Source organism: Xiphophorus maculatus, chromosome 19 (genome assembly GCF_002775205.1).
Source record: "Xiphophorus maculatus strain JP 163 A chromosome 19, X_maculatus-5.0-male, whole genome shotgun sequence".
Lineage (NCBI taxonomy): Eukaryota > Metazoa > Chordata > Actinopteri > Cyprinodontiformes > Poeciliidae > Xiphophorus > Xiphophorus maculatus.
The window spans coordinates 23,931,374-24,075,552 of NC_036461.1; the positions used below are offsets into that span (position 1 = coordinate 23,931,374).

The following is a 144,179-nucleotide window of genomic DNA, read 5'->3' on the forward strand; positions in this document are numbered from 1 at the left end:
AGGTGTTTAAAACATTGTAAAATGTTTTGAAAGTTTTCAAAATGTAACGTCTCATATCGATCTAGGTCTTTACAGCGGTTATGTGTAGATTGTTTTGGCCATTTTTAATCACCATATCGGCATCAACCTTTCACATTATGCTTTTATAGTTATGGTCTTAATATGAGCCCTTAAGGACAGGACTTTAACTAGTTTCAGCTCTTCATCATCCAGAAGGACAGTATGCATGGTGTTAAAAAATATTTTTTCCCTAGATTTAGCAAAAGTTCAATTAATTTTCTGTGTGTGCAAAAGACGAGGAACAAGTTCTTGCTGCCTCTTCAGGATTGTTTTGCTATAATAAAAATGACTGTGTCATCGACATACAATTGCACATTATCATATATACATTACATATTAACTGTGCCCTCTAGGGGCCCTTGGGGGACTCCTATTTACGAGTTTCTTAATGGCAATTTGACAACATTGACCACTGAGCACTTTTATGGTCTTTGTGCTCACTATACACTTTGCTTTCCAAGTTCTGAGCTAAATATAGCAAGACTATGTTTATATAGTTATACTGTATATATATATATATATATATATATATATATATATATATATATATATATATATATATACTATATAAACATATTTGTATGTATACATATATTTATATTACCTCGACATTAACAAAGACATAGATCAGGGGTGTCAAAATCTTTTTTTCATTTTGGGCGGTATAGAAAAGCTTAATGTTCTTAAAGGGCCGGTTGTTCCAGAGTATAATGATAAAATTAAATTGTTAAAATATTTATAAATAGCTGTTTCAGCATTCAATAAGTGTTTCTTAAAGTGAAATTATATTGAACATCTTTTCACACTGATCAGTCCAAACAGGACTTTGATTGTTTTTGTTCTTTTATCACAGAATAATATAGAAATAAGAAATATGAATATAGAAATATGAATATAGAAATGTTTGTCAGGAATTTTTTTTTTACGATATTTGCTCTAATATATGATGTTAAATCTGACTTTTTATTAAGTGCTGTGTCAGTCACAGATATAACTTGACATCAAGTGAGGTTAAACGAAATGTTTTTGGCCAATTTTGAGAAGAAATGTCAGTAAAATCAGAAAAAATGTGGGGATCTGTTGATTTTGTGTGAATTTTGCATATTTGTAAAAAAAAACTTGAGGGACTTATTGATGTAATTTGGAGTCTGGAGGGCCACATAAAAAGCTACGGTGGGCCAGATTTGGCCCACGGGCCTTGAGTTTGACACATGTGACATAGATAAACATTTCCCTGTTCATCCAGGAAATGGTGGACTGCAGGGAGAGCCTGACTAAAACCACCCAGATGTCGGACAACATCTGGTTCTTATTTTGCGTCTCCGCTTATTTCCAAGCCCAAATGAGCATCTTCACGTTCAAAAACAAGCCCAAAAAAACCGCAACCCGCGACTCATTAGGTTTGCTAGCAACGTTAGAAAAAAACAAGCCCAAAGTCACTTATAATAATCAGACTTGACAGAAACTCAAAATAGTTCCTGATTTTCCAGCAACAAAATGCGCATCTCCCTCCTCCCTCCATTGTTTATGTTTCTGATCAGCTGATAAATGTCGCGTAGAAACGGCGCCAAGATGCGCAGAGGAAATAAAATTACATTACTAAAGAAAATAGTAACGCACAGTGATTTGGATAAGTAACTTTAATCTGATTACTGGATTTGGAAGAGTAACGCGTTAGATTACTCGTTACTCGGGGAAAAAGGTGGTCAGATAAGACGAAGTGACGAGGTAGCGCAGATCGTCAGAACGCATGCAGGCCGATTACGTCATAGCTCTGCACGTATTCTTGTGCTGATGCGTCATAGTTTGTGATGTCACTAGTGCTTTGTTGTGTAACAGGTATATAACTCCTGTTGGTAAAATTCCACCTCATTCTGAGTTACTACAAGAAGAAGAGGATCTGCGTTCAGCAAAATGGCTCCCAAAGATTTGATAAGAGAAGATCTCCAAGTCTTAGTGGAAGACAATGTAATTCCTGCAATAGAGGAATATTACCACCAAGTCCGGTGGGAAGACTGGGAGGATCTGACAACAGGATACGAGTACATCAAGGAGAACACTAAATATCTCTTGAAATACCTGACGACCGTGTTTCAAGATCCAGTATCGGACTTGATTGAGTACCAGAAGTTCTCATATGAAGACTTGAAAGCTAAATTCGGAAATATGATTTCTCAAGCCTTCGTCTGGGCTATGGGCTTTGATGACACCGTTGAAGAGGAGTGCACAGAGATAATCAACATGCTTTTCTTAAAGCATGTTGTTTCGATGGTGACACCTCCGTTGGACGATGAAGACCCCATCGAGTGGCTGAAGGTGGAGCTAGAATTTAGTTCTCTGCTGAATCCTGTCATCTGGTTCGTCCAGAAACTGTTTTCAATCAGGAAGTCATTCGAGGCATACCAAAAAGACGGCGTACGGCTTTTTGTTAAGTCGTTGATGTCTAAAGGAATCAGGGAGTCAAAGACACCCTGGTGTCTTAGTTTCCTGAAAGACACTCAGGATCGTATTGTCGACAAAATCTGTGCTGAATTTGAGGGACGGCTGTACAATATCCAGCGGAAATGGATTCCTGCCTTGAGCAAGAAAGTTTTTAGTGATCTCACTAAAAACTTTGAGTGTTCTGCTGGATGGACGCTGTCCTTCATGGAGCACGAGGTAGTCGACGATGTGATAGTGTCATGTCTTGAAAGGCACCTGATTAAACAACAGGAAAAAAGGGGCAGCTTTATAAAAAGGATTTGTTCTAGCGCTGTTAAAAGCTTGAGACGCTATTTTTCTAAGTGAGGTTCCTCTCTGTGCCTCCATCGGTCACTGACCCATGATGCCTCTCTGTGGTTCCGTCAATTCTGGCCCAAAGAAGCCTCCACATGCAACATCCGTTACCAGCGACAAGGTCCCTTAGCCCTCCGCTAGTCCCAGACCCTCCGGCTGTGGAGCCTCCGGCTGTTGAGCCTCCGGCTGTGGAGCCTCCGGCTGTTGAGCCTCCGGCTGTGAAGCCTCCAGCTGTGAAGCCTCCAGCTGTGGAGCCTCCAGCTGTGGAGCCTCCAGCTGTTGAGCCTCCAGCTGTGGAGCCTCCAGCTGTGGAGCCTCCAGCTGTTGAGCCTCCAGCTGTGGAGCCTCCAGCTGTTGAGCCTCCAGCTGTGGAGCCTCCAGCTGTTGAGCCTCCAGCTGTTGAGTCTCCAGCTGTTGAGCCATCAGCTGTAGAGCCTCCAGCTGTTGAGCCATCAGCTGTAGAGTCTCCAGCTGTGGAGCCTCCAGCTGTGGAGCCTCCAGCTGTGGAGCCTCCAGCTGTCAGGATACACCCTGGATTTATTTATGATAACAGGATTTTTGCTGTTTGGAGCTTGTGGATTCCTGGATTATCGACAAATTTATGACGGACTTGGCCGAACTAGCGAACACTCAGACTGTTGGTGTGGACAGAGAGGCAAGTTGGATGTGAGTCTTGCTGAGGACTCAAAACTCACTAACAGGATGGAATCGATCTTGGAGAAGTTGCTAGTTTCGGCTCAGTGGAACGACCAAACTAATTTGGATAATTTTGAACTGAGATGTATCGCAGAGACTTTAGGTAAGATTGAAATTTATAATCTACCCGACCTAAAACTTTCTGTATCTGAATTTTCTTTTCCCGTGTTGCTTTGGAAGGGCTGCATGTTTCCAATCTCCTTGAAGAAATGTAAACATAACGCTCCTTCCCACCTCACCCCTCCTGCCATGGCCCTGTGACGTCTTTGTTTTGCCCTTTGTTTTGTCTGAATGTTGCCATTTGCCCTAATGCGTCCTTTCCTCTTTTTTATTTTATTTTGTTCGAAACTGTGTAGTACTCACTGTTAACCCAGAAAAGGATTATTTCAGTTTATTAGTAATATTAGAAATTGTGGAGTACGCACTATTTAGATCAATATTATATAGGCGAGAAATGGAATCAGAATCAGAATAACTACAAACTACGACTCCTGTTCTCCCAACCCAGAATTAGACCAGAGGATATTTAGTAACCTGAACAGGATCAACTAGTTTACATCCTTTAGAATCTAATAATCAAGGATTATTAGATTCTTTTTCTTCTTTTGCTGTTTCCTTCGGTTTGTTTCCTTTTAAATCCTGTAAAGCACTTTGTATTATTGCCTTGTTGCTGAAAATGTGCTATTTAAATAAAATTACCTTTACCTTCAGCTGGCGAGCCTCCGGCATTTATACAATTATTATTACTTATTGTTTAAAAAGAGCTGCACAGAGATTGCATGTTCTCCCTGTGCATGGTGGTTTCTCTCCGGGTACTCCGGCTTCCTCCCACAGTTCAAAAACATCACTGTTAAGTAAATTGGTCTCTCTAAATTCTCCCTAGGTTTCAGTGTGTTCACCACCACTGGAGATAAGCACCAGCATCACTCGTGACCCCTGTAGGGATAAACGTGTAAAATAGTGAACGGATGGATTATTTAAAAAGTTCACGTGTTTCAGTAACTAAATTGTTTCCCCCACAAAACTTGCTAAGCCTGGTGGTTGGGACACTCGGCAGTCATTCATTCAGCGGCCCGCCGAGTTTTTAGGTTAAAAAATGTTTAAAGTTCACAGGAAATTTGAAAATATCACTTGATAGTTGTGTGTCATTACATGACTAGTAGATTAATACCTGAACACCAACTATAAAGTCTTAAAAAGGCTCTGATTAAAAAACTAAAATAAATAAACAGTGCTAAGCCTGGTGGCCCGCCAGGCTTATAAAACACTGGGGGAAACCCTGATATATTAATTATATACAGACTCACATTTATATACATATATATACATATATATACTGTATATACTGTACAGACCAAAAGTTTGGACACTACTTCTAATTCAATGGGTTTTCTTTATTTTCATGACTATTTATAAGGCAAGAAATCCCACTTATTAACCTGACAGGGCAGGTTGACCTATGAAGTGAAAACCATTTCAGGTGACGACCTCTTGAAGCTCATCAAGAAAATGCAGAGTGTGTGCAAAGCAGTAATCACAGCAAAAGGTTGCTACTTTGAAGAAACTAGAATATAAGGGCTATTTTCAGTTGTTTTACACTTTTTTGTTTAGTGCATATTTCCACATGTTATTCATAGTTTTGATGCCTTCAGTGTGAATCTACAATGTCAATAGTCATGAAAATAAAGGAAACTCATTGAATTAAAAGGTGTGTCCAAACTTTTGGTCTGTACTGTATATATATATATACTGTATATACACTGCTCAAAAAAATAAAGGGAACACTTAAACAGGTGTTTAACACTTAAAGTGTTCCCTTTATTTTATTGAGCAGTATATATATATATATATTTTTTTTTCTTTTGTCATGAGATAGTATAGTATCTATGAGATAGTATCTCATTATAATGAGATAATTTTTTTTTTTTTTTTTTTTACAGAGTGGCAGAAACGGGCTTCCATAGCAAGGCGATCCAAGCAGAGGGGGCAAACAAAAACAACAACAAAAAAAAACCCCTCAAAGCTTTCTTTCCCTTTTCCGTAGAGATGCAAGCTGTCATTAGAGTCTAAGACATAAGGGCTCTAAAAGCGCAGAGATGATCAGGAAGCTGGAGCTCTGAGGGAGAAAAATGACTCGCATATTCAGCAGAAACTAGGCTTCACTCTTAATTCAAAGATTCATCGATGTGGATTCTTCAGCATTCGGTGCAAAACAAGCCATCATGAAGACAAAGGTTACACTTTGACAAAAAAAAAAAAAAAATCGACATGTTCTACAGATCAATGCTACTCCGAAGTTTCAAAAGCAGGAAGCCGACTGTAGCGCAGGGCATTCTGGGTAAGTAAAACCAAAATAATGCGCCAGAGGAAGAAATGGCTCGTGGTCTTTTACCAAAGACAAAAGAGAAATCCTAGAAATGCTCAAATCTGATGCCACTCTGTTTTTGTTTTCATTTCCTGAAGAAGGAAGTTGCGCTCAGTGTCTTCTGCAGTTTTTGTCATTTCCTTCAGTAGTTCTTGGTGCAGCGCCACCACAGGCGAGGAGGGGAACAGGTTTTTCAAAAGGTTTGGTTCGTTTGAACCGTACCGTCTGAAAATGTAACAAAAGCTGCGATTTCAGCATTTGTCAGGGATGCTCAAACTTTTCCAAAACTGTCAAACTGAAAACACATTTTATTTTTTAAAGTCTTTTAAAGTTTAGCAATAAATTGATTGAGTTTGATTTAATTTTGTCTGCTCAAAAAATAAACTAAAAGTGAAAAACTAGACTTTTGTAACTGTAAACAAAAATATATCCAAAGGGTGTTTAATAACTGCTCTTAACAGACAGACAGTTTTGGATGATTTATTTATGTTAGTGTAAGTTAAGTAGCAATGACGGGATGTTGGTCACTCTTTTACATGTGCACCTTGGGCTATCAAAGAAGCTGGAAGGATTTTTGCATTCAGAAAGCTATGATGCATAACCACGGCAACCAGGTGTTTTTTCTTTCTTTTTTTAACAATCGTGTCTCAAAAGCAGAAAATGCTGCTGTGGAACATTGCCCAGATACTGAGCTGTAAGACATTTATACAGCAACAGTCTTCAGTCAGAGGCCTCGTTAGATTCATTGCTAGACTGACTGCTACCACAGCATCACAGCGACCACTGTAGCATAGGTGAAGCCCAGAACGACGCACATGACTCATGATCACAAGACTGGTGAGCCACAACCTCAACTGGCTCTTAAAGGCACCAGGGCTTGATCTGCATATTAAGGTTAGAGGCAGATCAATCCATAGAAAACAATTTATTAAAAAGTAGTTTTCTGAAAAATTCAGACCAAATTCCTGAAGGGATACTACAATCCCCAAAACTGGCAAGTTTTGTTCAGTGAGTTGTGTTTGATATTTCAGAACAGTTTTTAAGGTATTTGTTTATTACAGGTGTTTAAAACATTGTAAAATGTTTTGAAAGTTTTCAAAAGGTAACGTCTCATATCGATCTAGGTCTTTACAGCGGTTATGTGTAGATTGTTTTGGCCATTTTTAATCACCATATCGGCATCAACCTTTCACATTATGCTTTTATAGTTATGGTCTTAATATGAGCCCTTAAGGACAGGACTTTAACTAGTTTCAGCTCTTCATCATCCAGAAGGACAGTATGCATGGTGTTAAAAAATATTTTCCCCTAGATTTAGCAAAAGTTCAATTAATTTTCTGTGTGTGCAAAAGACGAGGAACAAGTTCTTGCTGCCTCTTCAGGATTGTTTTGCTATAATAAAAATGACTGTGTCATCGACATACAATTGCACATTATCATATATACATTACATATTAACTGTGCCCTCTAGGGGCCCTTGGGGGACTCCTATTTACGAGTTTCTTAATGGCAATTTGACAACATTGACCACTGAGCACTTTTATGGTCTTTGTGCTCACTATACACTTTGCTTTCCAAGTTCTGAGCTAAACTTAGCAAGACTATGTTTATATAGTTATACTGTATATATATATATTCAATCTGGAGAGACTCAGACGGAGATAGGAAGACAATTAGAAGAGTTTATTGACAAACAGAATTTAAAGTCTTTGGCGCTCGGGCCACGGCTGGGGATAACGGTTATCGCAGCGTTAGCGATAGGCTTCAGATGAGCATCCCCGATGCTGTTAGGAATGTCATCCCCCAGGGCCCGGCACTGGTGGTGGAGGTTGAAGAAGGGTGCGGGCCTCAGGACCGGGCGAGTGGAGGAGAAGGGGTGGTGGTGGGTTGAGCTCGGCTGGAGAGCGAAGGACACGATGAATGAAGGTCCTTATCAGCTGGGACTTGGTCGATGATTGGACGTGACGTGGCTTGGTCCGGCGTTGATAGGTCGACGATTGTGGGCAGGTCGCTTCAATTAACGGGTCCCGGTGGGGATAAAAGAGTCTTCCAGTTTGAATTTGCGCCTAGGCTTCATTTCAATCTGGAGAGACTCAGACGGAGATAGGAAGACAATTAGAAGAGTTTATTGACAAAGTGAGCAGGTGAGCATCCCCGATGCTGTTAGGAATGTCATCCCCCAAAAAGAGGCCGAGGCTGGGGCCGAGGCCGTGAATATAAGGCAGAAAGTAAAAAGGGGAAAGAAGTTGCGCTGACTTTGGCTACCGAGTTAAAAACATAAAGGAAGTGACATGACGCTAAAGGAGAGGGAGAGTAGGACGGGAAAGTGAATACCAGCTGGGAATGCTGCAGGGCAAGAGATGGTAGAATACACAAAACACAGGGCATGGGGACGTGGTGTGAGAGCCGGCTGGGGATATAGCAGTACGAGGGAGGAAGGGATGTTGGAAGGTGACGGCCGGCTGAGGACACAACGGGGCATAGAGTAGCAGAACGCAGGGTATGGGGATGCTGGAGGATAAGCCGGCTGGAAATGCTGCGGGGCTAGTGAAATGGACGTGGGCGGGCGATAGCCGGTTGAGGGCATGGCAGGGCATGATGATAGGAAAGCCGGCGGGGAATGCGTGGGGCGAGAATGAAGGGATAGAAGCAGGGCTTAGAAGAGGGGATGCTGGTTTAAAAAACGTCAGCATTAACTAATGCAGGTTATAGGATGGATGGAGCAGGGCATATGATGAGGGGATGCTGGTTTGAAAAACGCCAGCATTAACTAATGCAGGGTATAGGATGGAGGGAGCAGGGCATATGATGAGGGGATGCTGGTTTGAAAAACGCCAGCATTAACTAATGCAGGGTATAGGATGGAGGGAGCAGGGCATATGATGAGGGGATGCTGGTTTGAAAATCGCCAGCATTAACTAATGCAGGGTATAGGATGGAGGGAGCAGGGCATAAGATGGGGGGATGCTGGTTGAAAAACGCCAGCATTAACTAAAGCAGGGTATAGGATAGAGGGAGCAGGGCATAAGATGGGGGGATGCTGGTTGAAAAACGCCAGCATTAACTAAAGCAGGGTATAGGATAGAGGGAGCAGGGCATATGATGAGGGGATGCTGGTTTGAAAAACGCCAGCATTAACTAATGCAGGGTATAGGATGGAGGGAGCAGGGCATATGATGAGGGGATGCTGGTTTGAAAAACGCCAGCATTAACTAATGCAGGGTATAGGATGGAGGGAGCAGGGCATATGATGAGGGGATGCTGGTTTGAAAATCGCCAGCATTAACTAATGCAGGGTATAGGATGGAGGGAGCAGGGCATAAGATGGGGGGATGCTGGTTGAAAAACGCCAGCATTAACTAAAGCAGGGTATAGGATAGAGGGAGCAGGGCATAAGATGGGGGGATGCTGGTTGAAAAACGCCAGCATTAACTAAAGCAGGGTATAGGATAGAGGGAGCAGGGCTTAAGATAGAGGGACAGGTTGAATAGAGGAGATGGAGCGGGGAATAGGATACGGGGCAGCTGGCTAGAAAAAGAAGCCAGCTGGTAGCGGCAGGGCTTAGGAGGCAACGATGACATGGAAGGGACCAGCAGAGGAAGGAACAGGACAAAAGATGAGGGGCAGCTGGTTAGAAAAAGAAGCAAGCTGGAAGTGCAGCGAGGCATTAGAGGAGAGAGGCAGATGGCTGAAGGACAGCTGGGAATGGTTCGAGGCATAGGGAGAAGTGACGCTGGGAGAAGAGTGATTGCTATGGGTGAGCGGGGACACGGCGGGGCAAGAGAAGGTGGAATGCTGATAGGTGAAAGCCAGCAGAGGTGAAATAGTGATACTATGGAGTAATATTACTGATAGAGAATGAAATCCCCCAAAAGAGCTGAGGCCGGGGCCGAAGCTCAGAGTTAGAGGCAGGAGGAGCTAGGCTAACTAGGGGCTTACAGGCTGTGTCTCAAGGAGTAATTAGAAGATAATTGCAGAGATAGAGGTAAGAGATGAGAAGATGGTAGATGAAGGTGAACAAAGGTAAAGTAGATGCTATGAAAAGATATGTTAGCTGGTGGAAGGAAGCTAGCTGTGGGATATTGAGATAGCGAAAAGAGGATGGGAGAATGGATAGACTAGAGTGAGAAAATAACTGCCTGCTACTGGAGATGGGATGCTGATGCTAGGATCAGACTCACAGGGTGACGTTAGAGGAAACGGGCGAAAGACAAGATCATTCTAGAATGAACCTGAAAATAAAGGCGTGGAGGACGATGAGGGGAAGGACATGCATCACATTTGCTGCATAAGAGTGTGCACTTTTGCCTGAGGTTGACCAACCACCACCAGTGAATCGTGCGGTGCTCGACTGGCACTGAGGGAAGCTGCGAACACGGAGGAGAGATACTTATTACGTGAAAAGAATGCTGAAGATGAACTGGGGATTTTTATATATATGCCCATATATAAATTATGTAAAACTTTTGCACTTATTGGATTAAAGAACAATGACTCGCCAGATCTAGATCATCATCCGTGTGTTTATCTTCAGTTGCATTGGTTACTGCCATGCGACTTCGCGGGTCTTTCCAACAAATCAATCGAACGCTACAGCTGATCAGAAATGCTACTGATCGCGTTCTCGCTAAAACCAGGAAGATGGAGCACAAAACGCCAGTTTTAAGATCCCGACGCTGGCTCCCTGTTGCCCAAAGAATTGACTTTGAAATACCATTGTTAGTTTGCAAATCACTGAACGACTTGGCACCAAGAAACAATGAAGATCTGCCGTAAAGCATCAACGTCCCAGGTTCATGAGGTCTTTCGGTTTGAGCCTGCTCTACAACCCCGGGACCAGGCCAGAAAGAGAAGCAGCATTCAGCATCTGAACCCCGCGGACTGGATCAACTCCCGGGAGACCTAAAAACAGCTGAAAAGCGACTGATTAATCTCGACTAAAACCCGCCTGTTTAGAATGTATTAGAAACACGCTCAATTACAAAGTTAATGATGGAACTTGACTTGATATCATGTTTTGTTTGTTGCTTCCCTATGCGTGACCTTGGTTCTTGAGCTGTTATGATATAAAAGCACTTGCGCTGAAAACACCTTGCTGCTAAAAGCTTTGTTGAGTTAGATCTTTAAATACTACAGCCGCCACCAGCATCCAGTAAGGGATGAGAGGAGAGATTTCTGGTTCGAAATATATTAAATAGAGCTGGGAGTAGTCTGCGAGAAATACAGAAGATGAGATGAATGAAGCTATTATTTTCACTCGCTATAGAGTTTTTTTTTTTTTGGTCCAGCAGATGGCAGCGAGACGACAAATAAACCGCAACAACGTTATCCTGATAACTCTTTAGATTGTCATACCTGAATTTAAGTTGCTCGGATATAAGAAGCCTGCTTGAATGCGGAGAAAATTTACTTTTATTCGTTGACCCGCTCCCGGTCTCTTGAACAAACAGTTCTGAACGGCCTCTAACGATTACTTCAAAACGCTGAACGCTTACAACGGCTGATGCAGCTTGAGAGTACAAGGAACCAATCAAGGTAAACGTTAATCGGACGGTTTCCTGAGCTCTTAAAGCGCAGTTATGGTAATCCATTTACGACATGCTATACAATAAGATGCTTATTGTTGATTGATCATCATGGCTGGCTAGTTGAAAAGTGCCATGCAACTACCTGACTTGGACCCAGGCGATGATGAGGGGGTTTGGTTCCTTTATATAAAGCCGTGGCTTCGGGCGGCTTGTAAGTGCTGATGGCCGTGTTAACGAATCCGTAAGGGAAACCGGAAGGTGCTTTATGATGATTAGTTCAGAAGCGAGACAGAACGAACGCGTCTGAGCCTGGAACCTGAGTGAGCTAGAGAACAGGCTGCGTGAACCAGGAAGTGGCAGGATAATCTGAGAAATAATGGTATGCAGATTTCAGATGAGAGATGAAGCGTAAAAGCGCTGGACGGGACATGAGCTTGAAATATGTGAAAATGGGACAGCTTGCTTATTAGCGAAGAACGGCCCTGGCTCCGGATAAAATTTAACGGGTAGGGCGAAATGAATCTACGAGGCTGAACATGTACCACAACATCGGTAGCCTGCAGGCTACTTGTTAACAAGCTTAAGGTATTACTGGAGTCAACTTTTAGCTATCTGTATTACTAGAGTCCCCTTTTAGCTAACTGAAGTACTAGAGTCCCCTTTTAGCTAACTGAATTACTAGAGTCACCTTTTAGCTAACTGAATTACTAGAGTCACCTTTTAGCTAACTGAATTACTAGAGTCACCTTTTAGCTATCTGTATTACTAGAGTCGCCTTTTGGCTAACTGAATTACTAGAGTCGCCTTTTGGCTAACTGAATTACTAGAGTCGCCTTTTGGCTAACTGAATTACTAGAGTCGCCTTTTGGCTAACTGAATTACTAGAGTCGCCTTTTGGCTAACTGAATTACTAGAGTCAACCTTTGGCTATCTGTATTACTAGAGTCGCCTTTTAGCTATCTGTATTATGAGAGTGAACTTTTAGCTATGATTGCCTGTATCAAACGGCCCTATTCGCCTCAGTCGGTTGGTTTGGGGAAACATTTGCACGGTTCTTTGCGTTTGCTGATTGTTGCCGAGGTTCTAACGCGCCTGCGTTCTCCTTCGCTGCCCTCGGGTGTAACCCAGCGCGAGCGTCTCAGCACTCATGATGCGTTTAAAGGCGGCTTGGAGAAAAAAAAAAGCCACAACATGAAAACATCGGATAAGCAGTTTTAACTGCGAAAAAGAGCGAGAACACATGCATAGGAAGTGCGGAAGCCCCCAATGTAACAAATTGATGTAAGAATGACGAAGTTTGGAACGCAACCTGAAAGGCGCATGCGAGTAGGGCCTGCGAGTTCAGGAAGGGGATAAACTAATAAAGTTCCTACGTTTTGTCGCGTTGTAAAGAGTGAATGAGGCACGTGAAGGCTACATCTTACCCCCGAAGCCGAGGCGGGCGTGGCGTGGGAAGTCCGATGGGAGGTGCTGACGGGCGGGCTGACAGCGGCCATGCGGATTTGAGCCAAAGCGGGGAACCAGTGGGAAGGCGGTGCGATGAACGCTGGCGGTGGAAAGGAAGATGGTGGACGATGAGCTGGGAGGAAACGGCAGCGTAGATCGAAGCAGCGAGACCTTGGCGGCTCAGCCGGGGCGGAGAAAGGCTGCCGGGGGATGTATGCGATGAAGCTGGTGGGATTATGTGTCCACTTGCCAGAGACGGCTCATGAAGAGGGTGGCATAGGAGGGCCGGTAGATCCCAGATCGGCGAGAGAGCGGCGGGAGAAGCTGTTTGGAATGAATGAGGCCTGGACGGGAGGAACTCTTCTTCCATCTGAGGAGCGTCTGAAGGAAAAGAAGAAGCCGAGCCCGCGGCTAAGCAGCTTTTATGGCGGACATTAGAGGTGGAAGGACGAGCAATAACGACGAAAAGGATCTGGTGAGATGGCTGACTGAGAGCTGAGGCGTGCAGCTGAACAGGTTGAGCTCGGCTGGAGAGCGAAGGACACCATGAATGAAGGTCCTTATCAGCTGGGACTTGGTCGATGATTGGACGTGACGTGGCTTGGTCCGGCCTAGGCTTCATTATATACTATATAAACATATTTGTATGTATACATATATTTATATTACCTCGACATTAACAAAGACATAGATCAGGGGTGTCAAAATCTTTTTTTTCATTTTGGGCGGTATAGAAAAGCTTAATGTTCTTAAAGGGCCGGTTGTTCCAGAGTATAATGATAAAATTAAATTGTTAAAAATATTTATAAATAGCTGTTTCAGCATTCAATAAGTGTTTCTTAAAGTGAAATTATATTGAACATCTTTTCACACTGATCAGTCCAAACAGGACTTTGATTGTTTTTGTTCTTTTATCACAGAATAATATAGAAATAAGAAATATGAATATAGAAATATGAATATAGAAATGTTTGTCAGGAATTTTTTTTTTACGATATTTGCTCTAATATATGATGTTAAATCTGACTTTTTATTAAGTGCTGTGTCAGTCACAGATATAACTTGACATCAAGTGAGGTTAAACGAAATGTTTTTGGCCAATTTTGAGAAGAAATGTCAGTAAAATCAGAAAAAATGTGGGGATCTGTTGATTTTGTGTGAATTTTGCATATTTGTAAAAAAAAACTTGAGGGACTTATTGATGTAATTTGGAGTCTGGAGGGCCACATAAAAAGCTACGGTGGGCCAGATTTGGCCCACGGGCCTTGAGTTTGACACATGTGACATAGATGAACATTTCCCTGTTCATCCAGGAAATGGTGGACTGCAGGGAGAGCCTGACTAAAACCACCCAGATGTCGGACAACATCTGGTTCTTATTTTGCGTCTCCGCTTATTTCCAAGCCCAAATGAGCATCTTCACGTTCAAAAACAAGCCCAAAAAAACCGCAACCCGCGACTCATTAGGTTTGCTAGCAACGTTAGAAAAAAAACAAGCCCAAAGTCACTTATAATAATCAGACTTGACAGAAACTCAAAATAGTTCCTGATTTTCCAGCAACAAAATGCGCATCTCCCTCCTCCCTCCATTGTTTATGTTTCTGATCAGCTGATAAATGTCTCGCAGAAACGGCGGTCGCTCCCCAAGACGCGCAGAGGAAATAAAATTACATTACTAAAGAAAATAGTAACGCACAGTGATTTGGATAAGTAACTTTAATCTGATTACTGGATTTGGAAGAGTAACGCGTTAGATTACTCGTTACTCGGGGAAAAAGGTGGTCAGATAAGACGAAGTGACGAGGTAGCGCAGATCGTCAGAACGCATGCAGGCCGATTACGTCATAGCTCTGCACGTATTCTTGTGCTGATGCGTCATAGTTTGTGATGTCACTAGTGCTTTGTTGTGTAACAGGTATATAACTCCTGTTGGTAAAATTCTACCTCATTCTGAGTTACTACAAGAAGAAGAGGATCTGCGTTCAGCAAAATGGCTCCCAAAGATTTGATAAGAGAAGATCTCCAAGTCTTAGTGGAAGACAATGTAATTCCTGCAATAGAGGAATATTACCACCAAGTCCGGTGGGAAGACTGGGAGGATCTGACAACAGGATACGAGTACATCAAGGAGAACACTAAATATCTCTTGAAATACCTGACGACCGTGTTTCAAGATCCAGTATCGGATATGATTGAGTACCAGAAGTTTTCATATGAAGACTTGAAAGCAAAATTTGGGAATCTGATTTCTCAGGCCTTCGTCTGGGCTATGGGCTTTGATGACACCGTTGAAGAGGAGTGCACAGAGATAATCAACATGCTTTTCTTAAAGCATGTTGTTTCGATGGTGACACCTCCGTTGGACGACGAAGACCCCATCGAGTGGCTGAAGGTGGAGCTAGAATTTAGTTCTCTGCTGAATCCTGTCATCTGGTTCGTCCAGAAACTGTTTTCAATCAGGAAGTCATTCGAGGCATACCAAAAAGACGGCGTACGGCTTTTTGTTAAGTCGTTGATGTCTAAAGGAATCAGGGAGTCAAAGACACCCTGGTGTCTTAGTTTCCTGAAAGACACTCAGGATCGTATTGTCGATAAAATCTGTGCTGAATTTGAGGGACGGCTGTACAATATCCAGCGGAAATGGATTCCTGCCTTGAGCAAGAAAGTTTTTAGTGATCTCACTAAAAACTTTGAGTGTTCTGCTGGATGGACGCTGTCCTTCATGGAGCACGAGGTAGTCGACGATGTGATAGTGTCATGTCTTGAAAGGCACCTGATTAAACAACAGGAAAAAAGGGGCAGCTTTATAAAAAGGATTTGTTCTAGCGCTGTTAAAAGCTTGAGACGCTATTTTTCTAAGTGAGGTTCCTCCCTGTGCCTCCATCGGTCACGGACCCATGATGCCTCTCTGTGGTTCCGTCAATTCTGGCCCAAAGATGCCTCCACATGCAACATCCGTTACCAGCGACAAGGTCCCTTAGCCCTCCGCTAGTCCCAGACCCTCCGGCTGTGGAGCCTCCGGCTGTGGAGCCTCCGGCTGTGGAGCCTCCGGCTGTTGAGCCTCCGGCTGTGGAGCCTCCGGCTGTGGAGCCTCCGGCTGTTGAGCCTCCGGCTGTTGAGCCTCCAGCTGTGGAGCCTCCGGCTGTTGAGCCTCCGGCTGTGGAGCCTCCAGCTGTGGAGCCTCCAGCTGTGGAGCCTCCAGCTGTGGAGCCTCCAGCTGTGGAGCCTCCAGCTGTGGAGCCTCCAGCTGTTGAGCCTCCAGCTGTTGAGCCTCCAGCTGTGGAGCCTCCAGCTGTTGAGCCTCCAGCTGTGGAGCCTCCAGCTGTTGAGCCTCCAGCTGTTGAGCCATCAGCTGTAGAGCCTCCAGCTGTTGAGCCATCAGCTGTAGAGTCTCCAGCTGTGGAGCCTCCAGCTGTGGAGCCTCCAGCTGTGGAGCCTCCAGCTGTCAGGATACACCCTGGATTTATTTATGATAACAGGATTTTTGCTGTTTGGAGCTTGTGGATTCCTGGATTATCGACAAATTTATGACGGACTTGGCCGAACTAGCAAACACTCAGACTGTTGGTGTGGACAGAGAGGCAAGTTGGATGAGTCTTGCTGAGGACTCAAAACTCACTAACAGGATGGAATCGATCTTGGAGAAGTTGCTAGTTTCGGCTCAGTGGAACGACCAAACTAATTTGGATAATTTTGAACTGAGATGTATCGCAGAGACTTTAGGTAAGATTGAAATTTATAATCTACCCGACCTAAAACTTTCTGTATCTGAATTTTCTTTTCCCGTGTTGCTTTGGAAGGGCTGCATGTTTCCAATCTCCTTGAAGAAATGTAAACATAACGCTCCTTCCCACCTCACCCCTCCTGCCATGGCCCTGTGACGTCTTTGTTTTGCCCTTTGTTTTGTCTGAATGTTGCCATTTGCCCTAATGCGTCCTTTCCTCTTTTTTATTTTATTTTGTTCGAAACTGTGTAGTACTCACTGTTAACCCAGAAAAGGATTATTTTAGTTTATTAGTAATATTAGAAATTGTGGAGTACGCACTATTTAGATCAATATTATATAGGCGAGAAATGGAATCAGAATCAGAATCAGAATAACTACAAACTACGACTCCTGTTCTCCCAACCCAGAATTAGACCAGAGGATATTTAGTAACCTGAACAGGATCAACTAGTTTACATCCTTTAGATCAACATTAGATTCTTTTTCTTCTTTTGCTGTTTCCTTCGGTTTGTTTCCTTTTAAATCCTGTAAAGCACTTTGTATTATTGCCTTGTTGCTGAAAATGTGCTATTTAAATAAAATTACCTTTACCTTCAGCTGGCGAGCCTCCGGCATTTATACAATTATTATTACTTATTGTTTAAAAAGAGCTGCACAGAGATTGCATGTTCTCCCTGTGCATGGTGGTTTCTCTCCGGGTACTCCGGCTTCCTCCCACAGTTCAAAAACATCACTGTTAAGTAAATTGGTCTCTCTAAATTCTCCCTAGGTTTCAGTGTGTTCACCACCACTGGAGATAAGCACCAGCATCACTCGTGACCCCTGTAGGGATAAACGTGTAAAATAGTGAATGGATGGATTATTTAAAAAGTTCACGTGTTTCAGTAACTAAATTGTTTCCCCCACAAAACTTGCTAAGCCTGGTGGTTGGGACACTCGGCAGTCATTCATTCAGCGGCCCGCCGAGTTTTTAGGTTAAAAAATGTTTAAAGTTCACAGGAAATTTGAAAATATCACTTGATAGTTGTGTGTCATTACATGACTAGTAGATTAATACCTGAACACCAACTATAAAGTCTTAAAAAGGCTCTGATTAAAAAACTAAAATAAATAAACAGTGCTAAGCCTGGTGGCCTGCCAGGCTTATAAAACACTGGGGGAAACCTTGATATTATATTAATTATATACAGACTCACATTTATATACATATATATACATATATATATATATATATATATATATATATATATACATACATATATATACTGTATATACAGTACAGATTAAACGTTTGGACACTACTTCTAATTCAATGGGTTTTCTTTAGTTTCATGACTATTTATAAGGCAAGAAATCCCACTTATTAACCTGACAGGGCAGGTTGACCTATGAAGTGAAAACCATTTCAGGTGACGACCTCTTGAAGCTCATCAAGAAAATGCAGAGTGTGTGCAAAGCAGTAATCACAGCAAAAGGTTGCTACTTTGAAGAAACTAGAATATAAGGGCTATTTTCAGTTGTTTTACACTTTTTTGTTTAGTGCATATTTCCACATGTTATTCATAGTTTTGATGCCTTCAGTGTGAATCTACAATGTCAATAGTCATGAAAATAAAGGAAACTCATTGAATTAAAAGGTGTGTCCAAACCCTTTTGGTCTGTACTGTATGTATATATATATATATATATATATATATATATATATATATATATATATATATATATATATATATATATATATATACTGCTCAAAAAAATAAAGGGAACACTTTAAGTGTTAAACACCTGTTTAAGTGTTCCCTTTATTTTTTTGAGCAGTGCTCAAGCAGTGCTGTTTTCTGACAGCAGAAAACCCTTCATATATATATATATATATATATATATATATATATATATATATATATATATATATGAAGGGTTTTCTGCTGGTTTTCTGCAGAAAACCCTTCATAAAAAAAAAATTCCCTTCTCACCCACCGCGGGTGGTTCTTATCCTCTGAGCTCGGGTCCTCTACCAGAGGCCTGGGAGCTTGAGGGTTCTGCGCAGTATCTTGGCTGTGCCAAGGACTGCACATTTCTGGACTGAGATGTCTGATGTTGTTCCTGGAATCTGTTGTAGCCATTGGTGTGGATATATGTGGAAAATGTGGATATATATATATATATATATATATATATATATATATATATATATATATATATATATATATATATATATATGAAGGGTTTTCTGCTGTCGGCTTCTTAAAATGGAGCTGAGAACGTTCAGTGGAACAAAACAAGTTCTGACCGTTTCAGTTCAGATTGCAAGGTATGGAAGCCCGTTTCCGCCACTCTGTTAAAAAAAAATAAAATAAATTAACTCATTATAATGAGATAGTATCTCATTATAATGAGATAATTTATTTTATTTTTTTTACAGAGTGGCGGAAACGGGCTTCCATAGCAAGGCGATACAAGCAGAGGGGGCAAAAAAAAAACAACAACAAAAAAACCCCCCTCAAAGCTTTCTTTCCCTTTTCCGTAGAGATGCAAGCTGTCATTAGAGTCTAAGACATAAGGGCTCTAAAAGCGCAGAGATGATCAGGAAGCTGGAGCTCTGAGGGAGAAACATGACTCGCATATTCAGCAGAAACTATTCTTCACTCTTAACTCAAAGATTCATCGATGTGGATTCTTCAGCGTTCGGTGCAAAACAAGCGGTCATGAAGACAAAGGTTACACTTTGACAAAAAATAAATAAAAAAAAATCGACATGTTCTACAGATCAATGCTACTCTGAAGTTCCGATAAAAATGTTCTGGGGATAAGAGATTCCTCAGAAGAGGACGCGAGGTTTGAGTGCAGCATCTACAGATAAAAAAAAAACTCATGAACACATGAAGTTTATGATTCCTATTGATAAAGCAAACAGAGTTCAGCAAGAGGAACAATTTTCTCCTTCTCACATTAGTTTGTACTTCTTTTGTTTTTTTTTAGCAGCAGGAGCAAAGGTCAAATGTGTACGTGTAGAATTGTTTTGAATACAATTGCTGCATTGTTTCACGATTCAGCGCAACAAAGAGGTGAAGATCTTTTGGGGTTTTTTTTTGTAAAGTAAGGATTTTCTGCTGAAAGGAAATTATTTTTATTGTTACACAGATATTCAAAAATTCCAACACACTCACGGATATTTTTAAATTGCACAAACAAGAACAAAACTCGCAACAAAAGTGCCTCAAGTCACCTTGTTGTGCAGTTTAATATGGTTTTATATGCAGCAACTCCGTGAAGCCCATCAGAGGCTATGAACACATGCCGACGATGCTTCTGTAGTTTGGATTATATTAATAAGTAGAGTCGTCCTCTAGATTTAGCAGATCAACAGAACTTGATCCGAGCAACACCTGCCACATCCAGTCAGCAGGCGGACTAGTCAAAGTAAACAGACTCACCTTCCTGTAGTCAGATGGGAGGATGCAACATGTAGATGTGTTGCTATAAAACGTCCCCCAGCAGCTCATCGGTCACAACAAAACTTTTAATGTCTTCCATATGTTAACACTTCTGCTCATCTTCATTGAAAACAAAACAACAGCAGCAACAAAAAAAACAGTAAATGTGCTTTTACCTGGAGAAAAAGAGACTGCTTTGAACATGTGCCACAGATGTTCTCAAATATTTATTTAGGTCAGGGAATCCTGAAAAAAGGACGGTGATAAGAAAATCTGTTGCCTAACCTTTTGTTTTGCATGAAATTCCTGGATATGTTGTGTCGGAGCAATTTTTATCTTCTCCATTCTTTACTGAACTGAGTTTATTTGCTTAGATCTTGTGTAAAATACGGAAATATGCAAGGAAAAGTAAGTCTAAAGACACAGAGCTTACATGGAGAACCATAATCAGTAAACCTTGATTAAATAATTGGGGGGGGGGAAACTTTAATGTTGCTGTAAACCCCGGGGTACAAAACCTAAATTCTACCTATAATCTATTCCTCCTCTGAGGTTCCATTCTGATAACTAATTTTAGAGTTTCACTTTAAAAAATTTTTTTTTTAAACCGCCTTGTAGGAACTTAGTTCTTGTATTAGTTTGAAGATTTATTTTTACTGTACCTATTTACTGCAGTTTGTCAAATTAAACTCCTTAAACTTAATGCGGTAAACAAACACAAAGCAATTTTACAATTTTTTTACAAACAAAGAACCTAAACCAGTGGTGTTCATAAGTGCTCATATCTGAGTTGAACATTTTACTAGCTGTATTTCGATATCACACGCTGCTCTGTGTTGTATCAGACCAAATAAAATCCAGATAAACGAGAACAAAGTCAGCGTGGTTTGCGAAAATGTGGAAGGACAAATATATTTGAAAGTTGCCGTAAACTCTTCTGAAATGTCAGCCACTGAGTCGACGGAAAACACAAAATGAGTCGAGTAAAGAGAACAATAAATCAAACTTTTTATTTCTCCATATAGAAAAGAATCAAGTTAAATAGTGAAACAGTCCATCGAAAAAAAGCGGCATCTTGTTTTCAACTGATGGTCCTTAATACATTAAGCTTTGTCCCAAAAGGAAAAAAAGAAAATACTATGTTCACAGTAATAAATATCGAAAACAAAATCTTTTAGATATAGACATTATATATATATATATATTTGTGTAAATATATATATGTATAGGTAAATTCATATACAGTAAAAAGTTATTTTCAAGTTTATCAAACTGAAAAAAATCGAAACAAAAATGTCCGAAAACAGAATAATGATTGCATTTCGTCATTCCCCAAGGCATCGGTAACCATGGTCATTCAGAGTCTGTAATAAATAAAACGTGATCTAAAGATTGTAGTGCATCACTGTAAAAAAAGAAAGAAAAAAAAGAAAAAGTAGTGCAAGTTGTTTAATTCTTTGCGCAGGGTAATCTTGCAAAAAAAAAAAAAAAGAAATCTAACTAATCCACAAAAAGGAATGACAACAATCAAGCAGAGTTGCTTGGGGACCCACTTGTCTCCGTTCTGCATAACTTCCTCTGCAGTCTTGGCAGCCCAAAAAAATAATAATAATAAAGTGAGAGAAAGCTTTAACTTGTATGAAACCATAGCAAATCATAAACAGAAGTATTTGGCAAAAAAAACCCAACTCCTCTGGTCTTACGCTTTGTAATAATAATAATAAAAAAAATCTAAGAAAACCATAGATGCGGTGCATAGAAATGAAATCACCAGCAGTAAAGAATAACTTAATGTAAGCGTTGTTTACCGTCATGCAGCATTTCTGAGATGCGACGCAAGGCAGATACTGTGGATGCAGCAAAGCGTGTACGACGAATGGAGACTCTGCCCGCGTTTGCACGTTTCCCTGGCTTCCTTTCCCCCTCGGCGCTGAGGAACGGGAGCGAGGGGGGAAGCTCCCATTTCCACATTGTCTGCAGGATCTGGCATCCTGCTGAAAAGCCAGGGGGCGGTGGAGGGTGGAGGGTGTAGGGTGGGAGGAGGCCTGGGTGTCGCCACACAAGCAACCTGGTCATTGCGTGCGGCTGCGTGTGCTTGGCTGAATAGTCTCAAACCTCGGCACCCAACTCGATGACCCCAGTATCAATGATGGGCACTAGCTTATCTTCCACCTGTACCAGCAGGATGGTCTTGTTGATGTGGGAGCGACTGGCTGGGTCTCGGCTACAAGGCAACCACCGGTGAATCACCTGCAGGGGGCGACACAGGAGGCGCGTCAGTGAGAAGAAGCAGCCAATCACATTTACGAGGCAAGTATGGAGAGGAAACGGGAGTATTTTATTCTTTTTTACGCTGGGCTAATGTAATTAGGTGACTTTAGTCAACTTAAAAGTAATGAACAAAAAAATAAAGAAAAAAATAAAATCTTGCCTCTTGTGTACGACAAGAGTATTAGAGCCAGGCTACCAAAAAAAAGTTTGATTACGAGAAAAAAAGTCATAATATTGCAAGAAAAAGTCACAATAAAGTCATAATAATACAAGAACAAAGTTTACGTCAAAATGTCGTAATATTTTCAGACTAAAGTTGTAATAACATGAGAAAAAATGTCGTAATAATACCATAAGACATAATACTGCCAGAGTGAACATATGATGACAACGTTGAAATATTACCAGAATAAAGTCATAATGCTACAAGGAAAAGTCAAATGACAATAAGGTCAAAATAACACGCTCCATGCAGTCACAGTCCTACAGTTGACTAAAAAAGAAGTAATAAATATTCTTATTGTCATTTTTATCGTTACCACAATAGCACCACAAAATATCGTGATAACACTTAAAGTCCATATCGCCCGCCCCTAATTCTAACGGGAAAAATTCGGATTTTGTAGCTGAACAAAGTAACGATCCCGGCCGACTTACATGACCTTCCATGCCCTCGACGGGGCTCCAGTCCCTCCAGCAGGTCCGTCCTGCCCTCAGTCTCATCGCCTCGTCGGGCCACAGCAGCTCCTTCCGCTTCGGCAGGTTGATGTTCTCCAACACCTGAGTCACGTCCACGATCTAAAAAAAACACAGACTTAAATCAGAGCTGATAAATTCACAAACACACAAATCTGACAAGCATAACGCTAGAATGTCTTATATTTAATGGTAACCTATCATGCTTCCTTGAACAGTTTAAGTTCCAAATAATCTGCTGCTGGCCACGCCCCCCCAACTCAACGTCTACACTCGCACATGAAAACGGCTGCAAACAGATGCGCAATTGTACAACCGTACATCTTTGAAAAGCAGAAGTGGAGCCTCCTGCACAACCAACAAGAATGTAGCACGTTGTTTCTGGATGATAAGTCAACAGTAAAACACTTATCTTTTCCAGCGGCCATTTCAAGTGATAAAACCAGCTGACCAAACATGCTGAAGCTCCGCTGAGGTTGCTAGGTAACGGGCAGTGCCTGCTGATTTGTGACGTTACTTTCTGGAGGTTTTTGACACAGCTCTTTTTCCAGACACCAAAAAACATTAACGTATTACCGAAAAATGGTTGGGTGGGTTTTTTTAAGTGCTTGGTCTATTTTTAGAAGCGCAGGAAACCCAAATGGACAAAAGAGTGCCTTTTGCATAATACATCATCTTAATAAAAAAAAAAAGTCCCAAACCTGGACTCTGTACGAGATGTCGTCTCTTCGTACTGTGGAGACGGTGGGGTTGTGCTGCTGCGGGTAGAGGTGGTGGTTGTGGAGCTGGCTGAGTGGGTCCGTCACGGCGCTGCACACACCGTCGTTTCCCAGCAGGCCCACCAGGGTGTGACGCTTGCAGGGCGGGATGCTGTGGCTGGAGAGGGAGGAGGACGGGCCGGCGGGGTCGGACGTGGAGCCCAGCCGCAGCTGCAGGGAGGTGGGCAGCGTGCGCAGGGACAGCTGGCTGGTGGAGGAACGGCGGCAGGGCTCCAGGCCCGTGGCGGAGGTGCGCAGCGACGAATGACGGCTGCTGCTGTAGCGGTAGGACGAGGACTGGCTGGCCATGGAGGCGCGGGCCGGCGACTGACGAACCAGACCGGACTGAACCGACTGGGAGCTCTGGCTGGTGCCTGGACGCGGAGGTTCAAAGCAGATCCAATAAGTTTTGTTTATAAGACAGCGTTATTTAATCTCAGAAACAGAACAGCTGTTCTGGGAAGGACTTAGAGAACATTAAGGAAACCGCGTCGTGAGGACTAAGGAACACAGAACATGGTCTGTCTGTTCAATCTATCATCTGAAATTAGAAAGAATATTACCCAACAGCCCTTCCGGCACATGGCCTTCCATTTAAAATGGCAAACTGGGCAATGAGAGCATTAATTAGTGAAGTCGCCAAGAGGCCTATGGTAACTCAGGTAAAGGTTCCAGCTTCCAGCAGGAGAACCCTAAACATTCAGAAGGAGCTACAATGGAGCAGTTTAGAGATGCACTGACACCAGCCCTGTTTGGCCAGCTACAATAATCGAACTCTAGTTTGTTTGTCTTTAAAAGTCCGGTTTGTTTGTGGAGGTGTGAACGCCCAACGAACTCTGATACGGACCAAAAAAAGCAAACTGTGGTCTGCCTAAAAGCCTAAGTCTCGGTTCGGTTGAAGTGAACTCTGGCGCAGGTCAAATACCAAGCAGACTGGAAAGTGCTTCAAAAGCAGGAAGCCGATTGTAGCGCAGGGCATTCTGGGTAAGTAAAACCAAAATAATGCGCCAGAGGAAGAAATGGCTCGTGGTCTTTTACCAAAGACAAAAGAGAAATCCTAGAAATGCTCAAATCTGATGCCACTCTGTTTTTGTTTTCATTTCCCGAAGAAGGAAGTCGCGCTCAGTGTCTTCTGCAGTTTTTGTCATTTCCTTCAGTAGTTCTTGGTGCAGCGCCACCACAGGCGAGGAGGGGAACAGGTTTTTCAAAAGGTTTGGTTCGTTTGAACCGTACCGTCTGAAAATGTAACAAAAGCTGCGATTTCAGCATTTGTCAGGGATGCTCACAATTTTCCAAAACTGTCAAACTGAAAATGCATTTTATTTTTAAAAATCTTTTAAAGTTTATCAATAAATTGATTGAGTTTAATTTAATTTTGTCTGCTCAAAAAATAAACTAAAAGTGAAAAACTAGACTTTTGTAACTGTAAACAAAAATATATCCAAAGGGTGTTTAATAACTGCTCTTAACAGACAGGCAGTTTTGGATGATTCATTTATGTTAGTGTAAGTTAAGTAGCAATGACGGGATGTTGGTCACTCTTTTACATGTGCACCTTGGGCTATCAAAGAAGCTGGAAGGATTTTTGCATTCAGAAAGCTATGATGCATAACCACGGCAACCAGGTGTTTTTTCTTTCTTTTTTTAACAATCGTGTCTCAAAAGCAGGAAATGCTGCTGTGGAACATTGCCCAGATACTGAGCTGTAAGACATTTATACAGCAACAGTCTTCAGTCAGAGGCCTCGTTAGATTCATTGCTAGACTGACTGCTACCACAGCATCACAGCGACTCTTTGAAGACACGTGGATCATATGATTTACAACACCGTTTAATTTCTCTTTAAAATAAATAAAGTATTTTTTTTAATTGAGTCACATAAAATTCCACTAAAACCAGTGCACCGTTATGTGGCAAACATCTTAAAATAGTCGCCTCACCTAGAGAATGGGGCTGGTAAGAGTGAGGGGGAGCGGGTCCGGTGGTTCCACCGTGTGACACCGAGCTCTGGTGAGAATCTCCTCCCGTCCCATTCCCGCTGCCGCACGACAACCCCCCTGCGTCCGAATCCTCGATATTCCCTCCACTGTTACAGCCGGCACCACAACCTTTCCTTAACCTGCAATGAAAAAGGCTTTTGGTGTCATTTTTACCCAACATATTTAACACACACACACACACACACACACACACACACACACACACACACACACACACAACTAGCACATCAGTAACGTTGTGCTGATGTGGAAGTGGGTTTCCATAAGCGTCCCGGAACCTGTGCCAGGTGCTGACGACAAAGTTGCGGATGTTGGCGATGCTGATGGGCCCTCCCAGGATGTGTCCGAGCTGCGGGTGTGTGTTGCAGTAGGAGGTGGTCAGCGGAGACACGTAGATGGGATACCCGATGGGCTGGTCGCAGGACGAGTTGATCATGTTCCGCAGGGCCTGCTTGGCGTTCTGGATGCTCCCACGCTCAGGATTTCTGTTTCTCAGGAACACCAGCTCCTGCTGCTGCCCGGCCCAGAGGCCTCGGACGCATTCCTTGTTCACCTGTCCCGCAAAAGCAGGAGATTCTCGTTAAATCAGCGTGTCGAACAACGACGGGTGGCTGATTCCGGTTCGAACTGGTGCCACCTTGATGACGCGGAAGCTGAGGAACCGGCGATTGAGCATGATGATCTTGTACTCGTTGGTGCCTTCGTCCAGCACGTGGCGCAGGGCGAGGAGCGACGGGGCGTTGGACAGCACGGCACTCCTCCAGGCCGGGTCGCCCTCGTGAGCGATGACCAGGTTCTGCTGGTGCGACGAGATGGCCTCGTAGAGAATAGCCGGCTCGTCGTACTCGTCGGGGGAAGTGAAGTGGTCCTGCAGAGGAAACGCACCAGCGGATGATGAGATGGCTTCTCAGTTGAGCCTTACAACTTTTTTATAAAATAATCTGTTCTTTACGTATTTGTCAAAATCTGTAAAAAATAGAATTGACTGAGACAGTTAATCTGTGAAATGACCAAGCTCCTCCGCCTTCTCCCAGTGCTCCCAGTGCTAACTACACAAATACACCGTTTGGTCAGAAACAACCAATCAGTCAGGAGGAGGGTCTTAGCGCTCATGTGTTGCAAAAAGTATTCATACCAATCACAATTTTTCACTTTTTTTCTGAATACAAACGTAGTATATTTTATTAGGGTTGTATGTGATAGATCAAGACAAAGTACCATATAACTCTCAAGTTAAAGGAAAATATTTAATCTGATAACCCTTACTAGCTAGCTAGTATATACTCTCAAGTTGAAGGAAAATATTTATCAATAGCCTAATACCATTTATGGCTAGCTGGTTAGCTCGCAAGGATATCAGCTAGCCCTTGCTAGTATTAAGGAAGGAAAGTTATTTGGTTAGCTTAAGTTTTGGAAACAGCATGGCTCTGCTTTCCCTCCTGTTCGCCGGGTCGCGAGCGGATGTCGTCACGGCTGGCAAGGAGACGGCGAGGCACAATGACGTCACAGAAATGCAGAGTTTAATTCAATAGAAAACACCGTATGAATTTAACAAGAAAACTTCAGAGTACACAGAAGTACATTCTTTACCTGAGACAAAAGAATTAAAAGAAAAAGAACAAAGGCGCCTTTGGAGACAGCTGATGCTTAAAAGCAAAACAGGGCAGCTGTCTGAATTCTTATTACTGAGCATTCCCTTTTCTAGTGAAGGCGTTTCTCTTTGTTAATATATGCAAATAGGGCGTACCTCTGTTTTGACCAACCAAGAGCTACCTTGGCAAATACTTAGACCTTCCCCTGAGTTTTAATGACAAATATCAAGAGTCATTTTAGTTATTAAAATTATAAGTTATTTTCACAAAACCTATCTTGCTCCTCTGCAGTCAGCTTCTCCAAAGATTTGAATCTTTACCTTATCACAAACAATAATGAGATAGAAGTCTTTTTCATCCTGTAAAACATAACATTCAAACCATTCCCTTTTGGTTTCCGATATTGTCATAGTTAGTACATTTTCAAATACATTCCATTTAACTAGATTAGTACTTGTAACTTGGGTAATATATTTTAATCTAACACACTATTGCTATTAATATTAAGAGGTATATCAGAAATTAAACTAAGTGTTTTCCAAGATTCCTAAGTTGTGGTCAACTCCAGATGCAACTCTGAGCTCCTGAGAAACCCCCGACCTCTGACCTGCGAGCCGGGGAAGATATTCTTTATGGCCTCCTAATTTAAAACCTTTCAAGAGCTTTGTGTTTTATGGCTGGTCTAAATTACAGCCTTGCCAAAAGAATGTTTATCTGTGAACTCCTGCCTTGCATCTGCTTTTGTCCAAATGGAATGTTGGTCTACTTATACGCACATGGCATTAGCTTAACTATATTAAACCATCAAAAATAGCCATGATTCCTTAACACTAGCTACCCTAACACACCCTTCCTAGCTATCTAGTATATATTCTCAATAACTGTATATATTAGGGTACATTTTAGGGTTGCTAGCAAGGGCTGGCTGATTCCCTTTCAAGCTAGCTAGCTAGCTAGAAACGGTATTAGGTTACTGATAAATATTTTCCTTCAACTTGAGGGTATACACTAGTTAGCTAGCAAGTGTATATTAGCAGCTAGTAGCCTGAATTCCCTGGAGTCACCGAAAGGAATGACAAAAAACCAAACGTAAAATATGCAAGATTAAATAGTCCTGCCACGACAACATTTAAATAAAATTTTATGAATGCAAGACATTTTAAGGCCTTAATTTTGGATACATGCATTTATGACTTTTTAAGTATGTGCGAAAACCCTGTTACAGCCTCGCTCACCTGGTGTAATTTAAGTGACATTCGGATTCCAGGCACCACAACTTTCCTGAGCAGCTCCATGTCTGCGAAGATCCACTCGTCTCGCACGGAAGAGATGCGGAAGTCTCCTTTAAATAATGCATGCAGTCCATAAAGGAAAGACTCCAGATTGCTGAGAGGGAAATCCGAAAGAAGAGATGGACGTTTTAAATGCTGCTATCCGTCTAGTGTTCACAGTGTGTAGAAAAAATAATCACACCAATCAAACTTTTTCACATTTTGCCATGTTCCGAATACAAAGTTAGTGTATTTTACTGGGATGGAATGTAATAGACCAATGCTGTTTTTCAATAACCGGATAAATTTAATGTGGGTTTTTACAAAGTAAATATTCTCAATTGGATTTAGTTCAGGACTTTGACTGGGCCGTTCTAACACACAAATTTATTTTCATCTAAACCATTCCACCATTCAACCGTTAGCGCTCACGTGCTGCAGAAGTATTCATACAAATGGAAAAATGTTTGGATTTTTCCGTTCGTAAAATAGTTAACTCGCTATAACTGCGGAACAGCTGCAATTACAGTGAAATCAAATCACACACAACTGGACACTTTAAAAGCTTGTGACAAAATGTACAAAAGTCACGGGGGACGAGGAATCCCCCTCCCGCCGCTGTTTAGCTTTTAAAGCACACAGCATGCTGCGCAGGCGTTGTAAATCATTCACTTGGCATAAAAAAGATGACTAGACAACCTGGACATGTGATGCGCTGCCGTTCCCAGCGCTCTCCTTCCCAGGACGCACAGGCCGAAGCAGAGCAGCACGAGAGGCGAGTCTTTGTCACCGTTGAGCGGCTGCAGGACGAAGCAGAAACAGGAAAGTCCCGTTAGGCTTCATAGCAGGTGGAGTCAGCTGTTGTTTTAACGTCTGATCAAATCCAAAATGTTTACAGCTGGATCAGACCAGGTGTGTTAAGCAACAAAGCATTCCCTCCCATCAGCTTCAACACAAACCAAACAGTGCAGAAACAAACAAACAAACAACATAAATCATACGCAGAAAAGATTTTAATCTGATCAGATGTATTTTTTTGAGGCATACCTTAGCCCTTTGAGAGTTACAGTACTGGATCCATCCCAGGTAGACGCCACAGAAACTGTCTCTGGAGATGCCCGCCAGCCGGTGGTCGTAGTCCTCGTCGATGTTTGGATTAAAGGTGGGATCCAGGTCCACGTAGTTCCTCTCGCCACATCCTCGCAGGCCCTCTTTCATGGTCTCATTAGACAGCCATTCCTCCAGCTTGGGTGAAGCAATCACATAGTAGATGATACCCTGAGCCCAGAGAGTGACAAGTTCAGATCTGTTCTCAACTTTCAGACAATCAACTGAATCATCAAAGTGTCTCAGGCGTTTTTCAGAAAGAATGAAATTTAAGACCTGTAGTACGACAGAAATGTGCAAAAGAAAATCAAATATTTTATAGTGTCAGGCTTTTGTGACAAGGACGCACGTAGCATCGTGTAGCTTAGCAACAGCAGTGAGCCACTGGCGAACACGAACGTTGTCCAGCCAACTGCCAATAAATTTACACTTAGTCGCAAAAAAGTTAGCTGGCTAGCGCTTAGCTAGGATATATTAAGAGCTAGTTAGTTGTGACCTGAACCGCTGTGAGTCACAGAACTACGTGTGAATTTTTTTTTTTAAAACTACACATTAAAAATGGAATAGTCCTGCTAGGCCCAAAAAATTAAGACCTGAATTAACATATTTAAGGCCAAATAAGTAAAAAAAAAATTAAGGCATTTTGATTGAAATTTAAGACCTATGACATGACAGAAATGAACAAAAGAAAACAGCATGTTTTATATAGTCGTGCCACGCTGTTTTGATCAGAACGAATGCAGCGTTGTACGGGTGTCCAAAATGTCCGAAAATGAACCCCCCCCCCCCCCCCCCCCCACACACACACACACAAAAAAAATAAACACAAATGAGAAAACCAACCTTAACATAGTAAGTGGTGAGGATGCGCCGCAGGTCGAACACCTGCAGCATGGAGGCGGCGCTGTTGTCGGTGATGCTGTAGCCCTCCAGAACATATTTGGTGACCAGAACCTCCCAGGCCAGCCAGCGCTGACCGAAGGCAGCGTTGAAGGACAGGATGTGAGGGAGGTGGCCCGGCTCGCAGCAGCAGCAGCCCTCGTCTTCCTCCACTCCCTCGGTGATGGCCTCCACTTCCCTCTGCTGGCAGTAAGTACCTAAAAGAACAAAACGGGAACAATCACAAATGAGAAGGAGAGTGATGATTTTTAACTTCTGCTGTCCATAAATAAGTTGAGATTTTCAAGCGTTTATTTCCAAGACGATAAAACCCCCTTAAACTCTGGCTTTACTACAATGGGGAGCTAATTCCTTTTCTATTGTACAGACTACTAGCTAAGCAACCTTTTCCACACCATTTCACTATATCATGCTTTGAAAAACAAGAAGTTGTCGGGTTTACAGATAAAGAAGCTGACAAGCTGGTGACTGTGTCAAAAGGTTCACGGCGTCACATGCTGCTGGCGCCGCTGCCGTTTCATCAGGCCCGCTGTGCAGCACAAACCCTCGAGATAATTGACTTAGAGTCTCGCTGATAAACAGCAGCCAGGTGTGTTTTCCACTGCAATAAAGCGTTAAACTGAGGTAGTAAAATCATTTGTTCATATATTTGTGTTGTTGTTTTTTTTTTTTTTTTTAGCTCATTTGGATCTAAACTTGCTGAGTAATTGTTTACATGTTATTTATTTTTCAAAATCTTAGAAAGGAGAGAAAGCAACAACAACAACAGAAGAGCTAGTAAACAAAGAAAGCACTCAGCCTCATTCAGGCAAATCAACCATTATTTTAGTAATCGATTATTCCGGCGATTAATCAATGAATTGGATAAAGATCATCAGCACATTCAGCACCCAAGTCTTGCTTATACAACAACAGCACTCAACAGCAATACAGTGGAGAGCTGAGGTGTTGATTATTTTTTGGATTAACCGGTTAATAATGGACAGTACGAGACGATTAATAAAAGTTTTGTCCTTTTGTTTTTATACAGTTTTTGAACCAGGTGAAGCTAAAACTGCACCACTTGAGGAATTTTGGGTAGAACATATTTAGAGATAAAGATTTTCTTTTTCCCTTAAACTCAAAATGTATGTGTTTTTTGTACAATTTTGGTTTAATTACTGCTGTTGTTCTTTCAGTAAGTGGCCTCTTTTTTTGAGTCCAGTTAATGATTAATCAATCACTTAATGAGTCGACAATTACTTCAGTAATTGATTCATTCATGATTAATCGATTCAGCCGGACGTCTGACTCACGAGAGACGATCGGAAACTGACGGATCGAGTGTTTGAAAAGGTTTCCTCACTGTTTGCTGGTAAACTTTAAAGTTAAACCTGAGGTAAATGTAATAAACACAGCAGTGCATCTAGAACAAAATGGCTGAAATAAAACAATTGTGTTGATCCAAACACAAACCACTCCTTTCAATTGTAAAGGTGGTTCTGGAAACTAATGAATCATGTAGTGCACTTAGTTTTTTCCAAATACAACTTTTATACTTCAACTCTATCCTTGTTTAAGAAATAAAGCAATGTGAAATCTGTGACGTGCTCACACACTTGAGGTAAACGACATCAGAAACGTTTTTCACTGAGTCGTACTTCTGCTTTTCTTCCTCCTGAGTCATTTTTCCGTCAGATTCGCCGTTATTTAGAAAACAGACATCATTTTAGAGGCCACAACGCCGCTACCAAATCTCCAGCCTCACCTCTGAACTCCAGGCCCCGGAGCTGGAAGGTGACCAGGCCGTTGCCGATCTCGATGAGGTGCACCAAGGCGTTCAGGTAGTCGGACGCCAGGATGAAACAATCCCCGGTGCTGAAGTTCCCCCAGCGGCCCAGCAGGAGGTCTCCACACAGACTGTGCTGCAGGGAGCGAGTGAGATGCTCGTAGAAGATCGAGTTCAAGTTGTTGTCGTCCGATCCTGAGAAAAGGCGAAATGAAGTCCGGATTCAGACGTCGCATTTTAGAGGCTGCGCAAACATGGTAGAGATGGGTAAAAGAGGCCTTGAAGAGGCAGTACTGTTGTGTTTTCAAGGCACATAGTGAGATTTTAGAGCACAATTAAGTAATGTTGCCATCAGTTGTTCTAAAAATGCTATATGTATTAAATATTAAATTTGACTTTGTAAATTAACGCTTTGTAATTGGGCCTCTGCCGCTATAAAAACTCCTGCTCTTCCTGAAACTCCGCCTTCAGGAAGTCCTCACAGCATGGCTCCTCTGTTAACCCTTTAACAACGCTTTTATCAGCATTTCACTGAGAAGTAGCTCCTCTAATGAGCTCAGCGCATGCTCAGTTCCAGCAGGTGTTTGCTAATTGCTGCTGGCTAGTCTGAAGGAGCTGAGTGGGGACTCGCAGAGGAGGGACACCATGTGAGGCAGAAGCTTGGAAACTGCAGCTCTAAGGAGGAGCTGCGTCTCGAAGGCGGCACTCGCTGGGTCTCCCCAGGGATTTTGCACAGCTGAATGGTTGCCACCGGAGAATAAAGGTTTTCTCAAATATGCAACACTCCAGGTATGACTTTAATAACATTATAACTTTCTGTAAAGCTCAAAACAGTCAATTTGACATAATACTGCCCCTTTACAACATATCTAGCTTTTAGTAATGCAGCGTGATCTCACACTGAGAAACGTAAGAACAGTTTTATTACTTTGAGCCAGTTATTTAATTAATTCATTGGGGGAAAATGTTCATGCTGATATCCGAAACAAATTGAAATTGTTCCAAAGACGTACAAAGTGGCGAGGAAGGTAAAAAAAAAAGAAATCCAAAGCTCGCCGTTTGAGAACTACTTTAAGCCTCACGGTCTGTCTCTGTCAAGATTTCTGGCAACAGATCAACGCAAAACGACGACTCACCCGGATTTCTGTCGAGCTGAGAGGCCAGCCGGGTGTTCGAGTGATCGACTCTCTTGGTGCTGCTCAAAATAAAATAAAAAATAAATAAATAAAAATCAACCACCTTAGAAACGCGTGGACAGGAACAAACAGGTGCCGCCTTACGACAGCGTTGCCTACTTGTAGTCTCGCTCCCAGAACTTCACAGGCCGAACATAGGAGGTGATGAAGATGGCGCTGCCGAGGAAAGGGTTGAGGGGAGTGGAGAAGACCGCGGACACCACAGCCTGGACAAACAGCATGGCGGAATCTGGGCGAGCTCGAGTCAAGGCGCCGTGATGGCAACGCGCTTAACGAAGTGATTATTGAAACCGAACGTGTCAAACGGCTGAGTGCAGGGCCGAAGGATACGAGGCACGGCGAAGGGCTGAGCGAAGGCGTGGAAGGCTGAGCCCCAGGTGATTTGCCACGGAGCGATATAGGTGTAAACAAAGTGCAGCTTGTAAAAAAGCTCCCACAACTGTAAAGACAGAAGGAGGGAGAAAACACACGTTCTGTCCACCAACACGGTCCCAAATGAACACCTCCAAAAGTCGTGGTGGATTTCGATTTGCTGCCGCTCACCTTGCTGAAAACAATGGACATGAGGAAGAGGTCCAGCAGCAGCGTCTCGGACAGATGGCGGTAGTCGAAGGTGAAAAACAGGACGGTGAAGAGGATGGTGATGTACTGGTAGGTGGGGCTGCTGTAGCTGGAGCGGAGCAGCTTCAGGCCGGCCACTGTGATCATCAGAGCGCCGACCCTGGCACAGCAAGCACCAAAAGAAAACAACAACATTTTACTGCATTTATTCTGAGTAAATTTACTTCATGTGGAAAGAAATGCCACATGAAGAAAAGAGTTGTTTTTAAGAGGCCCACGGTTGTACTCAGCAGTCAACACGAAGTTCTCATCCATGTAATCGTCCCGGTAATTATTGCGATGAACGGCAGCATTGTCGTTTTGAGGCCATTTTCAAGTAACATTTTGAAAATGCCGTAATAATGCAAGTTCGTCCTTTCACAGATGGATAAACTTTCATTTTGTGAACAAACCTAACACTCGTTAAGTCTTAAGAACACTTAACTACTGAGAACACGGGGACTGGAAGATATTTTAAACAACCAAAGATGAAAAATAAAACCCACACACAACTGAAACCATAAATAAAATGGATCATGTCGTCTTTGTAAACAGAATTGCCCTTTAGAGGGGTCGCTCTGACCCCGGTGATCATGAAGTGCTTTGAGAGGATTCTTCTGAGGTACATCAGAGACTTCATCCCCGCAAACCTGGACAGCCTTCAGTTCGCCTACAGAGCGAACCGGTCAACAGAGGATGCTGTCTCCATCACTCTGCACACAGCCCTGACCCATCTGCAGCATCCCAACACCTACGTCAGGATGCTATTTGTAGACTTCAGCTCAGCATTTAACACCGTCATCCCAGACAAGCTGGTGCTGAAGCTACTCGAGGTGGGGCTGCCCGCTTCACTGTGCCACTGGATCAGAGACTTCCTCACCAACAGGCCTCAGGTGGTGAGAATAAGTGGCTCAACATCGTCCCCACTGGTCCTCAACACAGGCACGCCGCAGGGCTGTGTGCTCAGCCCAGCTCTCTTCACCCTGTTTACACACGACTGCATGGCCATCCACCCCACCAACACAGTCGTGAAGTACGCGGACGACACAACAGTAGTGGGTCTCATTTCAGACAACAACGAGACCCACTACAGAGAGGAGATTCTGCAGCTCACTCAGTGGTGTTCAGCCAACAACTTGGTGCTGAACACAGGGAAGACCAAGGAGGTCATTGTGGATTACAGAAGGTCCAGGAGGACGGATCACACTCCCCTTCTCATAGATGGAGAAGTGGTGGAACGTGTGGACAACATCAAGTTCCTGGGCCTCCACATCACTTCTGACCTCTCCTGGAACACAAACACCTCCCACCTGGTGAAGAAAGCACAACAAAGGCTCTTCTTCCTCAGGAAACTGAGACGGGCTGGACTTTCCTCACGGCTGCTCGTGAACTTTTACAGGGCGATGATCGAGAGCATCCTCTGCCTCAACATGACTGTGTGGTATGGTAGCTGCACAACACTGGAGAGGAAACAACTGACACGGGTGGTGAGAACAGCACAAGGCATTGTGGGATGCCCCCTCCCAGACCTGGACTCCATTTACACAGACCGGGTCAAGAAGAGAGCTGGATCCATAGCCATGGATCCCAGCCACCCGGGCCACAGACTGTTTGTGCCGCTGCCATCAGGCAAGCGGTACAGGAATATACGGACTACAACAAATAGACTGAGAAACAGTTTCTTCCCCACAGCCATCAGAGCCATTACTCCCTGCCGCCCCCCCCTCCCACACATATCATAACCTTGCAGTCACACATACATATCCCCCACCCCCACACAGTCATATTGTTCTGCACTTTGCACTGTCACATTATCTGTACTTTGCCATAATTGGACCTGCTGCTACTTCTTTGGTGTGGTTGAGTGCCTTTAGTTAATTTAGTTGTATATATTGTTCTTATTATTATTGTGTGTTTGCTTATTTATACTGTATATATTTGACCTTTTGCACGGGAGCTGCAATGGAAATTTCGTTGAAAAATTCTGTTCAATGACAATAAATGCTATCTATCTATCTATCTATCTATCTATCTATCTATCTATCTATCTATCTATCTATCTATCTATCTATCTATCTATCTATCTATCTATCTATCTATCTATCTATCTATCTATCTATCTATCTATCTATCTATCTATCTATCTAGAAAAATATTAATGGTCAGAATGGAAATTATGGAGCTTCATTTTAATTTATTGTGTGATTAATTAATTAATTGCTTATTGCGACAGGTTTATAAGTATCCTCACTTTCAAGCCCAGTCCAGCTGGAATGTTTGTAGGTGAAAGGTTTGATCCTGAGCTGCTTTTGTGCCGTTTCCTGTCTTTACGTGCATGCTGGTGTTATTATGCATGTCTACGTATCAGGAAATAAAGGAGGATTTCGTGGACCAACAAGTCCTATTATTACGCTTTCAAAGTAAGGATGCAGCACCAGATGTGGGTTCGTTCTAAGCGTCGGCTACATGTCGACATCAATAATGTGGAATTCGCAGCGTCCTGCCGTGTGATGACCGGGCACGTTACTTTTCCCCTGTAACTTTATGTGACTTTACATTACATTGACTTGTTTCATTTTTAAAAGTTTTTATTAACCACCTGGAAATGAAGCTTTTTAGTTTAAGCACCCAATATTATGAAATCATCTGCACAGCATGGTATGAAATGATGTTGTTATACAGACACTGAAGGAACATTTTACTCACAGTTGTGTCAAATCTATAAACGCGGCGGTATATAAGGCGCGTGTGTCATTTGGCATAGTTTTTTTGACGTGTATGAGGAACAACTTTTCTGTGGGGTTTCAGCTAGCAGGAAGCATTTGACAAGAAAAACAGAAAGTCACGGATTACTAATAGAATATTTCTAAACCCCCCCCCCCAAAAACAATCAAATATAAAAATTGGAACATAATCTGTGACCTTGTTGTTTTCATAATTTAATTCAATTAAAAGTTGAATTTAAATTTTTATTTTTTGTGATTTAACACTACAGCAATAAAACATTTTTTTCCCTATTTTTTTTTTTACTCATATATTACTAGGGTTTCCCATAAATGTGTCTAAAATAAAGCAAAACGTTGAATATCCCATTGCAAATTTGGTCGCAGACAGACGAAATGGAGGTAAAAGCACATGAATAATACATCAAAATGTAGACTACTCACTCTGTGTCAAGTTTCTTTGGACTGGCGAGTTCCCTGGCGCTGCCACTCAGCTCGTTGAGGATGACGAGCGGGTAAAGGACGTTCTTCTCGACAAACAGCAGCCACACATGGAGCTTTTCAAACCACATGACGTGAGCCGCATCTGAGAGGAGACAAAAGGTTCAGAGTTCAGCTCGGCGGGACGGCCAAAACCCGAACAGGCAGAACAGGCATTTAGAAAAAAATTTAAAAAATGTAAAAAAATAAATCGGTGATCGGATAGAAAACTACAATCGCTGCACACGTTTTTAAAATGGCATACCGTGATACTGTGAAAGTGTTTCATACTGTTAATTTCTTCTCAAAGCCGTCCTGCATTAGCTGCTGTCACAGTTTATTTACAAATTGGGTGACTTGACAGCAGCTGGTCAATTAAGGGTTTTTATTAGGGGTGTCAGAATAAAAAGGGGTGAACACAAATGCGCACCAGTTGTTCATTTCTTATCTGTAAATAATTTTGAAAAAAGGTGACATTTTCACGTTTCTACTTGTTTACCTCATTCATTTGCAGTTCGAAATGAACATGTCACATGCCGACATAAAGAAAGGTTTTGAATGAAATGGAGAAGTTTGAAGAAAAAACATCCTGCATGGTCCACCTCTTCTTTCAAAAGTCGATTAAACTATTGTTTAAACAACTATCTACAGCTCTGGGGGAAAAAAATTAAGAGACCACTTAAAATGATCCCTTTGTCTGATTTTGCTCTTCATAGGTACGTGTTTGAGTAAAATTAACATTGTTCTTTTATTCTATGAATCAATAACAACATGCCTCTGAAATTCAAAGCAAAAATGTTGTGTTTATTTGCAGTTAAAATAACAAAAAAGATGCAGTGCTTTTTTTAATAATGCAAAGGAAACAAGTTCATATTCATTTAGAAACAACAATGCTGACGTTTTAACTGAGGAAGAGTTCAGAAATGAACATCTGGTGGAACAACCAGGAGGTTTTCAACAGGGTTCAGTGAGGTGGGCTCTTCATTTTTTCCAGAGCTGCAGATAAATGGGTCTATAAACACAAAAAGGCAACGAGTAACGAGTATATATGGAAATAATAAAAATAAGAAAAAAAACCCACGATATTTTAATAAGAAATATTGATCTACTCTCTTTGTTTTTTCGTATTTCCTCCATGAACAGAAATACATTGCTCCGTTTGTATTTCTGTTTATTTCATTGTACGGCGTATCGCAGAAAACGTCTATATATTTCACTGAAATATGCGGCTGTAATTTCAAAAATGAAAAAAAAAAAGGGGGTCAAAGCTTTAGGGAGCGCCGTTTGCTTACCTCTGACTTCAAACTGGTAGTACTCCTTTGTTTTGAGCAGCGGGTGAGAGAAGCAGTACCAGGGCAGCTGCTTGCGAACTTGTGGGAGCAGGTAGTGGGTGAGGAGTCCCACCGTCCCCAGCAGAGCGTACAGGACGTAACTGAGGAAGGGCTGAGGAGAAAACGAGGCCGTCATTAAACCTAAACGTTACATCTTCTCAATCCGAACACGCAAGCAGAAACAAGGGGTCAAAGGTTTTGTTCATGGATGCTCCTCGGACAAATGGAGGCCTAAAAATCGCGCGAGACTTTGAAAAAGTCTGCGGCCATGTTGCGAGCTTTACTCATTTCCTCCAAAAATCATTGACTGTAGTTTTCAGAGCTAACGTTTTTACTGTACCTGGAGTGCTATGAACACTGTGCTGACATGTATGGCAAAGTAAAGGACAGCAATGACCACACAGACAATCAGGTCCGACTGCAGGCGCTCATTCTACACATTTGAAAAGAAACATCAGGCATGAGATGAGAAATTGGTATTTAACAAAATGTCATGTGGCTGGTCTACGCCTAACCAGAGCTTAGAGGGCTCAGGATGCCAGACTCACCACCGAGGCCCTCAGCTTGTCCGGCAGAGGGTCCTGCACCTCAGACAGGGGGTCCTCTGGGTTCTTGTCTTTTAGATTTGGCAAAATCTTGGACTGTATCAGTGAGCTGCAAAGTAAGAGGAGAAAATAAAACGTTCTTCTCGTAACTTCCCGGGCACAATTAATTTATATATGTTTTCCTCAAATGCCATTATCTTTTATCTCAAATTCCACAATATTACAAGTTCCCAGTAATGGTTGACGTAAAAAAAAATTCACTAGTTCAGCAGAATTTGTTGTCTTTGTGTATTGCTTTAAAAACTAGTAGTAAGTCTTTGAGAGATATTTTTGTAAAAAAAAAACAAAAAAAACCCATAAATATTACCATATACATGTGAGTACATGGAAATAAACAGAGATGGACAAAAAGTTTGTCGTCCATCGCTGCTGTTAGCGGATGTCGCTGGCGCGTCAGGTTTACAGGCGTACCAGAAACACAGTACAATGGTTCCACCTCAGGACTTTTTTTTTTGTAAAAAAAAAAAAGACTAAAAGTATAACATTTTTGAACACGTTAAAATCAAATTAATTAATATTGCTGTGTTAAAGTCCCCGTGTTAATATAGATTAATCTGCTGAATTATACTTGAGTATTTTTGTAATCAACTGTCTTTGTAATGTGCTCAAAATATTTAACTTGTGATAAGCAAAAGCTAAGCAGATGGGTAGAAATCCATTTGTTTATGAATAGGAAAAGGAATAAAAGCCGGATGGGGGCGCTGCAGCTGCAGCAGCCGATACAGTCACACTTCTATATCACTGTAAAAGTCACTGCAAAGGTTAAAAAAAACACTTAGATTACTAAATTCTCTTTCCTTAACCTGATAAAATAAAGCCAGTGACCTACATCCAGCTCTGAAGAAGGAGAGCAGTGATTTGTATTTCCACACTAGTGTTTCAAAATCCAGCTGACAGAGAAACCAGATGTTTTAAAGCAAGCTCCGAGGCTTACATGAGGACAGAGGGGTCGCTGCTTTGCCGGCTCAGGTGGTACGACACTGCCACCAGGAGGCCGCAGAACACAGAGAACAACACGGGGATGTGGTGCGGCTCCCAGGTCTCCTAGAACGATGACGAAAGCTTTGCTTTTATGTCACTTTACGGCTTCAAAGACCAAACAAATAGATCACGAACTAGCCTACTGACAAGGGAACCGGCGGGCATGCTTCTGCAACAATCCACCTTTGCGTCTTGGTCAGCTCTTACCTTGAGCGCTCCGTAGCAGAAGCCGTAGAGCAAGGCGACGGTGACGACGCTGCGCAGCGTGCTGTACAGCGCCGACAGGAGACTCGTGCAGGCTGCAGAGAGAGAGAGAGAGAGAGAGAGAGAGAGAGAAAATAAAACAGCAGCAACAAGACAACTCTGACAGGAACCAGGCCAGGAAGAGCGTCGCTTTAAGGCCTCCCTGCGTTGCAGTGTGTTGGGTGTGACAAAGTGTGTGAGTGTGTGCCGCGTCATCCCGCCGAGGTCACAGCCACTCACCGTTGCCCCCGAACACATGGACGTCCAGCTGCTCGAAGAGGTACATGACGAACGTGTTGACTTGTGGCAGCAGTCCCATGAAGAACACGACGGGGAAACACAGAGTGAAGACTGCAGGAACACACACACACACACACACACACACACACACACACACACACACACACACACACACACACACACACACACACACACACACACACACACACACACACACAAGGTGACTTTCAGCACTTTCTGCATCTGGACTAGCAACACAGCAGATTTTCTGACATGATTTAAATTCCTTTTACTTATTTTGGAACAATAAAATATGCAAAACGTCCAGCGGGACGTGCACCCACCAATGACGAGGTCTCTGGCCGACGCCAGCAGCAGCGAGCTGGTGAGCGCCACTCCGTACAGGGTGAAGCGGGACGAGGTGATCCTCAGGCTGCCGTAGTGCAGCAGCCAAATGAGGCCGCAGCACAGGCAGAAGTAGACCGGCCGGCTGTATGCTATGATGCGATTGTGACCCTGCAGGCACAAGGGGAAGGATCACGGTCTTGGGCGATGTCCTGACGCAGCCGGGCGTTTACGAGAGCGGATGTCTTCGCGACGGCGCTCAGAAACATAATAACGCACACATTCTCAAAGATCAATAAACTTTCAATTCTATTGAACATTTAATACTGGAACTGGAAAACATTTTAAATATTCAAAGTAAACCAAACAGAAACAACAAATCAAATGAGTTAATTGGTCTTCCAGGTCAAAATAGGTAGTTTGATTAATCTGCGTTATGTATTAAAATTTTAATATTAATCTTGTGTGTTAATATTACCAACTCTATTATATACAATATATAGAAGTTCAATATGTATTCATAAAGGCTTACTAGAAGTAATAGTAATTTCCCACTGCTGTTCAGTGATTCATACAATTATTCCAAAGGAAAATGTGATCAGAGTCACATTAGATCTGTTCCAAGGGACAAAGGTCATTTTCGTGCCAGTTTTCGCTGGAGGCAGTGACCTGCCGTGCTTTTCACACATCCCCAGACTTGGGTTTTGGAAAAAAAAAAGTTTTGTTTGTTTGTTTTTTTTTTTTTACGTCACGATCCAAAGTCCGGAACGTCAGCTCAGGGAGCGGAAACGGGGACAACACCGGCGGGTAGCGGGAGAGAGAAAGTGAGATGCAGACAAAGAGTGAGAGAGTGAGCCGTGGCCTAAACTCTCAGCAGCTATTTAAAGCTTTGCGCCTGCAGCTGAGTAAGAGCTGCATTAATAAAAGACGCCGTTTCAGAGCAGCCCTACTGACGCGAGGGAGGGAGGGAGGCGGAGGGGGGCGACTCACAAGAGGAAAAGCAGCATCATTTTCCAGAAGCCCAAAAAACCCCCCCAAAAAAACAACTCCCACTAAATAATTAGTACAGGTTGTAAACATGTTCAATCCAGACAGAATTTCTACCTTGAACACAGAAGTCACTTCATTTGAACTGGTTCAAGATGAACTTTTAGAAGTTTTATGTGGTGTAAAACAAATGAGAAATAACTACGTACGTGTCGAGGCGAGGAGGAGTCTGGCTGAACGCTCTGGAAATAAAGAAAAGCAGAATAAATAATGGAAGGAAGTTGATACGCCTTGAGCAAACATGTAGCTATCAGAGGTTTTCTTTTTTTATTTTCTTTTTTTTTAAACATTTCTGACAGAGAAAGAAAAGCCCAACACTTCAGAGCGTCACAGATTCCCCCCTCAGGGGAACGCCGCGCTTTCATGTTCTCCCCCGCCGCGTCGAGAGGAATGAGAGCAGCGTCTGAACTCCTTCCTTCCAAAAGCGGCTTCTCCGTTTCACCTCCTTTTTTTTTTTTTACTTTCCTTTTTTCAGGTCAAGTCGACACAATGTTAAGCTGCCGCTGAGTCAAGGGGGCTCACCTTCAGCAGGGAATACTGGCAACTGGCGATGACGAGGCAGAACTGAAAGACGCAGATGTCGGTGAAGAAGCCGTGGACGAGGAGCACGGAGCCCAGGAAGGCCACCAGGACGGCCAGCACCACGGCCAGGACGTTCTCCAGAACCTCGCGGTTCCTGGAGCGACGACGAATACAAATGCGACAGCCCGTTTAAGTGCGGAGACGGAGAAAAATGGCATTTTCTTTCAAATGAAACTGAACAAAAGAGGGAATAGTGACACAGAAAGCAACAAATCATGGGTCAGCGGACTGGAGAGGAGGGAGAAAGAACGTGCTCTGAACTTGGGCTGCCGTTCATGAAAAGTTCATTCTGACCGACGGCGGGAGAACGATGCTTGCTGGTGGCTCAAACGGCAACACAAATTGTGTATCACAATTTATACCCAAAAGAAGACAAAAAAATGAGGGAAGCAATAAAGACAAGTATTTAAAAAAGATAGCATGAAAAACAATATTGATAAAGAGAAGTCCACAATAAATCAAACATGTAAATTCAGAAATCAAAACGGCCCAATGACAGGACCCTGAGGTACGCCTGGAAAACACTGAAATGTGTGATGCTGGTGATGTTAACACCAGAGCGATCGCTCGTTCTCTCAACTTCGCCATGTGGTCTCCAAACATTAAAAAGTTGAAATGACTTATGAAGAGCTTAGTTTTAATGTTAAGAGTTTCCTGTTTATTAATACGAGAAAAGTTTATTTTTCTTAATTTTCCTGTAATCAATCAATGAGAATCCATTTGTATTTTATGGGTTTAAATAAGAATATTTATGTAATCACCAAATTTGTCATCTGTCTCGATAACAAATTTTTCTGGACGATAAATTGTCCCAGAAGTTATTGTGATAAACAATAACATTGTTGTTTTGAGATCATTTTCAAGTAACATAATGGTAATGGCACATTAGTGCAAGAGCACATTCTCGGAGATCAACAACGTTAAAATTCTGATGAATACTTAACACTGGAACTGGAAGATATTTGAAATATCCAAAATAAACAAACAAAACAATAGAAGCAAAAAACCAAAATGAATTATGAAGTCTCTGTAAACAAAAATTGTCTTTCAAAATAAAGACAATTTATTTTGAAATAAAGACAATTTATTTCTTGCCTTCAGTGTCTTCAGTCAGCACCAGCCTGAAGACTTTTATCATCTAATTTTTGTAGAAAGAGCAAAACAACAAATGATGCAAATGGAAATGACTGAGGTCGCTTGAACTTATCACGCCATTATAATTGAATCGTTGCTTATTGCAGCAGGCCTACTAAAGCCAAAACTTCTTAACCGTTCCAGGAATTCACAGATCGAATGGATCGGTTTGGTCGTCTGAAACGACCAAGTTACCCAACACGACGTGAAACGCGGGCAGAAATAAAGACGAGCCCACCTGTCGAACAGCGCCAGCAGCGTGAGCCGGTCGAAATGCAGGCCGACCCACAGGTACGGGAGGAGCCAGAGGCGGTAGTACTGCTTGGCCTTGCCGGCGGGAGCGGAGGCCGTGGCGCTGTCCTGTCCCACCGGCGCGTCCTGCAGCTCCGGGCTCAGGTCTCCGTCCTGCTGCTCCAGCAGCTCCGGGTCCATGGTCAGCAGGCGGTTCAGACGGATCTGATGGAGGGAGAACTGTCTCGTGGTCAGCTACAGTTCCCTCAATTTGCGACTAACATCACAAACTCAAGGGAGCGCGTGACATTTCTTTTTTCCCCCCCCTTCCCAAAAAAAACGTGCTGAAATTAAACCTCTGGAAAACAAAAATAGTAAAAGTGATTCTTTTTTTTAAGGTTGTTTGACAGAATGTTGTTACTTTCAGCCTTACAAGAACACAGACTAAAAACAAAGAGCGCATTTAAAGAAGCTGTGAAACCAGCATAAGCAGACAAATTTCCACGTGTCACTCAAGGCCATTTGTTTTGGTCTCCCTCCCTTAAGTCCTCCGAAACACACACACACACACACACACACACACACACACACACACACACACACACACACACACACACACACACACACACACACACACCATCTTATTAGTTGGTTACTCACCAGGTCGTGAGGGTAGAAGCGAACTGAGGTAGAACTGGAGAGGTGGGAGTCGGTGTCCCTGCACAAACACCAAATGAAGAAAAACGTCTGCAGATCCTGGTTTTCCAATGACATCAAGTTAAAAACAAAACGGCTGGACTGTTTTCATCAGTTTCATCCTGGATGGGAGTTTCTTAAAGTGTAAGAAAAAGTAAGTTATGTATCCCCAGAAATAGATATAAAACACAGATGCTAAATAAAAGGTGCTAAAATGTTCAACTTTTCAAACTCAGAAAATTTGAAACTGACACATTTTGTTTTTTTTTCTTGTTTTTTTTACCCTTTTTGAAACAATTTCTGAGATTATTCTTAGAATCTCTGAAATTTTTCTTGTAAATCTTTTGACGTTTTGAACATAGAAATTTTCAAGACATTTTCTGCGATTAATCTGAAAATGCCAATTTTCTTTTTCGCTAATTTTCAACTTTTTGAACTCAGAAATGTCCGATTCTCTCTGCGCAAAAGTTCTCCAGATGAATCTCAAAATTTCTGAGTTTTTGATTGAAATTTACTTCTTTTTTTCCTCTCTCTCTCTCTTTACAATGGCCCTGATACGCCTTCGTAGTCATGAGAAAAACCAGGAAAAAAACCCCCACAAAATTTTTAACCAAACTGCTTGAAAAAGCCAGGAAGAGTTTAAGCTTCTCAAGCCCAACTTTCTGAAATTGAAATTTACCACAGGTTGTTGGAGGCTCGTCTGGTTGCGGGTTCAAAATTGACCAGCGACATGTCGCATCCGCCAGCCTCATACAGGGAGGGAGCGAGCTTTCCTGGGGGAAACATGACAGAAAAAAAAAACCAGTCAGCTTTATGTTTGCGTTCAGAAAACCGGACGGCTAATGCCTTCCGTCGCTCTCATGAGTTGCTCTCATTGTATTCCTGTTTCTTAGCGCGAGTCTGGACAGAGTTTAACAGATGAACAGCGGCGTTTTAATCGGATTCTGAAAACGACTTAATGAGAAGCAGACGGAAAGAGAACGCTTAGCGACGCTTCCGTCTCGGACTCATTTCAGTTTCTGTTCAGCTGCAACATTTACGTCAAGTACTGCGATCCTTAAAACGCTGCCGTGGTAACAGCAACTGGCTTGTGTTAATATTTACTTCAAATTCAAGCGCCGAGAGGGGGATGTAAATGTCACGACTCGGTTTGCAAAACCAAACAGTCGATAATCAGCTGCTGTAAAAAGTTGCCTGACTTTAATAAAAGCAAAGATGTGTTTTCTCCTGTTAGGAAGAGAAAGAAATAAAGTCGTACTCCGACCGAGGAGACTGTAAATCTGAAATGTGTTTATCAGAGATATTTGAGGAGGTTACGGCCCCGCTGTGCAGAAAACACAAATGTTCAGAGAACTGTTCAAGCAGCTGGCCGCAGTTCAGCTGTGGAGCAACAGATCTGCTGCTGTTTCCCTGTAATCATGTGGAACGGCAGCCACAGGCTGAGGAGCTGAGCGACACACACATTAACATGAGCTGCTGAAGGTCAGAGGCCGGAACCACACACTGAAGAAACCTAATGCAATGCTATATGGATTAATGCTGTTAAGTAAGTAAGTAAGTAAGTAAGTGAGTGAGTGAGTGAGTGAGTGAGTCAGTCAGTCAGTCAGTCAGTCAGTCAGTCGGTAAGTAAGTAAGTAAGGAAGTAAGGAAGGAAGGAAGTAAGGACAGAAGGAAGGAAGGAAGGAAGGAAGGAAGGAAGGAAGGAAGGAAGGAAGGAAGGAAGGAAGGAAGGAAGGAAGGAAGGAAGGAAGGAAGGAAGGAAGGAAGGAAGGAAGGAAGGAAGGAAGGAAGGAAGGTAGGTGTTACACAAGGACAGCAGGAGAAAAGGTCACATCGGGCATTCTCTTTGTTTTGCACACAGGTTCATGGACTTCCTCTGACCATCGGTTTTCTGATGGTGAAGAGCCACGGTCAGTGTCAGTGCGTCTGCGAAGGGAACATGGATGCGCTCTGCTGGGATCAAAGGTCAGATCCCCCCTGGCTTCAGACGCAGCCAGGCGCCATAAATGGAGCACGCATAACGCCAGCGGGCTTTAACTGATTACGACGGCCCGCCAGCTGTAAATAACAGGCACTCTCCTGTGATTGACTGAGACTGTCATTTCCAAAACCTGCTCTCTCTCTCTCTCTCTCTGAGTCGCCGTGGAAACCATCCGAAAGCAAGCGCACAAAGTATTGACGGCATCTTGAACACTGTGTCAGTTTAGCCACAAAATTCAATTTTAATTCATTAAGATGTTATTTGATAGAACACAGGGGTGTGCATAATCATAAGTTAGAAAGGAAATTTTACATGATTTTTGATTTGGTTTTTTCTTGAAAGTAAAATGTGAAAAATGTTTGTTTCTGTTCAGCCTGCTTGACTTCCTCCTGAATATTTTTTTTAACTATACATTATTTATGCTGAAATGTTCCACTTACTGTACAATATTTTAATCTTTATTGTGTTTTTATACTTTTTCATATATTCTGTCTTCGTGCGAGTCTATTTGCTGTTATTGCCCGTCACTTTGCACAGACTTCCTCGTTGTGGAACAATAAAGGATTTTATTCTGTTCTACTTTCTGCTACAACCGCGGCTGGAAAATATTTCAGGAATTTCTCTATCAGCTTTGAACAGAAACTAAGAATCGTGTCCGTTCTCAGACTGGATGAATAGCATCTGCGAGCATCAGTGTTCAAGTCTTGCTGCAAATTCTTAACCAGATTTAGGTCTGGGCTTTGACTGGGACGTTTTAGCACATAAGTGAGCTATGAGCTAAGCTACATTGTATCAGGTTGCCCTGCTGGAAACCCAACCACCACCCCTGTCAAGTTTTTTCAGATTTTGTAAGTCTAGCTAATAAGTAACTAATAATAAACTCTGAATTATTTGATTGTGAAAAACGAGAAAATAAAAGATAAAACAGAGGCAAAAAACAAAAGCTGCTCTCGATAAGCCGCCTACCAAAGTCGTCCTGCAGGCTGGTGGCGCCCACAGTCGAGGCCTGGTCCTGAGAACCCTCCAGGTGCGCGCTTCCATTCCTGGCCAGCAGGGACACACTCGCGCTCAGCACTGTCACCTGGGAAGGGGTTCTGGATGGCTGAGTTTTCACCAGAGAGGAAGAAGGCTGGGCGGCCTGGCTGAGAGCCTCTTGAAGACTGTTGGAGGAGAGAGAGGGAGGAAATAAGTGGTGGGATTTGTTCTAGTTAACAGCAGCAACACAGAGGGAGGCTGGAGGAGAGAGCGCTGCGTTAGCGACAGAAGGATATGAGAATAGAAAAAACTAATGATGTTTAAACGCTTTTTGGGTTGTTTTTTTTTTACCACAAGTTTTCGGTTATCACTTGTGCTGTGCATTGGAACATTCTTAACTTGCTTGCAACTAAACTAATAAACTGTAAAGGCCCATTTTTAACTTACAGCAGTTAACAGTTGGACTAAAAAAATTGGAACTGCAGCTGCATGGGGGGGCCCAAATTCATTTTTGTCATAGGGCCCAAGATTCCTGGCGGCGCCCCTGGCATGAAAACAGCATGGCTCTAATCTAGACATTTTAATGCAAACATTCCTGACTTTTCCAGACTCGACTTTCCAAATTCTCAGTCCTTAATGTTCTTAAAAAAAAAAAAAAAACACACACACTAAAATGACGTTTATTATGAATGTACGCAGCAGGTAGAGTTTAAATACAGAGTCTTCAAAACCCAAACACTGGAAAGAGATTTTAAAAAATGATAGAAAGCAAGAAAGACACTGTGTGTGTGGGGAGAAAATCCACAATTAAAACTTGTGAAATGAATGATTCACTCACTTGTTGTTTGTATATGACCAAATAAACCTGAAAAATGGTTCAAACTCACCATTAAAAACCTCAAAACGAGCATAAAATGCATGTTTATGGTGAACGTATGCAACCTTTCACCAGCCCTGCACAAAGCTACGATTACTGCTTATACATATGGATCATATAATCAAAGGAGAAAATGCCTGAGAAGGTGAAAGTGTAAAGGCAGTAAAGGACAAAGGATCTAGTTTTAACTTTATGACCCCTGGCAGGCTGCTCACTTGTTTTTCTTGCTCAACAGTTTTGAAGAGTCGGCATTTAGAGGCGTGACCTTGAGAGATCGCAACAGCACAAAACAGATCCTCGGCTAAAGGTGAGACCCTGTCGGCCGTTCACCTCGTGTGAAACTGACCAGGTTGGCATCAGTTTATTAAGAGCAGATATTGGTGAATATTAAGAGTCTAATTGTGTAATAACGGTGACTAAAAACACCGTATTAAAAAAAACAAAAACATACAGAATTTGAAAACAGAGAAAAAACAGAACATCTGCATTAGTACAACTATCGCATTGTTGTCCACAACATTGTAGTACGATATTTTATGATACTATTTTAATAATAATAAAAGTGCTGATAAGACCTATTTATTACTTCTCTTTCTTTAAGTATCTGTAATGCTACGACTGCATGGCACAGCAATTATATCTCCACAAACACAAATACCGATCTTGAAAAACATTTCCATCAAGCTTCTTTAGGACATCAGTCACATAAAGACGTGTGATTTGTTTCACAAAACTGAACACAGCCACTAAATCTAATCATATTTTTTAAATGTGTTGATATTTATTGGTGCTGTAATAAAATAAACAGTGGAAATATTAGTCAGACTAATGCGGAGTGTTTTGGGTTTTTTAAAAACATCGCTAGTTGGAATTTATTGTGACAACGATAAATGAAGATTCTTATGATAAGAAATGTATCGCAATAACCGATACACTATGTCCAACCCCAACTTCGGTTAAAACTTGGTAAAATTGTTTTATGTTGATGAAATGTGTGTATTTAAATGTGATCTATTCAGTTCTGTTTATCTATACAGCGCCAATTTGAAACAAATGCCGGCTGCAGGCAATATAAAGGGAAGCGTGATGAAGAACATGGAGTCACGTCAAACAGAAAAAAAGCCAAACAATTTACAGCCAAGTCGATAAATCAAAACTTTGGTCCTCTCACTCAAGACACTCTCAGTCTTACAGGATTTAATTCTTTAATGGTTAGAATGTAAACTTTAAAACACCAGAGGGAAATATAAAAAAGTGGAAAAGAGCGAGAGTTGGCAAAATAAGGCAAGCAGGGCAAAGAAAGCGGTAGAGAGATGATGTTTGGTTTGAAGTTCTGGATGACAGAAGGGGCAGAACGATGTCGATGTGAGGACAGGAAGGTGACATGTTCAGACCAGGCAACACAACCATAGAGATCCGCCCAACACACACACACCCATACACACATACCGACCCCGCGCACGCCGTACCTGAGAGGAGATCCAATGAGCGAGGTGGGAGGGGTGGGGTTACTTCCTGCGTTGTGCCGCCGCCTCACGGCCTGCCGACGAAACGTGCTGCGCTCCCGACGGAATATGACCGTCTCCTCACTTCCTGGAGCTGTCGTGGTGAGAGACGTCATCGGTCCGTTAGTGTGGATTTGTTTCCTTTCCCGGAAATTATGCTTTCATGTGTGGCTTAGAAGAATTTTACCAGCACTTATATATAAAAAAACAGCTGGAAAACGACCTAGGAAATGTTTTCTAAATGACATTTAGAAAAGTAGGTTTTTGAAAAGTAAAACCTACTGACCTAATCCTGTATTAAGGGGCAAAAGAGAATAATCAGTTCCCTCTGCATGAGGGTCAATGTTTGGGTTTTGTGAAGTTGACTGGACCAATTAAATAAACACAGAGTAATATATATTTCTGTATTAGTGACTATTTGTATGTTAGCTATGACCATTGTAGATAATAAACAATAACATTTCATAATCAAAATTTTAGTTTCAAAATTTGACACTAGATTCATATAAAAACTTATTTATTTGACAGAAATGCTCTTTTATGACCAACAAATTCAAAAGGAGGATGAGCCACTTAGGACCATTGCTAAAAAGGCAGGCTGTTCAGAGAGGCCTCTATCAAAGCATATTAGCAGGAAGTTGAGTGGAAGGAAAACGTGCACTCGAAAAAGTTGTGATTTTGGTCGATTCAAAGACAGGCTGTGGAGCATTGTCCAGACAAAAACGAGAGATGCCAGAGCCACTATAAAATAAAAATATTGATGAAATATACTTTTAAGTAGACTTTTTAAAAAATTATTTGAGAAACTGAATTTTCTGTCATTAGCACTAAACCATTATCAAAATGAACGGAAATAATGCAATGAAACATCTGCCTGAGTTTGACTTTTTTCGTTAAATTACAGAAACAAAGACTGTTTTCACAATATTCTAATACTGAGACGGACCTGTAAGGCATACCGACTAGACATTCGCAAAGGAAATGTCAACAAAGCACAATTAAAATAAAAGCAGTTAAGGTGATTATCAAAACTGAAATGTCTTTAATTTAACAGCTGTAATGACATTAGCAGAGATCTGCATCTCTGATACATAAATATCTAAAATGATTTAGACTGTGGATGTTACAGCCTGGATGTTGCATCAGTTTCAATGCAGGGTTATTTTATTACCTCATTTCGATCTTACCTTCTTGGCTCCACACTGGCCAACACAACACTGCTGTCCCTGAAAAATTGCATGCAGAATAGTCAGATGTTTTGACCTCTGCTTTTATTTCCCCCCCTGTAACCCGGGGCGCTCCTTAAAAGGAAACTATGATGTATGACTAACACTGAGACTGTGGTGGATGAGACGAGAGTTATTACACTGCTGCCATTGAAGGAAAGCCTAATAAAATTCTCCCTGGATACATTACACCCCAGATAATTTTTTTTTTTACAGTCATAAATCCATTAGCAGTAAAAACATAGCTTTACTAGGCTAGCAAAGCTGGGCTAGTCCCAGCCTGTCTCTGTGATTAACAGATTTATTCTTTGGATATCCCAGAACCGACATTTGAAATTTCCAATACATTTTCATAACTGTTATGGTAAGACTGATAAATTCAACTTACTCTATGGTTTTATATTCCAAAGATAAAAACACCACTTAGCTTATATTAGCGCACATGAAGTTAGCTTGTCTCGGGGATTTACCCATTTTGTTGTTCTGATACCCGAGAGAACAGACGGATTTCTGACACTTAAATAACAGTTAAAATAAGACTAAACAATTTAGATAAATAAAAACATACTTTATAGTTTTAGAGTGAAACAATAAAATAGCCCTCATGGCTTATTAGCTATCTAGTGCTAGCTTTGCTCGGTGCTTTTCATTGTCCTGAAAAACATTTCTAAAGAAATTCACTCCTAAAGACAATTTAATAGCAGGACAAATACAGAGGAGTATTGAACTGAAAAATGACTCATCAGTTTTTAGATAATGTTTTTAATTCATAGTAAATATTTAAGTAGCAACAGCTCCTGGATATATGAGTTTAGGTCAGTTTGGAAGAATGCTTTACCAAAACCTCGAGTGCATTAAATAAGATAATGAAGCACCTAAAACTTTAACAATATGTTCATTTAGGAATAAAATTCAGCATACTCAGTCACAGCGTCCTTGAGCAAACTGAAAAAAATAGCCATGATCTAAATCAAATTCAAAAATAACTTCAAACAGAACAAGAGCAAACAAAAGTCTGTTTACTGCATATTATTAATTGTGACATTAATATGAATCAAAACAGCAGGAATCAAATTAAATCTTTCTTTTTTTTAAAAAAAAAACGCCCTGAGAAATCATCTGATGATCAGAAATGGGCGATTTTTGGTTTGACCTTCCTAGGTATAACTGGGTTGTCTGAATATATCACCCTTCGGTGTGCAGGTTAATACTTATGAGATGAAGCCTCTATTATCAGCATCAGTTGGGTTTTTAAAATGAAGTCAGAAGAAGCACAAAAAAAGTGAAAGAAGTAAAAAAAAAAAACAACTGTATTGTCTGTGGAAGCATAACAGGTATGAATTCAGACTGGTCTTTGGCAGGTGCTGTTCATTTTGAACTTTTGAGATGCTGCCAACAATAGGATGCGCGGGGAACAGCAACCGCTCTCTCATACACACCGTGTGGCATCACCACTGCTGCAAATACAATGCTGCTCATGGCTGCAAGATCACATGACAGCTCAGAAAGCCACGGAGAGTCAGCATCATTTTCAAAAAAAAAAACACAGCCTAATGTAGCAATAGAACAAGAGCGAAAAGATATTTGAAAACTGTGACATTAATTCACGAGCTTGAAGACCCAGGGAGGGAACAGCGCTAGTGCTCAACACAACCATGCTAATAAGACAGCATCTGTTTGCTCAACCTCAACACAAAGCACACACTGTGCTGTCATACTAATAGTGATCTGCACAGGGAGCACTTTGCTTGGGTCAGAATTGCTACTCCATGGAAACTCACCATGGTTACGCTGAATGTGGAAGACCGACAACATCCCGTTTGCAATCACCAGCGCGAGCCGCTGTGAAACCCTCCCAGTGTCTGGAGGGCCTCATTTGCTCCGAGAACAAGTTCATGAACTCTAGATTTATGCTTGTGTTAATAAACTAAAATAACAAAAGTTGACAAAAGCTTCCAACAGGAAGTACGCTCGTAAAGTAGGGACAAACAACCTTAAACATCTCAGGAAATTAGAAATTAAGGAGTTTTAAAGTGAAAAAGAAAAGGACACTAAGCCGAACAGAGCAGATAAGTAACAGCATTCTAGGGCGAGCTGTTAAAACAAAGTCTTTAAGTGAGGATAAAATTTAAGACGTTTGGTACCAACCTCGAAGTGAAGCTGCAGTTGCATCCTGAGGTTCAGTGAAAGCCGTCTGGTTGGGCAGGCTGTTTCTGGAGCGGGTCACTGATTCCAGCTGGGAGGCCCGACCGAGCAGAGACGCAGCGTCCAGGACTTCCCCTTCTTTGGCTTCCAAATCCGACTTGGAGGTGGTGAGGGGCCGGGGCCCAGGCGGCGCTCCTAAGCGGTTGGGGTCGTTAAGGCAAGCGGCAGTGCCACTGTCCAAACTCAACACTCTAGCGTGCGTCTTGGCGCTGCCAGTGCTGGGCGTACGGCGGGAAGCCCGGCGCTTCCCTCTGAGTCCCACCTCCGCCTCAGACCCTCCTGGATATTTGACCGCGGAGGAGGAGGGGGAAGTGGCAGCAGCATGCTTGGCTTTCAGGGCCTTGAAGTGACCCTCCGGTGAGTGGCAGGAGCGGGAGGTGGTGCTGGACGAGCTGTCCGTGCTTAGATGGTTGGTGGAATGCAGACTGGAGGCACAGCTGAGTTCACTTTGATCACTAGAGTCGTCCTCTCCTCCTCCCGTAAAGACGGCGCTACAGGGTTTAACCATTCCACGTAACGCCATGTAGTCCCGGCGTCGGCTGGCATCGAAACTGCTCGCTCTTTTCTTCCCTCCGTGCCGGCGCCCGCGGCGCCCAGTTGACAGAGACAAAGTCCTCTGAACGCCGGCTTCAGGTTTCGGCCGGCCATCAGCTTTTGCCTTGTCCTGCTCAGTCGCAGCTACTCCCGTCGAGCCATCGGCACTGGTCCTGACGCCAGGTTCTTCCATGCTCTCCCCAGGCTCTGCTTGCTCCTGGGTTACGGAAGAAGTGGAGGCGCCCACAGTCTGCTTAGCAGTCAGCTCATTAGCATGAGGGTTTTTATTGGCCTCCCGAGAGGGAACGTTGCCGAGACCTCGAGAGACCACCCCGGCGAGGCTGGAACTCCGGCCGTCTGCGGGTGAGGGCACGCGCTCATCCCCCGAAAGTGAGAGAAGGCTTTCCACGTGTGTAGAACTGGTTTGTTCACTGTGAAAGCTGCTGACGGTGCTGTTGGTGTCGCGGTCTGTCCCGCTGCAGTAGCTCTCGGTGGAGCCGCTGCTGCGGGTACTCAAGCTCCTCAAGCTGTCCGCGCTTCGCTCTCCTGCGTGAGGCTTTCCGCCCCCGACCGAGCCCTTCCTACCAGCACCCACCTCAACCTGGTAGAGCCCTGAGCTGCCCTCCCCCGCCTCTCTGGAGGCAGAGCGGGCCACTTTGTGCGAGTCTTTGTGCTTGCAGCACTCTTCCCCCGAGGTGGAGGGCACCGCTTGATCCTGCTGGTATAGCTGCTCTCTGTCGCACAGCGCGGGCCTGTGCGGTCTTGCCCCCTCCAGCTCGCACACTGTGTCGAGGCCCCCTCTCCGGGGTGGAGGATACAGAGCAAAGTCTGGCAGACAGGGGTCGGGAAAGGCAGAGCCCGACGAGCTGGAGGTCCGAGGCAGACCCCGAGAACGGAGCTCCTTCCTGAAGGCCTGAGACTGCATGGACGCGTGGGAGGCCACCTCCGTGTCACAAGACGAGTGTGACAGGCTGACGTGATAAGCAGCAGAGGTGCACATGTCGCCGGCCTCCCGAGAGAGCTCTGAAGGACACAAGGAGGTGGAAGGCTGCAACGAGGCAAAGGAGTCACTGGGAACGAGGCAGTACATCTTGGTTTCCGACAGCAAGTCTATAACAGGTGAACACAGAAGAAGCGAAAACGTTAGACGGCGTTTCAAAGCGTGGGGAGACAATGGCTTGTTTTCAAAGTGTCGTTACCGTGATCGTGACTGCAGCTCCCGATGAGAGTCAAGCTGATGTCGTCCGAAGCCTTTCCCACGTCTCCTGTGATAACAGGATTAAAAGTAATGAGGAGCTGACAGATTTAATAAATGTAACAATCGTTATATTAACCGACTGGTGAACAGAACTATGACCTTTTACTAACGGTACTTGGAGCAACACTCTTCAGTGAGGACACCGTTACTGAGACGAAACGTCTCAAAGCTAACTTTTTCAGTACGAGCAAGTTTTTCAAGATGAAGTCCAAGAGATGTAATTAGCTTTTTTTTAAAAAAAACAAAACAAATAAATAACATTTTAAAACAATTTTGAGAGATGTCTGTGGTTCATTCGGGCTATGAAAGAGTGTGAGCTTTTCATCAGAGAGCAGGAAGTCCGAATGGGCTACAGGAAAGTTGCTGTGTTTTATCTCTTTCTTTTTTTTAATGTCCAGCCTCTGTCTGTTGTGGAACATGTCAAATTTGGAAATGTTTACATTCTTTCCAAAATCTTAGAGTAGGAATACAAACACAGAAAGTACTGTTTTTGTTAGCTAACTGGACAAGTTGCTCATTTAAGATTCAAAGAAGAATAGTAAAACCCTGCTCACATCAGTTGCTCTCGCTACCTTTCTCTCACACAGTGTGGCGTCACCTCTGCATCTTATATAAATAATTAGTAGCTGCTCACAGTAGGAAGTTAATAAATAACTATTGTTTATCTTATGTTATTGTTCCCAAACATGAAAGCAATGCTCCACAGTTTAAGGCTTTGAAGAATATTGGGAATCAGCCAAAATGTTTTGATGGATGCATCTTCAACAATCACTAGTCCTTGGACTCAACATGCAACAGACCTCTAAAGAGAATACTAATGAAGAAAACAGCTAGCCTAGCCTCATACCATGAATGCCCAACAAAACACTGTAGATTTGCTTTTGCAACAGTCAAAAGAAGCAGCTCTCAATATATTCCTGGAATGCCAGCATGGCTGTTATAGGAAACTTCCCTCCAGAGAACCAAATGTTCAGACTCTGCAATGATCCCCGCCCCACCCCCTCAAAGAAACACTCTATGACCACTTCGAAGGTGACGAAATGAAAGAATAGGGAAGTAAAGGATGATACACCGAAGGCAAAAATCTGAAACCCTAATTCACAAACCGCCGGCTAATTAGGATGACTCACTGAAAAACTCAGCGAAACAACCACTTCAACCTGACAGCGTAAATGGCCCAAAGCAAAGCTAGAAGCTGATTTACTCTCTACGTGGGATTCCAATAAAGCCTTACCGGAGAATGCCTCCCATGCTAAGTATTACAGTGAATCTTTTCAGAAACTGTAGCGGTCTGCCTAAGGCCGGCTCATCCTGGTTTGACTGCCGAGGTCAAAGCAATGCTGAGTCAGGGTGCATCTCCTGGACAGCAGGGAGCTCCCGGTCAAGGATGTGGGCAACCCATAATGAGACGATTGTAAAACCAGGCATTTAGCAGCTCTGCACTCTTGTAGCAAGTTCTTCTTTTCCTTTTTCTTTTTTAAATTTCACATATATGGAGTTACACAGGACGGATGTAACATTTAGACAATGGGATCGGGAACAAACTACTGTATGAAAGTACCAAAACAAAACAAATATCTAATTTATTTTACCCCACTTATCCAGACCTGGAGAATACTGAAATTCAGTTCCAGGCTGCATAATAACCCTGCAGGAAGTTTTAAATCAGATCCTCCTGGCTTGTAGTAAACTGAAGACAGATGGTCTGCAACAAGCTGATGATCTGAAACCTACTTCCAAAATCCACACAAACATGATTCACGAGACCTAAAGTGAAATCGACCTTCGATGAAAACCGGATCTATTTCAAGGCCCTTTTATAACATCCTCAATAAGGCCAATAAATGTAGTTCAAAGTACAGCACATTATTATGTAGCAAGGCGGAGTGTTGTTCCGTTTACCTTTGACACCCATCGCTCTCCCGTGCGCTGATGCAATCTGAGAAACGAAGGGGGAAGGAAAAAGAAAACAAAATTGTTACTGAAAACTGGACGGATCGGCAAAAGACAATTCATTTGGTAAGGGGCAGCCATATTGGATCTTGAGGTCAGACTTGTAAACGTACAAATAAACCTTAGACGTGTTGACCAGCAATTACGAAATAGAGCAGTTTTTTTTTCTTTCCGATTCCTATATTAACCGAGTTTAAACGGACAGGCATCGTCACTCTGACTGACCTAAATGACTGACTAATCCGTCCCACCTTTTATCAGCTTCAGATTATTTTGCATCTGAAAGAGGGAAGTCAGAGCTCGTTTGCTTTTATGCTTTGGCAATAACAGAGAGCAATTATCATTCGCTTAGGAAGGGAAAAGCAAATAACGCTCTATCAGTGCTAATGCATAATGTTTTATATCCCTATGAGGAAATGTGTTTTAATGGTGCGTTTTTTGGGGGGTTTTTTTGCTACTATGAAGTTGGAAACCGTGGTTTTCTTTATGATTTTTTAATGCAACCTTTTTACAAAACTTTTTAATATTAGCCAAAGGCACAATAGATATTTGTAAAAAGACGTTTTGCCTATATGAAGACATTACGTAACAAATATCTCATCGAACACTTGCCAGGTGGTTGCTTAGTTATGCTGATTAAAAGCTTGACTCTCCAACCAAAGTGGAGCAAAATGAAAGTGTTTTAAATTAAAACTGCTGTGAAAAGAATCGCTTGTTTCTCCGGTAAGGGATGCGTTCAAATGGGTTCATTTGAGCTCAGTTCCTCAGAGCGATATTTACATCCCTGTGGTGGTGCACCGAAACACAAAAGAGGCAAACTAATTACATTTTGCATGACATACACTTTAGTTGTGCTGTAATCCAAAGTTACAAATTATGATTAGGTGAAGGCTGGCATATGATGTTCATTGCTAATATTTTGATTCTGATACGTCCAACGAATTCGTGGAGGCGCACCGATAAATCGGCCCCGTTTTCCTTCCTTTCCTTTTCCTATTTGCAAATCTGATGAATCTCTCATTTTCTGTTCAAGAAACCATACCTATATCAAATTTCAGAATGAGATTCCCATTTTTCTAATAATATTCAGCTGAATATACTAAACGATACTAAACCTCAGATATCTGTATCGGTATCGGAAGTAAAGAAAAAAAAAAGTGGATCCCAATTCCTGAAAATAAATCGTTACAAGTTAGCAATATAAAATTTTACCGTGTATCCTTTGGCTATGTTACCGCAATAATGATATACATAACAAATTTTCTTTTAATTGTGAATTTTAAATAAAATAAATTTATATACAGTATATCTTTAGTTTTAACATGTATTCCTGCAAACAAAAAACTGCTAAACGCCGCGTAGTAGTATTTTGAAACACCATCCAGTGCAATGTTTATGCCTCTAGAAATATAAATAAGTGTTTATGCTCAAAAGACAAACAATAATAAGAGATTATGGCGATGGATTCTTTAAGCCAGCTAACTGACGGTGTGCAGCGACGTGTGTGGGAGGGGCTGTTACCATAGCAACAGCAATGCCAGGGTTTCCTTTTTAACGGGTTTGAACCGGTTCTGACCCGGTTCGTTGAATTTAATCTTTTTTTTTTAATCTACAAAAATGGAACTAGGTAAATATTACACAACAACCGATGTTCAATTTCTGACCGGATCTCTCCTCAATCTGAGCTCGAGAAAGTAAAATTGGGAAACAGTTGTGGCTCGTAACTCACAAGATGGCTTCTCTTCACTCATTACGCTGAATCAAAAGTGACAAAGGTTCAAGTCTCAAACCAAGAGTCCAAGTCAAATCTCAAGTCATTAACTTTGTGTCTCAAAGTCAAACTGATCTTTTTGATAGTCACATATGCAAGGGATCAGCTGGTTTGTTTACCTGATTAGATTCCATCCCAATATAAGAATTTCTTGAACTGCAGTCCACCGGCGGAGTCTCTTGTCGGATGAAATCTGCCATCTCTATGCCCCCGCCAGGGTCCCTTTGCGAAACACAAATTGAAGACACTTTCCTGGAGGCCCCAAAATTATTCTCAACATTTTATTTTTGTGTCCTTCACAATAATCAGAGCTCCATACTGGAAGTTTTCTTTGGATTATGAAACTTGATGATAAAAAAAAAAAAGGGCGGGGGAGGGAAATGCATTCATCCAGATTTTCTCCAGGTTTATATTTAGCCCAGACATGCTTACTTAACCAGCTGGTATGTTGAAACAGAAAATCCCTCAAAGGATGTAAATCATTCCCATATGCCAAAAATAAAATAGAAATAAAAAATAAATAAATAAATAAATAAAAAGTTTCCATACCAGGTCAAACCAGAAAAATAAATAAATAAATAAAACTCAAACAAAGTGGCAAAAATAGTGCAAAACAGGCAGGAGCTCTTGTCGGTAGCTAAACTGAAAACGACCTGGAATGTTGCTGCAGATGTTGCGGGCAAAGCTGCGACTGCAACTGTCCCTGCGGTCGAGGACCGTCATGCATCCCGTTGCTTTTCCCCTGCGTTCTACAAGCGCTCCCCTTGGGAATGTGAACATGAGTCATTTCTGCAACTCCTGGGCACCAAAAACCCTAACCGGCTGCCTTTTATTTCCACCAGAGTGAGAAATGAGCACCTCAATAATAATTCAAAAAACAAAAGTAAAAACTAATGATAAAACCAAGTGTTCAGAATGATAGGTTAACGCCGAGCCTCTCTATAAACATGTCATTAAAGACTTCATTAGCACTTTCACAAGTTTCGGAAAAGAACAAAATCCATACATTGTCCTGGAAAAGTATTTATACACTCAGAACTATTCGCAGTTATGCCACTTACTAATACGATTGGAATAAACACTGTGTGGATTTATCAATATTTTGCACAACACCCCCCCCCCCCAAAAAAAACCCACTTTGGTGCCATCACAGCTTCACATTTTGCAGCGTGAAAAAATTAACTTTAATGTACTTCGTGCAACAGACAAAGACAAAACAGAACCTAATAAGACAGAGATACAGTATTCAATTACGCATAAACTGCGGCATATTCTGCAAGGGAACGTAAGAGAAAAAAAAATCATCCATGCCCCCTAGAGGGCTCCGTAGAAATGTGTGGAGTGTAAATGTATCTACCTGTGCGAAAAATTTGTAGAATAATATTTTGCTACACCTTTAATGTACGCCTCTACCAGCTTTGCTCATCTACTGACTGAAATTCTTCCCTATTCTTTAAGAAAAAAAAAGTTAGATAGGGCATCAATGTTTATGTCTTGTCACCAATTTTCATTTCTACTTTAGTCTAGGCTTTGAGTAGGCCATTTTAACACATAAACATGCTGTGATCTGCACAGTGGCTCCTACGTTTTAGTCATTGCCTAGATGCCTCAGGTCTAGGCTATTGTTTTATTTCCATACTCTCCTGTACTTAGCTGCATTCCCACAGCATGATGCTGCTGCCACCACATGGTGTTAATATCCCATCGACACGCCTGTTCCTTGCTAATCATGATGCTGTTTCTTAAGCCGGTTGGTTGCTCTGTATTGTATTTAGGGGCATCAGTACAAAATGGGGCTACTAAAAATATAGTATGTAACGTAATTCAGACGGTTATTCAGTTGGTCAATAGGATAAAAGTTGTTATGAAGTTACTGTCCCTTTAATAACTCCTCAGACACACACTTGTAGTATTTGTTAAAGTTTCATAAGTTTTGTATTGAATAAATTAATTTGGAAATGTGTTGTTATTTTCTTTTTTTCTTTTTTTGCCTAACTGTTATCATGTTATTTTCATTTTGGTCTTTAAAGTACAAAAATTTCCACACAACGTTATGTTTTTGGTGGATGATGCAATTTTTAAAATATCAAATGATTCATATTTTGATTGATTCAGTTACAGTTACTTGAATAACATTATACGGCCTACTTTTTTATTCTTACTTCCTACCTTTTTTTACTTTTACTTAAATAAAAACATGCTGCTGATCTTAAATAAGTACAACTTTTTGGCTACTCCACCCACCTCTGTTACACGTGAACGCATCCTAATCTGACAGCGCGGTTTCATATTTTTCTTCCTATTTATCCATTTTTCTGTGTTCTTATTGATCTTTCCGTTTGTATGGAACTCCCTAGGATTTACATAAAAATCCTGACATATAAAACTGCGGCTAACGCCTGACTCAGCGCTTCTGCTCCAGTCGTCTCACTGTCTAGTAGTGACTAATAGTAGATACAAATAGTAGACTGATGACCTCAGCCATCCCCCGCTCCACGTGACCCTCTGCTATAGTCGATAAGGAAGTATGACCGCCTCGCGCGCCACACTCTTACTCATCCGGTTTCTCGTATCGGGACCGGTCAGCTCACCCCGGGCCGTTGCTGTCCTCTCGACGGGTGACGCTGCCGTCGTTAGCGCCCTGCGTTCCCCCTCTGCGGCTCTGGTTCTCCTTGGCCTGGTGCTCCACGACCTCGCCCTCGTCCAGGGCATGGTGGAGGCGGTAGTTTACGATCTTTAGCAGCAGGAATATGGCGGCAATCACGCCGCAGTAGATTCCGACTATAACCATCGTTGGCGGCAGGGCCTAAAGGCGGGAGAAGGGAGAAGAAGTTCAGCCGTGTAAGGTGCGCTGCTGGCAGAGATCACGGTAAAGTAATTCAAAGTGGTTTACAGGAAGAAAATGCTTCACGTTTTAGCATAAAACGTGAGAAATAATCCCACAAAAAAAAGAAGAAAGAAATTATAAAATGTAAGTGAATAAAAAGTTAATATATGACAATAATAAGGGTGGACGATATGGACTTAAAGTTATATCGCAATATATTGCGGTACTATTGTGATAACGATAGAAGTGACGATAAGAACTAATTATTACTTCTTTTTTAGGTAACTGTGACTGTGACGCAGCAATTAAAGTCCCACAAACACAAATTCAGTTCAAATTTAAAGGTACTTTATTGATCCCAAAGGGAAATTAAATGTTGTTTTAACTCATATTAATTCAGGTTCTCTAAAGAGTTATTGTAGATGGTGATGGCTGGAAAAGATCTTGGCAGGAAAGATTTCTTGTAGCGGTCTGTGTTACAGCGAATCTGAAGAAGCCTCGGACTGAAGACACTGTTTTCCCGAGTCAGTCTCGTGAAAAGTCATGTTGGTACAATACTGCTCTAGAAAAACGTTCACATTTGTAATAAGCTTCTTTAAGACACCAGTCACATAAAGGAGTGTGATTTGTATCACTAAACTGCACATGCTAACTGTATTTAATCATATTTTAAAAATGTATTATATTTATCGTGATTAACTTAATTGTGCTCTAATTGAACAAACAGTGGAAAAAATGGTAAAATCTACCATCTAGACAATATGGACAGTTTTTTTTAAAACATCAGTATTTGGAATTTATCGTGACAATAAAACAAAATTCTTATCATCCATGATAAGAAATTTATCACAATAAGTGATAAATTTATCACTTATCGTGACAAATTTAAACTGAATCGTGATTAAGTTTATCGTGATTAACTTAATCGTGATTAAGTTTATCACTTAATCACGATAAGTGATAAACAATTTGATAAATGCCAACCACTTGATAATAATGATGAAGCCATATTTGGCCATAATTGGCAGGCAGAGCTGAGAAGCATAAAAGCTAACTGCTGCTTGTTTAATAGAAACATCTGCAAATCTGTAGGTATGCCTTAATTTCAAACCAAAAGGCAACAATTACCATTTCAGCTGCTAGAATATTACAAAATATATTATAATTGGATGTTCAAAAAGTTAGAATATTATAGAAAAGTTCATTTATTTTTGTTTTCATCACCAAGTCAAATACATTGTATAGATTAATTAGAGGAAGACTGGTGTTTTAACACTTTTATTTATGTTAATTATGACCTTTTTCCACTTACAGCTAATGAAAACACCACATTTAAAATTAGAATATCACATCTGAACAATTTTAAAAAAGGCTTTTTTAAAAGTAAAACTGTGGACTTAATTAAAAATATGTTTAACGCCATAACAATAAGCATGTTGGATATTTATGTCTCCCCAGTTATAATTATTGGACCGATATCTACCTTATTTTCCGGACTGTAGAGCGCACCATATTATAAGCCTCACCTACAAATAGAAAAAACAACAACAACTGGAAACGTATATATATATAAGCCGCTGGTATCTCCGCTGCTCTCGGTTTTCCATAAGGATGAAGCCGAGGGCTGCGTCCTTAATCCATCTCCAACTCTGAACCATGGTTTCCACTTCCTGCTAAAGAGCCCCCTGGTGGTTGAAGAAAAATCCACAGAAAAGCCGCACCGGGCTATAAGCGTGGGAAAAAGGTAGCGGCTTATAGTCCGAAAAATACGGACAAATTTAAAAGTACTTTATTGATCCCAAAGGGAATCAATAAAGATTCCCTTTATTGATTCTTATCAATAAAGAATTGACAAGAAATGTTAGTCTTTTTTTAACATAGAAAAAGACTAACATTGGCCAATGCCGATTTATTGTGTATGCCTAAAATCATTAGAACAGCTGAACAGACTTCTCCCTAGTCGAGGTTTAAATTATCTATGAAACAAAAGCAGAAACCAATTAACACTTTTTAATTTTTTGTTTATTTATTTCAGCTCCAGACTCCAGATAGCCAGAGCTACGAGTAAACAGCAGTAAGCTGTTTACTCGTAGCTCACATACTTTAGTACAGGTAGTGCTGTGAATATGGAGCTAAATTGGGGCCATGTAGTCTGTTCGGAATTTTAAAAAAAAGAAAAAACAAAAAGATTTGAAACTGAAGAAAATGAAACTGAAAATAAGGATTTGAAACTGTATTGTAACTGAAAGAACAAAAATTTTCAAAACAAATTTTGAGATTCAAGGATTTTTTTATTCTTCAGTTACAAATGTTTTGCCCTCTTGTAGCGTTGGGTGCGGGGCCTCAGGTGTGGAGTCATGACCGACAGCTCACCGTAACAGCTGGACTACATATCAACAACTGTTTCAGTCAGGTACCATGGGAACCGGAAATGTCTTTAAAACATCATTGTATGTGATTGACTTTGAATAAAAGTCCCTTTTTTTTGCAGCGCAGAAAGTGACCCACATTCCCTAAAAGTTGCCTGACCGCCAGCTGCCGTCTCTGGCTCTTCGAGACCCTCTTCCTGCATTCATTTTCAAGTCAACACAAACAACAGCAGGACTATATAAAACACAGCGCTGACCAACACATTTCCACTCCAGGAATAGAACTGAAACTGCAAACCAGCCTTAGGGGTCAGTAAATCACTCTCTGACCTCTCTGACCTCTGGGTGGAGATACAGATTAGTATTTTTTTTTTTAAATAATCAATGATCCACATGACCTCTTAGTTTTTGTTACACATCTGCATTAGAAAATCTTTATTTGTGTCTGAGTTTGAGATCTTAAAGCGACACTTCAGTCACATTAAACCCAGTTTGGATCTCCTGAGTGATCTCCTTTTATTGCTGCAGAATAACCTCATGATGAGTGCATTTACTCACCTAGGTAAAAACAAAATAAAACAAACAAAAAATAACAAGATATATCCTCCAGATATTGCGTCTGTTGAACCAAGTGATTTGGATCAAAATTCACGATGACTCATTTAGATTTTACTCGCAGAGTTCAGCAGATTTATATTCAATATCTTCTGGTATTTCAAAGACATTATGATCTCGTGCACTCTGACAAGGCTGCCAGGAAATTTGGAAGAAAAACAAGTCCACAGCATCACAGATCCTCTGCCAGACTTAACAGTCTGTGTTTTAGATCAAGTCTACCTGGAGTGCTATTTTCTGACATAGACATCCATGAAAGATATCCGATTTGGTGTCCGGCCCATCAAAGTCTCATTATAACAGCATTATAGATCCTCCACCGTACACTGGAAAGGAGGTGTTTTATTGTGTTTTGTCTTTATTTTCATACCAAAACCCCATTCCCAGTCTCCCACAATATAAGAACACGGTTTCAGTTAAAGTCTATGCACAGCTAACGCCACGTGTTTACGTTTGTGCTGGTGGGATGCTTTTTTTTTCTTTTCTTGACATTGGTCCCAAAACAATTGGATGGAAGCTTCATAGCGTCTAATAGTTGGGTGATACTTGCATGCGAAACGGATCTTATCAAAGCTCGGAAAACGCCAGAAAACCAGCGACTGTCCTCTTTGGCTCGCCGTCAGAGAGGTTTTGACTGACAGTCCCGTCCACTAGGTCATGTCTGCACGCGCGGAGATAACAATCGTCACCCCACGACAACTTAGCAACTTTGTCTCCATATTCAGCGACAAAAATAAATAAATAAAAAAAAAAAAATCCAGTATCCCCATAATTGAAATCGACAATTGAGACTTTTTAAAGACTGGTAATCTAACACAATTGAGGAAATTGGTGCCGATTTATCGGCCGGCCGATATTTATCCTGTAACCCTAGTTGTTATGGAAACATGCCGCGAACTTTGGAGATACTCCTGTAAACAAAAAGTCTGAAATTAAAAAATAAAACTAAAAGAACAAAAACAAACTAAAAAGCACTTTAAAAAAAAGCATTTTAAAAAAAGTGCTTCAGTTACATTATATTTAACTGATTTAAATTGTGCCACAAGGGACTTTGAATAACTAATCCCTAAAATAGGATTTTTTAAAATAACCCCACAGATTAAATGTGGGGTTATAACTAAAGGCTAAATATTCCCCCCCCCCCCCAAAAAAAATTCCCCCGTGTAATAATGTTACTGCAATAACAACTGCATTTGTTTATAAAGGCTTTATTATTGTGGCCACCAGCTGCCCTCCTGCAGTTAACAGCTGGCTGCTTCTGAAACTGATCAGAAACCAAACCACTACAAAGGAAAACAAACAAGGTGCGGGGAATAAATTCAATGATTACAGCCGGTAATTGATTGATCAACTGTTTTTTTTTTTGTTTTGTTTTGTTTTGTTTTTTAAATCGTCTTTCAACACTGAATTTCAACAACAGAGCTTCTCCTGACCCAATCTAGGTTTTTTTTTTTGGACGGCGCATTTTGCGGGATCGCTCGCGGCATTCCCAGGCACTAAGTGATAATAAACTGGTCGGGTTATTTTTTTTTTACAGCAACAATTAGAGTACAGTGTATGTTTGTGCCGCGACGTAAAACTGGTATAAAGGTTACATTGTCTTTGCTCCAGATAACAGACCGTGGGGATCCTTTAACGGCTAACCTAACGGACACTTTAGCTCGGTAACTTGCGCTCTAAAACGGTACCAGAAAAAAAAAGACAAAACAACAACAACCTAAAACTGAGACTGAAATTAAAGTATGGAGTCATAGAAAAGCACTCACCATGTACAGCGTGAAGGGGAAACATAGCAGAAACAGCCAGATGTAGAGATGCAAAGCGTTGACGAACGTGTTCTGATCGGGGTCGTAGTACCATCCGCCTGTGACTGAAGCCCAGACCCCCTGCCTCAGGATCTGGAGAGTCTGCGACCCCATGTTGTTCGATCCCCTCCCTCCGAATAATCCGGGCGGAACCGACCTACGGAACAACCGGGCTGACACGCTGGCTACTCGTCGCTCAACATGACAAACGGCGCTCTGTTTTCAGCCAGTGGCCTGAAAAATCCCCTCTGCAGCCATCTTCTCTGACGCTAGCCCGGTCCGGCCAGCTGGGGCACTGTTTCGGTCCTCCACGCCCTGCAGGGAAAGGCTCTTCTTCGTGCGCCTCCGTGCGCAGGCGCAGTGGAAGCACATTTGGGAGCGCTATCAAGAGAGAAATAGGAGAGGAAGACGTTCGTCGAACCGAACCTGGGACGACACGTCAGCGCGTCCGCCATGTTGTAAGTGGCAAATTCATTTTAAAAATCCAATAGAAGTCTACTTGGGAACGGTGTTTTTAGAATAAAAGATAATTGTGTTTTATATTGATTAATCATATATAACGCAAATTAATACATGATAATTTTATAAGTAGAAAAATTCAAAGAAGTCCGCTGTTCAAAATAAGCTCGAGCGATCCGTATGAAACACGGTGCGCGTAAAATCCACGTCAGCATCTCCTAATTCACCCCTGGAAATATACAAAAATATGTTAGTAAATTCAAATTTAGTTTCCAAGATTTAAAACATTCATTTCGGATTTTTTTTACTAAGTTTTATTTAAGGGTAGATGTAAAATAGCGTCACCATATATTACATCTCCGTGTTCAAATTTCTATTAATTTAGTAGTAGCTTAACATATAGCAATAATGAAATTACAGTTAACTATATATTAACTAATATGTAGACAATATTATTCATTATAATATATTACTGTACTATAAATTATTGTATGATAATGGATTTCTTTATTATATATAATAAATGTCTATTAATACATTTATTACTATAGAAATATAAGAAATGTATTATTATTTAGACCTGCTTATTAAAAAATACAGTGATAAAGTGTCCAGTCTTTGTCCGTTGTATTTTCATCATTAAGCCTCTAGAGCTCGTGACCTACAAACCTTAAAACAGTGCCACTCACAATATGGACGCCGTTGACGCTCGTGTGACTTCTGTTCTTCTACATCTATGAGCGTTACAGGAAAAATAATGGGAAGATGGAAAATAATCAAAAAAACATGTAAATTTCTTACGATATTTATTTGTCCAATATCTAAGTTTCTAGTAATAATGCTCCATTTTTATGTCTAGCAATGTTTTAAAACAACGTATTTAAATCTTAATTGCTATTGCTGAAGGCAGACAGCAGAAAGGCTCAATGGAACGATAGAGACACCTAGCGTTGATTTTTTTTTTTTTTTAATTAAAACTTTTTTGATGGGTGCTAAAATTATCCTAACACAACATATTTTCGTTGAAAGGTTTATTTTTCTCGTCACACAAAAATATAAAAAAAATGTTCTCCAGAGGAGCGGGCCGGAGTAAAACAATTAATCAAAATCGAAGATTGGATGGAAGGATGTTGTCCAATTATCTGGATTTATTCTGCATTTTCACTGTGATTTAAAAGCATATTGAACCCTTCTGATTCTGGCACGGCTGTAAAACATCGATGTGGTTACAAACCAACCCAATTTTGAACATTTCATCAGCAAACTTAACAGGGTTCTACTAAGCACATCAAGAAAACCATTTATCCTCAAACCCCTTTATGCTTTACCCATAAGCAACTTTTAGTCTGAAAAAGAGTAGCATGCAGTTGACAAGGTAGCAGTAAAGTGTTTTGGTGTGTTTAAGGTAATAGGAAACTACAACTCGTCAAAAGTTATCAAATGAAGAAACAAATATATACATCAACTCAATAATTTGATCACAAAATAAAGTAAGTGTGGTGGATATTTTTTTTAGAAACAGCTGGAAGTCAGCACCTTGGTTTTTGCTTCACTGTCAACGTAATGACATCTCTTGAAAAGCAGGCTTTGAAACCGTCCTTTGAAATCAATACAACAACAACAAAAAAGTGTGCCGACATTAAAAAGTCAGCTGGCACTAATGCTGACCTTTGCAAACAAAAACAAACAAAACAAAACAAAAAAATCCACATTAGAGATCCTACTGACGTAACCCGGGTCGGCCATGTTTTCAGTCCAGCTGCCCTGAAACGCACTCAGCTCTAAGCTCCTCCTCTAAGTCTACAAAAAAGAGATGGGACGTCCTTTTGTGTCAGTTCAGTTAAAAAAAAAAAAAAATTCTTTACTTTAGACAAGGTTGCATTTTTGGAGGGGTGAGGGGGGCGAAGCACAACGACTCCCAGAGGGCAGCTGTTCTCCCAGCTAAGGAAGTGGAATACAATGTTGCTCCGTTTCCCCGCTACTGCAGCCTCGCCCTCTTCTCAGGCGGAGGTTTGCTCGGCGGAGCCGGCGCCGACGACTTGGTGGCCGGCTCCCGCTCCTCTTGTTTCACAGCTTCTGCGGGAGGTTCAGGCTCCTTCTTTACCTCGACTGAAACATAGGTTGTGGTTGATTAATTGGGATTAATATGAAGAATTCATCTAAATGTACACATTTTCAGATTCAAAATTTTATGTCGATATAATATGATACCTGGAATTGGTTTGTCGCCAGGCTTGGGCTGAAATCAGAGACAGAAAACACATCGGCAATCATTTGCGAGATGTTTGGTTTCAATAAAAACTCTAGTATGAATAATCATGTAGACATACTAGAGGTACCTGGTAAAAAGTTGGTGGGAACTTTGATCTGAGGTCCAGAAGTAGTGTGTCAACGCGATGCCTCTGAAACAGAGAACTGGGCTCCTCTTTCTTCTTGGATTTAGGCTTTGTTTTCTCTGCAACAAGCGACAAAGTTAGTTATGAAACCTTTGAGAAAGACGGCAAACCTAGAAAGCAATGTGGGAAATGATTTTGGATTTGCATTGTTGAATAGTTCTGACACATACAGGGCTTTGCAAAAAGGTATTCATACCCATTCAAATTTTCTGAATTTATGCTATCTTACTAAAAACAGCCCAGTCAAAGTCTGGAATTAGGCTTGAAAGTGGATATTTACAGACACTCTCCATCCAATTTGACATAGATGGAGCAAACCTTTGAAGAGTAACACGCCCACATTTCAGTCTCGACATGTACGAAATTGGCAGAGACAAACCAAAACGCCTGGAGATATATTTACTAAAAAAGGTCACTTTATGAAGTGTTGACTCAGGCAGGCTGAAAGCTTCCTCAAGTCGTCAAATCCCAATAAGATCCACTGAAGTTGGTGGTTGTAACATGGCAAAATGTAAAGGAAAAATGAAAATAAAAGAGTGGTATCTTGGAATGCACTGATCCACTTTTTTCACTTCCACTATCTGAAATTTAGTATCAGTCGATACCAATTCAATACATTGACTTAAAACTTATTTTTGTTTGTTTGTTTTATTTATTTATTTTTTACACAGATATAAAAGTACTGAATTGCAATTTTATTTCATAAAATACAGTACATCACATTTAAATCCACCAATAGCTCCACTAAGCCTGGTCAAACATGTAAAAACATCACAACTTTAATTTATTCAGTCAGTGCGACTAGGAGTAGAACAGTCCATGTAAAATAAATAAATAAACGGAAACTGACAAAAACAATAGGCTCACTACCTTCATCAAAAATGTAATAAATAAACCGAAACAAACTTTCTTTCAAATAGTTCAGAAAGTACAATTAGGAATTCTAAATATGATGTAAATTAAATAATAAAGCATGATGTCGCTCATAAGCACAAAGCATAGAATTAGGCTGAATAGATCCGGCCTTACAGATCGGGCACGTTGTCATCCATACCTGATATTGAGGTTTTTTTTCCCCCCCAATATTGGGACCGATACGGATATTGATACAGATATTAATCTTGGATCGGTGCATCTCTAGTGCCATGACTACTTTCACAAAGGGCTGTATGTTTCAGTAATTATCAACCAACCACAGGTTGGGAACATAAATTAAGTTAAAAAAAAGATCCAACCTCTCTCCTCCTGATCCTTGAAGTGCCACCAGTATCCTTTGGAGGGGTGATAGCGGCAGTACGACATGGCCTCGTCGAAAGCCGACTGGATTCCATGGACTGCAGAAAGCTAAACCAGCACAAAATAAATACAAAGAGGACAAAAGCTTAAAAATAAATCCAGCATCTTAACACACCAAAAGACTAAGAGCAGCTATAATTAACCAGACTTACCACTCTGGAGCTGATAACCGTCCCCAGGTCTGGAGCCTGATACACCACTCCCGCTATGATGTAGTAGTCAGCCAAAGGAATCACTAGAAAATGTTAGACGGAGATTTTTTACATGTGGCAGGAAGGAAAAATCTTATTACCAATGTTTCAAATATAAAGTTCATGCACTGGCTACAACGCAGCAGCGGTGTGGTGTGTTGCTCCGCTCACCTTGTGTTGGAGACTGCCGCTGCTGCTTACGGATGATGTAGAGGATTGGTTCCTGAGCGTGAAGAAGAATGTACTCCACTCCCACCATCTGACTGGAAATAAAAACAACATGGAGGGAAAACAGTTTTCAGTATCATCCTCACTTTGAGGACAAACTTCATGTTTTGTTTGTTTTTTGTTTTTACATGTGGCTATAGCCGGTATTCAGAAATAAAATCAGATGATCGATAAGCCGCACAGTGATTAGGGATGCGCAAATTACAAGGTTTGGGTTAGGGTAGAACTACCAAGGTTGTAGAGGTTACAGTTTTAAAGCTGTTAAACATTTTCCTTCATAATGTAAAGAAGGGAGCGGGAGATCGACAGGCGGATTGGCGCAGCGTCTGCTGTCAAGCGGGCGCTGTACCGGTCTGTCGTGGTGAAGAGAGAGCTGAGCCAAAAAGCGAAGCTCTCGATTTACCGGTCGATCTACGTTCCCACCCTCATCTATGGTCATGAGCTTTGGGTCATGACCGAAAGAACGAGATCGCGGATACAAGCGGCCGAAATGGGTTTTCTCCGTAGGGTGGCTGGGCTCTCCCTTAGAGATAGGGTGAGAAGCTCAGTCATCCGGGAGGGACTCAGAGCAGAGCCGCTGCTCCTTCACATCGAGAGGAGCCAGTTGAGGTGGCTCGGGCATCTGGTCAGGATGCCTCCTGGACGCCTCCCTGGTGAGGTGTTCCGGGCACGTCCCACCGGGAGGAGGCCCCGGGGAAGACCCAGGACACGCTGGAGGGACGATGTCTCTCGGCTGGCCTGGGAACGCCTCGGGATTCCCCCGGAGGAGCTAGAAGAAGTGGCTGGGGAGAGGGAAGTCTGGGCCTCCCTTCTGAAGCTGCTACCCCCGCGACCCGACCTCGGATAAGCGGAAGAAGATGGATGGATGGATGGATGGATGTAAAACTTAAAAAGTAAAAAAAAAAAAAAGAGAGAGAGAGAAAGTAGCAGAGCTAATATGGGAGGAAGCTAAACACTTTGAGTTAATAAGCAGGACCCAGGAAACCTTAGAGATTTGGAGTTTCTGTATTACAGCCAGTTCCAATTCTGTGCGTCAATTTCAGTTTACGGTTATACTTTTGGCACATCTAAGAAGAAGAAAAAAATCAACACACAAAAAAAAAGCGTAGTCATAAAATATCATAAACTTACTTGAGGTGCTCCAAAGTGAGCCGCTGCATCTTCACAATCTCGTTGTTGCAGGTTCGGTCATAGAACGGGTTGCTCCTCTCGGAGAAGTAGTCCAGAACATTCCCGGGATTGAGAATCGGCACCCAGCCGCTGTCCACCCACGATATGCCCAGGAGGTTGTCTGCAAAGTTACCATGGAAACAGGCTTCATTGGCAAGTCATCAACGGGCAGTATTGTTACATTTCACACTTCTCCAGTTTTTAAAATCTTGAAAATGTTTTAACAGACAGTTTTGTTATAGTCATGTTCCATAAATTGTACACTAACACAATACTGAAACTGGCTTCTAATTGGTGGTAAAAAAAAAAAACAAAAAAAAAAACTTTTTTTTTTTAGCACTTTACACCTGTCAATCAGGACGGAAGCTCTAAAACACACATTGTGATATTTAATATCTTTATCCTGTTTGCAAAAATATATGTATAGCTGTGCTCTTTTGTTCTATTTCAACTTTCCCCTCATCACACCATAGTTTTAAAACAGTTAAAAAATACTGACATGCAAACGTATTGTGTGCAAGCAAAACGTAATATGAATTTTCTATTTATCTACAATCCAACACCATCTAAAAACCTGGGATTTGTTTATAGATACGACTGGCAATAAACACCTCATTTTAATTCCCTGCCATTTGACACACGAATATAACAGAAATAATAAGCTAAAGAAGCTGAATACTTAAGAGCAACAAAAAAACAATTAATACACTGTAAAAGAAATGAAGTCTGGAACCATATAATATAAGAACACCGGAGCTATCAAAGCTAGCTGGCATGCTAACGTTACCTTACAGCGTTACTAAAAGCCTTTAAAACACACCAACTCTAAATTTAAGCTTTATTCCATTCGTTTCACATTAGACTCTGTTAATTACAATGTTTAAATCTTAAATAAACCAGCTAACGCGTTCCACATAGCAACACAGAAATTAGCCTACCTCGGAAATCAACCGACGCCATGACAGTAAACAAATAGTCTCTTAAAAATTGCGTCTTTGCTGTCCGTCGTGTCGCAGCTTAATGACGCAACCCATTGGAAATCGTTACTGCTCAATACTCATTTAAAATATCTGTTTTTCTTCCATAATATCACTCGAGTCTAAGCTTTTACGAGCTACTTTGTTGTATTTTTCAGTAGTATGCCTTTGCAGCAAACGTTTGTTTATGTTTCACGTTTGTACATTATAGTACCATTAAGATACGATAAGCTTTTTCAAGTTATGTTAACATTTTTTTCTGATTATTTTTTCCTCCTATTTCACATTTCCTCTTTTATGACACCACGGTTTGAACGTCGCAAAATTGTTATACACTGGTCACATCAGTTACGCTTAACTATAAAAACAGTTAAAAAACACTGACAGGTAAACGTGCAAACATGAATTTTCTATTTAGAAAGACATTCATCTTAAGCTGCGAAGGAAATATTTCATGCATTGTTTTGTCAGTTTTTTAAAAAGTCATTTCTGTTTTGATGTCTTACATCAACCTGCCAGGAACTGAGATGTAAAGTAGCCTCTATAACTGATGTTTACAATGAAGCTGGACTTTAGTTCAAAAAACTTAAAGTTTCAAAGAAGATTTTTTGCTCAATTGGGAACAAGATGAGCCAAAAGACAATTTGTCACAAGCAGCTATTAAAGACTTCGTCAGAATATAATTTCATATGCCACCCCTGTCCATCACCCTCCCCTTCTTGCACTGAATTTGGGTCATGATTCAAATATTCCACTGAGAAATGGAGTACTTATTCAAGAAGCTGATTCAGCACCACTTCTCACTGATTCCTATGTAACCATAGATGAATTAATGTGTATTAGCGGTTAATACTCCTCCATACTTCACTGTGTTTGTTCAGAAATAGCTCTTCAGTAAAGTATTAAAGTATATTTATATGTGTAGGTCATGTATTATTGATAAACTGCCAAACGTTAAACTTTGTGGCGTAAAGGTGTTAGCATGGTCTACAGCTGTTATGACCAGTCACTTCATTATGTGTAGAATAAAAATCAGATCAAGGTCGATGACGTATGCTTTAATGCATTAACGGGGATAATTATTAGTTTTTTTAATTGTTTTTTTTTTTTTTATTCAGTTTTTTTTTTTCAGATTTAGTTTGAAGAATTTGTCAAAATATTTTTTTTTATAATTTGTGCGCAGAAAAAAGAGTGATAGGTGATAATTTGATTTGGTAAATAAAACGTGTTAAATACATTTTGGATATTTTGAGCATACACTTTCAACAAAGGTAAATACATTAAAACACAGCAAAACCAATCATTTAATTATTGATTTGTTGTTATTTCATTTCTTTGAAAATATTTTAAACTCAGAATTAAAACAATTTACTTTTTGTACATTTTATTTGTAGATGAACTGAACATTTAGTCAATCTAACTAGTTTATTGTGGTGATAATATATTTTTAAGGTATCCAAAAAGATGTATTTTTGTGAAAAAAAAAAAAAGTTTTACACAGTAACAATATTTATTAGCAATACCATGTGTACTATAGAAAACCTCCAATTAAACATTATATTGGTTAATATTTTCTCCAATTAACAGGTAACTGCATCTGTGAATTTTTCTGGTAACCTTCTCCTGACTGTAAAATGAGATCCTTTAAAATACTTTGTGGCGTTTAGGATGTAAATATGCTTTTTAGGGGGGGGTATCTCCTTTTAAATAGTTTAACTTTAAGTTTGAACAAGTAAGCGACATCTTAACTGCAACTTTTTCTTCATACGACTTTTTTTCTAACAAAACTGTGTTTGATAATTTCTTGAGTTGTGCAGAATACACACAGAAATACACATACGGACACTGTTCTGAACTTATTTATCATAAGTCTCGTTATGTAATCACGGAAACCTGCTTAGACTAAATTGAATATGCACTACATGAAATGAATAAGGTTAGAATAGTCAAGAAATGTATAAAATAACACATCCTGTTAGGTGATTTTTTTTTTTTTTTTTTTTTTGATATTTGAAGGGGCGGAAAAAGTCCTGGTACTGGTTCGGTCCAGGTGTTTTGGGATTTCATTAGGTCCAGAACTGATTAAGCGACTCCAAGTCCACATTACTCAGCTCCAACACATCTGGTCGCTAAAATAGGAAACGAGGTGAAATGTAGCGGTTTCTCAATAAAAGCGTCGTGATCTGTAATTACAGCCAACCAATAAGAGGCGCCCAAAATAAGACTAAGAGAATATAACTTAATATAACTTCCTTCTGCCAGGACTTTCTTTTTCAGACTCACAATGAAATCAAACCACTTAGTTGGGGAATTATAATGGATGCACTATTCCTACTTTTTTCTTCTTCTTCTTCTTCGACCAATCGGTTCGCTTGAATAGAAAACACGCGGGCAGCTGGTTACAACAGAGGAGCGCGCATCGCGCAGCGCAGGTTTGCGCACGGAGAGGACGTAGCTGCGACACTGGCGAGGCGAAAGGCGCGACTACAGGCGATAAGATGCGGTGAAAAGCTCCACTTTCCCCCCTCCTACGCAGGCTTCCTTTCTTTTTAATACCACGGAGGGCCAGGGTAGACGGAAATTAAAAGGGAACGGGTCCAAGATGAGTGCGGTCCAGGCTGGAGGCGAAGAGAGGGTGGATAGCGGCAGAGGCAGCCTCACCGCCAACAGGGGCGGCGGCGGCGGCGGCGTTAGCGGCTCCCCGAGGCTCCATCAGCGCGTTCAGCCCCCCAACAGCGGCAGCCGGACGAAAGATAGCAAAAATCAGCAGCAGCAGCAGCTCCAGCTCCTGCAGCAGAGGCATCATGGTGGGTCGATGCTGAAGCAACCATCCCACAATGAGCCAGCTGACGTCGTGAGGCGGGCGCTGGACTTTAAGAGCCAAGGCACTCAGTGCTACAAGGATAAGAAATACAGAGAGGCGATCGGCAAGTACCACCGCGCTCTGCTGGAGATCAAGGGGCTGTGCAGGGTGCTGGGGGATCCGGACCCCGGCCCCAAGTCCACGTCCACCCTCCTGCCGACCATCAGCAAGTCCAGCACGCTGACGGACGAGCAGAAGGGGGCGATGGAGAATGCGGAGCTGGAGTGTTACAACAGCCTGGCTGGTAGGAGACGTTTTCCTGTCACACCGATGCTCACTCACTGTTGATTTGCCACAAAAAAAAAAAAAAAAAAAAAAAAGAAAGTCTAGCAACGACTCACAACCTGAGCCAGACTTTAGGAGAGGCTTACAGGGGCAGTAGCCCAGGGCACCAGTTTTTGGGGGGCGCCACAGATTTAAAAAAAAAAAAATGTATGAATGTATTTTTTGCAAACATTGTCCGTCATTAAAGATTCATAGGCCCATATCAAGCAGGGGTTTCCCTTGAAATCTTGCTAAGTCTGATGGTAGGGGGCGCCAGCGCAGTCACCCAGCAGCCGCCGTGTTTTTGGATAAAAACTGTTTAAAGTTGACAAGGAAATTTGAAAATATGACCCGGCAGTTATGTGTTATCAGAAGACATTATTAACACTATGTAAACACCAAAATCTTTAAAAAGACAAACGTAAAAAAAATACAATTAAAATGAAACAAAAAAATAAAAAATTGCACTTGAGTTGTTTCATCCTAATTAAAAGTGTCCAGATTTGTTATATCCTTCATCCTTCACTTGTCTCTTTATTTGCTGAAGTTGTCAGCGTGTCGGAAGGCCGTGGTTCCGGAGCCCCGGTGAATGAAAAATGACCCCTGACCTCAGACTTCCTGTGTGTTCACATACTGACCGTAACGATGTCATTCTACTTCCGACTGTTTCACCAAAGAGACACTTTAACGCGTCTTTATTACCACTGTTACTGATGTATAAAGACACCTGTAGCATATAAACAGAGAATGCTTAGCGAATGTGGGCACAAGTAAAGCCTGGTGGCCCGCCAGGCTTATAATTCACTAGGGGAAACCCTGTCAATTGTGAAGTTATAGTATTCATTTATTTATTGGGAGCAGCATAAATGTAGTGATCAGGGGATGTTATGATATTAAACAAGCCATTCTCAGTTGGTATCATCAGTTCACACTCAATTATGCAAAGTTTGACAATGTAATGTACTGAAATTTGCAATAGCAATATATAAATATTTATTTATTTAGTGGATAGGGCACCAAACGGTTTTCAGCCCGGGGGCCCACATCCTTGTAAATCCGGCCCTGCTCCCAACCCACAACCCTTTCTCTTTACATGCCCAGTGAGTCGGGTTACCAAAAATAACCAATTATAATATGCACTTTACAGGAAATACATCATTACGTGCACGAAAGACGAAAAACGTTCAAATGTGACCTCTTAACGTCTTTCTCCGTTCCAGCTTGCCTCTTGCAAATGGAGCTGGTGAACTACGAGCGGGTGAAGGAGTACTGCCTGAAAGTGCTTCTCAAGGAAGGGAAGAACTTCAAAGCCCTTTACCGCTCTGGAGTGGCCTACTACCACCTGGGAGACTACCAGAAGGCCCTGTACTACCTGAAGGAGTCGAACAAACAGGAGCCATCAGGTCAGCAGTCACAGCACTGTCTTAGAAATGGGGGGCCTCAAAGCTCTGGGCGGCAAAGGTCAGGGGGCTCTCCGCTTGAAAAAAACAACAAAAAACAAAAAGTAATATCTCCAAGAAAATTTCTGTTATTTGAATGTTCAATCCGTGGAGGATACATGTAGGTCTGAGTGCATATTTATTTATTCGTGTCAGATCAGGCTTTGTCAGCAAACTAGTAACGAATTCGCAGATTGATTGTCACTCAGTTTTAAAAGCGATGAAATATTTCAATCCCAATCAAAGTGGCAGATTGGACTGCTTACTCGAAACCCAAACGTGGTCCACACACAAACCCTCGCCGTCGCTCCTCCGTGCGTCATGTCAAAGCTACACTCTCTCCTTCATGCGTGGATCTGAAAGGATTGTGTCGGGTTCTAGGAGCAGGCAGCGTCTTGCAGAAATGCTTTCCGCGAACAAGGCCGGGCAGGCACACGGGGGAACAAGAGGCAGACGTTGAATGCGTGTGCTGGGGAGCTCATTATGAGTTAAGAAATTCTGTCATGGCTACAAGCCATGAAACTCCGGAGACTCTGGGAAACGAAAACCAGGCTGGGATTGTCGGCAATCATTTAAACATCTAAAGTGGACTGTGCTGTGGAAGATGCTACGCTGTTGTTGTCACCCCTAAAGCTAATCTGTGGGTAGAAATTCTTCCAATAAACTAAATTTCAATCATTTAATCTTAGGAAGGCCTTCAAAAATATCTCTAGAGAGATAATGCACAAACACTCACCTGATTCAGTTTAAAGCAGTTCATGTTTCTCCTGCAGTAATTAACCCTCTTTGTGTCTTTGCTTAGTAAAAATCTACGTCAACTGGACACGCAGCCTGAAGCTAACGGCTAGAGCAAAGTGAATTTCTGCGTTTAGAAACAACTCCGATTTCAAAAATGTCGTCGTAGTTTATGCAAACAGAAGTATGTTGTTATTTAGACAGGAAATGGAGGTTGGACACGGTGCGCCATCCATCACCTTCCTGTGTGAAACATTGCACTGAGGATGGAGCATGTGAGGCAGTTCCCGTCAGAGGAAAGGAGCTTTAGACTCGCCATCAGATTAAACCTCCAGGTCCAATTAATCTCAATTGAAACCAAGAAACTCACTTGAAGACGCCAAGGAAGTTCATTAACTGTTGGTCTATCCCTTTAATAGCATTGTCACGCATCTTTTAATCTACATTTTTATCACGACTGAAGGCCGACTGAGGTTCTGCCGGAGGATTCGTCAACGGGAATCTGACTGGCCAAATGCCTGCAAAGTGACACATTCATGACCATTTTCATGAGAAAACACATCGACAATTTCCTCTCGATTTCTCCACAGACACAAACGCCGTCCGCTACATCCAGCTGACAGAGATGAAGATTCGCCGAAATGCCCAGAAGGAAAAGAAAGAAGCATCGTAAGCCGGCGCCTCACCTGTCATGAGTTGCAGCCCCACTGTGTGCCACTCGGACCTTAAAACCTGCCACAGGTCTTATGGTGTGAAATCATATTTGTTTAGCGGTTTTTTTTGTTTTGTTGCTTTGCACTGCATACGGTTGCCAGTTGTTAAACTTTGTTGTATGGGTTGGGTCTGTTGTCACGGAGGTTCCGGAATTTCGTTTTTTTTAGTTTTGTCCTTCAGGAAAAAGAAACCGCACCAAATGCATTTGACAAGAATTTCTACACACTGCGCTTTAGCTCTTCTAAACCGACGCACTGCCAGTCCCGACACATCCGGGCCGACACCTGCGACGGAAACTGGAGCGACAAGTATCGCTGTGCTGCGTCGCTGAAAGTCGGCACGCGCACGAGACGTGCTTCAAATGCCTTCCTAAAAGTGAGCAGCAACCACCCTCACACCTCTCCCCTTACTGTTATTTGATTATTTAAAATTAAAAATGTAATTCAAATGTTATTGTCTTCTTGATTATATCTGACTGTAAGAACACAAAAGGTGCTGTAAGAGCACAAAAGCATCACGAAGCACACGGTTATGGTACGACACCAGATACATATCACACATATATGTAAATAGGCTGTTATGTAAAATCCTGTGGAAATCTAAATGAAAAGGGAAACTGTATGTCTTTATTAATGCCAAAACGAAGCACATCACTAAACATTTACTGTATCTTAAAATTCCTTATGTGTATGGTAATAGTATATGTGTAATAAACTTGTTTAATAATTACAAAGATAGTTTTTCAGTTTTTTTTACACATTTATATCCATATAATAATCTGGGTCATGACTTTGAACATCAAAATGTGCTTTTATGAGGCAGATCACTCCTCCAAAATGTGAATCTAGTTAGATATAGACAAACGTAAACAGATTTTAGGGATTTATTTTGGTATAGTGAAGTAAGTCTGACCTAAGCCGCAGAAAAGTAGGGGAATGCTGTAAACTTGACACTGTCCTGTACGCCTTATATGTTTAAGACTCTTATTTTGAAGTAAGAAAGGAAGTAGTTATTCAGGGTTTTCCCCAGTGTATTATAAGCCTGGTGGGCCACCAGGCTTTACTTGTACCCCCACCAGGCTTACCATTGCTTATTTATTTAAGTTTTTTCTTTAATGTTTGCATTTTTAAGACTTTATAGTCGGTGTTCAGATATTAATCTTCTAATCCTCCAATAACACATAATTATTAAGTGATCATTTCAAATTTCCTGTCAATTTTAAAAACAATTTTAACTCAGAAACCTGACGGGCCGCTCCAATCAGTTGTTAATCATTTGTGTAGCAACAGTTTTTGTAGTTCACAAAGTGACAGTACAATACAGCTTGTAAGCCCTTTGAGGATATGAATACCACAAGAAGCTAGCAGCCAAAGACACTAAAGTTAGCATCTGATTTACAAGTTCCTACTGCAGCTAAAGGGCTGTTTCACCATTTTATCAAAGCTTCTTGTTTCTATATGATCACCTCTAGTTCAAAATCTAAAATACATCAATTAATCACACCTGGTGGTCTGCACTGTTATCTTTCAGCAAGAAGGTCCTAGGTTTGAATACCAGCCTGGGTTTCTGTGTAAACAATTCTAACCTGTACTGTGTTACTGTACACTGATAACAGATTATTTAAAAAATTGTAGAGTTTGGGATTTTTTTTTAAACCTTATTTGTGAAAATAACCAAAGAATATTTTTGGTTTCTCCCAAAATATTGCTGAATGCTCATCCCACTCACATGCATAGAACATTGTATATCGTCTCATCCCGTGAAACGAATATATTGAGAAACCCCTACTGTTCAATTTAGAAAATATAGAATGCGAAAACCAGTTTTGATATTCTAGGTTTAAGTCTAGAGATTATGAAACACAGTCCAAATTTCACATTATTTTAATTCGTGGCCAAATTTGGAGCAGTGTTCAGATGGTGAAAAACAGCTTTAGCATTATTAGCTAGCCTCTGTTTGTGGTTAAAGTTTGCACAACAAAGGGTGTCGCAAACACATATTTAACAAGACATATCAATTAGCAAAACACAGCTTGCTTTGGTCAATGCTGATGGATAACTTTCCATGTTTTTCATCCTCCATGTACTCATGGTGCAGTCATACCGCCCCCTAGACTATGCTGCTCTGGGCAGAGAGCCACTGACGATAGGTGTGGCATATCCTTACACCATCCAAAGCCCTACAAGAAAGTAAACAAACAGTTTTATGTTTTTCTTCCGATTTTACTCGAGTCAGTGTGTTCCAGTGCAAATACAAGTCACTCAGTAGCAGAATCTCCCCTCCAACAAACAATATCAGTAAACAGTATTTTCAGCTTATTTGTGCTCACGTTTCATCCAAGAGCTCAGCGTCGCGTCACCTGCAGTTCAAACAGATGGTTATGGTACACATCGAACATGATCATGTCCTTCACAGTTCTGAGGGGGGTTTGGGAGCCCAGGGGGGAGGCATTACATTTTACACATGTATCAAGACCAAAAGGACCTCATATGTAACTTAGGTCACTTAAATTGAAGAAAATAAATAAATAACTTGACGCTGCGGGGTGTTAGGACACGTTTCAGCTCTTTTTATCAATTATTCATAACAGTTATGTTGCAGGTATTAAATAAATTAAATAAAAAATAATTGGCATTATCCCATGCTTCCGTTTTTTAATGTCCCATATTTATTTAAGATTTGTAAAATGGTTAATTTATCTACACCCTTCCCCCAAATTATAACAGATTTTCTTTTAAATCCCTTTTGAAGAAAGCTAATAATTTCTTCCCATTAAACAACTGGGATTCTTCAAATTTAAACACTATATTTAAAAAAAGAAAACAAGAAAAACTGATTTGTGATGATAAGTGCTCGTTTGGGCAGCTACATTTCTTGGCAAAGACACTGTAAAAAAAAAAATCTTTCAACGTAAATACATAAAAAAAAATGTGATTCCTAAATGAGCGATGAAGAAAGTGCAGCTTACAAACAAATGACTTGATGCTTTGTGCAAAGGCCGAAAGCCCCAGAAACATTCAGATAAAGCATTAAGAAGTGTCAAAAATCAAGGCATACAGGATAAAATAAATAAATAAAATAAAACACCAAACAAATCAATAAATGAAGTAGTTCATTAAAAATATACAAATAATAAGAAACATACTTCCATACATCTCTTGGGCCTGCTTCCCATGTGGGAGAAACAAACTTTGCATTTCTGATCCAAACGGTTTAACAGCAGCAATAAAGCACAAAGTTCTCCTTTCAGCTTTAAGATTTGTTTCTCAATGTCTTTAACCATTTTAAAAAAAAGGAACAAAAAACAAAGACAATCTATTAACTTATTTTCTCTGCTTTTTACAGTCGCAACAATGTGGCTCTAAAGCAGAGACAAGAGCGCTTATATCAAACAGCGCCCCCTATCTGCGGCACATGAAGCGACTGGTGTGGAAGGTGTACTCGGTGCAAAAAAAGGGAATCCGTCCACCGCCAGAACCTGAGCGGGAAACAGACGGAGGGGAGGAGCTCAAGTGGTTTTAGAAATTACTTCCTGGCAATAATAATAATAATAATAATAATAATAATAATAATAATAATAATAATAATAATAATAATAATAATAATAATAAAAAGCTGTCTTACATTCATGATGATTTTCAAAAGTGCACTTCAGTAAATGCACAATTGAAACCAAAGCTTGAAACAGGAGAGCAAAGCTTTGTGAAACGAGAACCTAAAGCTGATGAACGTGATACGAAGGGGTTTCCGGCTGTCTCTGAAGCCAGACATTTCACAAATTTTAGATGTCAATTTTGATAAATATTTATCAAAATACAGTTAAACTCAAGCAAGAACAAAACTTCATCGCAGGTTTGTGTGAGTGGTGTAGAAGGGGGGAAAGCTTAACTCAAACTCAGAGTGATGACAGTCCTCCAGCTAGCGGAGGAGCAACCTCTGTCCATGAGTCAGGACCAGAATCCTGGATGATAAGGAGAGTCTTTGGGAAGGCTGAACTCCGGCCTGCACAGAGGGACCGTCCCGTCCCGGAACTGTCCCTCGTCCGACTCGTCCAACAGGTTTGCATTCCTGCGGGGGGAGAAGGGGGTCGGGGCCTCCATGGGGGTGGGCAGCACCGCGGAGTCCCTGCCGAACTCCACGGTGGGCGGAGTCTCTGTGCTGGAGGTGTAGGCGGGCGACTCGCCGCTGCCCAGCGTTTGTCCGTTGGCCCTGACGCGCGAGTCCCCCCAGAACATGTCGCATCGCGGCCGCGGCGAAGGGCGAGGCCGAGCCACGAAGTCCAGGGTTTTGGGGCGCTCCGGGGCGCAGCGACGGCGGGGGGTCGGGGGGTAAACCACGTTGGGGTCAGGGAGCCGGGGAACCTCAGGAGAGTCTACTCTTAAAACCCTGAAGCCACCTGCTGCTGTTAAACCAGAAAAAAAAGATTATTGTTAACACGCTGCCAGACTGGAGATTAGTCCCTCCATCCATCCATCTCTGTGGAAAACTATTGAATTTTGCCTTAAAGGAGCAGTGTTACGTATTTTCGAGGCACATAGTACCATTTTATAGCGTAGTCAAATGACTACGTTAGCTTCAGTTGTTATTAAAACGTTGTATATATCAAATATGACTTAAAAGAAACTTGACTTTGTAATTTAAAGCCTTGAAAATAGGTCTCTGTCTCTTTAAAAATCTCCTCCTCATAATGAAACTCCGCCTTCAGGAAGTCATCACAACGTGGCTCCTCCATTAGCCCTTTAACAAAGTTTTTACCAGAGTTGCGCTGAGAAGCGGCTCGTCTATTGAACTCAGCTGATTCTCAGTTCCACCAGGTGTTTGCTAATTGCTGCCGGCTAGTCTGAAGGAGCTGAGTGAGGGAGGGCTGCTCTGTGAGGCGGAAGCTCAGAAGCTTCAGTTTTGAGGAGGAGCTGCGCCTCGCAGGCGCTGCTAGGTCCTACCAGGTGTTTTCCACTGAATTGTTGCCATGGAGATTAAAGGATTTCTCAAACATGCATCAAAGAATCAAAGTAACACTACCTTATTTTGACGAGGAAATAACTTTATACCATGAGGTAAAGCTAAAAAAACGTAGCGTTTACATAATACTGCCCCTTTACAAATACAGTACAGACCAAAAGTTTGGACACACCTTTTAATTCAATGAGTTTCCTTTATTTTCATGACTATTGACATTGTAGATTCACACTGAAGGCATCAAAACTATAAATAACACATGTGGAAATATGCACTAAACAACAAAGTGTAAAACAACTGAAAATAGCCCTTATATTCTAGTTTCTTCAAAGTATCAACCTTTTGCTGTGATTACTGCTTTGCACACACTCTGCATTTTCTTGATGAGCTTCAAGAGGTCGTCACCTGAAATGGTTTTCACTTCATAGGTCAACCTGCCCTGTCAGGTTAATAAGTGGGATTTCTTGCCTTATAAATAGTCATGAAAATAAAGAAAACCCATTGAATTAGAAGGTGTGTCCAAACTTTTGGTCTGTACTGTATGTTGGAATGCTGTATTTTTATTTCCTATGCAGGCATAATTCCAAACATTTTCATAAGGCTTCTATTTAAAGACAACCTAATAGGATATGAAATTATTAAATGTAGAGTTCTACAACATAAAACGGGACGTCACGCCTTTACCCGCACTGTCCAAAGCTTTCCTCTCCGGCAGCGGCTCCAGTGAACTGGAAGGGCCGTTCTTCTTGATGGCTCCGTCCGACGGGGTCCTGCGGAGGCACCGTGCGGAGGGCGGGACGCAGGGGACGTGTGTGGGCGTCAGAGACTGCCGCGGGTTCCGCTTGAAGCTCTCCACGTGAATGTTGACCAGCGAGTTGACCGGCGTCCGGACCGGCGCCCTGCGCTGCGAGAGCGGAGGCGGCGCAGGCGGCCGGGACGCCGCCGAGGCGGGCCTGCAGATCAGCAGCTCGTCGCTGTCGGAACGCAGCAGTGAGTGGGTGGAGTTGGAGTCGGACACCGACGATAAGGACAGGAGAGTATACGAAGAGGGCAAACCTCGCTCGGGCAGGGCGGGGGCCGAAGTCTTGAGCGGGCTTTCCCTGTGGAACAGCCTGCGGGTCGGGGAGCTCGTGCTCCGCCTTTGGCCGGCGGTTCTGTGGAAGAAAGCGTCCCATCTGGATTTGATGCCCTCCTCGGGCGGGGCCAGCGTGAGCAGGTTGCAGCCCAATCCGACGGCCGCCAACAGAGCCCCGCAGCCCAGCAGGACCAGCTCAGACCGCCGGCCTCCCCCGGGGCTCTTCCTGCACGGCGGGGTTCCGGGAACCTGGCCGCTGAGGCAGTACTCATCTCCCTCGTGTTCGATGGAGGAAGACGTGTGGGCGTCTTTTTGGAAGGGAATGCAGAGGTAGGACTGGCCAGGAGCTGCGCCTGGCTCTGTGGTGAAGCAGCAATCTTCATTTTCTAAAAAAAAACAACAACAACAAAAAAAACTTCATCAAAAGCTAAAAGCAAAACCATTAATATGCATACATTTTTGTTCCTTTGTTTTTAGATTTTACAACCAGAAGCGTCAATGTTTTTCATTGGATTTTTTTATGATAGACCAACACAATGTAGTGAACATCCAAATCTGAAAAGTGTGGTGTATATATGGGGTTGAGACTTGTGTTTGTCTGTGTGAGAGACTCGTATTTTTAATAATGTACATGTGCAATTTTAGTATTTTGTGTGTGTATGAGTCTTTAGTAGTGTGTGCGAGACAAAACATAGCTTTTGTCCTAAACGGCCCCTCATAGATTTTTGTTTTCTTTGCAAGTGCTTGTTCGTGGTCAAGCAGCTGCAGACACACTTGTGGGTCACCAACCGCAGCAGTGTGGGGTTGATGCGTCTCTGTTACGCCAACAGCTTCATTTCTCAGGCAAACTCAAACCGGCTGAGACGTTCCTGCTGACCTGTCTCCAGGAGGCTGGGCACCCCAGGCACGGCCGGACTGTGTCTGGGAGATCTGCGGAGGTTTGGGGCGCTGCAGGACCGCTGCCTGCTGCCCTCGTGGGGAGGCTTCACACTGTGACGGACGAGAAAACCATAAGCTGTCTGACTAAAATATAAAAAATTATAAAAAATCAAACACTAATTCAAAATGAATGGTTAGACGGACTTCAAGAGGATTTGATTTCAGGTTCTCTCACCTGGCGTCTGCGCTGTGCTCCCGATAAACGCCACAACCACGGGAGCGGCCTTTTTTCCTCGAGCCCTTTCTCTCCAGCTCTGTGCAGCCCTCCCCGGGGGTAACTGAAAAAATATTGAAAGTTTGATTCACATATTATTAAAAGTTCAACTTAAAAATTTGTGTTAAGACAAGCTTGTATAATTTCGCATGATACTGTATGAATTCTGACTTTTTCCCCCCCACATAATTCTGACTTTCTTATCAGAATTCTAACTTGAATCTCAAAATTCAGAAAATTTCTCAGAATTCTAACTTTAATCTCAGAATTCATCATTTTTCTAGAAATTCTAACTTTAATCTCTGACATTAAAGTCAGAAAAGTCAGAATTCTTTCTTCTTTTTCTTTCAGTGGCCCTGATCTCCTCCCGTATGATCAGTGCTGTCCTACATGCTAACAATTACAGTTTCCTTGCTTTTTTAAAAAAAAAACAGAAGCCTTGTCCTTACGCTGGATGGCTCGAAGGCGCGGCAGCATGAGCGGGCTGGTTGGAGGGCTGGAGCCGCTGCTGAGCAGACTCCTCCGATGATCGTGGGACGGAGACGCCTGCACCGTGATTTTGTGCTGAAAATCTAAAGGACATCAACGGAAACCCCTTAGCTTCCATGACAGTGCCGAAGGTAACAGAGTAAAAACAGCCAAATAAGAAAAACTTGATCCTTCTAAGACGAAACAGTTTAACTTTTTGCAACCCGTAACAGAACTCTGGTGCTAGTAACTAAGGAAGAACCTTGAGTTTGTCATGCCCTGGACTGTGGAGCGCTACATTCCCAAAAGCCTGCAAAAGTATTCACACCCCTCTTCAAGGTGGATTCTATTTGCCAGCACAGTGACTTGAGAATGAATTTATTTATTGGCATCACAGTAAAGGGAATTTAAAATACATGAACATACATGGGACATCCTCCATGGTGTCCCAGGTTTGTGGCAGCATCACGCAGCAGGGATGGACCCCCCACTTTTAATATTTTTTATATGTAAAAATATTTTTTAAAACGGTTAAAAAGTTACCTTCACTTTTACAATTGGGTACAAAAAAATCCCAACAACTCACATCATCCTGTTTATCAGCATCATGCTGTCTGGATGGCTTTTATAAGAAGAGAACAGGAATTTGTGTTTGTCATTTGACAAAAAGCGAAAAGCTCCAGCGGTACGAATGCCATGAATATACAATCACATATTGTCACCTTCCTAAAATAATGGCCCAAGTTATTTTTTGCCAAAAGTTATTTTAGCAAAAGTATTAAACGAAGTTGTTTGCAGTAGGTTGCTTAACAACTTCTTTATTACTCAAAGATGACTTGGACAAAAAAATGCTTCTTATCACATGAATACACCCTTAAAACACACTAAAGTTAGTGGCTGGCTCAATATCTTTCTTAATGTCTTTGCAAAGCACTGAACATTTCACAGTGTTTAGTTAAACAATTTCTAATGCGTGAACTATTTCTCAAGGAAACATTTCATTGTAGCTGCAGTCGGTAGCTTTAAGTCAAATCTATGCTCATGTCCAGTTTCTAAGGTTTTGGCGCCTCACAAGCATATTTTGTCTCCTTTTGTACGTTGATGCTTGCCAGCTGTTTGTACCTGAGGGCAGGCTGATCCTGTTTCCATCTTTGAGTTTAAGGCGGTTGCGGCGGAACTTGCCCTGCCTGCTCTCCACACGCGGCTTCTCCCGGTAGAGCTGGTGGATGATGATGTTGAGCTCCCGCTCCACGATGTGGATCTCCCGTTCCGCCAGCTCCTGCTCGCGCTTCCTCAGCGCCTCCTCTTGGCACTTCTGCTGCAGCGCAGCTTGGGTCAACTCCTCCTCCCACGATCGCAGCTCCTGGTGGAGGAGGGGAGGAGAAATAAACTATGAGTGGCGTGTAATCACATCTTCAGTGGTTGTGTACATCATGTCAGACTCGAGTGTGCAAAATGTGGAGCACCACAAGGCTCAATCTTTGGGACCTATTTTTTGTTGTTGTTGTATACTTTCCCCTTGGGTCAAATAACATGTCCGTTTCTTTTTTTTTTTTACGTGTACTATTGTTTCTATGCTGATGACATACAGCTCTACTGTTCTACTGCTCCCCATCTGCATAGCCTGTCATGAATGCTAAGGCTAGGCATGGACACCAGTGACTGCGGATAAATGGTTTTCCTCTGTCAGTAAGCCGTTTCTCTGTCATTAGCACGTTGAGAGGTGCCTCCTGGCTCTGACTGGTTGTTTTTGAATGGAAGCGGTGCATTTCTTCAGACGGCAATAGCAGCCCAGGGAAGAGGTGGAGGAGCTCCATCTTTTCATAGATATTAACGTACTGTCACAACATGGTGATAGTTTTAACAACGGTTTTATCTTTAGATTTCCTTTTCCAGTTTCTGACATATGAAAAGTGCTATATAAATTAAGTTCACTTAACTGTAGTCTTTAAGAAATCAGGTAAAAAGAATGACATTCGGGGGGGGGGTTCTAGCTCTGCTCATCACCTTTTCCTTGGTCCTAAGCTGATCAAACATCTCCTGGATCTCCAGTTTCCAGTCGTCCTGCAGGGAATGAAATGACTCTGCTGGCATTTCGAAAAAGCCTGATTCCTCGATGGCCGTGAGCTGGTCCAGGATAGTTGTGAACAGCGGCCGAGAGTGAGGATCCGGGCTCCAGCAGTCTGTAAGACAGAAGAAAAAGATCACTTTAGATATTCTGTTTGGTTATTTCGTGGTACATTTCTGGGGCTAAAAGTGCGCCAGTTGATAAAGTGGGATGGCATTTATTTATTTATTTTTTCTACTTACTCTCCATCAAACGTGCAAAAGGCTCGGGACATGTGGAGGGAATGGGCAAAGCCAGTTTGTTCATTGCCACTCCGTAGGCTACGGCGAGACCGTCGATGCTTCGAAAGGGAACTTCTCCGGTCAGCAGCTCCCACAGCAGCACGCCATAACTGCCAACGCACGAGGGGAAAAACGCAGGGAGACTTGAAAATTGCAAGTCTCCCTGCAATCATCTGAGTGATGATCCCACATCACTCAGATGTGGGATTTTGATCATTTTGATCTCAATGCGTAGGAATACATGAATGTTAAACAGCGTGCTTGCTGAAAGAGACTGGACTGTCAAGAAAGCCACATTACTTTGGTAAATGTCAAAAACAGGATCATTCTGCACCCCACTCGTGTAAATACCGAGCGGAGACGGAAAAAGGTCAAGATCAGAGAGCGTGAGTGTGTGAAGCAGAGCAGTGTGTCTTTTGACAGATAAAAGAAGAGCTTACAAACAAATCACGTTAGCAAGGAATCGTGTAGGAATGCGCCAGATTCTTTTTACACTGTGGCAACTTTGATATTTTAGCTCTTAAAGGCACCACTAGTATCTCTTCTTCTGCAGCTGATCGTAAGAGCTGCGGATATTTGCATGTTGTTATGTGACAAATAGAAAAGTCAAAAGGGTATCAGTCGGGAAATATGGAACTGGCGACCCCACGACCGGATCTCGGGTAGATGGAAGACAACGAACGGATGGATTGTTACTTTGATCGGGATTCTAAATATATAGAGAGTAATCACGATGAGAAAATGTATTCAAACTGTTAAATCCAGTCAAAACCAATTCAGTTGGGCTTTAGAAAAATAGCAAAGATTTTGTTTCAAAAGGTAAACTTTAGAGATTTACTGATCATTAAAGGGACAGTAATCCAGCCATATAGTGTCATTTTATAGCACAATCAATTTACCTTTAGTTGTTATAAAAATGCTGTATATTTCAAATATGACTTAAAAAAAAGACATGAAATCGGGCCTCTGTCTCTTTAAAATCTCCTGCTGTTTGTGAAATTCCACCTTCAGGAAGTCATCACAACATGGCTCCTCTATTAACCCTTTAACATTGTTTTTACCAGCGTTGCACTGAGAAGTAGCTCCTATGATGAGCTCAGGTAGATGTGCAGTTCCACCAGGTGTTTGCTAATTGCTCCGGGCTAGTCTGAAGGAGCTGAGAGGGGGAGAAATTTCTTATTTTAAAGTCTCAACAGGTTTCGACATTTGGAAATTTTCAGAGTTTCAGAAGTCGAACATTTTCAAAAAGTTTTTTCTAGAAAATGTAGTGTTTCTAGCAAGTTTGCGACTTTTCAAACATACCCATTTCCAAGTTTAATCTAATGATTTCAGAATTTTTCTAGAAAATCTTTGACTATACAATCTTGGAAACTTTCCTGGGTTTTTTTCCAGAAAATGTCTGAGTTTTTTTGGGTGGAAATTTACTCCTCCTCTTCTTTTTTCAATCTACAATGGCCTTAACACACCATTACATAAATGTGAATATAAAATAAATTTTTCATGGATTTTCTTTTCTTTCATGGGTTCGTTTTCTAAGCTCTGTGCAGCTTGTTTTTTTGTTTTTTTTCTGCAGGGGCTCTCCTTCCTCCGCCCACCTCCACACGTCGCTACCCTTGGAGAACGTGGACGAGCGGATAACCTCAGGAGCCATCCAGGCGTAGGTCCCGGCGGCGCTCATCTTGGTGGTGTGGTGCCACTCCCGGGCCAATCCAAAGTCGGTTATCTTCAGAGTCTTGTTGCTGAGGTCCTCCATCTCCACCCTTTCGAGGATCAGGACTGGGTGCGACAATGGTGGAAGTGGGGATGTTGGGTTGGGTGAATGGAAATGAGTTTGGAGGTAGTGGGAGGGACAGGAGGGGTTGCGTGCAGGTTGGTGGGAGGTTAGGGTGGAGGGTTTCAGGTGATCACCATCGGGATTTGAGATGAAGCGGTAGCATGAGTCCCGTGATTTACCACAACGGCAAATAAAAAAAACAAAAAAAACAAGAGGGGGTGAACAAAACAGGGTGTGGTTGTTGGAAGGTCAGAATGAAAGGATACAAAAGATGAAAGCAGAGAAGAGAAGAAGAAAGAATAAACAGTAAAAACAAAGCTACTACGAGCTACGACAAGAAAAGCAATCCAGAGGAGAAAACCAACTCCCCCTTGATCAATGCTAATGTATTCCCCTCATGCTTTTACAACCCAACGTCTCATACATAGCACTAATTATACAGTTTAACTCCTGAAATAGCCTGTTACAACAAACCAATTTTGCTCTAATAGGCAATGAAAAACACCCCCCTGTCCGGACATGCCCGGGAAAATCCTGAACACATACGCTGAGGCCTCTCCTCTCAGCTCCACAAAGCCCGGGCCATCTGCTGCGGCTGCACCCGCCCAGCCCAGGAGGGGAGTGTCCAAGGGCTGCGGTGCACATCAAGCGCCTCTTCATCTTCCCCTCACGTCACTGTGACGCCGTGGAAATGGCATCCGTAGAAATTCTACCCAAACTATGGGGCTAAAGTGAACCCGGCTGGTAAGCAGCTGAGTTAAAGGGAAAGTGTTTTGTGTTTTCCAGCCACATGGTGACGTTTTATAGCATAATCAAGTAACTGTGTAACCTTCGATTCTAAAAATGCTGTTAAATATGACTTAAAAGAATTTTGACTTTGTAAATTAATGCTTTGAAATTGGGCCTCTGTCTCTTTAAAAACTCCTGCTCTTCCTGAAACTCCGCCTTCAGGAAGTCATCACAACATGGCTCCTCTATTAACCCTTTAACAACGTTTTACCAGGTGATTGCTAATTGCTGCAGGCTAGTCTGAAGGAGCTGAGAGGGAGAGTCACGGGGGATGGGAGTTCTGTAAGGCAGAAGCTCGGAAGACTTATCGTTTGAGCTAGGTCCCACTCAGGAGTTTTGCACAGCTGAATGGTTGCCATGGGAGATTAAAGGATTTCTTATTCCAGGTATGTTTTTGATGAGGAAACAACATCATAACACGACTCACAGCTGTAAAAAGGTCAATTTTACACACTACTGCCCGTTTACATAAGGCTTGACTGCAGATGTGGTCACTCCCCTCTCCATTCCAGATAGGCCAGTCATGCTTCAGATGTCTGAACTCGCTGTAATGCACAGCCCTTTGGGTAAGATGGGTTGGTATGCAGCAGATGTAGCTGAAACTATGAACAGGATTTACAAAGACTATTTTGGGGAAATAATGGTCATTTCAAGATAAAAATGTGAGTTTAGAAACATTGTTGGGGGAGAGTGGGAAGATCAACAGTCTCTCATGGCATTTTGGTGGTGGTTATGTTGGATTTCGCCCTCTATTCCACATGTTTTAGATCTGATGTAACTGAGGATGGGACGGCAGGTGTGTGTGAGCAAGACGTTCAGCCTGACTCTATTCCACCAGTTCTGTCAGGAGGAATGAGACAAAACTCCATCAAACTATTTTGAGGAGCTTATGCTTGTGTGTGTTTGGCATTTAGCAAACAGAAATAGGCCTGCTAATACCGACAGTCAGAAAAATCAATATGGGTATCTTTTACAGTGAATGAAAATATCAAGTTTCAACTGTTTATAAATGAAGAAAGAGTTGGACTGAAAGTCAACTTAAACGAAGGCAAAATACGTTTGAGGAAAGAAGGAATCCATTGGAAGACTGTAAAACACAGGTACGAAAAATAAACAAATATTTCATTTGCTAAGACTGCCCTAATGAAAGCATTTAGAGGCTAACGTCAAAGGCAGAAGCAAAAGAGAAAGAGAGGTCAGCCTCTGGCCACTTGCTTCCGTAAGCTCAGGAAGGTTTGGGTTTTCCCCACAAAGTCCAGCGTGACATCAAGTCTGAGTGACTTTGAAAGTGAAGCTCCCGAGATGATCGCCACAGAATCAGCCAATGGCAGCCGGGGGCCTCACTTCACACATTGTCGGAGCCACCAATGAGGAGGCCGGGGCAGAGCGCTGGGCAAATCCTCAGTAATAGGCTTGGGACTTACAGGATCCAATTGGGCAAAATGCAAGATTACAACAACTCCACAAGTAAACATGCAAACTCCTTTTCCTCCTGATTTGACTTCTGAAGCACATAGTTTCTAACCACGTAATGATAATAAAAATATAATACAGTAATAGATTTATTTTACACCTTAAAGGTGCATTAAGAGAATTTTTCTTGGGGTAAAAAAGGCTGGTAGATCAGAGAGAAAGTCCGTACTAGTGCAGATTAGTGTATAATTGACTGGAGTTTCAAAACTGCTTATTTCCGTACCCGTTCTATAACCGTGAAAAATACAAGAGTAGTAGCGCAACACAAACGGGACTGTGGTATATTTCACAGTGTTCTGGCAGTTATTCAATGAGACAGTAATAAAAACACAAAGTGAGGGAATCTTACTGTTGCTGGACTTGAGGTCTCTGTGTATGATGGGGACAATGGCCTGGTCATGGAGGTAGTGCATGCCTCGTGCAATCTGCACAGCCCAGTTCACCAGCGTGCATGGGGGGATGCGCTTCCCGGCGAGGGCCCGGTTCAGGGGCCCCCCGCGAGCGTACTCCATGATCAGGCACAGGTTGGGCTCCTGCAGGCACACCCCCAGAAGAGCCATGATGTTGGGATGGCTGAGCATGGCGAAGAGCTTGGCCTCCTGACGCACGCTCTCCAGAGTCTGCGCCACGTCCTCGTCGGGGTCCCGTCGGGCCGCCTTCACGGCCACCTCGGCGCCCCGCCACACCGCGCGGTAGACCTTTCCGAAGCCACCCACCCCGATGATCTCCTCCAGGGTGAACTCCGAGAAATCGATCTCCAAGACTGTGGCGGAGCGGAGACAGAAACAACACTTGCAGCAATTAAACAAGTTTGTCATGCTCCAAACTAGGTCATTTATGAGAAGAATGCTTTTTGTGTCTGTAAGTCACTGTGTTGCTTCAGATAGATCAAGTATCTGTCCTAAAATATAGAATCTAGAGTTGGAGAAGGAAGAAATAATGTCATGTGCACTTTAAAATAGATTTTTTTCTTTATGGTATTAAGTTTTGTCTGAATAATTAGTTTGTAAATTTAAACAATTCAATTCTTAACCACTTTGGTTACAAATCCTACCTCAATATGATTAGAATTGAACTAAAGATGATGGTTTAACAAAGAACAGTGAGGCTAATATGATTCAATGGGTGCTTGTTATTATATCAACTTTGATATAATAATGATCTTGACTTGTAAAAGTCAAGAGTGTGATGGTGTCAAGAGTAACAACTTGATCAAGTTTTGGGAAACGGTGAGGGGAAAAAACACTTTTTTGCTTGATTTTGTCCTGTTGTTGGCAAATAGATGAAAAAAGGAAAAAAAAAACATCAAAACTGAGTCAAAATGCCAAAATAAAAGTGAAGTTTAGAGAAAAAAAGCTTAAGAACTATATTAAGAACAAAGCAGATATGCTATGAGAAAGATTTTTTTTTTAATTCAAGTGCTTTTTCAATTAAAAAACTGTATATTGATCACTGAATCAAGCAAGAACTGTAAAGAACAATACCACTTTATTGTGTAAAACAAAGGGTATTTAGCATTCTGGCATTTTTCTTTGAGATATTTTTACTTTTCCATATCTTAACTTAAATAATTAAATAGTATTTTAACTTTCTTTGAAGTTACAACTGCGACTTGTAGTATATTTTCTTTGTTGGAGTAAGAATTAAAGTTTTATCCAGCGTTAGCTTAACAACAGCGGGGATGCTAAACTTGCTAGCAAGCGAAGCTCCTTAACTTTGAGGGAGTTTTTGATAAATAACGTATATTTCACGTTTATCACAAAGCCAGCTGTTATATTTGTTGTTTCGTTCAACACGGCGGACGAACCAGGCACGCAAAACTTATATTAAATGAATAGACGTTATTTTATCTGTTAAATCCACATTATTTCTAACCGGAAATATCAACTAAAAATATTTCCAAACAAAATGTGTGCAGAATTGCTACGGTAAATTTATCGACTAAATTGAGACATTACGTGTTTTCAGAAAAGGGAACGTCTGCGTGGCGAGGCTGACCTTGATGAATATTTCAGGTGAGTGGAAGTGGGTCACCGGTGTGAACGACCGGCTGCGACAGCGTGGTCCGCCCAAACAAAACAGGTTTATCTAGATCTGATAACCTTTTTGTTTTGTAAATCTGTTAGTGAGTAAAGCTGGATTTGTGGTTAGAGCATAACTTCACTAGCGTCCTCAGTACATTTGTCCAGAAATGTTTTAAAGGGCGACTATTGATGAGGGCCACTTACAATTTCGACAGGATTGGACTGACGGTATTCAAAACTGGCAGAGAGCTCAAAAAAATAAAGTACATATGAAAAAATGTGTGTATATAGCAACTAATTGATAGTTCCTATTAAAAGGAAATCTAATATTGAGTGCTGTGTAGTTCAGTCAGCACAGGAGCAGGTGCATCATATATTGATGCAGCTCTCTTGACCCCAGGCCATTCATTGCTTCTCAGCCCCCATCCTCCATCCCTTGTCTCCTTTCCTGCATGTTCATGATCAAGTAAAAGACCACTGGCGCTACAAATACTGGTGCATGGTAGGGAACAGCAAACTGCCTGGTCATGGCATCCCGTTGGAGCCTCTATTTATTGCAAAACCTGTGCAAAAAACGATTGTATCATATTGCAAACCAAGCGCACACAGTACATTAAAACCTAATTTTACACCCAAAGGAGGACGTGTTCTCCTCGGTATGTTCTCTGGGGGATACCGTAGGATAACGGTGAGCTGCGGTGCACCACTTGAATAATGGTCCTGAAGCTGAGGATGCCTAGGCAGCCTGTTTCTAGGCCAACCGGAGTGACACAGCACTCTTAATGTGCCGCTTCCTCCAGCATGCTGCCAGAAGCGCTCCATCCCCATGATCCGTGTTTTAGATGCGCATTGGTTTACTGCTTATTTATTTTTTTTCTAAAGATTCTTTGCACAATGGGGATACTCACGGTGCAGAGGAGGCACGGGGTGCTCCGAGCTCTCCCGCAGGCCTGCCTCCTGCTCTGTTCCGTTCCTTTTGCTGACATAATTGGACGGGAAAATGCCAACCCGGTCGGCTATCATACCGGTCCACCAGCCCTCGTCTCCCGACACCAGGGAGTCCTTGGACAGGACCTCCACCAGGTCCCCCCTGCGCAGGCTGAGCTCGTCGTCCGCAGCGGCCTCATAGTCGAACACGGCCGTCCAGACACCAGGCGGCGGTAGCGGCGGCGGCGCGGCGGGCTCCGCATCCTGAGCCAAGCCGCCGCCGCCGCCGCCGCCGCTCTCCGCTGTGCTGGGCCAGCGAAAAACATCCGCCTCCGCTTCTTCAGACAGTGACGCCTTGGGACTCAAACTGCTGTCCAAAGCAGGTTTGAAGACATCCATGGACGCGATCCATAGGGGCGAAGTGGATCGCTGCAGCGCATCCACCTGACGCGGTTTGGAGCGTCCTGCGTCCGCACACCCCGACGCGCACACACAGACACACGCACAGAGAGCTAAGTAGCGCTTAATCTCACAAATAAACACCTTGGAGAACTAGAAGCCTTATGCTGCTGCACCGTCCCCCTTGCAATCCCTGCTGGACCCCATAAAGCGCATCGCTACCGCAGCTTCATGGATCCCCATGCTGCATCCAGCATCCAATCATCGCTGGGACTTCCTGGACGCAGTGGTCTTTTTTCTTTTTTTCCTTTCCAAACTAGCTGTCTAACGTGCGAATATCCTCTGCCATCCCATTGGTGCATGGATACGTCAGCAGTTGTTTAGTTCCCAGCCTCCTCCTCCTCCTCCCAACATGCAGTTCCAGCTCAGTGACAGGGGCGGTTCTAGCATGAATGGTTCCCTGGGCGAGCCCCTTTCTACACACACACATACAATAGGCATTCCTTTTTATTTATTTAGCAAAAATAAATAAAAAGTTTATTTATTAATAAAGTTAATTTAAAGTAAAGTTTATTTATTAATAAAAGTTTTAAAAGTGTTTTTTAAACACATAAAAAAAACATTTAATGTGTTTTTATGCACATTGAATTAAAATGTTTGAAAGATAAACATACTCAGCATAAAACATTCATATTCTAAGGAGAATCCATACACAACTCCGTAAAACAAAGCAGAATTAGAGTAAAAAAAAAAAAGAAATCTCAGTAACAGCTTTCCAACAAACAGTCCTACTTATAAGAAATGTGCATGTGTCTTTAAACTGAACTGTCATCCTTAAGTTAAAAACTACTGAGTTTAGTTTTAACACAAATTTGTACCCTCTTTTCAGGAGCTTAATGTCATGCATGCAGGAAGGCAACACTTCCTCGATGTAGCGGAACGAAAACGAAAACATTCAGAGTTTGCAGACAGCGATTGCAGTAAAATGAATCAACTACAAAATCCAATTGAGTTTGGGATGATTCACTGTTGTGCTTTTTTACACGCAGGAAACCCATTTAAGCTGCAGCATTTACCGACTTAAAATAATCAATTAAGGAAAAAATAAATTCTCTTTTGTCATCTTAAATGCTTCCCAAAGCAGAAAAAAAATACTAATGCCATGCTGGGTTCCAGTTTCTTAACCCACATGCAGAACACCAGGAGAACGGGAAATCAGATAAATAAAGTTTATTTGAGCAATATGAAAATGTTGGTGAAAGGGTCCGGTCCTTGGGGAAGGCCCACGGGATCGTCTGCACACTGAAGAGCAGCAAGGAAGATGGTGAGTTTGAGGTAATCGGAACTCAAGAGAAATTAAACCGATCTTACTTGATTTGCAGGTTACTTCCACCCAGAAGAGGGGAAACTGTTGGTTGGTGGTTTTGGTATCTTTGTGGGTGTCCTAAAGGTGATCCAGGTTCCAGAGTGAGGTCTTGGCCGAGTAAGTTCTGGTCAGATGACGTGGAGGCTGCGGTGGAGGGCGGACAGGTAAGTTCAGGCGTGTAGGAGAGCAGAGGAACGAGCCGACTGCCAGCTGGGTAATCCAGGAACGGTTTATGGTTAATCTGCAGAGATGAAGAAGGGGCTCTGGCAACCAGTGGGTAACTATCCACAGTCTGCCCCAAGGATTTGGAACATTTAAATAAATCTGATTATCACAGGCTGTAGAAATGAGCGTTAATACTACAAGTCCATCTAATGATGGTGCCAGACTGTATACAATGACAGATGTGTGCCATCTCTTACACAGGAGGAAAAATCCAAAAGCCAGGTCTAGGGTTTTCACAGGGAAACTTCCAAGGCGTCACGAGGAATCACGTGAGAGAGAGAGAGAGGCAACAAGAATTGATTACTAGAAGGTCTTCTAAGGAAACCACAGAGCGCTAACTCAGAGTGCTCAGAGTACCATTACTGGCAAACACTCAGGCGACGAGTTGCTGGCAGTCTGTTACTCTTAAGCTCCAGGATGATTGGGCGATGAGTAACAGGTGCGCTGACTGAGTCAGCGGGCCGCCCCTCCAGGTGTGCAGCCTCTAACACATCTGGCGGATAAAGAATGAAGCAGCAGGCGAACAGAGAAAAAACCCCAAAACCCCGGTTCCCAACAACAAAAAAGAGAATTGGACAAATGAACCCCTGGAAAATATAAATTTTCCTCAAAATAAGTAAAAAAAAATCTTTTTTTTTTTCATTTTTATTTTTTTTACTGCAGCGGCACAATCTCACTGAGAAATTCAGAAAAAAAGATTAAAAACAACTGGTTTTAACATTCTTCAGGCACTGGTACTCAATATTAAGAAATTATTGACTAAAACAAGCTATTATATCTTGCAGGGAAGTTATTTGAAGTTAGTTTCGTCTTTTTTCAAGTGTACTAAGATATTTGCACTAGAAACTAGACCAAAAATACTTGGTAAGATTTTGTGTTTTTTCAGTGTGGCGTGATGAGACACTATCTGGTCGAACTGATGCCTATTAAAAAATAATAATAATAATAATAATAAAAAGCCTTTTCCTTCAACACATCACAAACAAAGTAGATAAAATCAACTGGGAGTTCAACTGGAACTGTTGTGCATTGGTAAGATTTTTTTTGTTTTTTTTTTTCAGTGAACAATCTAGATAGGTGTAGGATGTTACAAACCACAAATATGATGAAAAACACCTTACACCAATTGTTTAGGGTGTTTTAGTCTACCAGTAAACAGAAAATGGGTCATAACTTTGTCCTTTATGAGGATAATGGCTCAAAATATATGGCCAAATTAATCAGAAATGGTTTCCAAGCAGCCATTTTAGTCTCATACGTGTGTGACCTGAAGAGAGGAGAGTGTGAGAGAATCCAAAAGGAGGTGAATGTTAAACAAGATGCAAAGGTAGTCAAAATATTATGATTTTGTTAAAAACAATTATTACTTTACACTTTTTTTTTTTGCCAGCAGTGTATAAATATTCTCGAATAAAAGTTGGCTTTTCCTTAATTTGTCAGAGTGAGATTACACAGGTGAAATAATGATTTTTTTTAACAGATTTTTTCCAGATATTTTGTCTTAATATTCTAACTAGAATTCAGAGAGCAGAGGTGACAGGATTAATTAGTGAAGGTGAGAGCGATATGTCTCGGAACCAGAACAACTGGGTCAATTTTGCAAAAAAAAAAAAAAAGAAGAAATGATCCGCTTTTGGATTTTGCTTTGTTTTTTAATTTTTATTATTATTATTATTTTGACATCTCATAGCAGGCCAAAAACAAAAAAAGCAAAACATACTCATCCAAAAACTGTGCCCCTTTTCTGTTACACACACACACACACACACAAACACACCCGCCTACGCACGCCCACTCACCCCCGCACACACGCAAAAAAAGAAAAACAATTAAAACAACAGTATTATAATCCCCTCCCCAACCCCCCCCACACACACTACTATTGAACCTTTCCGTTTCCCACGACAACCACAAGTCCAGTTACTGCACAATGATGTTTCCCTTCAATCCCACCGGCTGAGAGGGAAAGAAAAGGAAGCAAAACAGAAAGGCGGGTTCCTTCAGATATGCTGTGTGTTCACACACACACACACACGCACACACACACACACGCACACACACCCACACGCGCACACACACACACACACACACGCAAACCGGCTGACATTTTAGCTACAAAGTACAACTAAATAAATGAGAGATAGTCACAGAATGTAGATATGACACACTTCCTGATAGCAAATTTATAACAAATGAAAAAAATATTTGACAGTCTGTGGGTGAAATGTGACGTTATAGTGACCCCTGGGGTGTGTGTGTGTGTGTGTTTCTGTGGAGACACACTGAAGATTCTGTACATAACGTGGATTTATGTCGACTTTTGGATCTGAAACTGGAGCTACCTGCAGCACCGACACCAGCAGCCCTGGACGCTGACCTGATACGAAGCGTTTCGGTCAGAGATCACAACAGAGAAGATATTCTGGAGGGTGTGTTTTTTTTGTGAAAATCAGGATTTGTATATTTTGGAAAAACAACGAGACACGTTCATTGCATAAAGCCGTAGTAAGCAGTAATCTCCGGAGACAGTTTAAATAACTCAATATTCTGGATTATTTGGCGCTTTTGGTGAAACGACAGGGTGCTTGTGTTGAGAATATTCCCACTCAGTCTCAGTCAAGTATTTTTCCATGAGAAATATTTTATTTTTGCAGCCGTAAACATGCGTAGGGCTTCTACAACATCTGGCAAAAAAAAAAAGTCAGAACAGAAATCACAAGTTTTGATGACGTCTATCCAGTTGTTTTACGTAAAGATAAAATTAATACCAATATGACACAATGCTTTGTAATTTACCAGTTGAAGACCTCAGGATTTCTAAAACTAATAACTTAAACTGTATAAAAATTGGGATTCGCTCATTATTCTGTATTTCTAGAACAAATAGCAACACTAGTCTAATCTTGTGTTTGGAAGAGAGATTTGTTGCGTACTAATAAGGTTTAGTCACCTTTAAAATGCCTACTTGGAGAAGTTATAGGGAAACCTTTGTTGAGGTCGGCAGAGTTTAATTAAAATAGTATTTATTTTACCCTGCCCTGTATAGAAATTACAGATCTGTACTCTGAGCCTGATTGATTAATGATATTATTTGTATTTCATAGGTAATTTTGAGATGACTGTGACGTTTTTCCGTTTGTTTTAAGCCGACATTTCTTTTTTCTTATTGAGCTGAAAATTTGACATTCCACTATTTTTAACATCAATATTGTAATTGTGAAAATGAATACATGTTTAGAAATAAGTCTTACAGATTGTTGCAGCATGTTCATGTTATTCCTTCCTACAAATACATTTAGAGCTCTCTTAACAACGCGAAAAGATTTATGCTTCAAGCTATCGAAAAATGTAAGACATTTTAACGAAACTGAGAAAGAAAAAAAATTGCATAAACTTAGGTTTTCAGTCAGCGAATTTTTGTGAGGTGTCTTTTACAAAAGCCTCGTCAAAAAAGTGGATTATTCATATTCAGCAATCATTCTGTGGGGATGCTTTCCATCGTTCCTCACAGGGGGAAAAAAAAATTCAGCCCGCAATCCGATTGAGAAACCAGGGCAAAATTCTCTAATGATTCCATTTGGTTTGTTTTTTTGCCAGAAGTTTTTTCATGTCATATTTCTAAAGGTTTCTTAGAAAGATTCCAGGACAGCGGATTATGAGTGAGGTGCTGGAACGGGTCAAAACTGAACGTTGTTATACCACACAAGCTGACTTGCTTGTTTGAAAACTGCAGGATTTAAGGAGTTTTCCAGATCTGGACGTTAGGACCGGGATCATAAGAGCTCACTGGTTGGGTCCACTTACCTCCTTAGAGAAAGAGCAGATCATCTATGTCCAATAGTGACACTTCTGACTCTAGCTACACTGCAAAAACGCAAAACCTTACCAAACATTTTTGGTCTTGTTTAACTGACGGGTAACTTTTCATTAAGACGTTGGAGGTTGTTTTAATCAATAATTTCTTAATATTAATGAAAAAGTGGCAAATTATTTCATTAATATGGGAAGAGGTCTTGTTATGAGTGAAATAATCTCCCAGTGGAACTACTGTTTTTTTTAAAATAAATACATATTAAGGAATTATTTACATCAAACAAGCTCCAGTTTCCTGCTGGAAAGTCACTTATAACTTAGTTTTATCTTATTTCACGTCTACTCAGATATTTGCACTATAAGTACACCAAAAATACATGGTAAGATGTTGTGTTTTTACAGTGTAGAACAAAACAAAGTGATAACGAATACGTTTTGAGTTTGAAAACCAGCCTAGAGACTCAAGACAAAGTGATGCACAAATCACGAGTGTCAGTAATTGGACACAGATACTAAATGTATATTAATTAATGCATCCTCATGCAGAGAACGGGGAATCTCTGACCAAACCAAGAGTCTGATTTTTGTGGGGTAGCTGCAGCAAACACCTCTCCCTCCACAGGCCCGTCAGTTCATCGTGACCACTTTGACCATTAGCCTTTTGCACATGTACAAGAAGAAGAAGAAGAAGAAGAAGAAGTCTCCAGAAGTAGAACTATACAGCAAAGTGCATGGAAGGAAGAGTACAAAAATACCTCTGAATTTATTTCTGCAGCAACAAATTTAGCCGTTTTTCTTTTTCTTCTCTTCGGACTTCCGATCGCAAAAAACGGTGAAAAGTCAAGTGAGACCAAGATATCGGTAATTAAACAAAAATACAATGTCATACTCGTTTACCTATAGGCAAGATACATAACTCTTAGAAAGGTGAAGACATCCTCGGATATATAGTTTGACCCTGCCCTCCCTCACCCCGGCCTCCTCCCGCTGCGCCGCGGCGATCCTCTGTCGGAGCAGTAGAGGACCACATTTAAACAAATATTGAAAATATACAGAAAATATGGAAATATAATATATATAGATACATTTAGCGTAAGGAAGTAATGTTCAGGGCAGTTTGACCGTGTTCGCATTCCTCCCACCCCCATGTTCTCCTGCTTGAGTCGTGATTCGTCCGGCGGTGTGAGCCGTCGCCGTCGTTTCTTGTTCCTCTTCCTGATTGCGGGATTCCTGACAGAGCTCCTTTTAGGAAAGGACGCAAATAAAATAAATACTATCAATCCACCCCTCTTTCACTCCACATCGCGTCACATCATATTTTCCTTTCCAACTGTAATGTCATTATTATTATTATTATTTTTTTTTCAAATCAGAAAATAGTTCTTTAATTCCTCTGTGTGACTGGGTCTCTTGTTTATTTTTGTTGCATTCGTTTTTGCATTTTTATCCCCAAAATATGTTTACTTTAAAAAGTCTTTTTTGTCCCGTTTTGAGAAAAATATAAACCTCTGATTAACTCTGCTCTCTCCAGGTTAACAGCAGAATGCAGGACCTCCTTGGCAATCCTTTGGGGGCATGCTGGGAAATAAAACCCAGATAAAACCCAAGCTGCAGTGCGGGCCTTTTGGCACTAGAGGGCAGAATGCGCGCCTCCGAGGTTTCTTTAGGGAAAGGTGGAGAGGGAGAGAGCAGACGACATATCTTAGAAAAAAAACCGTTCCTAGCATTAAGATTGACCCAATTTCCACTCTTTGCTTTTCTTTGTCGGGAGTCTCAACCTGCTCAGAAGCCTTCTATATGACAGTAGGCTTCTAGACTGGAGAAGAGGATGTAGAGAAACCAGAGGCTGAAAAAGATGGCTGACGTGGCCAGTCTGTGTCCTCGCGGGCCGCCCAGTTCCCCTCCGATGTGGGCTCGGCGCCGGTAGAGCAGCACCGACACGGCCAGGAAGGCGAAGATGGTGAAGAGGGTGACGGAGAAGGCCAGCGAGCCGGCCTCCACCACAAACGGCTTCCCTTTCATGTGCCAGTAAATGGCGGCCACGGACCAGGCCATGCCGATGCCCAGGAAGACATTAACGGCGTTGCTGCCGGTCACGTTCCCTATGGAAGCGTCCGCGTAGGTGTCCTGGACGGCGGCTACCTTACTGGCGAAGGTATCTGCAGAAAGAAGGCATTCTGTGTTAAAGTCAGCCTTGTTTAGGGAAGCCGTTGATACGATTTTTTATTTTATTTTTACGCTGGAGGCCTATATGGACCTTACCAAGCTCCGCCCACAACCGACCTAGAAAATCCCACGTGGCAGCAAAGCCTCGCGGCGCGTTGTTTCTATGTAAACATGGCGCCTTCCACTCTGACTCATTCTCTGCAGTGTATTTCTGACTCGATTAGTGCATCATTTCTACCGGATTTTCACAATATATCAGCTACTACAATGGACAGAGGAACTAAGAAGTTCATGTCATCTGTTTTGGATGAAATCAAGGTGTTTGAGCCAGGCGATGCCTCCAACATTGTGCACGTCACAGCAAAATGCTTTCGATCGATGAGGAAAACGGCAGATCCACACACCCTCTACATCAATATAGCTGTAGACAAGATCACTGATGCCTATTGTTCTTGCAAGGCTGGGTAAATCATCGTTTTGTAGGTTACTTTTGAAATCAGTGGGTGATTCCTGTGGTTTGTTGGCAAATGTTTGAGTGTGCCGAGGCCTGATACACTGTACTTGGTGCTAACGTGGCTAACACGAGTAACAGTTTCGTCCAAAGCCTTTTCTGCTAAAATAAAATCTTTAGTCTATGTCAGATACAGTACACATTGGATATTGATCTGTTTAGCTAACGTAAGACTGTGTAGCTCTGATCCAGAAGAAAAAACTGTGTATAAAAGTTTAAACACCTCCACCCAGTACGAGGTAAATATATACATCTCTGCTGAAAACTGTGTGGTGTAAACGTATTGCCTGGCGTTATCAGAGCTCCGTAGAAACAAGCAGAACCTGAAAAATCTGATTGCTAGAGACTCCATTGGTAAAAGAGACTCAAATAGATTGATGACGCAAAGCTTCTGCCGTAATCAGGAGGTACAATCAGTGACCATGTGGTCGTTTCCCCTGAAATAGTGGCTCAGACGAGTTTCAAATTGACCAATCAAGATCTGAATAAACAGATGAGCGAGTAATTTAGGCTTTCGTTGGCGGTGAGGATGTGGTGAGCGTTGATGAAAACTGATTGGATCCGCCTCGAGGACAAAAAATGCGGTACGCATTCTTCGGTCGGTGGAGATCAAGGGAGTGTTGTTCCAATCAGAGCTCAGAATGCTGTCTGATTGGAAGGGCTTAGGGAAAGAATGGCTTTTCCCAAAGTGAAAGAGCATAGTAAATTGCAGCAGGAGGAAAATTATGCAAGACACCTCACAGTGAACTCATTTACTGTCCAACAAGAAGCCTGAGAGTCTCCAGAGATTTTAACTTGATAACTTTTTAAAGCTCAGACTGTCAAAAAGGTTCACCAAAGAACTACAAGCCACAGGGCAGCACTGACAAAGTCATTGAAAGGGAAACTAAAGAAATAATGTTTTACTTCTGTAGACATTAGCTGAATTAATCTCCTTCACTGTGGCCTAAACGCCACATTACTGTAGACTTAGCTCTTAGTGGTTTTTATTTTTTTCATATTTCCACAAAAGGGCAAGTACACCCAGAAAAGATTAGATAGAAAAGTTTGATATTAATGTCCCAACACCTCGTCAGTATGTGAATTAAAGCTACCAGCCAGACTTTTCTGTAAAATCAATCAAATTCATTTTAGGTGTAATTTATCACAGTATGTCATGGTCAGCTTTTTTTTGATACTTTATTTTAGTTGGTGTTTTAAATGTTTTCTAAATCACGTTACATTCTACCCTCCCAAGAACAAGCTTTGTCTCTGGTGGCATCACATAAGGCAGCAAACCTCTTTTGAGTGAATTTACTTGAATTTTTCTTCTTTTCTCCTTTCGATTTACACGATTTTAGTCCAGTTTCCGTACAGGAGGGTTTTCTTGGACTCAGTTCTGCTTCAGCAAAAACATTTGAGATGCATGAGTCAGCATTAATATGGAACCGGCTCCTCAAGGCGTCAGGAGAGCCACTAGCCACGTTTATGTGCATTTTGAAGTATTGCATTAGAGAAGCTTGATGGTAATAGCGAAATTCAAAATGCCTTCCTCAGTTTCACTAAACAAGCTTTTAGACTCGCCCGAGAAAGTTTTTGGCTTTTCCGCAAGCCAAAAGCTTTCTCAGCGCTAGCCGAACCAGTTCTGGCGTAGCGATGCTCACCTACCACTGGTGGGTCTGTGCCTAACAAGAGGCATGAAACATTTCAAAGTCCAAACCTCCAGCTCAGAGTGGACAACTCTCCCACGTTTTTCTGAGATGTGTGCTCCATGCTTGCTCCATCGTGTCTATTACATCTATGCGTAACGTCAACATCTGGCAAATTTTGCTTTGCGTAGCCTGGTCGATTTGCTGCACACACGCTAAATTTGCGTTTTCCTATTCTTTTGTTTTGACATTTCAAAAGTTTGCTACAAATTTGCATGACATTTAGTTGGAAACATGGATGCATGCCGATCGCCTCTGTGCCACAAAGCTCAGATGCAGTAATTCATGAACGAGAACCCTGATCGAGTGTGGAGGCCATGTAACGCAAAAGCAAATTCAGTTGGATGACTCTTAGTTTGTTTTTCTTCAATCTTATTTCCTAAGAATTTTTCTTCTTTAACTAGCTGTAAACCATAACAAACTTTACAGAAATAAACGTTTCAAATTTATAAATCAACTTAATTCGTACTTAAATTTGCTGGCGAAACAAAACACACGCTTTAAACATATTTTAAAACTAGCATATGACGTCAGCGTCATTCCCTGTGCAAAACTCTGAATTCAAAGGAAAACACAAAAACATTGACAGATTTAGTGGCTATTGCGGGGATATGACCTCTAATTTCTCTCCTTACCATTTCACCAGGTCAACTGAAGTTTAAAAAAATTATTTGGTCTATTCCTTCCTCATATTAAAGCTGACTGAAGGACCTTTTAATCAAAGAAAACACCTGATGCATTGGTTTAGGAAAAAAAATATCTTCCTGTCGAGGTCAAATATCAGTTTTGAGGACGTGAGAAAAGGATAGAAAAAAATCTATCTATGAACAGCATGACTTTATAAACCCGAGGACAGGTTTATAAATCAGAGCCGGTGAAGTATTGTGTAAATGATGCGTCCTTATCAAAGGCACCCTCCCGCCGCTGCCCTGCTATTCCCGGACTCACCTGGGACGGACGTGCCGAGAGCGACAAACACCACCGCCGTGACCGAGTCCTTGAGGCCGATGGTGCAGCCGAAGTGGGAGGCCAGGTCGCCGATGACGGCCGTGAGCAGGCCGATGATGACGATGGACACGACGAAGCACGCCCAGCCGTTCAGATAGTCCGTGGGGGGGACGCACGCGAACAGAACCTTCCAGAAGACGGTGAGGAAGTGCATGACGTAGTCGAAGCAGGACGGAAGGCGCTCTTCGCCCGTGTCCTCCTCGTCCTCATCTCCTGGGCGGAAGCGGGGTTGAGCGGGGAGGAGGAGGGGGACGAAGGACGGATTGATAGCATTGAAAAGAGTGCAGGCAGAGATGTAGGGAGATGAGAATGGAATGCCACGAAGAAGAAAGTTTTGAGAAAGAGAGCAGAGGAGAGGATTTCGAGAAAACGGAGGAAGTAAAGGGGGTGACGGAGAGAAGGAAAGAGGGAGAACAACAATCACTTAAAATGGCATGTTCACTTATTTCCCAGCAGGAAACGTCTCTTTGACTTCAGCCGGAGGTTATTATTATGCAAATCTGACTCCAAATGTGTGATAACTACTCGTCAGTGCCAGAGGCCTCACAGGACAAGCTGCTCTGCATGGCAATTAAGAAATGAGGTGAAGTTTGCTGACAGCGGCAAAAAAAAAAGATTGAGCACTTTAGTTGTTTCTTTTTTATTACTACTTATTTAAATGAGCGTTACTTTTACTAACTTGCGTAAGTCTTTAAAGTTTAGGTTAAACTCCTGCTCGGTCATATTTGTCACATTACAACCACAACGTCGATGCATTTTACTTAGACTTCTCGTTTATGTTTGACATGCATATTTGTATTCACCCTCTTTACTCTGGAATGGAGGGCAACCATCTGTCTTTATTAATTACGGTACTCGAGTCCACATGTGCATAGTTTGTAGTGTAAATCCAGATGTTCTGTGAAGGCATCAGACGTAGGTTGTAAATAAAATCACAGATGTTTTTCATACTGAATCCAATTATCGATTTTAATCGATTTTTTAAAGATTTTTTCTTAAAAAGAAATTAGAAATGACAGAAAATATTTTTAAAAGGCTGGCTTAAATGATCTCTTCACAACCAGATCTATGGAAGCTTTTAACTGCCAGAGTTCAGGAATAAATTCAGAAACAGTGTCTCGTTAAAGCGAGAAAACCTTCTCGTTGTAACGAGATAAAAATAACTTAAGTTGAATGTCTGTACTCCAGCATTTGGTTTCTGTATTCATCTTTAGTCTGTTTAATAGATGAACTCTCACCTTGCCCAGACATTTATAGCTTTTGTGTTCATGTTAGCGACGGGATTTAACACCTTCGTTCGTCACACACAGAAACACCTACCAGGTGCGTAACGTCACGATGAGCTCCGCCACCCATTTGGATGGGTGATATGAAATACATTTTCCGGTTCACCCGTAAAGCTACACTTACGTTAATCATCTCATGTGCAGCCGCCCGCAGTGTTCAGTTTATCTGCTCACCTGTATAAATACACCTGCAGCGCTCTTCCCCGCTGTTCGCTCTGAACCGCCACCAGGCAGCAGCTCTGAGACGAGAAAAGCTGCCGTACTCCAGGCATCGCGCCAGTCATTTTAAGGATCCTTATTGGTCCCCCGAAAAATGACGAAGACCCGGACATTATCATGAATCAATAAAATCCTCTCAGGCCGAACTGGAAAACTGGACGTTATGCTGCTAACACTTAGCTTTCGTCAACAACTCAGGCGGAAGTGAGAGCTCCGCGCAACGCAAGTAACGACCCGGCCGGAACACGGAGCGCTAAATAACAAAATATAATTCAACGAAGCTTCGAGGCAGATAAATTTTCCTCTATGAATTTTAATAATCGAGGTACTCGAATCACTCGAGGAATCGTTTCAGCCCTAAAGGAAATCAAATTAATAAACTCGATTGGATTAACAATTTGCAGGTTGTTGTGTTCTGCGAGACGAGCAAGGCTCCACGGTCCGGCTACCGGACGACCTGAGCAGGACTCTTCCACGCTGAAGAGCTCCTCTGTGCTCCGGCAGCTTGCAGGACATTAAGCAGACAAGCAAGAGGCCTGCAACTGTCATGATTCCAGCTGTCAGGCCGCGTGAGCCGCATGCATTTTTCAGCCCACGACGGATCATCAAATAGTAAAGATGCGCTCTTGATTAAATATTTCAGTACCACAAAACTTAAGGCCTTCGCTGGCTCTCGCTGGACGGCGGCTGCAGCTGCTGCTATGTTGAAGTTAATGTTGCTGGATGCGAGTCATGCTGTGCCTCTTGTGGATGTTACTTTTTCTTGGTAAGATTTAAAAGATGTAGGGTTAGCAGTGACCTGACTATTTTCATAAAGGGTACAGACGCATGTATTTGGATGACTGTGGCTTAAAGTTATGCAGAAATAACATTACACAAGCATTCGACTGCATCTGAAAAGCGATTATAGTTATGATGTGCAATAACATCATAGTTTTCTTTTCTTTCTTTGTAAGAAAACCCCCAAATCTTGCACAAGAGTTGTGCTCTGCTTTTGTGCAGATTTGTCTCGATGAGATTTGTTAGTAAGTAGTTACAGTCACTCAGTTACATTTACTTGAGTAACAATTTGGGGGAAAAATTCACTTTTTTTGCTATGCTTGCGTTACTTTATAGTAAAGTATCGCTACTCTTGAGTAACATTTCTCTACACTTCAGTAACTGTGACTAGCTTCACTGGATGAAGAAAATAAAACCCCAAAATGCATGAAATACAGACACACCTACAGCTTAAGCTGCTGTTTAAATACAAGCTTTGTTTTTCAAATTTTATTTTCTACCTGCCATTTGGCACTGGACATACTTCACCCGGTTCTAAATTACAGTATATACATGTCTCTTGCTAACTAATTATCAGTTTCATATAGTTTCTTTTTCATGATTTGGAAATGCTTCTTCTGCCTGAATCTGTTATTTTATAATTGTGTTATTCATTTGTAGACATTTCTCAGTTTTAGTCCTTAAAATACCAGAATATTGGATCTAACTTTCCATTTTTGTCAGGCATTATTTTTAAATATTAAATCACATGTTCCAATCAGATATTTGAGTAGCCTTTTAACCAGACACGTTTTTACTCTTTAGTCATTTCTTTAATGGCTACTTTTTACTCTTACTTGAGTCAATTTTTTTCTTTGCTAGCATACTGTCGTGACATTCACTGCGAGTCAGAATAATTGCAAGTGAAGCCATAACACCCTCTTCTGATCACAATAAAACACATTAAAGTTTGTTGTAACAAAACGGGACGTGAAAAAGTTGAAGAGGTGTGAATACTTTTCAATGGAACTGTACGAGAATGACAAAACCACTATTTTAGAGAACAAAGCTGACCCAAAATATCATTGTATTTCATACCTAAAAATAAAAAAAGAAGATGCGTTTATATTATATAGACCCTATTCTTTCACCAGAACACCCCCGAGTCTCACACATGAGCAGATTTTAGTCCAGCAGACAGACGAGAACAGAAAGCGTTACCTGCACTGACAGTAATGGCCTCCATGAACTGCTCTCTCCAGGAGTTTGTTCCCACCACCAGAGCCAGGTTGGTCTTCTTGATCAGCTTGTCCACTGTGCTCTAGATGTCAACACAGACCACTTTTATTTCTCCAACCAACACCATCACGCTGCTTTCACAGAGAGAAGTGCACCCGATTCACCACACGGTGGCGGCACTGTCCAGTATCAGGTAACGAGAAGCTCCTCTGAAAACACAGCAAGCTTCACAGAAACAAATCAGCTGCGGCTTCCCTCACCTTGAACTCGTACGACTCTTCGATGATGACCTCCAGCCGCGGGTGCTCCCCCAGCACCGGCTTTCCCATCTCGGCGATCCGCTTGGCTTCCTCCTCGTCAGACGTAAGCTTCCTGTCCGGTACGTCTGAATGGACAGAAGCAGCATGGATGAAATAAGTAGAAAAATCCCATTGAGAAAAGCTCAACTCTTACTCCCTGAACATATATTATGTACGTCAAATCTCTAGGACGGTAAAATGTGAATTCTCTTTAAGAAAAAAAAAGAAGTGAAATGAGATTTCTGTTTAATCTCCGGTTCTTATCCGGAAGTGCTTCAATTTAATCCGGAAACACTTCAGCCTTCATTTTGCTTTGTTCTGTCTGCTCCAGATGTCCCTTTTTTAGATGTTCCTACAATCTAATTACAATATAACCAAACATTTAATTCACTTGCCAACAGCTGATTGCTTAATGAAAGGGAACTACTGAGAAGCTAATTTAATTTGGTTATGTTTATTATTTTCTATATGTATGAAGTGTTTAAGTGATTGATTTCAAATTCTGAAACATTCTACATTAATTAAAAAGCTACTTGAATTTTGTTTTAAGTGGGGCTGTGTGGAGTATTATAGAAGAGTCATTGTCTTACCTGTCTTAAACGTACATGTTTGGAGACTCTATGGGACGTTCCCATCGAGGATTAAGGCTAACATTTTAGAAAATGAAAACCCATTCGGCGGCAATTTTCCTTCTAAACACTAAGTAGGAACTTTCCTACCAGTTGTACCGCAAAATACATGATATATTTTTGCTAGAGAGGTGCTGAATGTAGTTTTGTGACTCATTTTATAAATGGTTTACCTACCGATACCAGTCATGGCTAATCCTGATTTCTCTTATAGAACTCTAACAAATAAATAAATTGAAACGATTGATCTCGCCTTCCCCCTGTGATCGGTCATTTTCTTGTCAGGAAAAGAGGCAATCTCTGTGTTAGACATTAGTGTTAATGTTTTAAAGCAAAAAGAAAAATTATAGAGCACAATAATTAATATCTTTTGAAAAACAAAGTCAGCATGGGAGAGACAACAGCTCATATTAAATTAAGCTGATAGTTAGATTAACTCTGAGTTCAAAGTAATTTTATATGGCAAAAAAATGACTCTTCAGTAAGTCCAGCCCTCAGTTACTATTTTCCACAATGTGAATTTTGTTCTGATTCTTAAAACGGAGATTGTCAGAATACTTATCATTGTTAGCAAATGCTCACTTCACACCCAGTTAGCTTCTGTGACTGCCACAACACAAGAGCAGTAAAAGCAGAAAAGAAGTCATCTCAGATTGCTTCAGTGGTTATGGTTAAAACCATGCTAAGCTCCATCTTTGGTTACAGTAGAAACAAAGTCCTACCTGCTCACTAGACCATTTGTCCATGAACATTTGGGGTTTAATCTGTAAACTGGAGTGCTCAGAAACTTAGTCTGGCTACTGGAAAAGGTTCCTGCATTTCAATCCCATAGGTACTGATGGAACTAAATGACAACGCTTGTTCATTTTTAATAACAGAGCAGCTAATGGATGCTGCATGCGGAATGAGTAAGCCCTGTTGATTTAAAACTGAAACCAAACACCCAGACTACTTTGATGGCCACCCACCGACTGTCAACACACGTTCAAGATTAGTTTAAATTTGCTCATTTTCGTCGCTTGGGGAGTTTCTACATCTGCCTATCACATATCTGACGCGGCCCAACTATGACCAGAGGCTCCGAGAAGCTTTTGAAACGCACACAATCAAGAGCTCCGCAGCATCAATCCTGTGCCGTCGGACTCCATCAACAAGGAGTGGCTCACGGATCCTTCCTCTCCCTCCCCCCTGCCGACTGAGCCACCTGTGGTGGGGAACTTGTCATCTTTTTTATACGAGCCCCGAGTCCCAGCCTGCTGCTCTCTGCTGACAACACGCTTACCATTAAATATTAACGCCGCCATTAAAGATCACAGCCGGCCCTCTACTGATAGGAGGGCGTATCTGAGAGAAAGCGTGCGCACAGAGGCATGCATAAAAGTGTCATAGCTCCTTAGCGCACGCACACACTGCAAAGCAAAAATCAATTCCACACCCAAAAGACGGCGTGTACCGTCACCCTCACGGGATATCTCTCGCTCGTCCTAAAAATTTGATTATGCAGCCGTCCCCTCGCTCTGAGCAGCACTGCTACATGACAATTAGAAGGAAATTAATAAAAATGCAATCAAACGTGGGTAATTACGTTTCTAATTGCAAAAATGCTGACTTTTTTATTTTATTTTATCTTGCCAGTTATCAAATGTTGACGTGACAGGATGACATGGATGTCAAAATTGGCCCAAATGCAGTGTTGGCTTATTGATACTGTTTTTTTAAAAAAAAGGGGGTTGTGATTGATTTGTAACATAAAAAGCAAATTCAAAAAGGCTGTATTCAAAACTGCTTATTTATGTTGAACACTGCAAAACCACAAAATCTTACCAAGAAGTTTTGTTCTTGTTTCTAGTGCAAATATCTACATTTGAAATAAAACTAAATTAATAAAAAACTAACTTCTCAGCAGATAGAGGCATTTGTTGTAAGTCAGTAATTCCATAATATTGATGAGAAAGTGCTAACTCCACTAGCAGATTATTTCACTCATAACATGGCAAAAATGTCTCGTTACAAGTTAGATAATCTGCCAATGTAGCAAGAATGATTTCATCAAAATTAAGGGATTACTGACTTAAACTCCTATATCTTGTTGGAAAATTACTTATAAGTTCATTTTGTCTTATTTCAAGTGTAGGTATTTGCACTAGAAACAAGACCAAAATTAGTCGGTAAGATTTTGTGGTTTTGCAGTGAACCTTTTACATTTTTAACACCGAAACATTATCAACCAAAATTAGCAGCGGCGTGCAGTTTGCCTTTTGGTGGGAAGGTGCTCAAGTATTAAAAAAGGGCAGCTTGTGTGGTTTTTGGAACCCTCTCTGTCTTAGTAGTATGAGATTAATTGCAGGTCACATACTACATTGTAAAAAAAAAAAAAAAAGATTTCAGAAGGGCACCTTTTTGTCCAGAGGAAAAATGGGCAGGTGCTTTACCCTAGTGTCTGTGTACAACCCTGAAAAGTAGTATTTAATTTCAAACCATTTACAGGCACAACCCACACATCACATGATGCAGAGAGGAGGAATGGGTAACTTACCATCAGCTAACAACAGGGCTGTGGAGGAGAGGAGAGAGGGAATGAGGAGGAAGGGAAAAGCAGTGACCAATGGGAATGCAGCCAACAGAACTTGCAAGAGACTAAAAGAGAGTAGAATTGTAGTTGGTATTAATTGGTCCAACTTGACCATTGGCTTGAGTGTCGTCCTGTAATAGACTGTTGACCTGTCCAGGGTGTTCCCCACTCAATGATCAATGGAGATAGATAACACTTTATCCACCAATCCCACGTTTATGGATGCACAGATAAACTGCTGTTATGGCCGATAACTGATATTTACCAATATTATATGTGTTTTCCTGCACTTGGACACAGTGCAAAAGCGACCGCACCGCCTACATTGTTCCTCTGCTCCAGTTAAACACCCTGTGCTGCATCACTATCACTGTGATACGACAGAACCAACACCACAGAGGAACCTATCCTCTACCCCTTCTCTACAAACGGAAACAAGATGGAAACAAACATCGGTTCTTCGTATTGTTTTTTCTTTTAAATTACACCTTAGAAAATGTATGGATTTCCTACAATTTAAAGGTGATGTTTAAAGCTAGAAACAACATGCTTCCAATGAACATTCAAAATTTATTGAAGAACAGAGAGAGGGGAGGCATAAACTGAGAGGGGAAGGCGATTTAATGCAGCCGTGTGTTCGCAGCACTCTTAAAAGTGTGTGCAAGTCAGTTTGTGGAGTGACTTTTGTGAAATTAAGCAATGGACAATTCAAGAGAAAATGTGAGTGCATAAATAATGTGTATAAAAAATGAGCTACATCGTGCAGCCCTAATGTTATTGAAACGGAAGGTTGCACATCAGTGTCTCCCATTGTTCTAAAGCTTAAACTCAACATGTAAATTCGCCTTCCATAAAACTAATCCCTGAATGACAGAGTGCTTTCAGGGATATTTTGCCACTGGGCCACACACATTTAATTCCACTGGAGTGTTAGGTTGTGATAAGCAGAGGCACTTTTGTTGTTCTGTAATTAGTCAACAGGGGAACTGATTTTCTGTAAACATCCCTTTTCTGACCCGATATTTTTTGAAAAATAAAGTGTACTGCTGTTGACATCTCTGTTGAACGTCAAAAATGTCTCTCGTTTGCTCATTCATCGGTTGGGACTCTTCGGTGACGCCACAAATGATCTCACATGCTCGTCGGCAGAGGATAAATCATGACACAAAATAAGAAAGCGCTTCGGAAAATTTGATCTAGAAAGATGTTTACAGTGCCTGGCAAAAGTATTCACACCCCCAGAAAGTTTTCACATTACAACCACCGACTTCAATGCATTTTATTGGGGGGCTTTATTTGACAAACCAACAAAAGAAAAAAAAAATTATATTTGTTAAGTGGAAGGAATAAGATGCATGGTTTACTTTTTGATGAATGAAAATCTGAACAGTGTGGCCTGCATCTTTGATAAGGCGTTATAAAAACCAAAGCGGTTTACCGCTCTCATAAACGGACCGACTCCTTGCTCAAGCTACTTACAGACAGTAATCGACCAGTTTGTTGTCGCACAGACCGTCAGTTTGTCGTCATTACTGGGTAAGCACAATAGTTGCTGCGGGCGACCGGCTTCATTATCATTAGCGCTAACAGAGCTGGGTGATCTGAAGATAAATGTGGCAGAAAAACCAGCTGAGTTTAGTCAGAGAACCTCCCAAACTAAACTCCAACCAAACCATCCTAGTTATAACTTCAGTTGGCATCAGAAGGAGGAAGGGATGGATGTTTATTTTATATCAGTGGTGCAACATATACTGTGCAAAGTCGGTCATTAAACCGTATTGAGACAAAAAGAGAAAGGAACCAATTCGGCTATGTGCAAAACACCAAGCTTATCAAGAAGTATTTCCTTTCAAACACAATATGTGCTTTAAGGTCTGCTGTAAAGCTGTAAAGTAATAAACACAATTCAGTCTGATTAAATTATAAATGGATTTTAACTTACTGACAGCATAAGCACAATGTGGCAGTTAGGCAGGCATGTTGGGTTTATGGGCCTCAGTATATGCTTTTATTCTTCTAGTGGTCGAAAAAAGACTGACTTGTTGGAAAAAATAATAATAAAGGGGTTTGGAATAATCTATAGTTCATTCCTGCATGCAGCCATTTTGTCCCTATCCTTGTACTTCAATGCGTATCACTTCAGTTATGTGTATATTTTTTAAGACATCCGGATATTAACGCAAATCAGTTTTAATTTATGTCAAACTTTGATTGTGAAAACAATTAAAGACAACACCTCTCTCTTCATTCTGGCATTTAACAAATAGAATAATTTGAACAATCATAACAAACCTAAAATGGATTTCTTTCCCGATTTAACGCCAAAAGAATATCTGGCCTGAGCTGAAAAATGTAATTTCATTGTTTTATCTTGCGATGATGTCATTGTGCCCTGTATTTGAATTAATCATTATTTTAAATGTTCATAAGGTTTTTTGTTTTTTTTTAAACATATAACTGAGTTTCTTTAACATGAAAAGTAACACAAAAAAAATCCAAGTAAACCATCATGTTGTTGCACTTCACGACAGAAATTCTCAAAATACTCAAACCTGTTATGCAGAAACACGTGAAAAAGAAAATGACAATGCCATCAAAAGTCGCTTGAAATCAACATTTCCATACCAAAGAGAGAACGACACGAAGGACTGCCTTGTTTGATCACAGTTTTTCATTTTTATGCACACTACTTCATAAAAACATTCAACAATTACTGAGGAAATTAAATACTCAGCACATTTTGGGATATTTGCAATACTGCAAGACTGTTTTTAATTTATTAAACACTGTGATATGACCGATACGATTGCATCATATAGTAATTCATTTTTTCTGCTGGCTCTCCAAGTAACTGCAAAACAAGCGGTGTTAGTGCAGAATGCATAAATCATCAAGCATGAGGAATGCTGAGGTGCCTAGTGTAAGCTGAAATTCTACCTAGGGCAGGGGTGTCAAACTCCAGTCCTCAAGGGCCGGTGTCCTCCAACTTTTAGATGTGCCTCTGCTGCACCACACCTGAATAGAATAATTAGGTCATTAGCAAGGCTGGGAGAACTGATCTACACAAGGAGGAGGTAATTAAGCCATTTCATTCCAGTGTTTTGTACCTGTGGCACATCTAAAAGCTGTAGGACAGTGGCCCTCGAGGCCTGGAGTTTGACACCTGTGACCTAGGGCATCCTATGATCTTGGGCCAGCTCTGCAAAGCAGGTATTAAAATAAAAACCTCATCTTGGCCGGTATGAATTGAGCCATGGTCAACCTGAAACATTCTTCAGAAGAGAGCTCTTTTTGTATCTAAAAAAGATACAAAAATGGTTGTGTCACACAGGGTGTGACACGGCCGACGAAGGTACGAAAGGGGGCGAAGTGCCAACCCATACACAGGGAGAACATGCAAACGCCAGGACTCAAAGAAGTTTATACAGCAGATACGTAGACGTATACAGACATATGACCTGACTACACATTGCCTCAAATCATGTAGGCAGTAAATGCGTTTCAATTACAAATGTGCGCAAAATGTTTCTCACTAATGTGAAGAAAAAAAAAATCACAATTTCTGGTGTTTCTAATCAATAAGAAACTCAATTAAAATCACATGTAAGTGCTGTGGTGGCGTAAGGGATGGCGCGACCCACGTTTGGAGGCCTTGAGTCCTCGACGCGGCCGTCACGGGTTCGATTCCCGGAGCCGGCGACATTTGCCGCATGTCTTCCCCCCTGTATCTCCCCCTTTCCTGTCAGCCTACTTTCATATAAGGGACACTAGAGCCCACAAAAAGACCCCCTGGAGGGGAGAAAGAAAAAAATAAAAATCACATGTAAATGTTTGTTCACGCAATAAGCCAATAAAACATGCCTCATCATCCTCCTCCTATCACTTCCAGTCGTCTTCGTCATTTCTCCTGCCAGTGATAACGCCGGGTTTTTGATCACATGACGCAATGCAAATTGTTATGTGCAGTTATGAGAAATACACTACTTTCGACGCAGCCAAAAAAACCACCTTCTCCTAGAGAAAAAACGTCAGTTCTTGAAATTGCCGTGTCTCGATTAAGCAAAAGTATTTACGTAATTCCAATTTGCGCAATCTTATGGTCAGTGGAAACGCAGCTCGTGCTATATTATGTGACGAGAGGTGATTTAGGGCGTCTACCAGCTGCACTCACAATCAGTCCAGTGCTGTTAGTCTGCCAGTAGTTTTACAGCTGGAAGGGAAAAACAATCACCTGAAGGATATAATTAGCAGGTTGGAGGACTGCGTGTTTGTTGGCGTTACACTTTTAAGTGTCATCATCTCACATCTGGGCTCTGAGTCCTGGAATCAATACAGCACTGATCTGTGCTCAGCTCATTAGGACTGAATCATCATTTGTCTTATCAAGGCAGTTCTAACTAGGCCTGGGTGACGCTTTGAATACAAGAGTCAGTGGTGAAGTCAGAAATTTTAAAAGCTTGATTCCACTGTGCACTTTGTGTATGCACTATTTACACTTTTAAGAGCAGCACCTTTGTTTAACTTCTTTTTTTGATAAAAAGTCATTTTTGAAAAAATACAAAAAGAAATGAATAAAAGCAATTTTTTAAAGGAACATAATCATTGAATAAACTGTGAGAAAAAAAACTCGGTTAATAGATCAGACTAAAAAAAAGAAGTTGCACTAGTTGTTTGAACCGATAGTAGTAGGTAAAGTGTGCCTCAGATTTAAAGTGCTGTGCTATAGATGTTTGGGTATTAAAGGGGAAACCACAATATCTAGCCTCATGGTGGCACTGGAGTAACTGGGAACAACTAAGTTTTCATCCTTTATCTGACTGGCAACACCATCACAGAGAAATGTGTGAAGGAAACAAAAAGAAGGCGCAGGTAGAAAGTCAGAGGTTTGTGGAGGGATAAAAGGATGGGAAGAGACGAGATATCTTTGTTTTTTCAGATCCAGTCATGCTGCCGACGTGTGATCAGTCTTCGTTAGTGAAGCTCCTGCATTTATGAAAGTACTTAGAGACATAATGTCGGCCTGCATCAGCATATTGCAAAAATAGGCAGACGTGCAAATTGAGACCAAAAACCTAAAAAAAAAACCATCCCAGTCTTTCCCGCCTCTGAAGTTGATGTGCTAAAATAATAACATTTCAGGATCTCAGCTGCAGCGACCACCAGGGCCAACTTATACCAAACAGACACACGTACACACACACGCCCACACACACACACACACACACAAACACCTACATGCACACACACACACACACACCGCTGAACCGAGATGACTAAGACGGATGCTTCAGCTGCCTTTATTATCTTTCAATATGCAGCCTGTGTAACGCGTCCATCATCTTGTTATGCCGTATCTATGTTTCTGACAGCGCGGATTCACGGGGAGCCAAAACGCTGAGAGCGCGCCATGCTTCATCTTTTGAAGCGGCACAGCCAGACGGGGTAAACTGATAATTTCACCTGAATGCCGGGTGATTTTTGCCCGAGCATTTTGAAGGAAGCCTTTCATGGCTGAAAAAGTCGTGTTTTTAATCTCGCCGAGCTAATTAAAGCTGCGGCGTGTGGCATTTTTGACATCAATAAATCTTGAACTCATTCATCTTGAGATATTACAGTGATTACAGTAAACAAATGCAGTCGTTGCCAGGAAAATTGGCAGTGTCTCGCAACGCTTTTTTTTTTCTTCTTCTGTGAAACAAGGAGTTGACTCCTGAGGTTTTACTCTGAGGTAAAGAATAGTAGCAAGAATTGGCAGTCCTCCATTATGGAATTGAATTTAGAATACTTTAAAGGGGCAGTATTATGTCTTTTCCTGCCACATCAAATCATTTTATAGCACAATCAAGTAACTGTTACCTTCAATTGTTGTAAAAATGCTATAAATATATATCAAATATGACGTAAAAGAAATTTGACTTTGTAATTTAATGTCTTGAAGTGTCTCTTTAAGACACTCCAGCTCTTTCTGAAACTCCACATTCAGGAAGTCGACACTCCAGGTATGTTTTCGATGAGGGAATAACATTACAACATGATGTAAAATACATTTTACATAGTCCTGCCCCTTTCAATAATATCATCATTACTATCTAATATCACCTGACATGTGTTTTGTAGTAAACACTTCTCATTCTATATAGTTGAAACCAAATATTTACATACACTTTATAATTAGACAATCTTTAATTCACTGTCTGGAATTAAGTCAAGCTAAGTGTTTACTGTTTTAGGTTAGTTTTAGTATTACCAATACTATTACTGGTGCCTATCTCCAGATACTTAGAACAAATCAATGGGTAGAGGTGACATAACTTTCTCCTTGGTGATTGATGATTTTGATGATGGGTTTTGACAAAACATAATGCTTATTTCATGTTTCATAATTGGTCAGTGTAGGATGTCTTTATGATTTTGATTTGTCTTTTTGCAGAAAAATGCTGTACAGTTTAACTTGACTTGACACCGAGGTTTAGCCTGATTCGATTTCAAAGAGCGAGAAAAAAATATATTGTGTTTTATCCAGTGTATGAAAAAAAAAGAAGCTGTTTTCGACTGTAATATGCAAAGAGAGGAATATGGTATGGAAACTAGTTCTTCACGTTTCAGCTCCCGTATCCGTCTTGATCTTTAAATAACGGCTTGTTTGGGAGAGCCTGCAAACCCCTGACAGCCTGCCTCAAAGTACTCTAGAGATGCTTCTAATCGACCCATATGCTGCATTTCACTGGGGATAGTTTCTCATATTTACAAGTGTTTCCTTCCACTCTCTCTCTCTTTAGGAACCTTTCCTTTTGTTTGTCTGGGTAAATCAATGTTTCCCCCCCCCCTGCCTCTTTAACATTTTGAGCTTCAGACTCTTAATGTGCCTTTCTTAATTTTGTTGATTAGTCTGTTTGTCTATTCATCTATTTTTTGTCTGTCTCTTGTTCTTACTCATAAGCAAAAATCCAGATCTTTCCAAATCCAAACGTCCAGATCTTTCACATTAAGCAGCAAATTTTTTTAGATAATGTCTAAAGACTTTAATAGCAGACAATACAAACAACATTTTCAAATGATTCAATTTATTATGCTGTGGTATGTAGCTTTTTATTTAAAAAAATAATTTTACACATTTGTTGGAGCTGTCACTATGTTGTGACAGTATGGTATGAAAGATAATCTGTGAAAAAGATTAGCTCATAAGCATTCTCTGAGGGCAATCTAGAAACAACCAATCAGAGCCAGCAGACGAGTTTTAGCACTGTCAATCACCCCTCAGTGTGGCGCTGCTCATCTCCCCCTCCTCCTCCTGTTGGGCTCTAGTTAGCATAGCCACAGATGACGATGGATTTTCCTGTCACGGTAAGATGTTTCTCCGCCATTAACACATTTAGTAGCGTGTACACAAAGTTGATTGACAGCACTAAGACCTGCCTCCTTACTCTGATTGGTTGGTTTTAGCTGGGAGCGGTGCATTTCTTCAGACAGCAATAGTAGCTCAGGAAGGAAATTGATCTTTTCACAGATTATCTGTCTCATAACAAACTGTCACGGCATGGTGACAGCTTTAAGAAATGTTTTAACAAATATGTAAAAACATTCTTTATAAAAGTTACATAAATATCCTATGCTTGATACACATCAAAGTTTTAAACAAATCAGAAAACTTTTTATGTTGGTTAGGTTGCTTCAGGGGATTTTGTTGTTGTTTTTTTGTCTGCTTTCAGCAGACGATCTATGTAGCTTCTGTTCATGAATGATTAAAATAATGTTTCAGAGCAGGAGCGCTCGATAAATGAAATTATTAACAAGTAATTTTGTGACTAAATTTAGGGCCTTTTTTCAGATCAAACTCCAATGAAGCCGTATATCTGACAGCAGAATCTCATTTAAGCAACCAGCAGTGCGACTCATCAGATTTAGCAACTCTGCAGCTTACTTGGATGCCAACACAGACCCTAAACGGATCCTTCTGATAACCATCAATCTTGTACTTCTAAATTTAACTAATGGCATTGGCAAAAATGTTAGCAGCACAGCTGTGGTGTGCATTGTTGTTGTCATATTTGTTATGATGAAAACAATCAAAACTTTAGGCAGAAATTTAAATGAAAGGTTTAGAGATCGTTCCTGAGCCCAAAGCAACATAATGTTTTATCATGAATACAGAAATACAGTAAAAAACAAAAACAAAAAATCCCAATACCATCATATTTTCTCTGCCTCCCTAGTCGAAACTTTAATTTCCTGCCCCTCCGTCTTTTCCTTCGGCCCAGACGCCTGGCGATTCCGAGTGGAAACCGGCGCCTCATACTTGTTAACCAGGCACGTGCAGAGGGGGGGACTAAGCAGCTCAAAGCTCCGGTACCACCTGGTACCACCTGCTCTCTGTTTGCTCTGCTTCTCCTTAACGTTTCTACCAGGCAGGTTAAAGCCGCTACTGACGGGATCTGGGCTGGAGGTTCACGGCTGTAAATAGAAATTATTGCAGAACCTCAAGTGTTAAAGGAAGATTCAGAGCATTTAGAGTTCAGAAAATAAACATCAGAGAAAATATTGTAGCAATAATTAGAACTGCAGCATAAAACCAAACATGTCACAATTAAATGAATCAAAATGTCTCCAAAGCATCGACTGACTGACAGGGGCCACCGGGGGATTCCAGGTAGAGTCCAGGTGGATTCCAGGTAGATTCCAGGTGGATTCCAGGTAGATTCCAGAGTTGCGCATCACAGCGGCTCTTCATGCAGGGCCGGCCCAAGATAATATGGGGCCTTAGACAGAAACCCCCTTCCTACTAAGAACCTCAGCATCGCTAACATGTTTAAATATCGATAAGGTGAATCTGTGAGAGGGAGACCAGGTTTATTGGCAGAGTTTAAAATCAATCACTGATTATTGGTTATTTGCTGTGATGCATTTGTGAACAAACCCAATTCAAACACAAAGATTACACCATATTGTAGCCATGGTAACACAACAATCAAACTATCAAGATGATTCTTTAAACTTTTACAAAGTAAACGTCCTAATTAAATCCTAAATGTACTATTTGTTTTTTCTCAGCTGAATGCATTAAATAAAATGTAATAACATTGTCGTTCTCTATAAATGAATCTATGGTCTGTGGTTCAATTAAACCATTTCTAGGGGCCCCTGAATGTCTGGAGGCCCCTGAATGGCCCCTACCAGCAGCTACTGAGTTTTCTTTGCCTTGATATCTCAGTCTTATAATTCTAGATCTAGAGGTTTAACATCAAACTATTATATAGAGTTAACCCTTTTGAGTTTTTTGATCTATAAATCAGTCTGCAGCCAGGTTGTTCAAGAGGTTAAATAGATATTATTAGGGCTTAATTAGTAAAATGGCAGCAAATTAGCTTATTTCATAACTTCATAACCTTTGACCTTCTCTCCTCTGGTCTGTTTAACAGCTACAGTCTCAGATCAGCTCAGATCTCCAGGACTGTCAGCAGCAGAAACAGAAACTTTATACCTGTTGGGGAAAATATAGACTAGATTTGCTTTGCATTTCCCCACATGATGACAATAATATAGTAGGATCCAATTAGATTCTTGATTAATATGGCTTGTTGCTATGTTGTTGTGCGGAGTTTTTGTTCAATGTGCCCCTTTTTAAATTGAGCCCCTGCCCTTCCATAGGTCTCTGCACGGCCCTGTTGTTAACGGTCTCGTTTATTTAGCGGCCGTATCAGCCTCTCTGCTGTGTCAGCGGCAGGCAATTACAGGGCAGATAATCAGCCCTGATAATGTCCTCAGACCAGTCCTTCCACACAAATCCAAGTGGACAGGCTCTCATTCGCATGCGCACAAATAAACGCTCAGGTTCACAAGTTCATCCAGCAAAAATGCATCTGAGGCTGATTTTTCTGTAGAGGTGTCCTCATAATATCTAGAGAAAAAACCCCATCAAGCTGCATGTTTGTCTTCTTTTCTGACACCACTCCATTCATCAGTGTTTGGTGTGTGACTGGGGGCAAAAACACACAAACTGCACAATGGTTTGGGCATTTATGCATTTTGGTTTAATCAGGAGGAGACAATGAGGACACACATTATTTTAATGACTTTTTTTTTTTGCAATCCGATGGAGATAAATACAGTTCTGTGGAAAACTATTTTCCATTTCTTACAGATTATTTCCTTTATTACAGTTAATGATTCAGATTATCAGACTGATTTTAATCACAGGCAAAGATGACCCGAGTAAAATCACATATTGAAGAAACATAAAAACTATCCAAACCAAAGTATTCCTATAAAAACTAGAGCAACGTCAAATCTTGAATTAACTGTAATGAGCCCTATTTTAATGATTACGTTTAAATAACTACCCTCCTGAGTGCAGCCAGATCTGTACAGTCACCTAAGTAGAACCCTTCTGGGAACTGGATTAAAAGATCAACAGACTGGACCCTAAACTAAAAGTTATATTTTGGAAGGCTTGAATGTCGTTACATGTGGTGTAAAGTGAACACATCTGAAATTTTAAGTAACAGTACAAAGAAACAGACAAAAATGTACCAAATTAACATTTTTACTTAAGTAAAAGTATTTGCTTTTGAAACTACTTTAAGTACTGAAGGTAAAAGTCGAAAGTACCCGCGATTAAATCTGCTTAAGTAAAGTACAGATACATGAAAAATGTACTAAAGTACTTGCACTTCGCTATATCCCACCACAGTCCGAAGCACATCAGAACATCTGAATCTGAATCTAAAATAGCTGCTTGGACTGCAGTAAATCTTAGCTAATCATATAAGTCCCATTTATCCAGGCTTTAAATGCTAGTAATATATTTGGTGATGCTTGTAGATTAATGCAGCGGAAAATGTTTTAGGGGGGCATTAAGATGCTCTGGGAAAGTCATTAGGAGAGCTACAACTGAGCTGTTCCTCTACCTAAAAAGAGGATACAGCCACATGCATTTAAAACCATGTTGTTGGAAATAATGAACAAACATATTCAATTTAAAGCAGAAAGACGCCCGTTGATAAGTATTTGTTTATGCCAAGATGAGTGCTGTCAGTAGATTCAAAATTTAATCTGATTAATCACACTCTAGTGCTGTGATTAATTACGATTAATGCTCAACTTTGTAAGCTTGAAATGTAAAAATTAACTTAAAAAAAAAAATGCTTAAAAAGTTCTATTTCCAGGTTTTTATACTCAGGAAACTTAAAAAAAAAAAAAAAAAAAGTAATTTTGTTTCAAATGTTAATTTAGAAATGTTAACTAAGAACTTGTTGTGCTTTGGTGGGAGGATAATTCACCGTTACAATAAGTACATACCCTGGTTTTATCCAAACGACCATCAGTGAAATTTACCGCTGAGCACACAAACGCTCCTCGATGAACTTTTCACTCACGTTGGCTACTCTGGATCGTTGACCGCAGTACAAGCCTGTGTAACATGCTGCTTTGAACTAAGTAACCCTCCGCAAAAGAGAGGCTTTTAGGTCAAAATAGGTAAATTACTCTGCGTTACGTAATAACAAGTTAAACTTTTTAGATTATTTGCATTGACAACCTTACACAAAATATTTGTGCATGTTTTCATATAGTCCTAGTATATAAATCTCAGTTGTAGTACATTTTGTCTTGGGTTTTGTTGAGTGTTGACCACCAGGAGGACAAGCTAACAGAGACGGAGCGTCTCTGTCAGTGTGATGTACTGCGGCTACTCCACTCTCCGATATAACCCTGAGTTCTGATCAACGGCCCCGCTTGGCCTTCACTCTGCACCCAGACAAACCCAGAGGCGCCGGCGGGTCGTCTCATTGACTTTTTATAGATAAACAGAGAAGAGGGAACCTTCGTCATACACCACATTAACATCAGCCCAATGACCATTTATTTCCCACTAAGGTCTGTGGAAGTAACTTTTTTTTCTCTAAACACTTTGACATTTTCGACCCCTCTAGGTATGTGACAGTCTGAATATTAATATTTTATCATGACTATTCAAAGAATTTGGTTCCTAATTGAGACATCCTTATCCTTGGAAATACTGGAACCGTGCCACGGTGTTAATATAAATGATTCAGAACTGTTTTACACAAAATTGATTAACTTATTATTCGTTATCAAGCAAGAGTTAGAAAATGTAGTTTACATTTGTTGCCTCAGTCCTTAAACACTTGGAGACTCCAGCTTTTTTTTTTTATGTGATTGATTTGGCTGCCTTGTTGTGTTAGCAGAGTAAACTGCTATTTAGGCGATGTGATATACACTAATATTTCATACTCAGCGGCTCTCAGGAGTCCACAAACAGCTGTTAAAAAGCCAGGTTTTCTTGATGTTTTAAAAAAATGAGACCAAGAAAACCATTTTTTGCGCATATAATGTCCCATCCATCCATTTATTTTCTTATACCCCTAGTAGGGTCGGGAGGGCTGCTGGTGCCTATCTCCAGCGAGACATTTTGGGCAAGAGGCGGGGTCATCCCTGGACAGGTCGCCAATCCATCACAGGCATATAATGTCACATTTATCAAATGAAAACCAAACATGTCAGAGGGGAAAAAAAGTTAAATAATCCTGTTGTAAAAAAATACATACCTATATACTAATATTTCATACTGGTCCCTTTTGCCTTAAATCCTTTTATCAGAATGTTTCAGCATGCCACAGCTTGATTAACTAGTATTCTCCCATAGTTCTTTGCAAAAAAATCTTTCAATATCTAAGACTATCATATCATTTCTTATGTCCAGAGTTTTCTTCAGGACACTGCAGCAATTTGTTTTGTTAAACTTCTGCTGCGTTATAGTTGAGGTGGGAAGTTGCGAATTCCAACGAGGAAGTCCGAAAAATCCACTTGAACGACCCCCAAAGTTAGACTTCTCATTCTGAAAATGGAACAAGCTCCAGCTATCCCCAGTTACGATTTGTAAGACCAACTTGGCGTTTCAATATGGCTGCTCTTTGCATCAACAGCAGTGAGATGTGGTGGAAACAAGTTTATTTTACAAGACGAACATGTAAGAGTACTTCTAGACTCAATGTTACATGTAATGCCTTCAAGTCTAAACTGAGTGAATTAAAAGTGGTGTTTACTTATGGAGAGTGCAGGATAAACGAAGTTCGTAAGAGGTACTGCGAACAATGGCTACTTCGGCGTCGCACTCTTGAAACCCCAACTCCTCAGACTATGTTTGGTGGAATGTTGTTTCCTTGGACGTGACAACAAACCCTGCTCCTACTTTCGACTTCTGAGATGAATGAAACGCAGCATTAATTCTGGACTTGAGATGCTCTATTCCAAAGCTTAAATTATCCTTTCATCCTTAAAGCTGCAGTATGTACAACAACCAATTAGAACCAGGATTAAGGTCTTATTGCTGTCAGTCACCCAGGTGAACACGCTGCTCAATGTGCTGAGGAGGAGGAACAACTTATCGTTCCGGGAAAACTGTTAATCCACCACTAGTGGTGGCAATGCTAGAGCATTCCTGTCAGACCCTGCCATTACAGAAGCTGTAGTGTAACAGATAGCAAAAGGGAGGATGATGAGAAGCACATGCACAAGCATGATTAACAGCGCTAAGACCCTCCTCCTGGCTCTGATTGGTTGTTTAGCTCTGGGAGAAGGCAAAGGAGCTTGGCTTTTCACAGATTGTCTCATACCATATTGTCAAGACATGGTAAAAAAATTTTTTTTAAAGAAAAGTTACTGTATCTGTAAGGCAGATAAAAAACATAATAACTCTCTTCATTTTTAGCATTTTCACCAAACATCTTAGGGTTCTGGATCAAAACTAAATGGTATTGAAGACCGCTTGTATTTCAGTCAATTTCACAAAAACCACAGCTTCACCTGCAGCAAAGGAAGCCACAATCATGATTCTTCCACCACCGTGTTTTTCTGTGATAATGAGGTTTCTTTGGTCATATTCAGTTTTGTTTTTGTGTCAAACTTCCCAGTCAGGATAGGGTCTACAGATATTAACTAGGCCTGGATGTTTTATTTAGAGTGGAAGATTTACGTGTTGCGATCCCATTCCTTAGTGTGAACAACATGGAAGACTGAGATATTCTATGACTCGTTATCCACAGTCAAAATCTCTTTGATGGAACCGTTTCTTGGGGCTGTACTGCAGCAAATCCAACCCCGGTCACACTCAGCAGCATGCTAACCAGGGGTCAAACCAGGAAGTCATCAGCCATTACACTGATGGGCTTTTATAGTTTAAGGAAGGAGAAGAGGGGCTACTAAGGTCAGCACTGACAACAATGTTAATGAGAGCCCACATTAACTGGTGCCCCCCGCTGACCTCCAACCAGCGCTGCTAGGACACGCCTGACACCGTGGGCGCCACGGGCATGGCAGGTAGTAGCGTTGATCATCCATTGCTCAGTGATGAGATCAGCCTCCACACACCTCTCAGCGACAATTAGTGCTGCTTGTTACAGATGGCGTGGGTTTTCAAAATAACCTCACTGTCTCCACCTTCAACATCGCTCTGCGTCCACCTTTCCCTCTTTACCTCTTCCAGGCTTAAATTCAACAAGCCAATTCAAACCCATTACACTTAAGCTCCCCTCCTACTCCTGACAGAGCACAGCATCCATGGCAACTGTTACCTGACAACTACCTCGCCGTGCATCTGCCTCCACAAACAGGCCTGAGAGTTGCACTGAAACGATGAGCCGCATTTCGATGGATGCCCTCGTGTCGTTCGCTAAGTGACGGGTCCCGTCCTGCAACCGCAACCCGCGATCTGGAGGAGAGCGTGCTCATAACGACTGAGATCAGAACACACCGGCGGAACACAACAGGTGTGTTTAAAGCGGCAGCCTGATGAGTCAACACACACACTGCTTTCTGTGTGACAACAGTGACCTTCAGTTGACATTGGCTTGACATGGTCACCATTAATTTAATAGGGTCCTGTTACAGCCTTCCTATGTTCGTCATGTTAAGAAAGTCCAAGACGGCATTACAAAGTCCAACGGACACACAAGACAGGTCCTGGAAAAAGCTTGGGAAATGTTAAAAGTATGGCTGATTAGTTGGATTATTTGTGATAAATCAATTATTGGAATAATTGGCAACTAATTTAGTAATCTGTTAATCATTAACTGAAATATAGACTCAAAAAAGGCTGTTTAATGAAACATCATCATTAAACAGATAAATAATTAAGGCAAATTTAAAAAAAAAATGTATACAATTTTCATTTAAAATAAAAACACACCTTCGTCTGTAAATCTGTACTACACGGATCGCCTCCAGTGGCAGTTTTAGCAGTTCAGAAAATCACACTAACCCCAGCATGGGGGGAAAAAAAGAGCCGTATATTAAGCATAAACTTAAGTTACACTGATTTCTATAAAGTTGAGCGGAGGCTCTGCATGAAGACGAGGGCAAACGGAGAAGATTCGGCAAGTTTATAATCACAATCAGCGATAATTAAAGGGACTGTTGATGCAATTCTTCAGGCAACACAGCCGCATCAACATTTAATTGCATGTTGATACAATCAATGATGCTGTGACAGTTTCGCTGTTCTCCAGTAAAACAGGAAAGAAAAGCGTTTGAATGCGATGGAATGACACCCAATAGATCGCGTCAAATGATTTGCTGCTCAGATTTTTAGAGAATATTTTGTGTGTTAAAGTATAGACCTTAGTGTACGTGGAAATTTAAATCATTTGACCTTATTAGTGCCAATATTTTTTCATGCATTTTAAATCTATATGGTAGTAACTATTTTTGCTTAAATTGGGATTTTTTTTTTAGAAATAAGGAATGTCAGATTCATGCATGTACCACATTTGTGTCGCACACAATATTATTTGTATTTAGACTTGAATTTAGTTACAATGTAACCAGTTTAACAATTGATCACAAACAAATTTAGCCATTAATTAGAGAATGGTGTGACAGACGGTTCAAAGTAGATATTTACACACACTTTTCTCTTAGCATGACATTGACACCGACTGAAGTTTTCCAGTTTACGGACAGTAGCAGAATGATGAGACAAGGGAAATTTTAAGAATTTATGTTTTTGTTACTTTCAAAATATTCTATTTTAGATTTATCAGACCGCTGGACATGAAGAGTAAGAGATGAATCACTGAGTGAATTTACAAACTGAGGAATCTGAGGATTGGCTTCTTCCTTGCTGATGGGCCTTTCAGTCTGCATCTTCACAAAGTCTTTTGGTTTTTTGTTTGGAGCATAGAAACATACATTTGTTTGAACAGACAAAATGGGCATTGTAAACTTTTTGTGTATAATCTGCTGAGTTTGAAGAAAAATAATAGGAAGTTATAAATAGTTTTCATCAATATGATTTCATGTGACATTCATCAAACACATAAGTTTTGTCAATCCCATCTGATCCAAAACAAAAAAAGCATTCAGTTTAAATTTAATATCAACTGAAGATTGTAAAGACACACAAAAAAATCCTTCAGAAGCATTGATAAAAATCAATACTTGGTAAAAAATAAATAAAATCAATGCTTCTGAAGCAGTAGCCATAGTGAGCTGCTGTGTTGACAACGCTGAGCGCTTTCTGCTCAAGCTAACCAATTTAACTGCGTCCTGCTGTTGTGTAGAAAACCACTTTGCTTTGCCCAGATCACTGCTGTTTCCTGGCTGATTGAAAAATCTAATGGTTTTCGTATTTGGGTTTTAAAATCAACATGAGTTTAGTTCATTGTGCCATCAGCAGATGCACCGGCTGCTCACGTGCCATATTTCCGGCAGAGCGTCCGACTAATGTGCATTTCCTTTATTAACAACAAGCTGGGACACATGCAGACACTAAATCCACGAGGCATGAACACCGTAAAGATTACCCCCTTTGTCTTCCAGTGTGCTTCCACCCAGAGTTCATGTGTTTCACTGAGTCCGGGGCTCATAGTCAGGTAGAGTCAGATGTTCACCTCCCAGTCTGCTCCACCAGCCATGGCACAAATGTCACTAATCAGAGGACCTTTGCTTGCCTCAGTGCCGCACTGAAATCACACCGGCATGGATGAAAAGATTTAATTCAGTCCTGCCAGCCTGATTTCATTGAAACCTCCACCTCTGTCTTGGGTCACAATGAGAACGTCACATGCCCAGCTAAGACATGAAAAAATGAAACGTATTTGAAGAGTTAATGCATTTTCCATGTAGTGAGGCAAGCTACTTTCAAAGAAAGCTGTAAACTCGTTTGTGGTTAGGGGAAAGCGTACAAAATGCATTCTCTGTTTTTGGCAAAACTAAAGGATAAACATGTCAACATGCATGGTGCATTGCAAAGTACACCATGCACTTTGAGCTGTTTCATATTTTGTCATAGTACCACCAGAAGCTCCGATGCATGTTGTCGGGTTGGTAGACGATAACTGTGAAGTGAAAGAATGCGTAGTTTTCAAAATACCAAAAGAATGTGATGCGCATTTACAGTATATTCAACTCTGCTGAGTCGATGCTTTGCAGAGCCAGCTACAAGTCCTCTACAGTCTCTATCAGACTATTTTTTGCCCATTCTTCTTTGTAAAGTAGCTACAACTCTTGTCAGATTGGATGTTGAGCGTATGTGAAGAACAGTCTTTGAAGGCTCAGTATTGTGTATAATCAACTATTTTGAGCTTTACATCAGGTTAAAATGTTAGTTCCTCACCAAAAGCACAGCTGGAGTGTTGCTTTGATTCTTTCATGCATGTTTGAGAAATCCTTTAATCTGCTTCGGCAACCGTTCAGCTGTGCAAAACGCCTGGAGGGGGGACCTAGCGCCACCTTCGAGGACAAAGCTCCTCCTCAGAGCTGCAGTCTTCAAGTTTCCGAGCTTCTGCCTCACAGAGCAGCCCACGACTCCCCCCACGACTTCCCCACTCAGCCCCTTCAGACTGGTGGCTGCAGCAATTGGCAAACACCTGGTGGAACTGCACATCCGCTGAGCTGATTGATTATTCAATCAATCAATCAATCAATCAATCAATCAATCAATCAATCAATCAATCAATCAATCAATCAATCAATCAATCAATCAATCAATCAATCAATCAAGTTTATTTGTATAGCACATTTCAGCAACAAGGTAGTTCAAGTGCTTTATGTCTTAAAAACACAAAAATAAAACTCATAGAAAACAGTGTACAGTCAGCAATTGAGAAACCAGTAACAAACATTACATTTTCATAAGTGCGTCATTAAAATCATCATCTATGTTGGTCGATGTTTCCTTTATTATGGTTCAAAAGCAACTCTAAACAAGTGGATTTTTAGTCTAGATTTAAAGGAACTCAGTGTTTTAGTTGTGTTCCCTGATTTTGCTATTTTATAAATGTTTATATGAATTATCATTTTGATCTGATGTCATTTTTAAATATTAAATGATTGATGTTTTGTCCTTTTTACCAAATACTCTTTTACTCTTACTGGAGTAATTTATTGGACGGCAACTTTTTACTTCTAAGTAAAAATATGTTGAACTAGTTCTACTTGAGTACAATTTTGGGCTTCTCTATCCACTTCTGCATTAATGTCAACCAGCCTTCCTGGCTACGCCTTGCAGGTCCCCTGTACTGGTCCTAGAAGGGTTTCTTATTCATTGCACGATGATGCTATTCCCATTGAAATTACATTAGTACCGCACCTATTTAATTTCTCCCCTTACACGCTACAGCAATCCCACTCATATTCCTATATGAACAAAAGTCATCTGTATTCATAGTGGGTTTTGTGCAATTTGAAAACAAGTTGAGAGCTCAGAGACTTTGCAAACAGAGCGATTAAAAAAAAAAAAAAAATCAGATTTATGATGAGGCCAAAACACCCACCAGATCTGATGCAACTTTACAGGCCAGCATGCAACACAGAACGCAAGCAATTAAGATAATAGAACCACTAGAGCAACGCCACGAGCTTGATCCCACGATTCAGATGTCAAGGTAAAGACGTGCAACACAAGACGCATTGCTCTGATTTCGTTAGCCGTCTTGAAAATAGTTTTGTTGTTACGGAATGGATGGTCAGGAAATGGACAGGAAATTTGAAAATATTACTCAATAATTATGTGTTATTGGAAGATTAATGTCTGAACACCAACTATACAGTCTTACAAAAATGCTAACATAAAAAAACTTAAGTAAGCAATGCTAAGCCTGGTGGGGGCAGAAGTAGAGCCTGGTGGACCACCAGGGGGAAACCCTGCCATGTATGGACAGGTGTTGTCTAGTTGAAACACTGTGCTGTGGTGGTGCCTCAGTGCAAGTTACCACTGTAGTAGTGCAGTGTCTTCACAGTCCACTGAATCGATAACATATGTGATCCAAAGTCTGACCATTTGGATCCCAACACCATGATGCCAGAAGTAAGGTCAATGCTTCTAAACGGCATTGGCAGCAGTAGTAAGTTTGGTCCTTCTTCCACCATATATCAATGGCAGCTCAGAACCTAGATGTATTATTAAACCTGATGTGACACCATTTGTCATTCTTCCCTGCCTTCTGTTGGGTGCACCATTCCAACGTCTGTGGTCTGGTGCTAATGACACCAGTGGAATAGAATGGTTAAAATGTAGTCCAGCTATGACATGGGGGGCTGTGATACAAATGTCTGGTTCCTTCATGATGTGTAGATGTCCTCATTTACATATTTGTCCCCATTTCTTGGCAGTGTTGCATCTCTGCACCGCAAATGTTAGGCAATTCAACCATCTGTCCACATGCAACCCCTATTAAACTCTGTCAGGGGCTGGTGATTCTGTGTCCAGTGTGTCCATGAGGCATCCTGTGACCTTCATTAACTATTCAGACTGACCAATGAAGGCTGCAAAAATTGCCTAATAAGATCAATCCAACCACAATGCCATCACACTGGTGTTGGTCCTTCTAGGCATCCCAGATTCTTGGCAATTCGACTCTGTGTTCAAACTAAAATATCTCTTCTTTTTAAGAGTGTTTATTTATTTTAAAGGCTATTCCCTGTACTAAGTTGAATTTGGCCTGTATTCAGTCATTGCGTCGGAACAAGCAGAAAGGTTTTAAACTTAACTAATTTTGTTTCTAATAGGACACATAACGAGGTCAAAACATGTCCAGTTTGTATCTCTGTTTTGAAAAGTCAGAGGGGAGCATTTAACATTGACTATATTTCAAATGACAAACACCCTGCAGTCCTAGAGCAGTATTGTGTTTTAACTGTACTTCATTCAGTTATTTAAGTGACTTTCTTAACGCATTTAAGGTCTTTTGAAGTTGTCTTGGATCGTCTTCATTTTGGGCCACATCAAGGTCATGAAAAAACAGTTTTTTGATTTCATCAAACATTTAAGTGATCACCAATCACGATCACTCGAGGATCTTTTTCCTGATCTCATTTCCTCCTCAGAGACGATGGCCCTTCTCTATCCTTCCAGTTTTCAATAACGTGTGGACAGTTCTCAACCCAGTTTTGGCAGTTTCTGCAATCTCCTTAAATGTTTTCTCGGTTTGATACCAATAATTTGACCTTTCTTAAACAGAATAGCATATTTCCCAAGTCCACAGGATGTGTCTTTCCACATGGTTGTTTAGAAAATGAGAAGTTAATCATTGCATCAGGTAGGATTGATTAAATAACTTGTTGCTAGTTGGAAGATGGTTATCTATGCAGTAACTATCCATACCTATTCGCTCAGTTAAATTCAGGTGGCGACTTTTTTGGGGGCCAGTCATTTCTAGGTAATTATGAAATACTTCACAATCTGATTCTTCTGCACTTTCCACATGAATTTATTAAAATTAAACTGGCTTTAACCTCCTGAGACCCGGGCTTTTGTTTGATGTGCATTTTTTATGTCTCCTTACTATTTGGGATTAGTATGACCTAATTTTAGTTTAAATTAAATTTTAGCTTTCTATGTGCTCTTGAACTATGTCAAAACCAATGCCCTCATATGAGGACAATGGGTCTGTTTTTGCATATACATTTCTCCTTGTCATTTGGGATCATAAGGACCCAATTGGCCTAAAAATGAAAATTCAGCTTTCTACAATAAGTGGTTTTCTCAAAACCCAATGTCCTCAGACGAGGACATTGGGTCTATCTGTGTGACGATAAGACCATTCAATCAATGTTATTATTTACATCTGTGTTTACAAAAATGTAATGTCCTCATATGAGGATGCAGGGTCTCAGGAGGTTAAATACTTCATCCCAACACCAAAACCCATCTTTGATCATTTTTGGCTTTTGCATAAGGGGAAGTGAGACGACTAAATGAGCTGAGGTGTAGGTTCAGGTCCCGGAATCGCTTTCCAACAAGTGGGAAGAATGTGGCCCCAGCTGCAGTGAGCGACAGCTGGTTCCCATCGCTCACCCAGCAAGGTCTCCCTTCTGCCGTCACTTACAAAACCAAGGGCACAGCCTGAAAACTGATGGCAAAAGCACCAGGAGACAGGAAAAACGGTAGGTATCAGCAGATTAGAGTCGTCTTTGTGTCAGTTCCTAGGGTAATAACGCATGGCATGGTAGGAGCATCTGTGTAATGATGCTTATAATGATTTGCTTGTTAAAGTACATATCAGACCTATAATGACCAGGATTGAATTGAAGCCCGCTTGAAATGTGTCATTTGATAAGCAAATGACTTTTACCGCAAAGAAATCTCACTTGCTGTGTTCGTCAGGACTTTAGCTGCCTGATCTTGTAAAGTATAAAATGTATCATTTGTAAAAACATAAGATTTGGAAGCGTTAAGGTGCTCCACTTTGAACTATTTACACATTCAAAGTCTCCCGGGGCATCTGTAATGGCTAATGGGGCTGGTGATAAGGAAAATGAGTTTTTATCTCAGCTCAATTAGGCAGATAATTGATTTAATACTGGTCATTTAGGCCTTCCAGGAAAGGACTGAGCATCCCAACATGCAATGTTTCAAAATAGAGTGGGCTTTTTGTGGCTAACCTCACAAGGGTGGATAATTACAATCTGGACAGAAGCCACCTAAACTGATTAAAAGAAATGGGTAGGACATGATTCTGTTAATAAATTATAGCTTAACTTTTTTTTTGTACTGTGCAGCTCATTTCGAATTGATTGTTTGAACATCAAACATTAACCTTAATGCTCTGTACTTTGTATCATTATGACAGCGTTTGAGGGCCATTGTACATAGAAGAAAAAGGAGTACATTTTTGGCAAAAGAACTTAGAAATTTTGAGATTAATCTCAGAAATAAAAAAGACATTTCTGAGCTCCAAATGTAAACATATTTGCTAGAAAAAACTCAGAAGATTTTAGATTAATTTCAGAAATTTTCTAGAAAAAAAAAGTGAACATTTTCTGCAAGAAAAGTTAAAAAGTTTAGGTTTGTGGCCCAGATTTACTTTTTTTCTATCTACAATGGTAGAAGGATCACTGTCTTAGATCACTATCCTATACAACCCAAGTTTCCTTGAGCTCAGGTTCACAAATTGATGGCTGCACACACCTTTTAAGGATTTCTTTCTTGCCCAATGGCCACTGGAAACATCCGCCAGCCTCTTATATTCCTGCATTGACAACTTATCTTTCAAAATGCCGTTAGTTTTACGCTGCGTCTAACATAAAACAGCACTTTCCAAAAGATCTACTTCTGTCTCGTCAGTTTAGAGAATATTTTCTTGGACAAGATTGAGATACTTTTTGGCACAAGTCAGGCGGACCTCGTCTTCTTTCCCGTCAGCAGTGGTTTTCGCTTTTCAACTCTCCTATGGATGACATTTTCTTTCTTCCAGTCTCTCTGTTGTTGTTGAATCATGAACACTGACCTTAGCTGGGGCAAGTTTGGCCTGCAGTTCTCTAGATGTTGATCTGGGTTCTTTTGTTATTGATATGACCAGCTCTGTTTCTCTCCAAGGCTTGATGTTTTGCTTTTTCATCCCTCTTTGTGGTGTCAGAAAGGTTTGGCTTAAATCAGATTTTACAGTTCTGGGATCAGTCAGTGCCTGGTTGTGGTTAGTAAAACTAAATTCCACTAGAAGTCATACTTCCCACCCAATTATTATGAAATAACCAATGAAGATCATATTTGATTAATGCAACTGATATTGTTTGCACATTATAAACAGACCCCATGCCCTTGTCATTGAGTAGTTTCAATCAATATAATAATGTAACAGGGTCATTTCCAAATCAATTCCCCCTATTGTAGATTATCTAAAGGCCTGCAATCTTAAAATCCATCTGTGCTTGATTCCTTGCTTTGTCTGCTGCATTCCTCCACAATATGACTCTCTGCTCATTTGGAGGTAATGAATGCATGTGTGAAAGAGGACTGTGAGAAAGGAGACGGTCAGGCTCGAACAACAGCATGTGAAGTGCCCTCAGAAGCCGCGAGAGCTCCTTCTGAGAGAGGCAGCCGACGGGTGGCACATTTCCCAACGGCAAGCGTGATTTGAATAGAAAGTGGCAGTGGGAGATGGATTACCACAAGGAGCGGGCTAGGAAGGGGACTTTAACCCTACAGCCATGCATACACAAACACACCGATGCATGCACGTGATCACCTATAACGTCCATCCAATATACCCGAACATACTCTCCAATGCAAGGCATGCTTCCTTCTCGCCGGAGTTCAGTTTTGAGCTGTGTGCACATGTTGGGAAGAAACAGATTGAAACCAACAAGACAAAACCCTAAACGTGAATGAGGACAGTGGTTTTTGCTGTGCCATTTGAAGGTCTACCTAGTAATTTCCACTGCCCAATACATCCTTCTCTCGTCTTTGAATTTGTAGCATTTCAAGAGTTAGAGCAGCCTCTTCTCTCCTCTTGGCAACCTACTATTGCCAGACCAAGATAACAGGTTCATTTCCATCAAGTGTGTGTACGTCTGATGCTAGAAGAGTGACGTGTCTGGGTACAGTTGCCTTGGAGGCAATTGAATACTTTGGAGGGTAAAGTTTTGATTTCATTGTGAAGTACTTCTAGGTAGCCTCCCTACTTGTGATTCTGCTCTTCATGGAAAAATGCTGAAAACTAGTATTGGACACCTAGCAAAAAAATTCTTGCCCCCTTAGTTGTTTTTACCCTTCATCTTGCTTTTACAAATTATGATAAACAATATATGGTTCTTTTGTCCAACAAAAACGACAAAAAAACCCTTTAATGTCAAAGTGAAAATTGATTTCTACAAAATAATGACAAATGCAAACATGTATAATGAAGGAAGTTACTTGCGAAAGATGCAAAAGAGGTTCAGCAAAATTAAGTTTGTAGTCTCTCGAACGTCCAATCACTGCTTAATCAGCATTTTTGGTTGCCACTGTAGCATGAAGATAAAAGAACACTCCAAGCAAATCATAGAAAAGGTTAAAAAGAATAAGTCAGGGGATAGATACAAATAAATTCCTAAAATATTATCCCCCTTCTTAATAAATCTAAATTTCTATTGATTTTTATTATTATTATTATTTTTTTACATTTTCAGCTTGACATTAGGAAACTTTATTGCACATATTTACTAGAAGTGCCAATATGTGTCTAGCTTTGTATTTCGCTGCAGCATGAGGATGGGGAAACAATTCGAACAAATGCAGCAAAAAGCCTCCAGGACGGCTTTCAGCCAACGGATGTGTCAGAAGTCATAACTGAATATGGTGTCTGAGTGAAGAACACTTGAGCTGGATACTTGCTGACACATGGTCACGAACTGCGCCTCTCTACTTCAGGGATCAGCTCTTTACACTTTATTGTCCAAGTGCAAACTGACTGGTCTGGTGTCTTTGTGTTAAAATTGAGTTGCATTTCTGTAACGGGTTATAGGCTCAATTGGAGACATGGGAAAGTAGCAGGTCACGGAAAACTTTCGCTGTTGTTCGTCGCTCCTTGTGTCGAATCATAACGCACCTCTGTGAACTAGGAAATCCTCTGCGGGAGAGAGGCTTTTATGCCAAAATAGGTAGTTTGACTAATCTGCTTTATGTAATAGTAGCGCATAAACATTTTCAGAATAATCGTATGCATTAACACAGATCTTCGCATGTCTTTCCATAAAGACGTTCTGCACTGTCGTCAAACGGTAAAGCGGCTCATTTAGACTCGGCTGTATTGGGTTGCATCAGCGGCAGAAGTGGCTGCTATAACCACCTCACTGGAAGTGCTAATGGTATTGACCACTTCAACAGGAGTTAGAGAAGGACATTGCTAGAGCTGGCAGTAAACATCTCCAGACTGACAGGTCAGGGTGACTGCTGCCTTGATTGCTTTCATTACTCACACATTGTCCAAAGTCAGACCTGCCAGCCTGGGACTCAGTCACATCTGCCAGAATCTGATCCGAGAATCCCATCCCATGAACAAATCAGGAAAAGTTTCGAGAAGTGATGTAACTGACAGCAATAAGCCCCTAACAGATCAAAGAGCTAAAGTACGTTCTGATAACTCCTTTCCCTCTTTTCAGTTTGATCTTCTCTCCAAAGAAATAATCAGTATGTAAACAACAGTTAGTGCGGCTGTAATGACAGAGTAGCCTTCTGATGTAAGAAAACTGGAGCGAGGCTATTTGCTATGACGGAAACAAAGACTCTAATGTAATAGTCATCATTTCTGCTTCTCCACTTTGGCTTGAATAAAGAGAAAAACAAACCCAATCAGCTGCAGATCACTGATTTTGAACAACAATATGATTGTTAGATTATATCGAAAAACTATAAAACCGTCCTATCATTCATTGATGCAATAAAGGAGTAATTGCAAGAGAACAACGTGCGCGCGAGCCTAATAAAGCGTCTTCTGTTTCTTCTAATGTGGCATCAAAGTGATTTCATCAGCAAAGACACGTTCATAAAATATGATGCTGCACAAAAAGAGCTTTTTCATTACCCTCCTCATTGTATATAGTTTAAACATTCATTACCTAAATCAAACATTTATTACCTTCTGCATTTACAAAGTAAGTAGGCGTATCTCGTATAATTCTCTGCAAACATTGGGCTTTCATTAGATGCACAGCGGCGTTGCTCTGCTTCTACAGTTGAAATGAGTAACATTTGAATCATTTAGTAAAATAAACCTGGGTGTAAACTACAGCTGGGACGGGAAGGTCTGGCTCTGAATGAGAGGGATGTCCCCCAAGGATATTTTATTGAGCATGAATAATATTTGTGCAAATTAAAAACAGAAAACAATTTATCATAGGCGTTACAAAACTTTGTAAAATATGGATTCCCTCGTCCCGATTGGTGGAATCCATGTAACAGGGTCTAATGCTGCATGTAATTAATCTTCAAGGTGTTTTTTTTTTAATGTAGTCCTGTATATTCATTTCATAACCAAAAAATATAGAAATGAACAGAAACATTGAAAATGAAAGTATGTGTCAAATTGTGCTGAGTTTGGTCTAAAATAAGAATTAGAAAAAAATAATTAAACATTTTTTTAAATCAGACCAGCTGCGTCTCCATTCACAATTGCGCAATTTGACATTTTGAAAATTCATTTGCTTAATCAATCAGTCAAGTTTATTTGTATGCCATATTTGAGCAACAAGGCAGTTCAAAGAGATTTACATCATAATGGAAACACAACAGTTTTGAGAAAACGTGGTGGTATTTTTGGACGTATCAAAATTTATTTATTTTTATAGTACATTCTTTTTGCATCACTCGAGTCACACGATCAACAACCAGATGTTGCCACTGGCGCAAACCACGAAGAAGAAGATGACTGGAAGTAGTTGGAGGATCATGGCGTGGCAGTGGCATGTTTTTAACGACTTACCACCTGAACAAACTTATTCATGCTATTTTAATTCCATTTGTTACTTAATGGAAACGCCACAATTGTGACATTGTGTTCTTGTGACATATTTTGACAAAGTTTTGCTCACATTTGTAATGAAAACACAGCTAGTGACTTAAAAGGCCAACTCAGGAGAAAGATGATCAAAATAAAGAATTTGGCTAATCAAAATTGACACAACCTAACTTCATCGTCTTCATGCACAGAGGTTAGGAAGAGTGAAAAAGTGTTTGCTGGCCAGAAACTTCTCAGGAAATGTGCACAACAGGAGCATCAGTGATGTAGAGAAGAGAAACCACACTGACCCTGTTTCACTTTGGGTGCATGTTAAAGACGCCTACCTGCTTACCCCACATGCGTCACCTCATTAAAGGTGCAGCAGTGAACGGTGAAAATCCATATTTAGGCATCGAAGAACATGTCCATAGGTGTGCAGTTAGAAAACCCCCCTCAAAAAATAAGAAAATGTAGCAGTAAATTCAAACTCAACTAGGTGGCAAAACAAACTGGTTCACTGCAGCTGCCGTTGCGAACTCGATTAATCCTACAGCAGCAACCACCAGGAAAAAGCTGGATAGGATCATGTTTTAGCTTCCCATAGATGTACATCTTGACAAATTATCCTTTGTTCAGTCAGGATTTTAAAACATTAATTACTACTTAGAGAATAGACGCATCAGTTTCTATGGTTGCAGATATAAGTGATTTCCAATGTACCTAAAACTGGAGCATGTGAAAAATAAACACTGCAAAGAATTCTGTCAATTAGTGAGTAGATGGAAGTGAATGAAAGGCTCCTGTAACTCATAGTGACTCAAAACTCTTCATGCATCGATTAGCTATAAACAGGTTTTGCAGGGCATTCTGAAAAGAAAGAGGCGGGGAAAAAAACAGCACACAAAGGTTCAGTTTCTTTCCCCTCAAAGCGTCTGACCCTTGAGACTGGACCTGACCACTGGCATGTATCCTGCACAGCTTCACCTGTCGTTACCTATCTTTATCTGGCACTCTGTCTGAACAAATCGCTTAGCTTACTTCTCCTCTACACCTTTACTGTCTCCAACAATTCAACTCAAGAACGCTGCGGGCAACTGTACAACTCCGAGCAGAAAAGAAAATAAATAAATAACAAAAACACAGATATTTCCAGAACCATAAATGGGAGCAGAGTAGTTTATACTTTTTGTAACTGCTTGATTATTATTTTTAAAGCACACATTGAGATCAATGACGAAAGGAAATCCTGACACGTTTGAAACTATTTTCCGTTTAACCGGTGGTTAGCAGCAATCTCTTTTTTTGTTGTTGTTGTTTTTTTTAGTCGATGAATCACCAACACCTAAACATGTTGCAGTAATAGCCGCTTGCTTCAGTCGGAAGTTGTAACGGAGCGAATAAGAGAGTTAACTAGTTTCCATATCAGTGAGGTGTTTAAAAATTACACAAGGGTGAAGTTTATAGAAAGGAAACTGGGCTAACTCTGGAGCATGTCTTCCATTCATTAAGGCTCCCTTTTGAACAGGCACAGATAAGTCAGTGGACAACAGGAAGGCTAAATGTATCGCAGCAAAATTTCTTTGGAAAAAAAATCTTAAGAGTTGGGGAAAGGATCTGTGTTACCTGAGAAATACACAGACTGGTGTTTACAGTTTCTAATGCTAATGCTAACTACTCTGTCTTTAATACAGTCTATGACATCTTTTCTACACAGTGTTTCGAACGCTGGCAATTATTCAATTTATTTCTTTGAAATAAATAGGAACTTTCTAAACCCAGCTTCACACTATATACAACCAGATATTGGTTTTGGCCATGAAGTTCTGATTGGTGCATCCCATCCGCTGTATCAACACATCAATCAACTGCATGTTCCCTATCTACTACCTATGTCAAGAAAAGTAAAGAACTACCGTATTTTCCTCACTATAAGGTGCACCACATTATAAGGCGCATCTTCAATGAATGGCCTATTTTAAAACTTTTTTCATATATAAGGCGCACCACATTATAAGGCACATAGAATAGACTCTACAGTAGAGGCTGGGGTTACGTTATGCATCCATTAGATGGAGCTGCGCTAAAGGGAATGTCAACAAAACAGTCAGATAGGTCAGTCAAACTTTATTAATAGATTACAAACCAGCGTTCTGAAAACTCCGTTCATTCCCAAAATGAATAAACAGCTGTTGCTTCCTCCACTTCCGCTATAACCATTGATTGGTTCTTGTTAAATTCTCTGGCTGCTGCTCTGTTCCTGTGTTTTACTGTGTGACTGATCGCCTTGAGCTTAAACTCTGCGTCGTAAGCGTGTCTCTTAATAGGAGCCATTTTGGGGTCTTTACACAAAACCCAGCGTGCACCGCGCGTTTCTTCTTCTACGGGGAAAAATGAAGTCGACGGCTGCTTACTGTAGTTGTGAGACCTGCTGTGGCTCAATATTGGTCCATATATAAGGCGCACTGGATTATAAGGCGCACTGTCGGCTTTTGAGAAAATTGAAGGTTTTTAGGTGCGCCTTATAGTGCGGAAAATACGGTATGTCTTTTATGGCCAGTGTTATATTTTGTAAATAAAATTACATTTTTCTTCATTTCGAACAAGTAAAATGACAGAGAAAAAAATAAAGAAAATGTATTTAAAAAACCAAAAAGAAGCACAATCACAATTCGCCATAGAAAAAACTAATCTTTCATATCCAGTCAGAAAAGGAGTGGGAAGAAGACAATGCTGATTAAATCCTACCCCCTGTTGTCACGTCCATACATGTCCCACATTATATATATTTTAGACATCTAAATTGTTACTCGTCACAATTTTTGCTCTTTACTAATTATGAC

The 144,179-nt window shown here is 41.2% G+C and overlaps 5 protein-coding genes and 1 long non-coding RNA gene across 15 annotated transcripts in view; 2 read left to right on the forward strand and 4 right to left on the reverse strand.

The window, feature by feature from the left end:
• Positions 1-21,015: 21,015 nt before the first annotated feature.
• On the reverse strand, positions 21,016-67,161 carry pcnx1 (pecanex homolog 1). Of its 5 annotated transcripts, none has more exons than XM_023352492.1 (36): positions 66,691-67,160; positions 61,705-61,919; positions 59,233-59,335; positions 57,292-57,328; positions 55,331-55,396; positions 53,541-55,241; positions 50,131-50,260; positions 47,776-47,969; positions 45,508-45,601; positions 44,793-44,850; positions 44,140-44,357; positions 42,708-42,861; positions 42,335-42,367; positions 41,138-41,309; positions 40,794-40,904; positions 40,518-40,609; positions 40,264-40,373; positions 39,273-39,378; positions 39,065-39,157; positions 38,686-38,836; positions 37,358-37,499; positions 34,134-34,311; positions 33,921-34,029; positions 33,690-33,819; positions 33,531-33,589; positions 32,374-32,589; positions 30,570-30,823; positions 29,667-29,897; positions 29,319-29,419; positions 28,584-28,734; positions 26,394-26,624; positions 26,035-26,309; positions 25,697-25,875; positions 23,700-24,130; positions 22,960-23,100; positions 21,016-22,281 (listed from the first exon to the last, which is right to left on the reverse strand). In XM_023352492.1, the coding sequence occupies exons 1-36, from the start codon at positions 66,841-66,843 to the stop codon at positions 22,141-22,143; spliced, it is 6,960 nt and encodes a 2,319-aa protein (XP_023208260.1). In that variant the 5' UTR covers positions 66,844-67,160; the 3' UTR covers positions 21,016-22,140. The 5 variants fall into 5 exon arrangements, with proteins under 5 accessions (XP_023208260.1, XP_023208259.1, XP_023208258.1 ...); XM_023352491.1 differs by having other exon boundaries at positions 44,140-44,372; positions 66,691-67,159; XM_023352490.1 differs by having other exon boundaries at positions 25,697-26,309; positions 29,667-29,864; positions 44,140-44,372; positions 66,691-67,161.
• LOC111612190 lies at positions 61,895-64,764 on the forward strand. Its single transcript, XR_002754461.1, has 3 exons — positions 61,895-61,982; positions 64,268-64,353; positions 64,432-64,764. It is a non-coding gene; the product is annotated as an uncharacterized LOC111612190 (long non-coding RNA).
• A 977-nt stretch (positions 67,162-68,138) lies between the features above and the next one.
• med6 (mediator complex subunit 6) lies at positions 68,139-73,711 on the reverse strand. Its single transcript, XM_023352175.1, has 8 exons — positions 73,408-73,711; positions 72,431-72,590; positions 71,243-71,334; positions 71,033-71,115; positions 70,820-70,928; positions 69,528-69,643; positions 69,400-69,427; positions 68,139-69,297 (listed from the first exon to the last, which is right to left on the reverse strand). Exons 1-8 carry the CDS (start codon positions 73,427-73,429, stop codon positions 69,167-69,169), a joined length of 741 nt encoding a protein of 246 aa, XP_023207943.1. The 5' UTR covers positions 73,430-73,711; the 3' UTR covers positions 68,139-69,166.
• Positions 73,712-75,503: 1,792 nt separating this feature from the next.
• On the forward strand, positions 75,504-80,188 carry ttc9 (tetratricopeptide repeat domain 9). Its single transcript, XM_005808995.3, has 3 exons — positions 75,504-76,553; positions 77,794-77,976; positions 79,338-80,188. Exons 1-3 carry the CDS (start codon positions 76,049-76,051, stop codon positions 79,418-79,420), a joined length of 771 nt encoding a protein of 256 aa, XP_005809052.1. The 5' UTR covers positions 75,504-76,048; the 3' UTR covers positions 79,421-80,188.
• Positions 80,189-81,667: 1,479 nt separating this feature from the next.
• On the reverse strand, positions 81,668-97,445 carry map3k9 (mitogen-activated protein kinase kinase kinase 9). Of its 3 annotated transcripts, none has more exons than XM_023353265.1 (11): positions 96,431-97,445; positions 93,848-94,261; positions 91,058-91,238; positions 89,424-89,572; positions 89,121-89,296; positions 88,236-88,476; positions 87,095-87,217; positions 86,607-86,709; positions 86,370-86,482; positions 85,102-85,878; positions 81,668-83,860 (listed from the first exon to the last, which is right to left on the reverse strand). In XM_023353265.1, exons 1-11 carry the CDS (start codon positions 96,846-96,848, stop codon positions 83,409-83,411), a joined length of 3,147 nt encoding a protein of 1,048 aa, XP_023209033.1. In that variant the 5' UTR covers positions 96,849-97,445; the 3' UTR covers positions 81,668-83,408. The 3 variants fall into 3 exon arrangements, with proteins under 3 accessions (XP_023209033.1, XP_005799315.2, XP_023209034.1); XM_005799258.3 differs by having other exon boundaries at positions 81,668-83,863; positions 96,431-97,444; XM_023353266.1 differs by having other exon boundaries at positions 81,668-83,863; positions 88,296-88,476; positions 96,431-97,441.
• Positions 97,446-100,092: 2,647 nt separating this feature from the next.
• Positions 100,093-144,179, reverse strand: part of slc8a3 (solute carrier family 8 member A3) — a 116,643-nt gene continuing 72,556 nt past the window's right edge. For 2 of the 4 annotated variants that reach the window (XM_023352794.1, XM_023352797.1), the window contains 5 exons: positions 114,593-114,610; positions 111,389-111,513; positions 111,111-111,210; positions 107,566-107,835; positions 100,093-104,411 (listed from right to left, as the gene is read on the reverse strand). In XM_023352794.1, coding sequence (XP_023208562.1) covers positions 104,035-104,411; positions 107,566-107,835; positions 111,111-111,210; positions 111,389-111,513; positions 114,593-114,610 — 890 coding nt within the window. In that variant the 3' untranslated portion in view covers positions 100,093-104,034. The remainder of the gene's footprint in view (positions 104,412-107,565; positions 107,836-111,110; positions 111,211-111,388; positions 111,514-114,592; positions 114,611-144,179) is intronic. The other 2 variants (XM_023352796.1, XM_023352798.1) reach the window with 1 other exon arrangement.

Bases quoted from the DNA above. Each gene is read 5' to 3' on its own strand.
- map3k9 (XM_005799258.3), bottom strand. From the start codon at position 96,848: ATGGATGTCTTCAAACCTGCTTTGGACAGCAGTTTGAGTCCCAAGGCG. The intron at 91,239-93,847 runs GTAAGATTCCCT...TGTCGCACCCAG, and splicing joins AGACCTCAAGTCCAGCAACA to TCCTGATCCTCGAAAGGGTG. The intron at 85,879-86,369 runs GTCAGCAGGAAC...GTTTTTTTTTAG, and splicing joins GCCCAGCCTCCTGGAGACAG to AAAATGAAGATTGCTGCTTC.
- ttc9 (XM_005808995.3), top strand. From the start codon at position 76,049: ATGAGTGCGGTCCAGGCTGGAGGCGAAGAGAGGGTGGATAGCGGCAGA. The intron at 76,554-77,793 runs GTAGGAGACGTT...TCTCCGTTCCAG, and splicing joins GTGTTACAACAGCCTGGCTG to CTTGCCTCTTGCAAATGGAG. The intron at 77,977-79,337 runs GTCAGCAGTCAC...ATTTCTCCACAG, and splicing joins GAACAAACAGGAGCCATCAG to ACACAAACGCCGTCCGCTAC.
- pcnx1 (XM_023352488.1), bottom strand. From the start codon at position 66,843: ATGGGGTCGCAGACTCTCCAGATCCTGAGGCAGGGGGTCTGGGCTTCA. The intron at 55,397-57,291 runs GTAAACGGAACA...CTGTTATCACAG, and splicing joins GAGAGCGATGGGTGTCAAAG to GAGACGTGGGAAAGGCTTCG. The intron at 40,610-40,793 runs GTGAGTGGCTGT...CTCTCTCTGCAG, and splicing joins CCATGTGTTCGGGGGCAACG to CCTGCACGAGTCTCCTGTCG.
- med6 (XM_023352175.1), bottom strand. From the start codon at position 73,429: ATGGCGTCGGTTGATTTCCGAG. The intron at 71,335-72,430 runs GTAAGTTTATGA...TTTTATTTCCAG, and splicing joins CTCACTTTGGAGCACCTCAA to TCAGATGGTGGGAGTGGAGT. The intron at 69,428-69,527 runs GTACCTCTAGTA...CTCTGATTTCAG, and splicing joins TCCCACCAACTTTTTACCAG to CCCAAGCCTGGCGACAAACC.